Source organism: Bos indicus, chromosome 15, assembly GCF_029378745.1.
Source record: "Bos indicus isolate NIAB-ARS_2022 breed Sahiwal x Tharparkar chromosome 15, NIAB-ARS_B.indTharparkar_mat_pri_1.0, whole genome shotgun sequence".
NCBI classification, from domain to species: Eukaryota; Metazoa; Chordata; class Mammalia; order Artiodactyla; family Bovidae; genus Bos; species Bos indicus.
In genome coordinates this window covers 20,629,438-20,773,616 of record NC_091774.1, presented here as the reverse complement: position 1 = coordinate 20,773,616, position 144,179 = coordinate 20,629,438, and the positions used below count along the sequence as shown (strand labels likewise).

Below are 144,179 nucleotides of genomic sequence, written 5' to 3'. Positions count from 1 at the left end.
CAAAGCTTAGATAGCATTATATGCTTCTATTAAAAAGGAAGAAAGACCTAAAATCTATAATGTAAGTTTTTACTATAAGAAGCTAGAAAAAGTAGAGCAAATCAGATCTATAGTAAATATATAGAAGTAAATAATAAAGATCAGAGCAGAAATAAATGAAATAGAAAATAAGGATACAGTAGAAAAAACAATAAAACCAAAAGTAGACTTTTTAATGCAATCCATAAAATCTATAAGCTTTCAGCTAGACTGACAAAGAAAAAAAAAGAGAAGATGCAAATTACCTAAACCAAAAATGAGACTCAACAGCAATTAGAAGGAATAGTACAAACAACTTCATAACACTAAAACTCTCAAGAAGAAACAGAAAATATGAAGAGATCTATATCCAGTAAATAAATGAAATTTTATTAAGAACTTTCCACAAAGAAAATCCTAGACCCAGAATACTTCACTGTTGGAGTCTATCAAACATTACAATAGAAATAACATCAGTCACATAGGAATTCTTTCATAAAATAGCAGAAGAGGAACCGTTTCCCCAATCCATATTGTAAAGCCAGTGTTATCCTGATAGTAAAGCCACATCACAAGAAAACTACAAACCAATACCTCTCATAAACATAGGCATAAAAATTCTTATCAGTAAACAGAATCTAGCAATGAATAGAAAAGATTATGCACCAAACCAAATAGAGTTTATCTCTGCTGCTGCTGCTGCTAAGTCACTTCAGTCGTGTCCGACTCTGTGCGAACCCATAGATGGCAGCCCACCAGGCTCCCCCATCCCTGGGATACTCTGGGCAAGAACACTGGAGTGGGTTGCCATTTGCTTTTCCAATGCATGAAAGTGAAAAGTGAAAGTGAAGTCGCTCAGTTGTGTCCGACTCTTCACGATCCCATGGACTGTAACCCACCAGGCTCCTCTGTTCATGGGATTTTCCAGGCAAGAGCACCTGAGTGGGGTGCCATCACCTTCTCCAAGAGTTTATCTCAGGTAAGTAAAATTGCTTTAACATTAAAAAGTCAATTGATGAAATATATTATATTAATAGAATAAAGGATCAGATCAGATCAGATCAGTTGCTCAGTCGTGTGCGACTCTTTGTGACCCCATGAATCGCAGCATGCCAGGCCTCCCTGTCCATCACCAACTCTCGGAGTTCACTCAGACTCAGTCCATTGAGTCAGTGATGCCATCCAGCCATCTCATCCTCTGTCGCCCCCTTCTCCTCCTGCCCCCAATCCCTCCCAGTGTCAGAGTCTTTTCCAATGAGTCAACTCTTTGCATGCGGTGGCCAAAGTACTGGAGTTTCAGCTTTAGCATCATTCCTTCCAAAGAAATCCCAGGGCTGATCTCCTTCAGAATGGACTGGTTGGATCTCCTTGCAGTCCAAGGGACTCTCAAGAGTCTTCTCCAACACCACAGTTTAAAAGCATCAATTCTTTGGCGCTCAGCCTTCTTCACAGTCCAACTCTCACATCCATACATGACCACAAGGAAAACCATAGCCTTGACTAGACGAACCTTTGTTGGCAAAGTAATATCTCTGCTTTTGAATATGCTATCTAGGTTGGTCATAACTTTCCTTCCAAGGAGTAAGCGTCTTTTAATTTCATGGCTGCAGTCACCACCTGCAGTGATTTTGGAGCCCCCAAAAATAAAATCTGACACTTTCCACTGTTTCCCCATCTATTTCCCATGAAGTGATGGGACCAGATGCCATGATCTTTGTTTTCTGAATGTTGAGCTTTAAGCCAACTTTTTCACTCTCCACTTTCACTTTCAGCAAGAGACTTTTGAGTTCTTCACTTTCTGCCATAAGGGTGGTGTCATCTGCATATCTGAGGTTATTGATATTTCTCCCGGCAATCTTGATTCCAGCTTGTGTTTCTTCCAGTCCAGCGTTTCTCATGATGTACTCTGCATAAAAGTTAAATAAGCAGGGTGACAATATACAGCCTTGACGAACTCCTTTTCCTATTTGGAACCAGTCTGTTGTTCCATGTCCAGTTCTAACTGTTGCTTCCTGACCTGCATACAAATTTCTCAAGAGGCAGATCAGGTGTTCTGGTATTCCCATCTCTTTCAGAATTTTCCACAGTTTATTGTGATCCACACAGTCAAAGGCTTTGGCATAGAAATAAAGCAGAAACAGATGTTTTTCTGGAACTCTCACTTTTTCCATGATCCAGCGGATGTTGGCAATTTGATCTCTGGTTCCTCTGCCTTTTCTAAAACCAGCTTGAACATCAGGAAGTTCATGGTTCACATATTGCTGAATATGCTGAAGCCTGGCTTGGAGAATTTTGAGCATTACTTTACTAGCGTGTGAGGTGAGTGCAATTGTGCAGTAGTTTGAGCATTCTTTGGCATTGCCTTTCTTTGGGATTGGAATGAAAACTGACCTTTTCCAGTCCTGTGGCCACTGCTGAGTTTTCCAAATTTGCTGGCATATTGAGTGCAGCACTTTCACAGCATCATCTTTCAGGATTTGGAATAGCTCAACTGGAATGCCATCACCTCCACTAGCTTTGTTCGTAGTGATGCTTTCTAAGGCCCACTTGACTTCACATTCCAGGATGTCTGGCTCTAGGTCAGTGATCACACCTTCGTGATTATCTGGGTCATGAAGATCTTTTTTGTACAGTTCTTCTGTGTATTCTTGCCATCCCTTCTTAATATCTTCTGCTTCTGTTAGGTCCATACAATTTATGTCCTTTATCGAGCCCATCTTTGCATGAAATGTTCCTTTGGTATCTCTGATTTTCTTGAAGAGATCTCTAGTCTTTCCCCTTCTGTTGTTTTCCTCTATTTCTTTGCATTGATCGCTGAAGAAGGCTTTCTTATCTCTTCTTGCTATTCTTTGGAACTCTGCATTCAGATGTTTATATCTTTCCTTTTCTCCTTTGCTTTTCACTTCTCTTCTTTTCACAGCTATTTGTAAGGCCTCCCTAGACAGCCATTTTGCTTTTTTGCATTTCTTTTCCATGGGGATGGTCTTGATCCCTGTCTCCTATACAATGTCACGAACCTCATTCCATAGTTCATCAGGCACTCTATCTATCAGATCTAGGCCCTTAAATCTATTTCTCACCTCCACTGTATAATCATAAGGGATTTGATTTAGGTCATACCTGAATGGTCTAGTGGTTCTCCCTACTTTCTTCAATTTAAGTCTGAATTTGGCAATAAGGAGTTCATGGTCTGAGCCACAGTCAGCTCCTGGTCTTGTTTTTGCTGACTGTATAATATTCATGTAATCATTTCAGTAGATACTGAAAAAGCAATTGACAAAATCCAACACCTTTTCACCCCACTCCAGTAGTCTTGCCTGGAAAATCCCATGGACAGAGGAGCCTGGTGGGCTGCAGTCCATGGGGTTGCTAAGAGTCAGACACGACTGAGTGACTTCACTTTCACTTTCTAACACCTTTGCATGATAGAAACACCAATAAATTAGGACTAAAAGGGAATGTACTTAATTTGATGAACAATATTTATTAAATACCTATAGCTAACATGATACTTAATGGTGAAAGACTGAATGTTTTCACGGTAAAATCCATAGGTTTATAAAAAAGAAAGAAGGAAGAAAAAAATGAAAAATACGAAGAAAAAAGAAAGAAGTCCTTTGAGTCTAATCTAATGCATTGCTTAAAATAGAGATGGTTAAGGAAGTTTGGGAGGGAGAAAAACTATCATCTTTGCAACCAAAAGTTCTGTATTGATGCTCTAGGAAAGAACATGGTAGATCTGAAGGGGAAAAGTGGAAGTGATGGGTAAGTGATCCTAAGAAATTCTCATATGCATGTTTATTCTTTTCCATGTGGAGACCTGACTCCATATTTGTTTGCATATGTATGGTCGGTATTATAATGAGAAACTACACCAATTCAGTGCTGTCTTTCACATTTTGGCTGGTATATTTATACTGGAAAATGCTCAACACTGTTATTGATCCTATTGCATTAGCATCTACTCACACTAAGGAAGTAAGCCTTCTCATCTGAGTTTCAGCTTTGATGAAGGATGTATTTGAATTTGTTTTGGAAAAGGCTAGGACCACCTGATCTATCCCATAAGAAGGGTTATTGGGTCTCCTGTAACAGGTATTATTGGGATCTATCCCCTGAGAAGGGTTATTGGTGTAAGACCAACATTTTAATCAGGGTGCTGAGTGCTGAAATAGTCCAGCAGCACTCATGGCCACTGACACTGAACAAGGAATGAGGCCGGCACCATGTTAGATGGAATCTAAATTCACAGCGAGCTACTTGAACTGGAACTAGTCATAAACAGAAATAACTTAGATGGGTACTTTCCTGGACAGGTGAATACTAGCACAAATACAAAACGCAGCAGAAATGTTGGAGGGTTCCTGCACCTAAAACTTAAACATGGTTACACAGCATGTCAAGGATCCTCGCTCACATTTTTGTTCATTGGAACATTGAAGTTACCCTTAAAACTCATCTCTAAATTTTAGCTCCAGTCCTATTGCTAAAAACCACTACATCAACCATTACTTTTTAAAACTTTATCTAACTTGAGAGATCTGGGGGACTTCCCTGGTGCTCCAGTGGTTAAGAATCTGCCGTCCAATGCAGGGGACACAGATCCCATCTCTGGCTGGGGAACTAAGATCCCACATGCTGTGAAGCAACAAAGCATACCTGCCACAACCAGAGAGAAGCCTGTGCACCGCAGCAAAAGATCCTACGTGCTGCAGCTAAAACCCAGTGCAGACAAATAAATATTTAGAAAGAGAGAGAGAGACCTGTAAGGGGCAATAATGCAGGCTAACATTTACTGAGAACTTACAATGTACCAGGCCCTGTTCTATGTGCTTTACAGGTATTAATTAACTGTCACAATAGCCATAGAAGTAGTTGCTATTATTTCTCTCCATATTCCAGATTGGAAACTAAGGCACAAGGGGATTAATAATTTGCCAATAGTTGACTAGCTGCTGCTGCTGCTGCTGCTGCTAAGTCACTTCAGTCATGTCCGACTCTGTGCGACCGCATAGATGGCAGCCTACCAGGCTCCTCGTCCCTGGGATTCTCCAGGCAAGAACACTGGAGTGGGTTGCCATTTCCTTCTCCAATGCATGAAAGTGGAAAGTGAAAGTGAAGTTGCTCAGTCGTGTCCGACTCTTAGCGACCCCATGGACTGCAGCCTACCAGGCTCTTCCGCCCATGGGATTTTCCAGGCAAGAGTACTGGAGTGGGGTGCCATTGCCTTCTTTGGTTGATTAGCTAGTAAGTATCAAAGCTAGTATTCAAATCCCATGGCCTGCTTCCAGAGCCTGTGTGCTTGACCCCTATGTAATCAGTCCCTAGAAGCTCAGTTTGGTGTGAAAACTAGGGCTCCCAAACTGCTTATTCAAGGGTTTTAAATCTTTGCAGAAAAGAAGTTTAGATGTAGGAAAAACTCCTCTTTCCTTGCTGGTCAGCAGGACTCTGTGTGCATGTGTGCGTGCATGTGTGTGTGTGTGTGTGTGTGTGTGTGTGAGTCAGATCCAATATGCGTGCAGGTCTGTGAGTGATGAGTTGAGAATTTGGTAAAAATTGGTGGAAATGGTAGCTGAATTGTAGTGTTTGGGCTCAAAAATACATCATTTTCTCTGCTTGGCAGCTGAGCTGAAAACAGGAGGCCATTCTCAAATAAGAAATTGGATTGTCCAAAAGAGGGTGTGTATTTTCAAACAGAAATAGAGAAGGGGTCTGCTTCTCATCGGTTGAGGGAGACAAAGCTCTAGGGGACAGTGGCCACCTAAGCCTCATGAGAGAAGCCCAGATGCTGACTTGGTGCAAAATGAAGAAATTGTGCTGTACCACACCCAAAGGTGAACCCAGTCCTAACTACCCACTTGAGACAAACCAAGCAGAAAGGACAGGATTAGAGCCAAAGTAGGATTTCCAAGGTCAGGGCCATAAACATGACCTGGAGTGCTAGAGCTAATTCCAAATGAATATTAGGGGCAGAATCTTTGCAATTCAGAGGTGGGGGGCGGCGGGGGGTGGGGGGGATTTTTTTTTTTTTTTTTAACTTAGACAGAGAAACCAAACTGGGCCAAAAATTCTGGGATTTGTATGAAGGAAAATCAGTTGAGCCCAAGCTGGAACTGACAGTCAGAGAGCTGATCCCAGAGAACAGACAGAGAGGCAAGCCAGAGGAACCAGAAATCCTTCCCCAGATTCCACCAGAGATAGTTTGTTCCAAAGGAACATGGGGCCAGAAATCCGAGGAGCTCAGTCTAGCCTCCACCCTATCAGGCCAGATAGTGAGGAGGCCAGGAAAAAGAGCTGGAGCTGGTTAAGCTCCACAAACCATGCCAATCTAAAGAGGCTGTAGCTGAACCTTGGTGAGATTAGGACATAAAAAAAATCTGGGTTTTGTAAACCTATCTGTTTCTCTGCTCTCATACTTGCTTTCTTTTCCTTCAGTTCTTCCCCCTCAAATTCCAACAAAGTCTCAGCTGAGCCCAGAGAAAAACCAATCTCTCACACCTGAATCAGGATAAATGAAATACTGCAGAGGCAGCAGAGGCTGGGAATCAGAGGCAAAGAGAAAAGTAAGAAAGCAGGATGTGGAAGAGTTCTGAACAGCAGGTTATTACCCCCTCCTTAGGGATTTTTACCTTATCTTTATGTTTTTCCTTGAAGCTTGTGCTTGCACAATGACCTTGGGTAAGAGGTGCAAGAGGCTTTGTGACTTCCCATTGTCAGGGCCAGAGGAACAAATAAAGGATTGCCTCTGTGGACTTGTGGAATGTTTATTATCCTAAAGAAAAGCATTAATCTTCACTCACAGGGAAATCCTGTCATCTTATCTGAGAACTTCCTCTGAAATAAATAGTTTTCAGTGCCCTTATTTTATCTTTCCCAGCTTTATTGAGCTCTAACTGACAATGTTGTCAGCTTAAGGTATACAATAGGATGATTTGATATAAGTGTAAGAACTGACTCATTGGAAAAGACCCTGATGCTGGGAAAGACGGAAGGCAGGAGGAGAAGGGAACAATAGAGGATGAGATGGTTGGATGGCATCACTGACTCAATAGACATGAGTATGAGTAAGCTCTGGGAGTTGGTGATGGACAGGAAAGCCTGGCATCCTGCAGTCCATGGGGTCGCAACGAGTCGAACACAACTGAGCAACTGAACTTAACTGATGTTGTGACCACAATAAAGTTAGTACCTTAACACAGAAGAAAAGCAGGATAGGAAGGTTTGGTGACCTACCTGTGGGTACCCATCCATGGACAGTGGCTAGGATTAAAGGAAACCCCCACAGCTGCTCAGGTCAAAAATGATCATGAAACTAAACCCTCTCCCCTGATCCCAGCACGTTTCTGCCCTGTCCCTACTTCCTCCTTCCTCCCCAGAGAGCAAGATCTGGGAGGCCATGGTCTCAAGCAGAGCATCAAGGCTTAACCCTAGAGATGAGAAATGGAACTTACTGACAAATATTGCTGTGATCTCTTGGTATGTTGAAAAACTTCAAGGAAGCCAGGAAAAGGGCAGGCAACCCCAGCTTGCCTTCCAGTTCACCCTGTCTTGCTGACAGAGTGCCTACTACCCTTACAGGACACACAGCTGCTTTCATGATTCTAAAATTGCCCAGAATGTGAAAGACTTTTTAAAAAATTTATTTCTAGTTTAAAAAACAAACAAACCTTTTTCTCCTTTGTGTTATAATTCATATTTTTTTTTCTTAATCTCTTCTGTAGGATCTAAACAAATAAAATGTGACATTAACAGAAATCCATTATCATTTTCTGTAACCAATATGTAAATATTTTCCAGTCCTACTTTCTTTTTTACTTTTTTTTATCCATGCCACACAGCATGTGGGATCTTAGTTACCTAACCCAGGATTGAACTCATGCCCACTATGTGGAAGTTGAGAGTCCTAACCACTGGATTGGCAGGGAATTCCTGACTTTTTCCTTTTCACTTTTTATTTCTGATGCTCAGTTTTCAAAAATAGCTTTCCAAAGTGAATTTAGGAACTGAATGCAAGTTTTATGTCTTTGTCTTTCTATTTTCATTGTCCTTTGCAGTCTAGTCTACCACATACTCATAGGGCTTCCCAGGTGGCTCAGTGGTAAAGAATCTGCCTGCCAGTGCAGGAGACTCGAGTTTGATCCTGGGTTGAGAAGATCCCTTGGAGAAGGAAATGGCAACCCACTCCAGTATTCTTGCCTGGAAAATCCCATGGATGGAGGAGCCTAGAGAGCTGCAGTCCATGGGGTTGGAAAAGTCAGACGCAACTTAATGACTGAATAACAACAACAAAGCATGTTACATACTCATGCACCCAAACCAAAAGTAGACACATTTATAAGTTTACCTAGAATAATATCTGAGCTGATGTCATCACTGTTTTATAAATGCACAGTTAGAGATTTGTAAAAATGCAGTTTAGCAGGTTCAGAGTCTAATTTACAAAAAATACTTTGTATTTCTAAAAAGGGCAGAAATGTAGGCTTTTGTGCTTAAAATAGTAAAAAGAAATTTCAGCAAGAGAACTTTATGAAATCGGGTTCCTTTTTGCTTTAAAGTTTTGTAATTTTGTAACACTGTCACTAACTCTGTGTGCTGGGGCTTGTTATCTTACATTTTACCAAATAGACAATAGAAACAATTTAAATAGAAAAGTCTTATTTTAGTGAAATCTAAAATGATCCATTGTCAAATCAAAAAGTGGAGAAAATGTCTCTACCAAAGATAAATGTAGCTGATTTTACAATTTTTCCTAAGACAATATGGTTTTACACATTTTATCTGTTTACAGTTTACCAATCACATGTGAACCTTGCAAATATTATTAAATGTATGTTTATTAAACAAGTGAATTGTTGTTTCAGACAAGTAGAGAGACTTCTAAGGCTCAGACTTTTGATAAATGGCAGAAGCCGTCATAACTGCAGAGCACCAGTCTGACAGGAACTGGCAACGATAACACAGAGAACAATGAAGGTCGATTATCTCACCGTTCGCAGAAGAATGGCTTGGCATCTAGCCAGGTGTATAATAAGTCTATTTTAGTGTTTATCGTACAAACCGATGGATTTTTCCAAGGAATAGTAAATTTGGTGTGGCTCTTTTCTTTCTTATTTTAAAAAGAGGATTTCCTGACAATCTGTCTAGAAGTTATGATAATATCTTTGTATATTTTCATAAAATGGTACATCATGCACCTGTGATAAGGAACAATGGGACTTTGGTATCAGCTTTTTGATTCTGAGTGTTTGAGGACTTTTAATTTGAATGGTTCTCTCTAGACTCTTGTTAGAGACTCTTTTGTTAGCCTCCATCAAGGCTGACTAAATGTACCTGATCTAAATCCCTTAAAATATGTGCTTTGTGATGCCCCATTGCAATAAATAAGGGGAGTCACATTGCCTATAATGCAGCCAGGTCTGCACTCAGTCAAGAGGAGAGCAAAGCAAAAACAGCACTGCTACTCATACATTACCTGCAGTGTGTAACTCTAGGGTCACGTGTGTTTTTGAAACCAAATATCTGTATTTATTAGCACATTGCAGTAATTGCTGTGTAATTGCTACATAATTAACTTTCCTCATTGTTATAACATATGGAACTAAAATTTAAATTGTTGATTGTGAAAAGAAAACTTCAGCCTCAAATCACTTAACATTCTATTTATTATTGAAGCTGCCATAAAGAAGTCAAAATTTTGGTTTTTAATATTAATGAGGAAATTCCTCATTTTAAAAATTGGTTATACTATAAACCCATTTCACAACAAATCGTGGAAAATTCTTAAAGAGATGGGAATACCAGACCACCTTAACCTGCCTCCTGAGAAATCTGTATGCAGGTCAAGAAGCAACAGTTAGAACTGGACATGGAATGACAGACTGGTTCCAAATCGGGAAAGGAGTACATCAAGGCTGCATATTGTAACCCTGCTTATTTAACTTATATAAAGAGTACATCTTGTGAAATGCTGGACTGGATGAAACAGAAGCTGGAATCAAGATTGCTGGGAGAAATATTAATAATCTCAGATATGCAGACACCACCCTTATGGCAGAAAGTGAAGAAGAACTAAAAAGCCTCTTGATGAAAGTGAAAGAGGAGAGTGAAAAAGTTGGCTTAAAACTCAACATTCAGAAAACTAAGATCATGTCATCTGGTCCCATCACTTTATGGCAAATAGGTGGGGAAAATATGGAAACAGTGAGAGACTTATTTTGGGGGGCACCAAAATCACTGCAGATGGTAACTGCAGCCATGAAATTAAAGGAGACTTACTCCTTGGAAGAAAAGCTACGACCAACGTAGACAGCATATTAAAAAGCAGAGACATTAGTTTGCCAACAAAGGTCCATCTAGTCAAAGCTATGGTTTTTCCAGTAGTCATGTATCGGTGCGAGAGTTGGACTATAAAGAAAGCTGAGCACTGAAGAATTGATGCTTTTGAACTGTGGTGTTGGAGAAGACTCTTGAGAGTCTCTTGGGCTGCAAGGAGATCCAATCAGTCCATCCTAAAGGAGATCAGTCCTGAGTGTACATTGGAAGGACTGATGCTGAAGCTGAAACTCCAATACTCTGGCCATCTGATGCAGAGAACTGACTCATTGGAAAAGACTGTGATGCTGGAAAAGATTGAAGGCAGGAGGAGAAGGGGACGACAGAGGATGAGATGATTGGATGACATCACTGACTCGATGGACATGAGTTTGAATAAACTCCGGGAGTTGGTGAAGGACGGGTAAGCCTGGTGTGCTTCAGTCCATGGGGTCACAAAGAGTTGGACATGACCGAGTGACTGAACTGAACTGAACTGATAAAGCCATTGCAAATTTTGTAAATAATATTAAAACATTACTCACTCTTGTATTTGGTATAAAATTTAAAATTATTTTAAAATAATTGCTAACACTTCAAATAATGCTCAAAATGTTTAAAACTCCAACATCCATTAACAAAACTCTCAGCAAAACATGAATAAGAAGGAACTCCCTCAATCTTATAAAGGGCAACTATGAAAAACATAGAGTTAACATCATATTTCGTGGTAAAGGTTGGAATGACTTACCCCTAACATTGGGAGTGAGGCAAAAATTATCTATTCTTATTACTTCTGTTCAAGATTGTATTGAAGGTCTTAGACTGTGCAATAAACCGGAAACAAGAAATAAAAGGAAAAGAACAAATAAAGCTGTCTTTATTTGCAGACAACAAGATCTCCTATAGGAAATCCTACAGAATTACAAAAAGCTACTAGAACTAATTATTGAGTTTAATGTTGCAGAATACAAGACCAATATAAAAATCAATTATATTTCTACATTCTAATAAAGATCTTAACTTGAAATTCAATCTCAACTTGAAATTTATAAAAGCAATACCATTTATAATAGCATCAAAAAATATTTAGGAATAAATTTGACAAAATGTGTTAAGATCGATACATTGAAAACCATGAAACATTTTTGAGATTAAAATTAATGGAGACGTGCAGTACATTTCTAAATTGGAAGACTCAGTATTTTTAAAATATCAATTATTTCCAAATTGATCTATAGATTCAGTGAAATTCCAATCAAAATATTAGCATTATTTTTTCTATAGTAATTCAAAAACTGATTCTAAAATGTGAATGAAAATATAACATACCTGGAATAGTTAAAACAATTTTTAAAACAAAAAATAAGGTTCAGAGATATACACTACCTGGTTTCAAAATTACTATTAATCTACATTAATCAAAGTTGTGAGGAATTTTCATAAAATAGATATTTAGATTGTAATGATCCAAATGTAATGGTAGATAGGGTCTAGAAATAGATTTGACTGGTTTTCCAGAAAGGTACTAAGGCAATTTAATGAAAAAGGGAAAATCTTTTTAATAAATAGTATGAGAAAAATAACCCCCAAATGAACTTCTAAACTTTCACATCATGTGCAAAAATTAACTCTGAATGTATTATAGACCTAAATATAAAAATTAAAACTATAATAGATCTAGAAGAAAATGTAAGAGAAAAATCTTAATGATGTTTAGTTTATTAAAGAGTTCTTAAATATGACACAAAAAGCATGAACTAGAAAAGAAAAAAAATTGTAAATGTAAAAGTAAAAATTTGTAAATTTCATCAAAATAAAAAGCATTTGCTCTTTAGACACTGCTATGAAAATGAAACAGCGGGCCACAAAGTGGGAGAAAATCTTTGAGAAACTTTTATCATGCAAGAGACTTTATTTAGAATTTTAAAATATCTCTTATAAACCAATCAGAAGGCAACCTTTGTTAAAAATGGGCAAAATAGGGCTCTTCTGGTGGCCCAGTGATTAAGAATCCATTTGACAATGTAGAGGACACAGGTTCAATTCCTGCTCGGGGAAGATTTCACATGCCCCAGGGCAACTGATCTGGTGGGGCACGGCTAGAACCCAGCAGCCAAAACTACTGAGGCCACGCACCACACATACTGAAGCCCAAGTGCCTAGAGCCGATGCTCCACAAGAAGAGAAGCCACGGCAGGGAGAAGCCCACACACTGGAAGGAAGAGTAGTCCCGCTCGCCGTAACTAGAGAAAGCCTGCCTGCAGCAACAAAGACCCAGCACAGCCAAAACTAAATAAATAAATCTTAAAAAAAAAAAAAAAAAAAGAAGTTCCAGGCCTGCAGAAAGCACTGTTCAAATAAAACTACCCTGCGTATGTGTGTGCATGCTGCTGCTGCTGCTGCTGCTAAGTCACTTCAGTTGTGTCTGACTTTGCGACCCTATGGACTGTCGACTGCCAGGTTCATCTGTCCATGGGATTTCCCAGGCAAGAATACTGGAGTGAGTTGCCATACCCTTCTTCACGGGATCTTCCTGACCCAGGGATTGAACCTGCATCTCCTGTGGCTCCTGCATCGCAGGTGGATTCTTTACTGCTGAGCCACCAGGGAAGCCCTAAAACTACTTTACCTATCAAAAAAAAAAAAAGAGCAAAATAATTGAACAGACACTTTAGCAAAGTAGATATATGGGTATCAAGCACATGAAAAGCTCATCATGAGTCTTTAGCGAAATACAAATTAAAATCATAATGTAATATTACTATACAACCACTAAAATGGCTAAAATTAAAAAATTTTTTAAACTGACTATATCAAGTGTTAGTGAAAATATAAAGCAAGCATAATTTTCCCACGCGGGTGGTGGAAATATAAAGTGGTACACCACTTTGAAACAAGTTTGGCAATTTCTTAAAAAGTTACACATATAACTATAATTTGACCCAACCATTCCACTCCTGGGTATTTACTCAAGAGAAAAAACTATATTCCACATAAGCTAAGCTAAGCTAAGCTAAGCTAAGTCACTTCAGTCGTTTCGACTCTGTGCGACCCCATAGACGGCAGCCCACCAGGCTCCCCTGTCCCTGGGATTCTCCAGGCAAGAACACTGGAGTGGGTTGCCATTTCCTTCTCCAATGCATGAAAGTGAAAAGTGAAAGTGAAGTCGCTCAGTCGTGTCCGACTCTTAGGGACCCCATGGATTGCAGCCTAACAGCCTCCTCCGTCATGGGATTTTCCAGGCAAGAGTACTGGAGTGGGGTGCCATTGCCTTCTCCGATTCCACATAAGACTTATACACAAATGTTTATGGCAGGTTTAGCTGTAAGAGCTCCAAACTGAAAATAATTCAAATGTTCATCAACAATTGAAAAACAAATCACAACACATCCATACAATGAAATACTATTCAACAATGAAAAGCAACAAACCATTGATACATGCAATAGCTTAAATAAATCTCAAAATAATTATTCTAAAGTGAAAGAAACATGACCAAAAAAGAAAAAAGAAAAAAAGACACTCTGAATGATTCCATTTATATAAACTTCTAGGAAATGCAAGCTAACCTATAATAACAAAAATCAGATCCAGTGGTTGCCTGGGCCTGGGTTGGGAACAGGGAGGAATGGGAGAAAAAAGGACCCATGAAAGGTTTGCGGATGGTGTGTATTCATTACTTGAATTGTGGTGATGGGGATGGATTGTGAGAATAAAAATGTCAAAACTCATCAAATTTAAACTGTAAATGAGTGCAATTTACTGTATGGAAATATAGCTCAATAAAGCTGGGAGAGAAATGCTTTTTAAATATTGCTCTTTTTACCCCTTTGTCTGTGACTTATGTAATGTTAGTAATTCAAGTGCATGTGCTTGACACAACATTTCAAAATTTATACTTAGAGTATACTTGTTATACTTAGATAGATAAGCTAAAGTTATATCCAAGTGTCTAAATGTGGTTTAATAATATAGTATTATTAAAAGTTACTTTTAAAATATATAAAATAGAGGAAAAATATGAAATATATTTCTGACCACTCAGAAATAACAGCTGGCATTTTATTTTCAGGTTTTTTATGCATAGACAAAAATAATAGTTTTTAAATTTGGGATTATGTTATATGTAATGTTTTGTATCTTGATTTTAACTTAATATTACATTAAATTTCCCAAAATGCAATTTTTCTATTGTATAATAAATTATGTAACAATATTACATTATTCATTGTATGGATATGCCATAATTTATTTAACTTTTCTTGTATAAGGACATAAGGACATTTAGATTGTTCTCAAGTTTGCACTAACATATATAATGTTGAGTTGAATGTCTTTGAATGTGTGTATATTAAACCATATCCTTATTTTTTAATATGGATTCTTAGAAATGGATTACTAATCAAATAGTATGAATGTTTTTAGGTCTCCCAATCCATGGTGCCAAACTATTTTTCAGAAATATTGTACCAAGTTACATTCCACTGAAAGTATATAAAAGTATATGAAAGACCCAATCTTACAATATTCTCCAAAGTACTGAATATTATAGAGCTTTTAAATTTTAACACCATACTCCCCTACCCATTGTCTAAGGAAAAGGAATTTCCTTCAAGGAAATTATTATTTTGATATGACATCCTATTTAAAAGACACAAGTCAGCTTTGCAGAAAAGCAAAAACCAAAGTATTATATTTATATTTTTGACACAGTAGTGTCAAATTCATTAACATCATACTACATTGTAATATATATATATATTTATTTATAGCTTCTGATTTTGATATCAGTTCAGTTCAGTTGCTCAGTCGTGTCCAACTCTTTGCCACCCCATGGACTGTAGGATGCCAGGCTTCCTCGGCCATCATCAACTCCTGGAGCTTACTCAAACTCATGTCCATCGAGTTAGTGATGCCATCCAATCATCTCATCCTCTGTCATCCCCTTCTCCTCCTGCCTTCAATCTTTTCCAGCATCACAATCTTTTCCAATGAGTCAGTTCTCCACATCAGGTGGCAGGAGTATTAGAGTTTCAGCTTCGGAATCAGTCCTTCCAATGAATATTCAGGACTGATTTTCTTTAAGATTGACTGGTTTGATCTCCTTGCAGTCCAAGGGACTCTCAAGAGTCTTCTCCAATACCACAGCTCAAAAGCATCAATTCTTTGGCACTCAACTTTCTTTATGGTCCAATTCTCACATCCATACATGACTGCTGGAAAAACCATAGCTTGACTATACAGACCTTTGTTGGCAAAGTAATGTCTCTGCCTTTTAGTATGCTGTCTAGGTTGGTCATAACTTTTCTTACAAGGAGCAAGCGTCTTTTAATTTCATGGCTGCAGTCACCATTTGCAGTGATTTTGGAGCCCCCCAAAACTAAAGTCTCTCACTGTTTGCATTGTTTCTCCATCTATTCACCATGAAGTGATGGGACCAGATGCCATCATCTTAGTTTTCTGAATGTTGAGCTTTAAGCCAACTTTTTCACTCTCCTCTTTTACTTTCATCAAGAGGCTCTTCAGTTCTTTACTTTCTGCCATGAGGGTGTTGTCATCTGCATATCTGAGGTTATTGATATTTCCCCCTGGCAATCTTGATTCCAACTTGTGCTTCATCCAGCCCGGCACCTCATATGATGTACTCTGCATATAAATTAAATAAGCAGGGTGACAATATACAGCCTTGAAGTACTCCTGTCTTGATTTGGAAACAGTCTGTTGTTCCACGTCCAGTTCCAACTGTTGCTTCTTGACCTGCATACAGATTTCTCCGGGGGCAGGTCAGGTAGTCTGATATTCCCATCTCTTGAAGAATTTTCCACAGTTTGTTGTGACCCATATAGTCAAAGGCTTTGGCGTAGTCAATAAAGCAGAAGTAGATGTTTTTCTGGAACTCTCTTGCTTTTTCTATGATCCAACAGATGTTGGCAATTTGATCTCTGGTTCCTCTGCCTATTCTAAATCCAGCTTGAACATCTGTAAGTTCACAGTTCATGTATTGTTGAAGCCTGGCTTGGAGAATTTTGATCATTATTTTGAAAGCGTGTGAGATGAGTGTAATTGTGCGGTAGTTTGAACATTCTTTGGCTTGCCTTTCTTTGGGATTGGAATGAAAACTGACTTTATCCAGTCCTGTGGCCACTACCGAGTTTTCCAAATTTGCTGGCTTAAAGAGTGCAGCACTTTCACAGCATCATCTTTCAGGATTTGAAATAGCTCAACTGGAATTCCATCACCTCCACTAGCTTTGTAGTGATACTTCCTAAGGTCCACTTGACTTCACATTACAGGATGTCTGGCTCTAGTTGAATGATCACACCATCAGGGATATCTGGGCCTTTAAGATTTTTTTTGTACAGTTCTTCCATGTATTGTTGCCACCTCTTCTTAATATCTTCTGCTTCTGTTAGGTCCATACCATTTCTGTCCTTTATTGTGCCCATCTTTGCATGAAATGTTCCCTCGGTATCTCTAATTTTCTTGAAGAGCTCTCTAGTCTTTCCCATTCTATTGTTTTCCTCTATTTCTTTACATTGATCACTGAGGAAGTCTTTCTTATCTCTCCTTGCTACTCTTTGGAACTCTGCATTCAAATGGGTATATCTTTCCTTTTCTCCTCTGCCTTTAGCTTCTCTTCTTTTTTCAGCTCTTTGATTCTGATATACAAACAAGTAAAATTTAAGGCATAATTTGTGAAATTATAAATTTATGTTTCTTTTATGTTTTATTATTTTCCAGCAGAAAATTGTCATCTGGCAAGAAGTGACAATAACTTAGCTACAGATATCAAGTATAAATTTTATAGACTATGAATATGAATATAGACTATGAATAGTTAAAAACATGAAAAGTCATCCTAGGATCTACAATCTAGATGTGTTTCCCAGATCTAGATATATATATATACCGTAACTTCATAGTTCTTTTAACTGTTAAATCAGGAAAAAAATTAAGACACAAATCAAGTGCTAGGTCTTTTTCACTTTTGTGTATTCTATAGAATGCTGAGTCTTTTGGGTCTTTGACAAATCTGACCTCACCCCAGTGATTGTCCTTGCTTGTCCAGCACTCAAAAAATGGTATAACCTCAGTCTGTGGTGCTACTGGGCCAGGACCCCAAGAGAATCCAGTCCCGGCCAAGATCCATAGGTTCAATGTCAGTTTTCGGTGGGGTATTCAGAAAAAAAAATGTTAAAGAAGCAGACAAAAAGTTACACTATTTGAGGCCAGAATAAACATACTATGAATGAGGTCTACAGGAACCTGGTTAGAGAAATTATCTAAAATGTGATTTGAAAGTAAATAATGTGCATGTTAATTAGAAATTGCAATATGTTATAAAGTGTGCCGGAATGATGAAGGGTCATGTTGAAATGATAGGTGTAATTATCTTTCCCTGGTGCAGTTCATCGTGCTTTGCAGTGCTTTGCAAAAGTTTGTGGATGAACAAACGATTGTTATCTTGGAGTCAAGACAAAAGATAGAGAAGAAAACAACAATAAAGAAGATTGATATTATGCTCAGAACAGCCCTAGATAGTTTTCTGTGTGAAGAAAAAAAGAGATGAATGTGAAGATGAGCAGTCTGAGTTTTCTTCAAAGTTTAAATAAGTCACACTTGAGCCTTTGTCAACTTCTTCCTCTCGTCAGTATTTCTGTTTGTTTGTTTGTGGTTTTTTTCCCATACAGATTTATGGAGAGATTTGGTGGAGTGGAAAAAATGATGCTCTCCCTAGCAAAGGAAGGAGGTCTCAGAGGCTTCAGTCCTGAGAGTAGATAAGAGATCAAGGAATTGGATTGTCTCGATCCAATTTTTACCAAAATGATGGGTCAGAGAGAAGGTAGTCTTCTTATATACTCTGACCTAGTTGACATTCTAAGGAAAAATGAGTGAGTGTTATAGCTATCAAGTTTTAAGGCTTATAAGTTTGAAATTTCTCTGAGATGCTATTTTAACCACTCCCTGCACCAAATGCCTTTCTTCTTTTGAAAGCTGTAATACTCCTCAGAAACACTCTTCTGAGTCATTTTCTGGCATATGGACAAGGAAGGGAGGAAATAAACAATTACATTGTTTTCAGAGGAAGAGGGAAGAAACTCAGGCTGAGGAATGGGGCCGGGGTGGCGGGGGGCGGCGGGGGGGGGGGGGGTGGCGGGGATGTGACGCCAGAAGAAAGCTAGGGTCAGACTGGATCATCTGGGAGAAAAGGATGAACAAGGGGCCAGGCCTGGCAAGGAGACATGTCTTCAGGAGTTATCACTAGCAGGAGAACTTTGTCACCAAAGGCACTGCTCATTTCTGGGTAGGAATAGATGGGTGTACCCTACAGTGGAAAAGAAAAATCATTAGCGTTTTTTCCCATCAAATACTGACATGGTATTCAAGATTATGAGGTTTCCTTTCCTGAAAATATCTTCCTTTAATCCCACACTGATTTTGCAATTTTCTCATTATTTATGCCCTACCTCAGAGTACCGTGCAAACAAGTCTGAGTGATTTCCTGAGTATTCATCCTGGCCCCACTGATTACTAGCTATGTTAATACGTCCGTTCATTTCCTCCTATAGAAAATTAAGAGAAAAAAAAAAAAAAGAAGAAAAAGAAAAAGAAAAGGATAGTACCTACCATCTGGATCTGTTGTGAGAATTCAAAGAAATAGCACATACAAAACTCAGCAGACTATCTGGCCTAGAGCAGGTGGTTGCTCAATGCAACTGCTGCTGCTAAGTCACTTCAGTCGTATCTGACTCTGTGTGACCCCATAGACGGCAGCCCACCAGGCTCCTGTGTCCACAGGGTTCTCCAGGCAAGAATACTGGAGTGGGTTGCCATTTCCTTCTCCAACGCATGCATGCATGTTAAGTCACTTCAGTCATGTCCGACTCTGTGCAACCCTATGGACAGCAGCCCACCAGGCTCCTCTGTCCACTGGATTTTCTAGGCAAGAATACTGGAGTGGGTTGCCATTCAGCTTCCAGCTCAATGCAACTGCTGTTACCATTTCAGTTTTATAAGTATCTCAGTTTGGGGTATCTAGTACCAGCGGCTCACTGACTGGTAGACCCCAATTTAGAGTGGTGTGGCAGAGAGACCACTGGATGTTTGTTGCATCAGGTGTTCCTCGAGATTTGTCAGCCTCACCTGTCTCCAGGGTTTCGGCCTCTTGTTTGGGCCCAACTGATGCTGTAGTACCGACTCTGACTTCATACAGTTGCTGTATGATGTGATGGTGACTCCCTTCATGCCCATGCACATGCCTACTGACTCCCTTGCTGAAGCTTCTCTATGGATGCCGATGATGAGATGCCGTGGGACCCACACAGAACTCAAGGCAAACAGTTGGAATTGCAAGGAAGTTAATGCCTGATGGGATGAACCTCAGCTGACCAGAGATAGGAACCAGTGGTTGAATTTCTCCTTCTTTCTCACTGGGCAGAATGCTCTGAGATACAGTCATTTACACTCCTCTCTGAGGCCTACTCTATAAAATCAAGTGGTTACTTGTGCTTGATACCGAGTGATGCCAGTTCAGTAAAGACCTTGACATAGGCTCTCCCTCCTTCCCTGACTCACTCACCTTCTTTTCACTCCTGTTCTCCTGGTTTTGTCCTACATGGTAAATAGGAGCACATTTACTTCTGCCTCAGCTTCTGCTTTCTGGGAACCCACACTAAGACATTTATTATATCCACTGTTACTTCTTTTATATAAGATGGTATTTTTAATTTGTAGCTAAGCACATCGGAGAAGGAAATGGCACCCCACTCCAATACTCTTGCCTGGAAAATCCCATGGACAGAGGAGCCTGGTGGGCTGCAGTCCATGGGGTCACTAAGAGTTGGACACAACTGAGCAACTTTCCTTTCACTTTTCACTTTCATGCATTGGAGAAGGAAATGGCAACCCACTCCAGTGTTCTTGCCAGGAGAATCCCAGGAACGGGGGAGCCTGGTGGGCTGCCATCTATGGGGTCACACAGAGTCGGACACGACTGAAGCAACTTAGCAGCAGCAGCAGCAGCTAAGCACATGGTTACCCAGAGTAAACACTATAGTATCCAAATTTTCTTGCAGCTACATTTGGTCATTTGACTAAGTTCTGACCAATGAATACAATTATTTATATCAGTTCAGTTCAGTAGCTAAGTTGTGTCTGACTCGTACGACCCCATGGACTACAGTATGCCAGGCCTCCCTGTCCATCACCAACTCCCAGAGCTTGCTCAAACTCACGTCCACTGAGTTGCTGATGCCATCCAACCATCTCATCTTCTGTCCTCCCCTTCTCCCCCTGCCTTCAATCTTTCCCAGCATCAGGGTCTTTTCCAGTGAGTCAGTTCTTCACATCAGGTGGCCAAAGTATTGGTTTCAGCTTCAGCATCAGTCCTTCCAATGAATAGTCAGGACTGATTTCCTTTAGGATTGATATTATTTCCTTTAGGATTGACATTATTATTATACAATATTATATATTATATTACAATACAATATACAATACAATACACAATATTATATATTATTATATGTAATAATATATTACATTTTAATAATACATAATGTATATAATAAGACACACACACACTATGGGAAATGCCTTTAAAATAATGGGAGTGGTTTTTTCCTTTTCTTTACTTTTGCCTCCTGGTTTTAATATAAGTATGATGGCTGGAGCTGAGGCAGCCATATTTTACCATGAGGTGGAAGCCACGTATTGAAGATGGTGGAACATAAAGGTCACAGGGCTGGGGCTGGGGCTCCTGAAGATTGCACAGGTACCACACCAGCTCTAGAATGCCTACCTGGATATCATTTATAAGAGAGAACTTTCTACCTTTCCAAAGTCACTATTATTTTGGGCTTCTGTAACTTTCTGCTGAGCTTAATCTTAGCTCGTCAAGCAAAAAATTGACTTTCCATATAGATAAAATGAAGAAAAAGAAAGAACAAATAGCATCAAGAACAAATAGCATTTATATGCCTTATATGGCAGCATTTGATGCAAAGGCCAATGTTTTTATCCTTACATTATACTTCCTCTCACAAATTTAGATTATATAAGCTAGATGTCCAGTGACCTGAACACCTTTGAGTTACCAGAATGTTGACATTCCAGACTAACATAAAAAAAAAAAACAAAACCACTCCCCCTTCAGAAATCTGGCCTGTCAGTACTTCTCATCAGCATTAATACATGGCATTAATTACAATAGTGTTTACTATGGGTCAGGCCCTGTGCTAAGCTCTCTAGTTAGAAAACTTAAGATATAGCACTCTATATCAGACAAAATAGACCTTAAAATAAAGAATATTACAAGAGATAAGGAAGGACACCACATAATGATCAAGGGATCAATCCAAGAGGAAGACATAGCAATTGTAAATATCTATGCACCCAACATAGGTGCACCTCAGTACATAAGACAAACAGACATAAAAGGAAAAATTGACAGTAACACAATAACGGTAGGAGAATTTAACACCCCACTCACACCAATGGATAGGTCATCAAAACAGAAAATTAATAAGGAAACACAAGTCTTAAATGATACATTAGATGAGATGGATCTCATTGATACCTTAAGGACATTCCATCCAAATGCAGAAGAATACACCTTCTTTTCAAGTGCACATGGAACATTCTCCAAGATAGACCACATCTTGGGTCACAAATAAGACCTCAGTAAATTAAGAAAATTGAAATTGTATCAGGCATCTTTTCCAACCACAATGCTATGAGACTATATATCAATTATAAGGAAATAGCTGTAAAAAACACAAACACATGGAGATTAAACAATATGTTTCTAAATAACCAACGGGTTACTGAGGAAATCAAAAGAGAAATTTAAAAAATTTCTAGAAACAAAAGACATTGAAAACACAACAACTCAAAACCTATGGGATGCAGCAAAAGCAGGTCTAACAGGGAAGATTACAGCAATGCAATCCTACCTCAAGAAACAAGAAAAGCATTGAATAGACAACCTAACTGTTATGAACAACTATATGGCAATAAAATGGATAACCTGGAAGAAATGGACAGATTATTAGAAAAGTTCAATCTTCCAAGACTGAATCAGGAAGAAATAGCAATTATGAACAACCCAATACAAACACTGAAATTGAAGCTGTGATAAAAAAATCTCCCCCAGGACCAGATGGCTTCACAGGAGAATTCTATCAAACATTTAAAGAAGAGTTAATGCCTATCCTTCTAAAACTCTTCCAAAAAATTGCAGAGGAAGGAACACTTCCAAATACATTCTATGAAGCCACCATCACCCTGATACCAAAACCAGACAAAGACAAGACAAAAAAAGAAAACTACAGACTAATATCACTGATGAGCATAGATGCAAAAATCCTCAACAAAATTTTAGCAAACAGAATTCAACAATACATTAGAAAGCTCATATACCATGATCAAGTTGAGTTTATTCCAGGGAATATACGACATAGAGAATAGACTTATGGACATGGGGAGAGGGGAGGAGAGATTGAGATATATGGAAAGAGTAACATGGAAACTTACATTACCATATGTAAAATAGACAGCCAATGGGAATTTACTGTATGTCTCAGGAAACTCAAAGAGGGACCTAGAGGGGTGGGATGGGGAGGGAGATGGGAGGGAGGTTCAAAAGGGAGGGGATATATGTATACCTATGGCTGATTCATGTTGAGGTTTGACAGAAAACAACATTCTGTAAAGCAATTATCCTTCAATTTAAAAATGAATAAATTTTAAAAAAAGAATCTACCTAACCACTCAAATAATCCTATTAAAAATAACTTTTAAAAAATAGCTTCTATGAAGGATTTTTTAAGAGAGATAGAACACTATTCTGGGATTTTAGTTGGGAGATTTACCAGCATCCTAGATTAAGAAAGTGGTAGGTAGCAGAGTTAGAGAGGAAGAGTGGGCTAGAAGACTCTTTTAAGAGATGTTAGTAAGACTTGATGACTGAGAGAATGTAGGGGTTGAATGAATTCAGGATGATGGGTTCAGCTCTGGGCATGTTGAATTTGAGATATTCATGAGTACCAAGTACAGATGCTAAGTAGAAAATAAATATATCAGCCTGGAGCTCAGGGAAGACAGCTTACCTAGAGTACTTTTCAAATTATCTAGAGTACTAGATACTTTTCAAATTATCTACTTTTCAAATTATTAATTTTATAATTACCTGCTGTAACATTGCTCATTCCAGTAGACTGAGTTTCTTAGGGGAAAAGTAGTCTTATTAATCTTGGATTCCCAACACCTAGAACAGAGCTTGCAGCATAGCCAATGCTCAAGACATGTTTGTTCAGTGGCTGAGTGATAGATTAAATGAATGAAAGCATGAATTTCAATTGGTCAAAAAAGGGACATGTTTTTTCATCTCAAGTTGAATCTCCAATATACATTACAGTGGAAACATGATTACAAACCTCAGTTGGTTGCACAGTACTGTGGGTCCAGGTACATAATGTTTTAATAAACTTCTGAAGACCAGCTTCAGAATTGAAACCCCTTCCAAACCATTTCCATGGGGATGGGGAGGGGGGCGTCTTTCAAATTTCAAATTAGTTTACAGCATAACTTTGAACCAAAAGGTCCTTCACTAGGTGGGAATGTCATTCTTTCATGTGAAGAACTTACATAAGGCCCTGTACCTGCACTCTGGAAGCCATCATATTTTCTGTCCACCTGAGGCTCAGCCAGAGCATTGAGTGGTCATTAACTCAATGCTTCAGCACCACGTTGGGCACCCTCTTTTGGAATCAGGTCACTACAATGCCTATGAAGAAGTCTTGAGGGAGGGAACAGAGGCATAACCCCATGACTTGACAGAACTCCAGAGACTAATAACTGGACTAGATCAAGGACTCTAGTGGATTTGCAGGGGGCTTAGAGTTTGTCCCCTTTCTTCACACGCAGCTATCAGTAGCAGTTAGATATTTATCAGCAATACCAACTCTGATTCAGACAGTCCCTCCAATTTTTCTGTAATCATTACCTTATATTGTATATCAGCTGCTTGTGTAAAAAAGTATCCTTACATTCATTTACTAACTTAAATCTCATATTGTGTAAAGCAATTTATAGGACAAGTTGTTTTTTAGTTAAAGTAATGATTGTTGTATCACTCTGTGTTCTTAGGATACAGAACCAATAGGATATACAGAGGTATGTATGAGAGATTTTTTCAAATGGAAATTGGCTCAAATGTAATAACAATGATAAAGAAGACCCATGGTCTGCCACCTGCAAGCTGGAGAGCCAAGAAAGCTAATGTTGTAACTCAACCCGAAGGCCTGGAGACCAGGGGCCTGCTGGTGAAAGGTCCAGGGTCTAAAGGCCTGAGAACCAGGAGCTCTGATGTCCAAGGGCAGGAGAAGATGCATCTCCCGGTCAGAAAGCGAGTGAGATAGAGAGAGAGAAAATTCACCCTTCTTTCACTTTTTTGTTCTCTTTGGACCCCCAATGGATTGGATGATTCACCAACTTTGATGAGTGGATCCTTTCACTCAGTCCATTCAATCAAATGCCAACCTCTTCCAGAAACACCCTCACAGACACACTGAGAAATAATTTTTTACCAGCTACCTAGGCTTCAAGTTAACACATAAAATTAACCATCACAGTTATATTTCAGGAAACAAGTGACAAAGTCACAAAGTAAACAAGTCTACATGACAGCTTTGTCATAATACAATAACTATGCCTAGATATTGTATACCACTAGTGTTGCCAAAAACAATATTTGAGGAATGTCGATGATTTTCTTTCCACTTAATAAATGCATTGTATTGTGCTCAGAGTTGAGCGCATCAAATTGAGAGCAGCAGATGGGTGATAAATAACATTAAACTCAGAGTCAGGAAACCTAGATTTTAGACCTACAATAACTTCGTGGGTAATTTCACTCATTCTTTCAACAAATATTTCTTGGCCACCTTATGATGTGGATACTGTGCTAAGTGCTAGGGCACAAGAGTAAAAAGAAATTGGCATTGTATCTACATTTATAGACTTGTAGTCTAAAGGAGGGGCTTCCCTGGTAGCTCAGCTGGAAAGAATTTGCCTGCAATGCAGGAGACCCTGGTTTGATTCCTGGGTTGGGAAGATCCCAAGGAGAAGGGATAGGCTACCCACTCCAGTATTCTTGGGATTCCCTGGTGGCTCAGCTGGTAAAGAATCTGCCTGCAATTTGGGAGACCTGGGTTAGATCCTTGGGTTGGGAAGATTCCCTAGAGAAGGGATAGGCTACCCACTCCAGTATTCATGGCCTTCCCTGGTAGATCAGATGGTAAAGACTCTGCCTGCAATGCAGGAGACCTGGGTTCAATACCTGGGTTGGGAAGATCTCCTGGAGTAGGTCATGGCAACCCACCCCAGTATTCTTGCCTGGAGAATACCCCTAGACAGAGGAGCTTGGCGGGCTATGGTCCATGGGGTCGCAAAGAGTTAGACACGACTGAGTGACTAAGCACAGCACAGCATAGCACAGTCTAAAGAAGAGGACAGACATCAATTTTGAAAAAATCTATCTGTTAACAATGCTCCTGCTACTAAATACTACATGGAGATTTTAACAGGGTGGTAGGGTGGTCAGTACAGGTTTGATTGTGACTGAGATCTAAAGATAGGAAGGTGTCAACTAGATGAATGGGCAGAAGGAACTGCATAGGCAAATTGCCAGTACCCTGAGAGGGACATCAGGCATGCGTGCTGTGCTAAGTTGTTCAGTTGTGTCTAACTCTTTGCAACCCCATGGACTCTAGGCCACCAGACTCCTCTGTCCATAAGATTCTCCAGGCTAGAATACTGGAGTGGGTTGCCATTTCCTTCCCCAATTGATCGCTTACGAAGGCATTCTTATCTCTCTTTGCTATTCTTTGGAACTCTGCATTCAAATGGATATATCTTTCCTTTTTTCCTTTGCCTTTCACTTCTCTTCTTTTTTCAGCTTTATGTAAGGCCTCCTCAGATAAGCATTTTGCCTTTTTTGCATTTCTTTTTCTTGGGGATGGTCTTGATCACTGCCTCTTATACAATGTCACGAACCTCCATCCATAGTTCTTCAGTCACTCTATCAGATCTAATACCTTGAATCTATTTGTCACTTCCATTGTATAATCGTAAGGGATTTGATTTAGGTCATATCTGAATGGCCTAGTGGTTTTCCCTACTTTCTTCAATTTAAGTCTGAATTTTGCAATAAGGAGTTCATGATCTGAGCCACAGTCAGCTCTCAGTCTTGTTTTTGCTGACTGTATAGAGCTTCTCCATCTTTGGCTGCAAAGAATATAATCAGTCTGATTTCAGTATTGGCCATCTGTTGATGTTCCTGTGTAGAGTCATCTCTTGTGTCCTTGGAAGAGGGTGTTTGCTATGACCAGTGCGTTCTCTTGGCAAAACTCTGTTAGCCTTTGCCCTGCTTCATTTTATACTCTAAGGTCAAACTTACCTATTACGCTAGATATCTCTTGACTTCCTACTTTTCATCCCAGTCCCCTATGATGAAAAGGACATTTGCTTTTGGTGTTAGTTATAGAAGGTCTTGTAGGTCCTCATAGAACTGTTCAACATCAGCTTCTTCAGCATTGGTGGTTGGGCATAGACTTGGATTACTGTTATTTTTAATGGTTTGCCTTGGAAACAAACTGGGGTCATTCTGTCATTTGTGAGATTGAGCCCAAGTACCGCATTTTGGACTCTTTTGTTGACTATGTGGGCTACTCCATTGCTTCTAAGGGATTCTTGCCCACAGTAGTAGATATAATGATCATCTGAATTAAATTCACCCATTCCAGTCCATTTTAGTTCATTGATTCCTAAATTGTCAGTGTTCACTCTTGCCATCTCCTGTTTGACCACTTCCGTTTACCTTGATTCATGGACCTAACATTCCAGGTTCCTATGCAATATTGTTCTTTACAGCATCTGAATTCAGTTTCTCCACCAGACACATCCACAACTGAGCATTGCATCCGCTTTGGCTTAGCCTCTTCATTCCTTCTGGAGCTATTTATCTGCTCTTCTCCAGTAGCATATGGACACCTATGAACCTGTGGAGTTCATGTTTCAGTGTCATATCTTTTTGCCTTTTCATACCATGGTGGCTCAGATGTTAAAGATTCTGCCTGCAATGCAGGAGATCTGGGTTTGATCCCTGGGTTGGGATGATTCCCTGGAGGAAGGCATAGCAACCCACTCCAGTATTCTTGCCTGGAGAATCCCTATAGACAGAGGAGCCTGGTCAGCTACAGTCCACAGGTTTGCAAAGAGTCGGATATGACTGAGTGACTAAGCATGCACTGTTCATGGGGTTCTCAAGGCAAGAATGCTGAAGTACATCATGCGAAATGCCAGGCAGGATGAAGCACAAGCTGGAATTAAGATTGCCAGGAGAGATACCAACAACCTCAGATATGCAGATGATACCATTTTAATGGCATAAAGTGAAAAGGAACTAAAGAACGTCTTGCTGAAGGTGAAAGAGAAGAGTGAAAAAGCTAGCTTAAAACTGGACATTCAAAAAATGAAGATCATAAAAAAAATTTTTTTTTTAAATGAAGATCATGGCATTTGGTCCCTTCACTTCACGGCAAATAGATGTGGAAACAATGGAAGCAGTGACAGACTTTATTTTTGGGCTCCAAAATCACTGCTGATGGTGACTGCAGCCACGAAATTAAAAGAGGTTTACTCCTTGGAAGAGAAGCTATGACAAACCTAGACAGCATATTAAAAAGCAGAGACATCACTCTGCCAACAAAAGTTTATACAGTCAAAGTTGTGGTTTTTCACCCCAGTAGTCATGTATAGATGTGAGAGTTGGACAATAAAGAAGGCTGAGCTTCAAAGAATTGATGCTTTCAAACTGTGGTGCTGGAAAAGACTTTTGAAAGGCACTTTGACAGCAAGGAGATTAAACCAATCAGTCCTAAAGGATACCAACCCTGAATATTCATTGGAAGGACTGATGTTGCAGCTGAAACTCGAATACTTTGGTTACCTGATGTGAAGAACTGAGTCATTAGAAAATACCCTGATGCTGGGAAAGACTGAAGTCAGGAAGAGAAGCGGATGACAGAAGACGAGATGGTTGGATGGTATCACTGACTCAATGGACTAGAATTTGAGCAAACTCAGGGAGATAGTGAAGGACAGGGAAGCGTGTTGTTCTGTAGTTTATGGGGTCTCAGAGAGTCAGACATGACTTAGTGAAGCAAGGAAAGTCTAACCACATACGAAGTTTAATAGATCACAAACTAGTGGATATTTGAGTCAAAAATTATGAAATATCACGTTAAGTGACCCTTTAAGTAAATGCTTTATGTTGTAAAATAGTTAATTCTAGAAATTACACTTTGTTATGTATATATGCATGCATGCTCAGCTGTGTCTTCTTGCATCCCTATAGACTATAACCCATGGGAATTTTCAGGCAAGAATACTGGAGTGGTTTGTTATTTCCTTCCCCAGAGGATCTTCCCAACTCAATGATAGAACTTGAGTCTCCTGCATCTCCTGCATAGGCAGGCAGATTCTTTACCACTGTGTCACCTGGGAGTCAAATATTTTATATGTGAATCAGAGTCAAAGTTGAAGAATTTTAGAACTTGAAAACTTACAGATGGTCCGTCTAATCCACCTCCCATGTTTAGTAGATGAGAAAGCTGAGTCTATTTTAAAAAAAGAAAAAAGATGTTCTTAGAGTCTCATACAATTAGCAGCAGGAAGCCACTGTTGATAGGATGGATGGCCATCTCACCATAATACCGGGGAGGAAATTACTGCTCTTTGAGCTCCTCTTCTAGTTCTGAAAAACTACAATGTCTTAAAACAATCTCTGGGACATGCCCAAAAGGTATATGTAATGTTCTCCCTCTTTTAACATTGTTTGCAGGTAAATTACAGTCTAGTCCATTTGATCTTTCAGGGTTACCTAGCAACTTGTTGGTAAGAACTGGGAATAAAGCCAATTTATTACTTACCTCTGAAATGTTATTGTTGTTTATCATGAATTAAATTGGCTTTACTATCTAACCAGAGAGGATTAAGCAATAACTTTTACCTTGTCATTGTTGAAGACTACCTGCTCATATCACATTATGAAGTGTGTACTTATGTAATTTAATCTTAGATAGAGAGAGAATAAAGATATGAAAATACCTGCGGTTTCTTGACTCTTAGTTTAGGCACATTGGACATCAAACCTCTATTGACTGTACTGAAATTTTATAGCTTATATCAGCAGTTAAATTTGTATGGCTTACTAGACATACAAAGAGATGATAAGATAGTTTTATTTATCTTGCCTGTTTTTACTGAGGTCTATTATATTGGTGAACACATTTTGAATATGTACTTGAATGTGTAAGATAGTGTGAATAGCATGAAATATCACAGTTACAACAGAAGACTCTCATTCATTTTTTTTTTCTACGTATAGGTTTTAAAAATAGTGACTTTGCTGAAGCTTTTTAAAATTGCGAATAAAAATTTTTGATGGAAAAAATGTTTTAGTTTGTTATGTTGCTTCAGATAAACTTAATTCTAATATTGTTGTATTAAGTTCAGTTCAGTTGCTCAGTAGTGTCTGACTCTTTGAGACCCCATGGACTGCACCAATCCAGGCCTCCCTGTCCATCACCAAGTCCCAGAGCTTGCTCAAACTTATGTATATTGAGTCTGTGACGCCATCTAACCATCTCATCCTCTGTTGTCCCCTTCTCCTCCTGCCTTCAATCTTTCCCTGCATTAAGGTCTTTTTTAATGGTCAGGTCTTTGTATCAGGTGGCCAAAGTATTGGAGCTTCAGCTTCAGTATCAGTTCTTCCAATGAATATTTAGGACTGATTTCCTTTAGAATTGACTGGTTTGATCTCCTTGCTGTCCAAGGGACTCTCAAGAGTCTTCTCCAACACCTCAGTTCAAAGCATCAATTATTCAGCGCTCAGCTTTCTTTATAGTCCCACTCTCACATCCATATGTGACTACTGGAAAAACAAAAATTTTGACTATATGGACCTTTGTTGGCAAAGTAATGTCTCTGCTTTTTAACTACTGTCTACTTTTGTCATAACTGTCCTTCCAAGGAGCAAGGGTCTTTTGATTTCATGGCTGTAGTCACCATCCACAGTTATTTTGAAAAATAAAGTCTGTTATAGTTTCCATTGTTTCCTCATCTATTTGCCATGAAGTGATGGGACCAGATGCAATGATCTTAGTCTATTGAATGTTCAGTTTGAAACCAGCTGTTTCACTCTCCTCTTTCACTATCATCAAGAGGCTCCTTAGTTCCACGTCACATTGGGCCGTAAGGGTGGTGTCGTCTGGATATCTGAGGTTATTGATATTTCTCTCCAGCAACCTGGCCCAGCATTTGGCATGTTGTACTCTGCACAGAAGTTAAATAGGCATGGTGACAATAGACAGCCTTGACGTACTCCTTTCCCAATTTGGAACCGGTCTGTTGTTCCACTGTTCCATGTCTGGTTCTAACTGTTGCTTCTTGACCTGCATACAGATTTCTCAGGAGGCAGGTAAGTGGTCTGGTATTCCCAACTCTTTAAGAATTTTCCAGTTTGTTGTGATCCACAGAATCAAAGACTTTAGTGTAGTCAAGGAAGCAGAAGTAGATGATTTTCTGGAATTTTCTTGCTTTTTCTATGATCTAATAGATATTGGCACTTTGATCTCTGGTTCACTCTGTTTTCTAAATCCAACTTGAACATCTGGAAGTTCTTGGTTCACATACTGCTGAAGAAGCCTCGCTTGGAGAATTTTGAGCATTACTTTGCTAGTATGTGAGATAAATGTAATTGTGCAGTAGTTTGAACATTCCTTGGCCTTGCCTTTCTTTGGGATTGGAATGAAAACTGACCTTTTCCAATCCTGTGGCTACTCCTGAGTTTTCCAAATTTGCTGGCATACTGAGTGCAGCACTTTCACAGCATCATCTTTTAAGATTTGAAACAGCTCAGCTTCACTAGCTTTGTTCGTAGTGATGCTTCTTAAGGTCCACTTGACTTTGCACTCCAGGATGTCTGGCTCTAGGTGAGTGATCACACCATCATGGTTATCTGGGTCATGAAGATGTTTTTTTGTATAGTTCTTCTGTGTATTTTTGCCACCTCTTCTTAATAGCTTCTGCTTCTGTTAGGTCCATACCATTTCTGTCTTTTATTGTGCCCATCTTTGCATGAAATGTTCCCTTGGTATGTCTAATTTTATTGAAACGCTCTCTAGTCTTTCCCATTCTATATTTTTCCTCTATTTCTTTGCATTGATCATTTAGGAAGGCTTTCTATCTCTCCTTGCTAGTCTTTGGAAGTCTGCACTCAGATGGATATATCTTTTATTTTCTCCTTTGCCTTTTGCTTCTCTTCTTTTCTCAGCTATTTGTAAGGCCTCCTCAGACAACCACTTTGCCTTTTTGTATTTCTTTTTCTTCAGGGTGGTTTTGGAAAAGCCTCCTGAACAACATTACGAACCTCCATCCGTAGTTCTTCAGGCATTGAATCAGATCTAATCCCTTGAATCGTTTGTCACTTCCACTGTATAATCATAAGGGATTTGATTTAGGTCATATTTGAATGGCCTAGTGGTTTTCCCTACTTTCTTCCATTTAAGTCTGAATTTTGCAATAAGGACTTCATGATCTGAACCACAGTTAGCTCTTGGGCTTGTTTCTTCTGACTGTATAGAGCTTCTATATCTTCAGCTGCAAAGAATATAATCAATCTGATTTCAATATTGTCCATCTGGTGATATTCATGTGTAGAGTTGTCTTTTGTGTTGTGGAAGAGGGTGTTTGCTATGACCAGTGAGTTCTCTTGGCAAACCTCTGTTAGCATTTGCACTGCTTCATTTTGTACTCCAAGGTGAAACTTGCCTGTTACTCCAGATATCTCTTGATTTCCTACTTTTGCATTCCAGTCCCCTTTGATGAAAAGTATATCTTTTCTTGTGTTAGTTTTAGAAGGTCTTGTAGGTCTTCATAGAACAGTTCAACTTCAGCTTTTTCGACATTAGGGCTGCTGCTGCTGCTGCTAAGTCGCTTCAGTCGTGTCCGACTCTGTGTGACCCCATAGATGGCAGCCCACCAGGATCCCCTGTCCCTGGGATTCTCCAGGCAAGAACACTGGAGTGGGTTGCCATTTCCTTCTCCAACGCAGGAAAGTGAAAAGTCAAAGTGAAGTCGCTCAGTTGTGTCCAACTCTTAGTGACCCCCTGGACTGCAGCCTACCAGGCTCCTCCGCCCATGGGATTTTCCAGGCTTATTGTTATATTGCATGATTTGCCTTGGAAACGAACAGAGATTATTCTGCTGTTTTTGAGACTGAGCCCAAGTACTGCATTTTGGACTCTTGTTGACTATAAGGGCTACTCCATTAGCTTTTCCTTTCTTTTTTATATATATACTATGTGCAATACATAAAAGGTATTTTTAAAACTATTGATAATATCAGGGTTTTTTATTTTTAAAGTAGTTTTTCACAAGTGTGAGTTTTCTTTTTAACACTTAACATCTGCAATATTGGAATTAAACTGAGAAAGAAAATTTTCAATGAAGCCTTAAAATTTTTTTTTTTTTTTTTTACTGCAAAAGTAGTACAGAATATAATGAAGACTAGAATAAGGGGCAGGGGGAACAGATGCCCGTGGAAACACTATCCTGAGACAACTCTGTGTTTCAATTTTTCTTTTTGTCTAACACCTCATAGGTGTCTTTTTTTTTTTTAAAGCAAAACATAGATGTGATCATACTGCATGATTAGTTTCACAACTTGTAGCGTTTTTTTTTTACCACTTAATGCTATATATTTTAAGCTGTTACCTAAAATGCTACTAAGTATTTATAGCTATCTTTAAGACATTTAATTTCCACAATCGTTATTTTTGCATCTTATAAATTGTGACATACAGTTTATGAATAAAACTTTTGCTCTATTACAGATTATTTCATTCAGCAAGAATCCCAGTTATGAGATTATGGGTTACAAGGGTATGAACATTTTTATAGGTTGAATCACAGTGCCAAATTTTTCTAAACAGGTTGTTTCTGTTTACACTCCACTCACAATGTCTCTCAGCACCTTTTTAATCTCACCAGCATTGAATATTATCCTTCATTTAAACAGTTACTAATATGATAGCTGACTGAAGTGTTACAATTTCTCCTCTGTTTGCTGTTGAAGAGTATAGGATAAAATCAAGGCTTTAGAATCAAATGATACTGCGTTTGGTCAGATTCCACAACTTCCTGTGTTACAGTAAGCAAATTACTTAACTCCTTTGAGGCTCTATTTATGGGTTTTTTAAAAACGTCAATAATATTTACCTCAAACTCAGGGTTGTTATAATTATTTTAAAAAGACAGTCTTATAAAGCATTTCATACCAGTGCCCGTCATGTGACAAATGATAATGAATGCTTCATTTTCTGTTGCAAAAGTATGTTTGATTGGTGTACTATCTAGGACTTTACACAATAGTTTGACTATCTTTATGCATGCAGCTTGTAGAAGTCTGAAAAATCACTCGGATAATTGTTCCACCCCAGGGAGGTCAGGGAGTAATCCTATAGTTAAAGAAAAGCACACACCTGGTTCCCATCTTCGAGGACTCTGCACTCTAAAGGCCTTAGAATTAACTCTTGGGACTTTTAATTGTTCCAAGTGGTCTCAAAGGACAATGGTGGAAACACGCTGAAGAGTGTTTAATTTAATAAAAGTGATCAGAGGAGAGTTTCAGGAAAAAGCTATAGTCTCAGGGAAGACAAACAGTAAAGCAAGAAGGATACAGATTATTTGTTCTAGAAAAGTTGAGTACACTGGTGAGGTTGTATTTGAATGGGCTTCAGTGGTGGCTCAGACCCTTAAGAATCTGCCTGCAATGCAGGAGACCTTGGTTCCATCCTGGGATCAGGAATATCCCCTGGAGAAGGGAATTGTTACCCTCCAGTATTCTTGTCTGGAGAATTCCATGGACAGAGGAGACCGGCGGGCTACAGTCCATAGGGTCACAAAGAGTTGGACATGACTGAGCAACTTTTTCATTTTCAAACTTTGTTAATAAAAAGTAAACTATATAAAGCAGGGCAGACTAGGCTAATCTGATTTTGTGCACTTGCTATTTCCATACGCAGAGCAAGTTTTGCTCTTTGAATCCCAGAAAATACAAGAGGAATGGGAGTAGATGACAGAACATCGACCATAAGTCTGTCTAGTCTCGACCACTACCAAAACGAGTGGGCTAGTCAGACCATGATCAAATGCCTAACTTTCACAAAGTCAAAGATAATTAGGTTTGGCTGCTCTTTGCGGTCCCACTTGCATCATTTTTCTTTTACTGACTTCTTCCTTGCCTGGATAAAAATTTGCACTCTCGATTGGGGTTTTGGTGGGGCCTAAAAATTGCCCCTGAAAAAGCCAGTTTTCTGGTTGGGTAAACACTGCCAAAATAAAGTTCTTCATTGTATATATAAATCCCTCTAAGGCAGGCCTTTTTCTCTCTCCCGGTCCAGGATTTTCAAGCTTTCAACAGCCAAGTAACGCACTCCACTCGGTCCTTGATTCCCTGGGAAAGAATGCCTCCTTGGGGGCGATGGAAACGCCCTCTGAATTTTCTGGCACCAGCGGGAGTTTCAAGTTTCCACCGGTCGCGGGGAAGCGGCAGGCCCACTCCCAGCTCTGGGTTTGGGCGGTTCCGCTTCCCTGGGCATCGGGCTTCACTCTAGCCCAATCCCCCTCACGGAAGGAGTCGCCCACCCCCGCGCTCGGCCCCGTTCCCTAGGGACTCCCGAGCCGCGGCCGGATCCTTGCGCGTACCCGCCCCGGACGGAGACCCTCCCTTCCTCCGGGCGATGCCCCGGCCGGCGAGTGGCGGCGAGCCCGAGGGGCTGGGCGGGGCTGGGCCGGGGCGGGGCGCGGGCGGCCGGGTGGCGGCCGCCGCAGCGGCGTTGGCGCCCGGGCCGCGGCGCGAGGCCGGCCGGCCGGCAGGGGGAGGCGGGGGGCGCGGGGCAGCCCCGCCTCTCCCCCGAGGAGCCGCCGGGCAGCCATATTGCGGAGCTGTCTGCGGTGGTGGCGGTACCTCTGCTCTTCGGAGTCCCGGCGCTCGCTCCACCGCCGCTTCTCTCTCTCTTTCTCTCTCCCCCTGCCGCAGCCGCTCGCCCGCCACCGCCGCGCAGCGCCCCGGCCACTCTCGCGGCGGGAAGGAGCCGCCCGCTCCTGAGGTAAGCCGCCGGCGCGCTCCCTTCCCCCACTGCCGCTCCCGGGCTCCGCCGGAGCCGCTGAGGTGGCGGCGAGAAGTCGCGGCGCCCGGTGCTGCCCGGTGGCCTCGCCGCCAGGGCCGCGGCGCCGCCTGTCCTAACGGTCCGGCAGGCCAGGCCGCTCCCGGGGTCGCGGACGCCGCGAGGCTTGGCCGGCGTCTCTACCGCGGCCTGAACACGCCGCAGCGAGCTGCTCCCCGCCGGGCGCGGGTCCGCCCTCAGCGTCGGCCCCGGGCTCGGTCGGGCTCCCGCCGCTCGGGCGTCGCCCCGGGCTCGGCCTGGCTCGTCCCTTCTAGGTAGTCTTGAGAATTCAGATTTAAGCGTAGGAAAAATGACTTTTTTTTTTTTTTGCTGTGGTAGGAAAGGAATTTATTACTACTTCTCCCCGGTCTCCGATTTGAAAGTAAAGGTGTTCAATTACTAGAGAGCGTGAGTTCCGCCGTGGCGGCAAAGGGAGGTTGCGTGACGGGGCTCGGGGCGCTAGCGGCCCCCCGCACCCGCGCGGCGGCCCTGGCGGCTCCGGCCCTGGTCCTACCTGCTGCTGCTGCTGCTGAAGTTGCGGGCGCCCCCCGAGCCCCGTAACTTTCTCCGATTTTGGATCTTAGACCCCAGTAGACAAGTTGAGTACATTACAGTCCCCTCTTCCTTTAAAGGGTTGTAAACGTAATTCTCAGGCTAACTTTGAAAGGGGCGGGGGGTGGGGGGAAAGCACTATATTATTTTAAATAGAGTGCATCACATCCTATACAGATGTAGCATGGTTCTTTATTCACACCATGTATTGAGCGGTTTTTTCTTTTTTTAAAATACCATTAAGGAGTGGTTATTAACGAGGCTGGAAATGTGTTGAAAGTCAGCTACATCAACGATATATTTTAAAATCTATCTACTTGAGATTTTTGTCGAAATGTTAATGAGTTCTGTGGCAATAGGCAAGCATGATGTAAATACCTAAGATAGTAAGCATTTGTTTGATCAACGAGCGCTCGAAAATAGGCATTGCAATCTATTGTTTACTGAGCATACATTTTTTTTAGAGCACTAAATACTCTTTTATATTTCGGATGGAGCTCTGAATGAACAATTGCCCTGTTCATTTGCTGGATAAATAATGGCTTAATCCGTTTGCCATAACAGCATTATTAGAGTTAAGAAGAGAGACTGATATTCAGGGTTGCATTAAAATTTTTTTTCAGTATTACATTATTTTCACGTGTACTTTATCTGCCAAAGGCTAATAATTACCTCAAATGTGGTAAAAACGTAAAACATTTCTTTTGAAGTTAGTGGATTATAATTCATCTGTAAAATGAATTGCACTTTGTTTCTTTTGCTTAATTACTTTTGTAAAATGCATAATGGTATTTAATAAACAATGCTTTTTTAGTGAGGGATGAATAGATACGCATTGAAATTCTTTACAGTATATTTAAATGAAACAAAATTTGTGGCATTTAGGAATGTTGAATTCTTGCCCTTGTGGATTATACATCGTTTTGTTCACTCCTGTGTTCCCAAGCATGGCAGAGCGTAGGAGAGGCTCAGAACTGAAATTAATTTCAGCATGGGGAAAATATGTTTAGTCTGTCCTTTGTTTTGGACATTTGCATTAACTGGAAATTAAATTGATACCTTTTTTCTGTGGTGGTGAGAAATGACAGACTGCTGTTCTTTCTCTCTTTTGCTAACACTCAGTAGTCTCAGAGAACAAGGGGTATTTCTTGATTTTTTGCTTCTCTATTCCCAGGAGCAGAATTGGATTTTATTATTCATTTTTATCTTTGGCAGGCGGTTGAAATGAAAGTCTGTATGCATTTTATCTTAATTTCAGATCTGAATCTTCTAATATAATCTATCTAATGTAATTTTCTAGTACAATGGAGTCTGAAATCTTCAGTTAGGATGGGAGTCAAGTTTTTTCATTTATTTTTAACTTAATTCAACTTAACATACATCATTTCAAAATGACAAATTTTAATCAATATTTCCCAAAGACCAAAGCCTAAAACAATGTGTCCTATTAAGACTGTGAGGATAGTCATGTTGGGGAACATACTTGATAGGGAGTAGTTAATACAATACTATAGTATTGGTGTCAGTCTGGGAAGTCAAGAAAGTCACCCTTTCTTGGATGGCTTGTACATCCTGCGGACCAGTCGCTCTTCTCAGGACCCTGCTAACTACCCTTGGCTTACTGGAGTCAGTGGAACCGGATTGGACTGCTGTAGATTCCACTCTTACAAGGTGATTTTAAACCTCGTGGTGTCAGGAGCCCTTCAGGGAACTTCCCTAACTTCTGCAGCAACTATATGCTCTGTTGAGTGGTTGGTGGCTCATCTGACCCCAGAGATTTCCTCAATTTCTAGCCTCTTTCAGAGGAATCCTGCTTTACTGTTTATATTAGTTCTTGGTATATTTTTCAATATTCATTTACATTGCACATATTTTAAACCACTTTAAATGACTATAAAATTAATAAATTTTATGACAAAGTTAAAAAAACCCAGAAAGATGTTAAGAGAAAAGTAAAAGTTCTCCCCAACTTCCCAGAACACCCCCCGGTCTTGTTTTTCATAGGTAATTGCTATTAGCCATTCCTCGTATGTAGAAAATGCCAATATTTATGGAAAGGTAAATATATACCATATATATATATATATATATCCCTTATTTGCAATTTTAAAGTCTTTAAAAGTAAGGTTATTTTGTAACAAACAGTGAAAGGATGTTTATTACTGTGTTTAGTATTCAGTACTTAAAATTGCTTGGATTTTTCATCATTTAAAGTCGAAATGGAATTTCCTATAAGAAGTGTTTACATACCTGTGTAAATTTTTTTCATGATTGAAGGTGAATTCACTTTTTGTTTTCTTCCTAGGGTATAGTATATAACTGACACTGGAAAATATCCTTTAAAAAAGGGTTTATGATTTTGGATAGTGAAATGTCCCTATGATAGATGGAGATTTTTGCCTGGAAACTCTTTGGAAAGAAAGTATGGTTCATATGATTCATTTCTTTATTTTTTCGTTCTTTTTAATAGTGAATCCAGTCTTGCACTTCTTAGAGGGTTTTTTTCAGGTTAGCATTTGTATAGGTTTTTTTTTTTTTTTTTTTTTAACATTACTCACTTTTGATGCATTGGGCCTTAGTTGCAGCACATGGTGTCTTTGTGCCGCATTAGGGATTGCTCCTTGCTGAGCACGGGTTTCTTTCTAGTTGAAGTGCATGGGCTCCAGAGCCAGTGGGCTCTGTAGCTGTGACCTGCGGGCCTAGTTGCCCTGTGGCATGTGGGATACTAGTTCCTTCTCCTTCTTTGGAAGGTGGACTCTTAACTGCTGGACTACCAGGAAGTTCCTGTATAGGTGCGTTTTTTTGAATAACCAATATGTATAGAAGTTCTTGCAAATTCATAGAATTTTAATTTTTTTTCAGCAGAATTCTAAAATACATTTTATAGAGGCTAGTTATATATGTCAATAAGGTCATTGGACTTTACTTTTACATCAGATGCTCTAATATGAATAGGAAGCTCTAGAAACATTGGTTGCTTCTTTGCATAATTTACATACATTTGAAATAAGAAACTTTTAGTTCTAGTAAAGTTGATTGATTGGAACATGACGTTCTCTTTACAGTTAACTGGAGAAGAGATCAGCAAGCTAGTTTGTAGACCAAATTCAGCCTGCTACCTGTTTTTGTAAATAAAGTTTTATTTCAACACATGATAGCTCATTGATTTGCCTTGTTGTCTATGGTTGCTATTGTGCTACAACAGAGAGTAGTTGCAACAGGTTTTGTGGGCCATAAAACCTAAAAGGTTTACTTAGTCTGGCCCTTGGCAGAGAAGTTTGCTGACTCTTGCTTTAAGGTATCATTCATACATTTGGACATTTATAATCATATGCCAGATATTGTTTGCATTTGTTAAGTAAGATAATGAGACCATCACACTTTAATGGGAATATGCTTGTGCCATTTTATATACCATGACATGTATTTAAATGCTGTTTGTGTATATAAACTGTAATTCATATTCAGTGTAACAGCATTGTAAGCATAGTTTTTTGTGATTTGAATTTTTTGTTTTTTGTTAAGAAAAAACTTCTTGTGTTTCATAACCAGAGTAATTTTTTGTAATCAGAAATCCTGGTAGATTTCAGAATGATGTGGGCACAAGTGTAATAGAGGGAGCATTAAAAGGGAGAATGGGGACATAGGAGGTCTCAGCCCTGGTTAATTGAATCCAGTCATGTCTTGGCTTTTATCGTGAGTGTGGGATGGGCTAAACTTTCATTAGCCATCCTTAACAGTCTTGATATTTAAGCTGTTTCTAGATTCTAGACTGAAGGAAACTATAAAATTCTAGTTTGGTTATTAAGCAAAGTTGGTGCTCCAAATCTGTGCATTCTCCCAACCAACCTTGATTGAAAATATTCCGTGGGGGTAGGGGAGAGTTTCTGAAAGTTCCAAAAAGTAAAACTTGAAAGCCACATGCTGGCAAGTATTTACATTGTATTTACAATTATTTACATAGCATTTAACATTGTATTTACACTTACTTACATAGTATTTACATTGTATTAAGTATTATAAGTAATGTAGAGATAATTTAAAGTATATGGAAGGATGTGTATAGGTTATATGCAGATATATTTTATATGTATATGTGTGCATGCTAAGTCTCTTCAGTTCAGTTCATTTGCTCAATTGTGTCCGGCTCTTTGAGACCCCATGGACTGCAGCAAGCCAGGCCTCCCTGTCTATCACCAACTCCCAGAGTTTACTCAAACTCATGTCCATTGAGTTGGTGATGCCATCCAACCATCTCATCCTCTGTTGTCCCCTTCTCCTGCCTTCAATCTTTTCCAGCATCAGGGTCTTTTCCAGTGAGTCAATTTTTCGCATCAGGTGGCCAAAGTATTGGAGTTTCAGCTTCAGCATCAGTCCTTCCAGTGAACACCCAGAACTGATTTCCTTTAGGATGGACTGGTTGGATCTCCTTGCAGTCCAAGGGACTCTCAAGAGTCATCTGCAACACCACAGTTCAAAAGCATCAATTCTTCAGTGCGCAGCTTTCTTTATAGTCCAGCCTCACATCCATACATGACTACTGGAAAAACCATAGCTTTGACTAGATGGACCTTTGTTGGTTAAGTAATGTCTCTGCTCTTCAATATGCTATCTACATTGGTCATAACTTTTCTTCCAAGGAGCAAGCGTCTTTTAATTTCATTTTTATTTATTTTTTTAATTTAAATTTTAATTTAAAGTCTCGTCAGTTGTGTCCAACTCTGTGTGACCCTATGGATTGTAGCCTGCCAGGCTCCTCTGTCCATAGAATTCTCCAGGCAAGAATACTGGAATGGGTTGCCCTTGCCCTCCTCCGGGGGATCTTCCCAACCCAGGGATTGAATCCTAGTCTGTTATATCTCCTACATTGGAAGGTGGGTTCTTCACCACTAGTGCCACCTGGGAAGCCCATGTATGTATAAAGATGCACATGTATTTTGTATAAGGGGCTTGAACATTTCTAGATTTTGGTGTCTACAGGAGGGTCCTGGAACCAATCCCCTGTGAGTACCAAGAGATGACTATACCTGAAGTGCTTACCATTTATATCTAACTACTAATGACAGCATGACAATGATAGATATTATTAAATGTGTTGAATTAACTGGCCTTTAAATTTGATTGTCAAATTAAATGAGATTATTGAAAGAGTCTTAAGTGTGATGATAAAGGCCTGAATTTGGAAGACCTCGTTAGGGGTTTTTATTTTTTTCCCCAACATTCATGGTTGCTGTTTCTTGTAGCCTGTTGCTTACCAGTTCACTCATCTGAGAGGAAAATAATTGACCTTGATAATGATCAACAGAAAAGTTCCAGTGAATATTATGTACTTAATTTACTAACAAACATCTGAGGCCCTACTGTGAGCCAGACACCATTCCAGTTTCTCAGAAAGGAGATCAAATATCTCAGAAGTTAGAAACTTAGTGATAGGACTGCCATGAAACCTTACTGACTGCATCACAGAGTACTGTCTAATTTTAAAGATATTTCAGAAACATTCTGACTTTAGTCTGCTTTGAAAATTAAGTTACTGTAATAGCTGGTGTTTCAAAACATGTGGAGAGAATTCCTCAGGTCAGTTAGAGATGTTTCTTTTTTCCTGTACCTAGGGAACTTACTTGAACCTATCTTTGTTTTCCCATTTTTAAACATTTATTATATGAATTTTTGGTGTTTCCTTAAATGTAAAGTGAAGAAATTGGACTGGATTTAGCTTTCTTACCTTTCAACATTTGCAGTTAATTTTTGCAAATGATACTGTGTTGTTTTTCTGCTCTCCTAGGAAACAGTACAGATATAGTGTTTTCTCTTTTTTAAGTTTAAAAAATTCATTTAGAAAAGAATTTAGATTCAGTGTAAAACTTAGCTTTTTGCTTTATGTTTGTTTTAGGTTCTAGAAATTTGCTTTGCATTTCCAGTAATGTGTATATTGCTCAAAAATGTTGAATATTTTATTTCCTTGAACAGAAATCAGTTCCTACATAAGCAAGTACTTAATACCTTATTTAGAACTGCATGCCTCCCTTACAGGAAATTAGTTTACAAAGGTAATTACATCAATATTAATGTGCACTTACAGCATGTTTAGAAGTAGTCTTTTTGACCTGAAAACTGTAGAAGAAAGAGCTTTAACTTCTTGAAATGCTCTGGTAATTGGGGTGAGCTTCTCTAGAATGATGTCAGACGAACGCAGAATAGGATAGCCAAAAGAGCTCAGGACTTGGACGAAGAGGACTTCTGGCTTTGTTGACTAGCTTTATTACCTTGGGCAAGTGACTTATTTGAATCTTCATTTGCTTAGTTAGAAGAAAAAGGGATTGTGATTCTTAACTTGGTCAGAAGGAGGAAGGGCAGTTATTAGGAAGATTAGATGGAGGTAAAGTGGCTGAAGAGGGAGCTTTCTGCAAATAATTCCATTTACTACCCTTGTCCTTGCTTTTGGCCTTGTTTCTTTTTTGGAGCTAAACTTCTTGTCCTCTGCTTCTCTTGGAAAGTCTACATGGCATTATGTAGGTAAAGTACATTATTACTTCTATTAGATTCAGTACTTTACAGAGCTAAAAAATTTAATAAATAGTTCTTCGTATATTTGAGGTTTTAAAGCTGTAGGTCTGTAAACTTGAATAGAGAGAACAGTTACATCTTTACATGTTTTCTTCCATTATGAATGTGGGCAGCAGTAGCAGAGACTGTTTCTAATAGAAATTGTAGATATTTTAATGATGCATTATTGTTGCGTATCTCAGAATGGTGTTTAATACCCATCATTACTTAAAGTTTAATTATTAGATACACTGGTAGATATTTATTTAAAGATTAATAAAGCACATGTTACTGTATATATTTTATACGTTTTATATTTTTGATAGTTATAGTTCAGTATAATTGGTTTTTTATGTGATACTGTGTTATTTTATGTATTTGAAAGATAGTTTTCTAGGAAGGAGTTCATAGACTTAACAGAGGTCCCGTGTTGGGGGAGAAAAGTGATTAAGAACTTTTTTGCTAGATGCCATTATTGCATTAATTTGACTGCCAGAATTACCTTATTAATTCAGTTTGTACTTTGTTATCCTGCTTCTTAATCCCCAGTAAGGTGGCAGAGGAATCCTTTTGTAATTTTATGGTCTTAGGAGAGACCACATTTATATTCAGAGATGAGGTCTCAAAAGACAGAAAGAAAAAGTACAGTTATGCTTGCGGAAAAGAATATCTTAAGAATAAAATGAGGCATCCTCGTATAAATTATTGAAGCATCATTGTAGGCCCAGTATGGGCAGACTTAACACCTGTTTTACCCCTGACAGGTGGGGAGAGTCTGCTGTTGTGGAGGTGTTAAGTGTGAGGCTGTTTTTTCCATTGTACGGAAGAAAAGAGGCTGTTTTTGGGTCATCCTCAGAGTTAAAGGACGAAGAAGAGAAAGTTTTATATGAGTGTTTTGTCTCTGAAATATGGCGCTGTGTTTGAGTACATGTTCATGCATTTTCTGGAAATGAGAGATGTGTATGTTGGCGGTGTCTCTTAATACTGTTTGCCATGACTGCTTCATTGCTTCTGTGGGAGCCAGTGTAGAAAAGAGGTTGGGTGAGACCCCTAAGAAATTTAGAAAGAGCGGGGAGGAAAGAGTAGATTTTTTGTCAATAATTATTTGTTATGAGGGTAAGGGGAGAAGAGTTTGTTTTTATTATATATCTTTGATATACAGTGGTTAAGTGATTATATGCTATCATTTTTCTAGAGAAGAAAGAAAGGAAGGCAGTGAAATCCAATTTTCAAGATGAACCAGTTAGAGGTATAAACCAAGGACATGTATGTAGGTACCTTGGCTTTTCATGTGACATTTTATTAAATTGTTCATTCTGCTACTAACAGGTGCCATTTTGAAGGAGAAAAAAAAATGTGCTAATATAATCATAGAAGGACTAGAAATGTACTATTGAGGTTGAATAATATTATGATAAATATTTTTTAATGATCCCTAAATTGGCTGAAATCTTAGGATTTAACTACATTTATACACAGCCTGGTGCGCTGCCATCTATGGGGTCGCACAGAGTCGGACACGACTGAAGCAACTTAGCAGCAGCAGCAGCATACACAGCTTCACACTAAAAAATATAAGGTAGAATTCTTATGTATACCATGATAGGAATAAATTGGTATGTAGTGAAATATATTTTTAAAATTCTTATTTGATTTTTAAAATTAGTAGCTTAATGAAAAATAGGATATAGTTAGTATTAAATGCTCAGTTCCGTATATCCAAAATCCTTTGTAAGGATACCTGCTTTTTTACTTAATTATAATAAGTGGCTATGTATTCCACATTTTTACTTATCCTTATGTAAATGTTGACACAGTTTGTCCATCTTATCATGTAATTTCCACATTACTTTAATTGTGATTTTGATTTTAATCATTGGCTGTTATAATATTGTTTTACTGCTGAGAATATCTTTGTACACTTTGCTTTGTTTTGTTTATTTATTTATTTGGAATATACTCCAAAGTAGATTTCCTGTTCAAAGAAGCTTTGTTGCTTTTGTTATATATTGACAACTTATTTTCCAGAAATATGGAGTCAGTTTATGATGCTACTTGATTTTGAAGAGAGAACGCTGGTCTGAAAATACGTATTTTAGAAACTTCTTTTAGAAGTCAACTATATCCTTATTTGCAGAGACTTTTTGTTAGGCCATTCACTTTGCACAGTTCATATAGATCAGTTAGGCTTGTTGGAGATTTTAAAAGCTTAGTGTGTGTGTAAACCTGGTTTTGTATATGTTGGCCTGTGATATATTTGTTTTATGTCACCAGAGTGTTCATACTAAACCTAAAACTTCAATAGAGTTATTTTGCTTAAAAAGTCCTTTTCTAAAGAGTGTATCTTGCAGTAACTCTAATATGACAAACTTGGATAAATTATTTCTTTAGGGAAAAGGAAATTTAATTATTTACCTTTACCTTTTTTATTTACCTTTATTTAATTCCAGTAATTGATTAATACTTAACTTTAAGAAGTTTTGCAAAATCTTATGTATGTGATGTTTATTTACCTGCCTAGCTGATCCTATGTTTGATGAATACTCTTACTGTAATTTGAATGCTTTAACTTAGTTTATATTCTGGCATGCAAGTAATGCTCACTTTTTCCCTTTGTTCTTGTTTACCAGTGAAACCTGGCACAGGAAGGGCTCCGCAGCCATATGGTTTAGCAAATAACAATGATCAGGACGTGAGCAAGCTCTCTTGAGTATCTGCTAACTTCTCTAGGGTGTGGCCATGGGGTCTGATATGGTATTAAAGTGCTAAATCAAGAGGGTAAAAATTGATCGGTTGTTGTTCAGTTTCTAAGTACTGTCTGGCTCTTTGCGACCCCATGAATTGTACTATCTCCCAGAGTTTGTGCAGACTCACATGCATTGAGTTGGTGATGCCATCTGACCATCTCATCCTCTGTCATCACCTTGTCCTCCTGCCCTCAAATCTTTCCTAGCATCAGGGTCTTTTCCAGTGAGTGGGCTCTTTGCATCATTTGGCCAGAGTTTAGGAGTGCTTCAGCATCTGTCCCTTCCAATGTATATTCAGGACTGATTTCCTTTAGAATTGACTGGTTTGATCTCCTTGCAGTCCAAGAGATTCTCAGGAGTCTGTTCTAGCACTATAATGAAAGCATTAATTCTTTGGCACTCAGCCTTTTTTATGGTCCAGCTCTCACATCTGTACATGACTACTGGAAAAAACCATAGCTTTGACTATATGGATTTTTGTCAGCAAAGTGATGTCTCTGCTTTTTAGTATGCTGTCTAGGTTTTTCATGAAGCTTCCCTTGTGGCTCAGCTGATAAAGAATCTGCCTGCACTGTAGGAGATCTGGGTTCGATCCCTGGGTTGGGAAGATCCCCTGGAGAAGGGAATGGCTACCCACTCCAGTATTCTGGCCTGGAGGATTCCATGGACTGTATAGTCCATGGGGTTGCAAAGAGTCAGACACGACTGACTTTCACTAGGTTTGTCACAGCTTTTCTCCCAGGGAGCAAACGTCTTTTAATTTCATGGCTGCAGTCACCATCCACAATGATTTTGGAGCCCAGGAAAATAAAACCTGTCACTATTTCCATGTTTTCCTATCCTATATGCCATGAAGTGATGGGACCAGATGCCCGTGTTTTTTGAATGTTGAATTTTAAGCCGGCTTTTTCACTCTGCTCTTTTACCCTCTTCACTTACTGCCATTAGAGTGGTATCTGCATATCTGAAGTTGTTGATACATTTTCCAGCAGTCTTGATTCCAGCTTATGAGTCATCCAGCCCAGTACGTTGCATGATGTACTCTGCATAGAAGTTAAATAAATAGGGTGACAGTATACAGCCTTGACTTACTCCTTTCCCAATTTTGAACCAGCCCATTGTTCCATTTCTGGTTCTAACTGTTGCTACATGTCCTGAATACAAGTTTCTCAGGAGGCAGGGAAGGTGGTCTGGTATTCCCATCTCTTTAAGAATTTTCCACAGTGTGATCACACAGTGTGACTGTGTGATCCACACAGTCAGAGGCTTTAGTGTAGTTAATGAAGCAGAAGTAGATGTTTTTCTGGAATTCCCTTACTTTTTCTATGATTCAACAGATATCAGCAATTTGATCTCTGGTTTCTCTGCCTTTTCTCTGGTTCCTCTGCCTTTTCTAAATCCAGCTTATACATCTGAAAGTTCTTGGTTCGTGGACTGTTGAAGCATATCTTAATGGATTTTAAGCATTACCTTGCTAGCATGTGAAATGAGCGCAGTTTTATGGGAGTTTGAAATTCTTTGGGATTGTAATGAAAACTGACCTTTTCCAGTCCTGTGGTCATTGCTGAGTTTTCCAAATTGGCTGGCATGTTGAGTGCAGCACTTTAACAGCATCATCTTTTAGGATTTGAAATAGCTCACCTGGAATTGCATTACCTCCACTAGCTTTGTTATTCATGATGCTTCCTAAGGCCCACTTCACGCTCCAAGATATCTGGCTCTAGGTAAGTGACCACGCCATTGTGTTATCTGGGTCATTAAGATCTTTTTTTGTATAGTTCTTCTTCTGCCACCTCTTCTTAATCTCTTCTGCTTCTGTTAGGTCCTTGCCGTTTCTGTCCTTTATTTTCTTGAGAAGATTGATTTAGGGCAATTAAAACTTCTGGTACTGTATTCTGGTAGGAGCAAACCTGAAATACCTCTGTAAGGTTACATAGACAACTCAGGGCTTACAGAAATCCCACACTGGGGAGTGGTTAGGGACATGAGCTTTCTGACTAAAATTATAAACCCCATAAAGAAACAAATCATAATGAATTGGAAACAAAGTTTTATAGGGATATAAAATAAACATTGTAGGGATAAAAGGATTCAATGCAAATTATAAAATAGTATAGCATTAAAATTTTTTTAAGAGACTAAAAGTGAATTTTTAGAAGTTGATATAATCACTTAAAATTTAATGTAGTGGACAGGTAAAACATTAAGAACACCTGCAGAGAATTAGTGACTGGAGGAGTGTTACACAGACAGGTAAAGAAATGAAAAATAAGAATTTGTAGCCATGGATTAGAAAACAAGACAGTCAGTATGTATCTAAGTAAAGAATTGCTGACTGGGAGAGACAGTGGCTAATAATTTTCCAGAATTTGAGAAAAGCACAAGTCTTCAGAAAAAGAAAGCTTACCAAATCCTCAGCAAGAGAAATAGAAGCAAATCTAAAGAATGTGCTCACACACACAAACTTAAAGGAAAGCAGAGAGAAAAAGCATACCTGGAATAGATTAAATTGACAGCAGACTTTTCATCAGTAACAGATGCCACGAGAAAACTAGTATTTTCCAAATACTGAGAGAATAATAGTTGATTTAGAATTTTCTATGCTATTGAATTATTACTGAATGAAAAAAGTTACAAAGATAGAATAATTCTAAACCTTTACTCACCTAATAACAGCGTTGATTGCTTGCTAGGTTGCACAGTCGTGTTTGACTCTTTGCAACCCCATGGATTGTAGCCCGCCAGTCTCTCTGTCCATGGGATTCTCCAGGCAAGAATACTGGAGTGGGTTGCCATGCCCTTCTCCAGGGGATCTTCACAACCCAGGGATCAAACCCAGGTCTCCTGCATTGCAGACAGTTTCATTATGTTCTGAGCCACCAGGGCTGCTGCTGCTAAGTCGCTTCAGTCGTGTCCGACTCTGTGCGACCCCATAGACAGCAGCCCACCAGGCTCCCCCGTCCCTGGGATTCTCCAGGCAAGAACACTGGAGTGGGTTGCCATTTCCTTCTCCAATGCATGAGAGTGAAAAGTGAAAATGAAGTCGCCTAAAACCATATAAAAAATGAAATTAAAAAACTGGCAATTCATAAGAAGAAATTAACATCCACAGTCAGTTGAAAAAAGGTAATACATTTTTTTCTCATTTTAATCAGCTAAACTGAAGGGACTTCCTAAGTGGTGCTAGTGGTAAAGAACCCGCCTGCCAATGCAGGAGACTTAAGAGACACAGGTTTGATTTCTGAGTCGGGAAGATCCCCTGCAGAAGGAAATAGCAACCCACTCCAGTATTCTTGCCTGGAGAATCCTATGGACAGTTGGCGGGCTACAGTCCATAGGGTCGCAAACAGTCGGACACGACTAGAGTGACTTAGCATACAAACTAAACTGAAAGTAGAGAGACTGGAAACACAACATTAAATACTTGATCCGGCTGGATCTAACTTATCAAATGCAAACATACTTTATTTTCATTTATATCTGGAACAGTCAAAAAAGAAACGAAACTGACCAAGCACTAGATATAATGGAAATGAATTCTTTGACTGTAGTATATAATAAATGTAGAAATAAATGTAGACTCTGCCGCCAGGTCTCTAACCATTTTGTTTGAAAATTTAAAACTTAGTAGTGAGTAGAAATTATAATTGGACACTGAAGCACCTAGAGTTAAACAGTAATGACAGTGGTACAGAAAAATAGAAGAGTTTTAAATATAAGATATTTTTCCCCCTAGTTATCCCCCCCCGAAAGGAGATTTAGATTTGTTTTCGTAGGAACTCATTGCAAGATGTTTTGTCTTAAGCATGGATGTACTGTTTAAGAAACTGACCTGAAATGCCTTTAGTACATATCAGTTTGGAAGGCTCATGGAGCTCATCTGATAAGTGATTTAAGTGTAAAAACTAGGCTGAGAAGTTTAGAGGAGAACTGGTTTTTAAAAAGTCATTTAAAAATAACACACCTAGAATATAAAGTCCTACTAAGGTTTTATATAAGTGAGTAGTTGTGGCTTAAGATAAAAATTTTAGTGATAGAATCAAAAAGTACTTTATGTAATCTGGAAAACACTGTAACTTCAAAAATTTGATAAAGATGCTCATGTTTTATGTTTGAGGAATTTAGATTATTTTACATAATCAGATAATTATTTTAAAATAGTCTCAGTGGCAAAACAGGGAGATCACTTTAAATTTGGAATATCCTTATAGTGGGATGTATTTAGTTTGTGACCTTAATGCAGAAAGAAATTTCTGCATTTCTCTTATATTAGAAAAAAGATTGGAAATTACTTAGGTAGACTTTCAGTTTCAGGGATTAGAAAATTAGCCACAGAGTCAAAGCCAACTACTGAGAAGAAAAGTGATGAGAAGTAGGACAGAAATTTAAATAAAGCAGAGAAATAAGCAGATTGATAAAACTGAAAGCTTGTTTTTAGACCAATAAATGAAGCAAACTCCTGGCAAGGTTAACTGATCAAAAAGGAAGACAAAATGGACAGTATTAGGAATGGAAAGGGGATCATCACTGTAGATGTAGTAGAGATATTAAAAAAACACAGGAAAGATATTATGAATATAGAAATATGTCACTAAGACTTGCAGAAAAAACAGATTTGACTATAGGGTGTAGAGGTTTAAGCTGTTTTATAGACATGCTGAATTTGAGGTGTCATTTAGATGCTGAGTAAGCCAAGTTAGCTAAACAAGACTAGAGATACAAATTTGGGAGTTACTAACTTATAAATGGGTGTCCCTGGTGGCTCAGATGGTAAAGAATCTGCCTGCATTGCAGGAGATGGTGTAAAAGATTGGTTGAGCGGCTGTTTCAAGACCTGAGATGATCTGATAGTAGGGATTAAAAGGAGGATTTAGAAGTGGAAGCTAGGACTGAAGTACAGTAAAGTTCATGAAAGTAGGTGATCCTACGATCACCTACTTTCATGAACTTTACTGTACTTCAGTGTAGAGATGGAGTATCTGTCATTTTCTAGTTAAGAGTTAAGCAACAAGAGAGAGATGAGATAGTTCATGCTTCTCACTGAATTTCATACCCAATTGTATTAGGTGAGAAATTTCTCATGATGAAGTTCCCTCTGTAGGGAGGTTTATTAGCATGTGATCAGCTAAAATTTAGAGAAATGACCTCATTTTGATCCTTTGTTTTTATTTTAATTTGAAGAATTTTCGTTTTTATTAAAGTAGTATCTTAAAAGGGAGTTGATGCTTCTGACGTAGACTTCAGATGGGGGTGGGGAGGGCAAATATATTTTTTAAATTCAAAATTAATTGTACGTTTATCAGTAGTTCATAGTATGATGAATAAAAGTTCTTTACAGATATTACTTGTATATTGTGATTTTCAGGTAATTATATATTACTTAAAATAGGTTTTCAAATTGGAATGATAATCAGTTTTTTTCTGGACAGTTAAATGGTTAAGAATGTTAGATCTTTTGGTAGTTTTATAGGAGGAAAACCCAATTTTGTTAGATGTTTGTAAAAAAATTTACCCTAAAATAGCATGTTTTCCCTGGATTAAGATTTAGATCTGTTGCCTTAGTGGGTGAAGGTATAATTTAACGTTGGTCTTAAGGACAGTTCTGTATTTTAGTGAGGGCCATTCGCTTGCTGGTGAGTAGCATGCCGGTTGCTAGTGTGGAGACTAAGGCTGTTTATATCCACCTTAGGTGAAAAAGTTACTCTTAACATATTTGTCTCTACTTGGACTTGTAAACTTTCAAGGAGGAAAAATAATTTTCTTTAAAAATTTATCTTTGTGTAGTTTACATTAATCAGTATTTCCCTTTTTTGTCTTCGACAGCGTAGAAGAAAGGTTGAAAAGTGTTCTGGAGTTGATTTCTTTAGACTCTGAATCAGTTCTCTGCTGTCCCTCTCTACCAGTCTGGGCACAGGGGAGAACTTGACTTGGAAAGAGAGAATTTGGGCTCTTAGTAATCTTTCCTTTTACTATGTGTTATCTGTAATTAAAAAAACTTTTCGTTGATAATCAAGATGCTTTTATATTTTTATATAGTATGTTATTTGAGATGTGTGATATTTTAAATCACCAATTAAGTATTTTTAAAGCATGAGAAATAATAGAAGACATTGAAAATCAGAATAAAATGAGAACTTAACATTTTAAAATGTGAGTTTAAAATTGTATTTAATCTGTACATTATTATATAAAAAATTGATCGATTATGCTTTCTTTTCTTTAACAGACGTACAAGAAAATTCATAAAAGTGAAGAATTTTCGAAGAGGGCGACAAAAAGAGAAGAAAAATGCCGAAACCAGTAGGTGTATTTTATTACTTTGACACTGCTTACTTAATGGCGTTAAGTTTCTTTTGGAACAAGGCAAAGTATTATGGTAGAGTTTTGGTGGGGGAAAAGGCACTGACATTACTGTTGTTTGTTTTAAATTTATGTGGCTGAAGTAATGTGTTATATGGGCCAGTGATAGAGGTTTAAGTATCATGGATGTATTAAGATTACCATAGGTTGTGGGGTCAGACTTAGTTCTTATCCTCACCCTGCCACTTAATCTGACTGACCTTTGTTAGATTCAGTCCTTCCTGGTCTTAATTTCTTCACATGTAAAATGGAGATGTAATTAGTTACATGAGAGTCCGGTGAGGATTAGAAGATCCTGGTACATACACATTCAGTGCTCAGTAAAAAGTTACTTATTGTTAAAACAGGAGAACATGATGAGAGGTCAGAAGGATTCGTGCAGAATTATTTTTCTTGTAATTCTAGCTTTGATACTAGTGATAACAGTGCTGATGTTATATACAGTTGTGAAAATGAAAAGTGTTAGTCACTCAGTTGTGTCTGACTCTTTACAACTCCAAGGACTGTAATCTGCCAAACTCTTCTGTCCATGGGATTCTCCAGGCAAGAATACTAGAGTGGGTAGTTATTTCCTTCTCCAAAGGATCTTCTAGACCCAGGGGTTAAACCCAGGTCTCTTGGATCGCAGGCAGATTCTTCACTGCCTGAGTCAGGGAAGCCCAAAGTCTTAGGTTTTTGATTTAAAGGCGTACATACAATAATTTTATTGTTTTATTATTATATAATTTGTGACTGAGGTTTATTTTTTTATCCTAGGATCAGTGTTCCTTTTTTCATCTAACAAAATGTTTTTTTTCTTTTTTTTAATGAACTTTTTGGCCAGTTATTTTTTGAAGAAAATCATTGTTTTTTGGTTTTTTGAATTTTCTGGCATGAATGTCACTTTTGAATTACTTTTCAAGATTGAGCAGGTAAAAAGTGCATTGTTGGAAGGAGAGAAGAATAAAAAGATAAAAGGCATAATCAATAGAAAGCAAGGATTATGTTTTTCTCTATTTGCAGATGACATGATTATGTAAATAACCTGGAATTTACAAAACAGCTATTAGAACTAATAACAGAATTTAGCAAGATTGTTGGACATAAGGTTTTATTTTTTTAAAAATCAGTTTTATATACAAGCAGCAAAATTCAAAAAATGAAGTAAAAATTCCATTTGTAACAGCATCAAAAACATAAAATATTTAGGAATAAGTTTTTAGAAAGTGTTTAAAATCTCTACACTGAAAACCTTTAAGAAATTAAAAAGACCAAAGGATATAGAAAAATATACATTGGTCATAGATATGTCTAGAGAATACTATTAAAACAGTTCTCTCCAAATGTATTGGTAGGTTGAATGTAATTCCAATCAGTTGAATCCCAGCAGTTGCATCCCTTTGGATAAAATTGGCTAGCTGATAATGTTTATGGAACTACCAAAACTTATGTGGAATATTTAAAGCAATTTAGAAGAAAAACAAGGGTAGAACAGTTAACACTCCTGGATTTCAACATTTATTTTCAAGAGACAAAAGTAAGACAGTGTGGTATTGAAAAATTAGATAATAGGATCAGTGGAACAAAAGTATACCTACACATACATTCTTACTAAATATTTTTAGCAAGATGTCACACGATTCACTGGGGAAATTAAATTCTTTTCAAGAAATGATGTTGTAGCAAAGAGTTATCCATACAGAAGATTGTGAATGTTAACCCTTACATCACAATTTACAGACATCTAACTCTAAATGGATCATAAGCATAAATTAAAAGCCCCAAACTATAAAAGAAAATAGAACATTTCTACAGTTGTGAGGTAAGCAAAGATTCTTTGATAATACACAAGAAGTTCATAGCATTTAAAAAAAAATTCATCAAAATTAAAAACTTCTGCTATTTGAAAAACACAGTAAGAAAATGAAAAGGCAAGGCAGAATGGGACAAAATAATTGTAGTATATTCTTTTAGAACTCTAATAAAGACAACCCAGTTTTTAAAAAGTGGGCCAAAACTTTGAGTAGATACTACACAAAAGAAACTTCACAAAAGAAGGTATATTAATAGCCAATAAACACTTGGAAAGATCCTCAGGGAAAAATAAAGCTAGTGAGATACCACTTTATACTTACTAGAGGGGCTAAAATTAGACTGAAAAGACCATGTCTGTAAGGATGTGCATCAACTGGAACTCTGTTTCTGGTAGGAATGTGAAATTTACAGCTACTTTGGAAAACTGTTTGAATAAGTACAGGAGGCAGGGATCAAGACCATCCACAAGGAAAAGAAATGCAAAAAGGCAAAATGGTTGTCTGAGGAGGCCTTAACAAATAGCTCTGGATAGAAGAGAAGTGAAAGGCAAAGGGGAAATAGAAAGATATACCCATTTGAATGCACAGTTCCAAAGAATAGCAAGAAGAGATAAGAAAGCCTTCCTCAGTGACCAATGCAAAGAAATAGAGGAAAACAATAGAATGGGAAAGACTAGAGAGCTCTTCAAGAAAATTAGAGATACCAAGGGAACATTTCATGCAAAAATGGACTCAATAAAGGACAGAAATGGTATGGACCTAACAGAAGCAGAAGATATTAAGAAGAGGTGGCAAGAATATAGAGAAGAACTATACAAAAAAGATCTTCATGACCTAGCTAATCACAATGGTGTGATAACTCACCTAGAGCCAGACATCCTGGAATGTGAAGTCAAGTGGGCCTTAGGAAGCATCACTATAAATAAAGCTAGTGGAGGTGATGGAATTCCAGTTGAGCTATTTCAAATCCTAAAGATGATGCTGTTAAAGTGCTGCACTCAATATGCCAGCAAATTTGGAAAACTCAGCAGTGGCTACAGGACTAGAAGAGGTTAGTTTTCATTCCAACCCCACAGAAAGGCAATGCCAAAGAATGCTCAAACTACTGCACAATTGTACTCATCTCTCACGCTAACAAAGTAATGCTCAAAATTCTCCAAGCCAGGCTTCAACAGTACGTGAACTGTGAACTTCCAGATGTTCAAGCTGGATTTAGAAAAGGCAGAGGAACCAAAGATCAAATTGCCAACACTGGATCATAGAAAAAGCAAGAGAGTTCCAGAAAAATATCTACTTCTGCTTTATTGTGGAGAAGGCAATGGCACCCCACTCTGGTACTCTTGCCTGGGAAATCCCATGGACGGAGAAGCCTGGTAGGCTGTAGTCCATGGGGTCACGAAGAGTTGGACACAACTGAGCAACTTCACTTTCACTTTTCACTTTCATGTACTGGAGAAGGAAATGGCAAACCACTCCAGTATTCTTGCCTGGAGAATCCCAGGTACAGAGGAGCCTGGTGGGCTGCCATCTTTGGGGTCGCACAGAGTCGAACATGACTGATGTGACTTAGCAGCAGCAGCTGCTTTATTGACTATGCTAAAGCCTTTGACTGGGTGGACCACAACAAACTGGAAAATTCTGAAAGAAATGGGAATACCAGACCACCTGATCTGCTTGTTGAGAAATCTGTATGCAGGTCAGGAAGCAACAGTTAGAACTGGACATGGAACAACAGACTGGTTCCAAATAGGGAAAGGAGTATGTCAAGTCTGTATATTGTCACCCTGCTTATTTAACTTATATGCAGAGTACATCATGAGAAACACTGGGCTGGATGACACCACCTTTATGGTAGAAAGTGAAGAAGAACTAATGAGCCTCTTGATGAAAGTGAAAGGAGAGTGAAAAAGTTGGCTTAAAACTCAACATTCAAAAAACTAAGATAATGGCATCTGGTCCCATCTCTTCATCCCAAATAGATAGGGGAAAATTGGAAATATTGACAGATATTATTTTCTTAGGCTCCAAAATCACTGCAAATGGTGACTGCAGCCATGAAATTAAAAGATGCTTGCTCCTTGGAAGGAGTGAAAGTGAAAGTCGCTCAGTCATGTCCGACTCTTTTCGACCCCATGGACTTAGGCCATGGAATTCTCCAGGCCAGAATACTGGAATGGGCAGCTATGACAAATCTAGATAGTATGTTAAAAATCAAGGATATCACGTTGCTGACAAGGGTCTGTCTAGTCAAAAGCTGTGCTTTTTCCAGTAGTTATGTACAGATGAGAGAGTGGCACCATAAAGATGGCCGAGTACTGAAGAATTGATGCTTTTGAATTGTGGTGTTGGAGAAGACTCTCTTGAGAGTCCCTTTGACAGCAAGGAGGTCAAACCAGTCAATCCTAAAGGAAATCAACCCTGAGTATTCACTGGAAGACCTGACGCTAAAGCTCCAGTACTTCAGCCACCTGATGCAAGGAGCTGACTTCGTTGGAAAAGACCCTGATGCTGGGAGAGATTCAGGGCAGGAGAAGGGGACGACAAAGGGATGAGATGGATGGATGGCATTACCAGCTTAATTGTGGTGAGCAAACTCCAGGAGATAGTGAAGGACAGGGAATCCTGGCGTGCTGCAATCCATGGTGTTTCACAACTTAGCGACTGAACAACAACGGAATTACTCTTAGAATCAAATGAAACAGCTCTGACGTTAGCCTTCTGGGCCTTTTTTAAACAAACATGTAAGTAGACTTTTCTGAAAAGCCTACTTGATGTTTTTTATGTTAACATCTGATAGGTTTTTTCTTGTTATATTTAAGTTAATATCTTAACATTTTCTCAGTTTTTCTAATGTGAATATGGGTAGAGAACTCACATATAAAAGCTTTTTGGGAAGAGCATAAGGAGATCCTGAGACTTTGAAATTGGAGAAATTCTAACCTAGGGCATTATTATTGTCTTTTTAGTTAAAGGTAATTTACTGTTCAGAGAAGCTTGGTGGGCTTGCATGGGGTTGCAGAGTTGGTGAGATTAATTCAGATCCACCCACAATAATTTTACTATCTTAAGATCAACTGATTAGTAACCTTAAGTACATCTTCAAGATCTCTTTTATCATGTAATATTAATGTAATCATGGGAGTAAGTTGTAGGGGTTGGGGGAAGTCATGAGGGCCATCTTACAATTCTGCATATACACATAAGAAAATGTTCCAACTTCATTAGGAATCAAGAATCTGTGTATTAATAACATACTGAGATATCAGTTTATACCTACTAGATTGTTAAACATTAGCAAATCTGATGTCTACTAGTGAACATACAAAGCAGCAGCAATTCTTATTCACTGTTGGTGGGAGTGTAAATTGATGCTGTCATGTTAGAAGAAAATTCAGCATTACATTGTGAAGTTGAAGGTGTGTACTTGGTCACCCAGGGATTCTCCTGAGTTATACTTCTAGAGGAACTCAGACACTTGTAGTAGGAGACATGTACAAGAATGCTCACAGCAGTTTTGTTCTTAAAAACCAAAAAATTGGAAACAATTTAATGTCAATTGATAGGAAAATGATAAATGAATTACTGTCTAGTCACATAAAGATGAGTGAATTGCAACTACTAACAAAAACACCAATGAATCTTAGAAATATAACTGAAAAGGAAAATTATAGTTTAGCAAAATTTTTGTTTAAACCTTTTATTGAATTAGAATATACAAAAAAATAGAATATGCATATGCAAAAGAATATATATGCTGGATGCATTTTCATAAAGTAAATACATATTGTAATCGTTGTCCACATCAAGGAAGACTTTATTAGCAAGTACTATACAATTTTAGAAAGATCCCCTGGAGAAGGAACAGACAACCTGCTCAAGTATTCTTACCTGGAAAATTCCATGGACAGAGGAGGCAGGCAGACCACATACAGTCCATGGGGTCACAAGAGTCAGACATGACTTAGCAACTGAACAACAACAAAACAGCTAAAAATCAAAAACTAAATAATATTTTACCATAGATACCTACATTTGTGATAGAACTATTGTTTTTTTAAAAAAACTAAGAGGATCACAAACAGAAAATTTAGGTTAGTGCTTACTTCTGGGGATTGGAACCCACTCCAGTGTTCTTGCCTGGAGAATCCCATGGACAGAGAAGCCTGGTAGGCTGCAGTCCATGGGGTCGCACAGAGTCGGACATGATTGAAGCAACTTGGCAGCAGCAGCAGTGGGGATTGGGGTTCCAGAAATTCACAAAGAAGAAATATACTGGTGACACTGCTTTGTCATTTCTAGTTTTAAAGTTGAATGGTAGATTTATGGGTAAAGGAAAACACTTTGGTAATTCAAAATGTTCTGATACCCAATGGGTGGGTTTTCCATACCAGTCAGTTCCCGAGTTCTGTGTGGATACCAGGTGTGTGTCCTGCAGTTTAATTTATTCTGACACAGCTATCCAGAGTTAACGCAAACCCCAGAGATTAAGGGCCCAGACCACTAGACTGCTGAAGCTAATCACAGGTAATGCGTGTGACTGTCTCTCCTGACTAACTTGCCTAGGGTTTGGAGATACCCACAATCCCTTCTTCAGGTTCTGTAATATGCTATAACAGCTCACAGAACTCAGGGAAGCACTTCACTGCTGTTAATGACTGGTTAATGTAAAGGGAACTATAAAGAACATGGATGTAGAGGATGAGGTCCAGAAGGGTCCTGAGTGAAGTAGCTTCTTTCTGTCTTTGTGGAGTTTGCGATGCACCACCCTGTCAGCAAGTGGGTGCATTCTGAACCCCTTTGTTTAGGGTTTTATGGAGTTCCATTTCAGAGGCATGATTGATTAAATCATTGGACCTTGGAGATCAGCTCTCTTTCCTTCTCGTTCACTCTCCTGGGTAGTTGGGATGGGTGGCTCAAAGGTTTACTCCTCTAATGGCATGATTGGTTTCTCTGGGTACTGGCCCCCATTCTGAAGCTATTAGGGTCCATCTAGAGTTACCCATTAGCATAAACTCTGGTATGATCAAAAGGAGCTTGTTGTGAATAACAGAAAATCTTCTCACATCTATCACTCAGCGAATTTAAAGGATTTTAGGAGCTCTGCTGGGAACCAGGATAAAGACCAAATATCATTGTCTATATATGTTACATACATTTTATGTGTATTAATATTTCCAAAAAGATTATTATAAAGAAGGAGCTCTAAAAGGTATTTTTGATTGGAGAAAGTATTTCAGATAAAAGTACATGTGCAGAGGTACATGTGGTTTTTAGAATGAGTTAAAGATAAGGGGAAATAAGTCTGATGTAGAGTTCTAATAGTGTGAGTTAAAAGATAGGTTTTTACTATGTCATGGTGGATTCTAGGTGAAGATGCTATTCTGGAATAAAAATTACTTTGGTTAAGGCATGTTACATTTTTGGTGAGATACCTACCTAGGAAGTTATTTACACATAAAAATCAGAATTTGAAAAAGTCTAGCAAGTAAAAGGCAATAGATGAATGCTTTTTGTAAAGTAAAGAATACATTTACAGTATAAATAAAACAATATTTGATTTTTGTGTCAAAAGAAATAAGGAATAGTGAATGACATTCAAAGAATTTGGAGTTGTACCTCAGTTAAATACCTGCCCTGCTTTTTAATATCTGTGTGTTCTTGGGCAAGTGACAGAGAGTTTTCTATATAAATGAATACTTCTGTGGAAATGCATATATCTCCTGGTATTGTTGCAGAGGCTAAATAAAAATGTGAAAAGCACCAGACCTGGCACCTAATGTATGTTAAGTATTCAATAAATCAAAAATATAAATAAATCAAACTATCACTTTAATAAAGAAAATATTAGGTACATTGAGTTGTTTTTTAATTGCTTAAATATTTTCTCATGCCTGACATTATACTTAAGTATTTTCTTTTTTCTGCTGATTATACCTTTTGTTTTCATTGCAGATCAATGTAAGAGTAACAACGATGGATGCCGAGCTGGAATTTGCCATTCAGCCCAATACAACTGGCAAACAGCTTTTTGACCAGGTATCATTCACTACATGAAGTATGCAATTTTGACACCATAGTGTGCATGCTATTGCATACTTTTTCTGTTTTTCTATACCTTTACTTAAAATGCTACAATGTAGCATTTGAAATTTTTCACAGTACTTGTTCAGATATTTTGAACAACTGTAGGGATAGTCTTTCTCATTCCTAGATTTGAGAGATGGGACTTTTAAAAAATAATTATTAGCAGGTGTTTATTAAACATCTGATATGAAAATCATTGTAATGAGGACTAAAAGGAATTCAGTGATATTCTCCATAGTCCATGAGTGGAATAGGTGTTGATCCTAGACAGAGGACATAAACGAGCAATGGGCTTGTGTAGCCAATGCACAGAAAGTCAGACTCTTAACACCAAGAGTTTACAGTGGAATAAGGGTTTATTGTAAGGCACCAAGCAAGGGAGTGGGAGACAAGTCTCAGATCCAGTTCAACTTGGTCTTTGAGTTAGAGGTTTTTTACAGAAGGGAAAGAACAGAGAAGCTGGGGTTAATCATCATGTGATATTTCTGTGACATTTCTTAATTGTAGTTTTGGTTTGGTTAGTCAGGATATCTCTGGTTTTGTTACCTGAGGGTCTCTTAGCTTATCTCGCCCTGGAGAAGTAACCTGTGTGTTAATGATGATATATGATGATACAAGGGCAGTTTTACTACATTATTGATATTATCAACAATGGCAGCAGTTCTGGCCATCTGACTCTGGTTGATTAGTGTTCAGTTAGCACAGGATTAAGGTCAGAGGGGACAAGAATGGGAGTAAAATTGGATAGAGAGATTAATCATAAACTCGGCAGGGGAACTTGGGTTTCAAGGAGATGGCAGGAGCAAAGGCATAAGCTATAAATAGGGCCGTGATAGCAGGTTGATGTCGTAGGCTCATAATATACTAGCCTGGAGTTAGAACATGGATGTCATGTTAAAGAACTTGAACTATTGATTTTATCTTTTTTATCACTCTTGAGTGCACACTTGAGCCACCCTGGGGAGCTTTAAAGAGAAAAATAAAGCAGTGCCTGGAAACCACCTCTAGAGATTCTGTTTGATTGTCTGGGACCTACTCTAAACTATTAGTACTTTTATTGAGGCTCCCCAGGTAATGCTGTATATAATGATTTAAGTAGTCAAGTTTTATTGAGAAAAGGAGGAAAGAGATTGGTGACTAGGGGTCAAGTGTTTAAGAAGTGAATTGATTGCAGAAAGGAGGAGGTAGCTTTTACATGAACTTTTACAAGAACTTTTACATGAACTTAGGATCAGGAGAGCAGTAGTCTGTGGTCATGCTAACTATTGACCTTAGAAAATGGGAGAGTTCCTGGTATTACAGCAGTGAATAACATACTAATTACCTACTGATCCCGAATAATGATGACATAAAAATTCAAAACTCCTGGGAAGTTGTTTCTTCCCTTGACTAGGTAATAAACTTAATCTACTAATTAGATAATTAATGAACTTGAACGGCCAGATAAAATCTTTTTGGAGATGAAAGGATTTTTTTTGTTGTGAGTGAGCAATTTTTTAAGGCAACATTGTAAGCAATTGCATGCAATTTACGTTATAGATATTTTACTTTTGTGAACTAATACTTCTGTTGATTCTTCTAGGTCTCATGTTTGTAAGTACATAAGCTGTCTTGAATAAAAATGTGGATGGAGTTAGCATTTACTGTACTCATAGCAAATTGAAATGTTATTTATAGTGAGCAAAATGTTTTGTGTTAGTCAAAAACAAATTAGCACATGGGCCTTTTTGGTATTGGATAGTGAGAAATAAAATATTTGTTTTTTTTCTTAAGCAGAATTGCTTTAGTTTAGATACCAGGGAAAAGGAAACTACATGTTTTATGATGCAGTAATGTGTAGTAGTTGAAAAACGTGGGCTCTGGAACCACACTGCTAGAGGTAGAGTACCAGATGTTGCTGTTTGACTTCATACGTATTACTTTCTTTGTCTCATTTTTCTCATTTACACAAATGAGGATGGTGGTAACATTATTCCTTCAGAAGGTTTTTGTCAGAATTAATTGAGACTTCATGTAAACTGTGTATAACAGTGTTTGATACACAAACACACACACATACACACATTTCATATTGTAAATGAAAAGATCTAAGTTAAAGAGCATTGCTATCTGTTACGGCCTTTCTCAGCAGTTACTTCTTGTAGTCCCTGTTCTGTATCTTGGCAACTTGAGCCCAAATTCCAGATCCAAATCTGTGTTACCTTGGGTGAAGTTGAATATATGGGTGAGCTGGCTGTCACGTCAAGGTCAGTAGGTTCAGGGTCAGACCAGCAGGCCTAGGGGCAGGAGTTCTATCAGATGAATCCACCTGTAGCAAACCCTCACTTCTGATTAGGATGTCAGCTTGAAGCCATCTGCCATGTGGAGAGGCTCTGGTTGAGTTTGTGAGGTCCTTGGGTTTGCTACCTGCTGACTTTCTTCACTGGCCTCCTCTTCTAGCTTCTGCATGTGGGACTATAATAGTACTACCCCCAGGAATACTCAGCATCATCTGTTATAGTGCAAGAAAAAAATACTAAAATGTTTGTTTGTATTTTTATCTTGCTTTTAATTTTTTAGGATGGGCTTTCTGATATATTAATGTGATAGCGTATGTATAACTTATAAATAAATATACATATATTATAGTTATGTGCTAAATATACATATATTATAGTTATGTGCCCAAGTATGTTTTTACTTGTAGATGCATGATTTAAAGTTTCCTACAAGACTTTCAGAAATAGGGAAAGATGGAGCTTGTTAAAGGAATTTCCCAGCTGTGGTCTCTTACTTTTCTGGTGTGTGTTGTGACAGTCTGAATTTAAGAGGCTGTCCCTTGTGCTCCTCTGGCAGATCCCTTTGTACTTAGCAGTGTTGTGACTCACAGAAAGCCTGGAGACAAAACTGAGGCTTGCTGCTTTGGTGCTGCCCTTGACATTTCTTGTTCCTGCCACTCTGAGCTGAAATGTTTTCTGTGGCTGTGTTGGGACAACCTATCTTTTGCCAAAGTTAAGTTATCTGGGATCTCCTTTGTCCACGTTCAAGTTTTAGTTGTTTGGCATTGATCAGCTTTTGCTGTCACTGTGGATATTTATATACCATATCATTCAGACAGTTCTCTCTCTTTTTTTTTAAAGTGGTAACCTTTCCTTGCACAGCTAAATTTTTTTTTTTCCACAGCTAAAATTTTTTTCTTATTTTTAATTTTCGTGTCATTTCAGTGAAATTTTTTCAAGAGGGAAAGTAAACTGAAGGGTTCCATTTACATCTTGAAACCAAAAGCCTGGCATGTTTTTAGATTTTTATTTTAAAAGAAATATTTGTTTTAAACCAAGAATGTTTACTAAAGAACTAATGTTGAATCTTTTTGTAAAGCTTTTAAAGTCCTAATAAACTCTCACCTCCCTCATTTTAAATTCAGATTTAAAAATATGCTTTTGTTGGCATAATCCTGAGTGTGAGTTAATAATCCTAGCTTACCACTTTCAGTTCAGTTCAGTTCAGTCCAGTCGCTCAGTCATGTCCAACTCTTTGCGACCCCATGAATCGCAGCACGCCAGGCCTCCCTGTCCATCACCAACTCCTGGAGTTCACTCAGACTCACGTATTCTTGAGTACCTACCACAAGCTAGTCATTCTTGGAAATGACATGAATATTAAGATGAATAAGGCAGTAATCTTTGTCCTTAGTTTTAAACAGCCAAGGAAGGTAAATAGATACTGTACTAATAATAATTAATTATGATAAAATAAATGTTTAAGCAGCAGTATAAATAAAGTACTGTGGAGTTACTAAGGACCAAGTGATTAATTTTGTCTAGATGATAGGAAAGCTTCATTCACAGAAGCGTGTTAGTTGAGCTGGGCCTTGAGAAATGCATTATTTAACAGGTGGTAAAAGTACAGGAGAAAAGCAAAGAAAAATAAAAGTACAGAAGAAACATTCTAGGGAGGGGAAGAAGCATGAGCAAAGGTATAGAAGGGTAAAATTTATGGCATGTTCCAAGAATGGTTTCTTGCTCAGTGAGAGTAGAACATAGAATATATGATGCTGAGTGAAGGTAGGTAGGAATGGAGGTGAAAGCAGCAGCTGGATAGCCTGAGGCATGGCAGTTACATGTCCTCAGAGAGTCTTATTACCAAATGATACTATTTGTTTGGGCTACTTGATAGTATAGTTTGGGTTGGGGGTAGTGATAAATTGAAATAGAAAAGTGGGATTAGGATTGCTCTGTATCTTTTCCTCAGATTCTTCTATCTGTTAGGGTCATGTTGGCAGATGAGAAGGAAAAGGGCATACAGAAGAGTGGATCAGATAAGATTGAAATGACATGAAATTTAATAAAACCTGAACTTAAATTTTTAGGAATATTCCTTTAATTAGTATGTTAAATTTAGGAAAGATCTTTACTATAGCAAAGGAATAAACCTATAATTTCCATGTGGTTTTGTTCTTCCTTTGAAATATAGTGCCTTCTGATTACAATGTGAGTGCTGAACTGAAATAAACTTTTTTTTTAAGGTGGTGAAAACAGTTGGTTTGCGCGAGGTTTGGTTTTTTGGGCTGCAGTACGTGGACAGCAAGGGCTATTCTACATGGCTTAAACTAAATAAGAAGGTAAAGTGTGTATGATAACATGTCTAGCTAATAATTAAGTTGCTTTGAAGTTAATTTTGATCATGTTAAATCAGTCAGACTGAGCCAGAAAAACTCAGAGTCTAACTGATTTTAAACCTCTTTTTATAGTTATCTCTGTGAATCATTAAAGGTGTCATGTCTTTTAATTTACTAAGGTACCATCTTAGTATCATCTTCAAAAAAAGAAATGTTCATTTTTTTCCTATTTGAAAACTCAGCAGTAAGAAATACTATAAGGTATTGCTAAGTATTTTGATCTTAATTTAAACATCTTCAGGATAAGTTGCTCTGGAGAAATTTCAATTAGGTTATTAATTAGGATCTGTGAGTTATCAGTCACATTCATAAGCATGGAATCTTTTTCTCACATTTATTATAGGTTTAAAATCTTAATAGATTTAGAATCTTATGTTTTATATCCTATTTTGTACCAAAAGAGGATATTATGTGACTATGGTCAGTTACTATGAACCTAAGATTTTTATTGACTATACTTGAAATTACTATTACAGGTGACACAGCAAGATGTTAAAAAAGAGAATCCTTTGCAATTCAAATTTAGAGCTAAATTCTTTCCTGAAGATGTTTCTGAGGAGTTAATTCAAGAAATAACCCAGAGACTTTTTTTCTTGCAAGTTAAAGAAGCTATATTAAATGATGAGATATATTGTCCACCAGAAACTGCAGTTCTTTTGGCTTCCTATGCTGTCCAAGCCAAGTATGGAGATTATAATAAAGAGATTCATAAACCAGGCTACCTGGCTAATGATAGGCTTCTCCCCCAGCGGTAAGTGAAGCATGCTTTTACGCTATAGTCTCTGAAAAATCATGTTTTAGAAGTTTGTAAATGGTTGTGTTTTTTATTTTTTTAGATTTTTAAGTTGCCAGTTGGGTTAGAGTATACTTTTTAAAAGTTATGACCCAGAAGCTACATAGATTTATGTACTCTGTAATTACTTAAACATTTTGTCTCTTCTCATTCTCACAGATAAGCAGTAAGTGGAGGCAGTGATAATTTGGGCTTGAGGAGGCATGACTGTTGCTGCTTATTAGTAAAAATTCTCATGCAGGTAGACCATTGCTTAATAAGTGTTTTTGAAAATAATAAGTTCCAGGCTACATTTCCTCCATAGAATTAAAATTAAATTTCTGACATTCCAAAAGACTTTTTAAACCTGGTTATTGGACTCTTGGTCTAGTGCTCTGTTCTCATCTGCAGCATACTACTGCCTGTTCTGAACTTGGGTCTGTTCCCCAGATGCAGGAAAGCCAATCTACTGACACCTGTTTGTGGTAAAGGAAAGTACACCATTTATTGCAGGGTACCAAACAAGGGAGTGAGAGGCAAGTCTCAGATCCACTCCCACCTGATCTTTGAGTTCGGTGCTTATTAAAGGGAAAGAACAAAGAGGCTAGAATTAATCATTGTTTTGTGACAGCTTGGGAGTCAGAAGTCTGTGGTTTAAGATTCTCTGGCTAGGTGGCCCATGACTTGGGGGTCTGCCAAGTAACCTGAGTTTGTACATTAATGCTGATATCTATAATAGCAGTTTTAGTATGGTAACGTTAATAGTGATATTGACAACAGCAGCTTTAGTCATCTGGCTGTTGGTTGATTAGTGTTCAGTTAGCACAGGATTGAAGTCAGAGGGGACAAGGAAAGGCAAAAAAGCTTTGCATATAGAGATTAATAAAATCTCAGTAAGAGAATTGGGTTTAGGCAGACTTGGTTTCAGTATAACAGTTATTTTAAAGTAGCATGCTGCAGGAAAGCATCATTAGCAGGCCTTGATTTTAAATGCTGATTCTACCCTTTGCTAATTATGTGGCCTCAGGTATATAACCTACACTCTCTGAGCCTTAATGTCTCACTCTGCACAATGAGGGTAGCAGTTTTGCTCTGTCAGCCTTATGTTTATAATTACAGTTCATGAACTGTGTGCTTTACAGTTTTAATTGTAAAGTGTGATACAACTGTTAGTTGGTAGTATTATTTATAAAATTTAGAAATTACATCAAATATTACTTTTAAACATTTCAGTTCTTAATGGTAGTAGTATATATGACTCTGATATTAGAATGTAGATAGGGATTTTTCTTTAGAATCCAGAGAAATTATTACTGTTTGCACAGATTCCTGAATTTTAAAATTTCTATTTAAAGGCAAAACTGCATATTATTAACCTAAAATTTAAGTTCTCTATTACTTCCTCATAATATTTAAGCTCTTAAGTGTAATTTCTTTTTTGTAGGTACTAAATGTGAAGAAATCAAAACTACTTTATGTCTACTTTTATTATTAAATTCCTTTGGTTGTAGCATTAACAATTTTGGTTAGTAAATTATATTCTGTTGCTGTATGCTTTATAGGTACCATTAAGTACAGTAGGTTTAGTAATTGATCATTAAATGTTATGTACTGTTCTGCTCTTTAATATTATAACAGTAATAGTTATAATAGTATATAGTATTCACTGAAAGAATCAGGAGTATGAGATACTTGTTAGTCTGTTTATAATTATTGGTCCAACCCAAAATTCAGTGTCTCGGATTTTTTAAGCATTGAATTGAGTAATTGATTACTAGTGTAGTAGAATGGTGATGGCACACCACTCCAGTACTCTTGCCTGGAAAATCCCATGGATGGAGGAACCTGGTAGGCTGCAGTCCATGGGGTCGCTGCGGGTTGGACACGACTGAGCGACTTCACTTTCACTTTTCACTTTCATGAAGGAAATGGCAACCCACTCCAGTGTTCTTGCCTGGAGAATCCCAGGGACGGGGGAGCCTGGTGGGCTGCTGTCTATGGGGTCGCACAGAGTCGGACACGACTGAAGTGACTTAGCAGCAGCAGCAGAATTGCATTTCAGATGTGGTTTTTTTTTTTTTGTTTTTAAATTTAAAAAATTATTTATTTTTTTTAAACTTTCTGTTTTGTATCAGAGTATAGCAGGTTAACAATATAGTGATAGTTTCAAGTGAACAAAGAAGGGACTCAGCCATACATATACATGTATCCATTCTCCCCAAACTCCCCTCCCATCCAGGCTGCCATGCTACATTGAGCAGAGAATCCCTGTACTATACAGGAGGTTCTTGTTGGTTATCCATTTAAATATAGCAGTGTATACATGTCCATGCCAAACTCCCTAACTGTCCCTTCCTCCCAGCAACCATAAGTTTGTTCTCTAGGTCTGTGAGACCTAGAGAAATCCAGTCTATTTAGGAAGAAGAAAGATAGCACGTGCTGCTCAAGATTTGGTTTTTAACTTTGAAGGTCCAGTCAGGTGTCCTTCAAGTTGTTAGTCTCAGGAGGATTCATTCAGGTTATCTAAGTTTAAAAGAAATCCATAATGTCAGAATATTAAGCTTTTAGTTTAGAATGGAGGATATACTTTTTAGTCATTGATTTTATTCCATGTATGAAAGTGAAAGTTGCTCAGTCATGTCTGACTCTTTGCGACCCCATGGACTCTCCATGTAATTCTCCAGGCCAGAATACTGGAGTGGGTATCCTATCCCTTCTCCAGCAGATCTTCCCGACCTAGGGATCAAACCGGGGTCTCCTGCATTTTAGGTGGATTTTTACCAACTGAGCTGTGAGGGAAGCCAGATTCCATGTATAGTATATAACACACTTTTATCACTTAAGTGCCTGGGGGAAAGTTAGTAATCAGGTTATTTGGTGAACCTAAATCAAATACCTTAATTTAATGATTTTGATGGATATTTATAATCCTTGTATTGAAAAACCCAGATAAACAATCTGGTTTCCCACAGTAGAGTTTAGCAGTCTGCTGATAGGAATAGTCAGTCCCACCAGATACTATCCCTCTCTTTTGAAAAGAGCTAGATATGCATGTTTTTCTGTACCAGGTTTCTGACTTGGGTATCTGGGTGGTTTGCAATAGCTTTTCAAGGTGAGAAGGAACCCATTTCAGAGAAGGAAAATGTCAGTTTTGAACCTATTGACATCTCCAGTGTAAGAGCAGTTTTAGTAGAGTGTTGGGGGTTGAAGCCAGATTGTGGTAGAGTGGGGGCAGTGATGTGAGGTGCAGCAATAAAGGACAGTAAATACAAACAGTTCCCGAAAGAAATTTGGCTGTGATAAAAAAACTAAGAGGAGGGAAGCATGGATTTAAAGTGTTCTTTAAAAGATGGAAAATAATTGATTCCTTTATTCACTCTACAAATTTTTGCCTCTTCTGTTTTGGCACTGGGCATAATTGGTGAGGAACATGGATGTGATTGTTGCGTGCTTCACGCAAATAAGTATACTGCCGTGCCTCTCTTTTTTGTGCTTTGTTTTATTGTGTACTGTAGGTACTGTGTTTTTAACAAATTGAAGGTTTGTGGCAGCTAGCATCAAGCAAGTCTGTTAGCACTATTTTTTTTCAACAGCTTTAGCTCACTTCATGTATCTCTGTCAGGTTGAGGCTTCTTGCAATATTTCAAACCCTCCAGTAGCAAAATGATTATGACATTCTGAAGGCTCAGATGGTGGTTACCTTTTTTTTTTTTTAAACAATAAAGTATTTTTAAGTTTTAGTATATACATTGTTTCTATGGAGAGAATGCTGTTGCACACTTCATACAGTATAGTACAACCATAACCTCTGTATGCACTAGAAAACTGAAAATTTTGTGTAACTTGCTTTGTTGAGGTGGTCTGAAAATGAACCGAAAATGTCTCTGAGATGTGCGTGTATCTGGTAATATAGATAGGCAGGGATGATAAATGATGAAGTGAGAAAATATTTCCTGAGAAAATAGACAAATAAGTCATGTAAAGGGATTTCCAGGTGGCACAATGGTAAAGAATATCCACCTGCTAATGCAGAAGACACAAGAGACATAGGTTCCACCCCTGGGTCAGGAAGATCCCCTGGAGAAGGAAATGGCAACCCACTCCTGTTTTCTTGCCTGGGAAATCCCATGGACAGAGGAGCCTGGGGGGCTACAGTCATGGGATCGCAGACTGGGATATGTCTTAGCATGTGTGCATGCACATACATGCACAAGTCGTTTAAATCAAATAGATTTAAAGCCAAGGTGAAACATTAGCCTTATCATGAAGAAAAGACTCCTTTTTTTCTGGACAGAAGATTTAGCTTCCCCACCCACCCCTCAGTAATTGTTTTTTTTTTTTTTTTCTTTAAAGTTTTTTTTCAAGTTTTTTATTTTAATTTTTGGCTGTACTGAGTCTTCCTTACTGTGCACAGGCTTTCTCTAGTTGTGGCACGTGGGGGCTACTCTCCAGGTGTGGTGCCTGGGTTTCTTATCGAGGTGGCTTCTCTTGTTGCAGAGGATGGGCTCCAGGGCATGTGGACTCAGTAGTTGCAGGCTCTAGAGTCATTTAGAGTCAGTTTTTTGGCAGGGGTGAGATTTAATAACCACTTTATTCCATGCACTAGGGACTCTGGAAGGGACTGGGGCTGGGCTGAGATCAGAGAAGGTACACTCCTAGAGGAAGGAGGGCAAAGAGAAGGACAGAAACCAGGGAAATATGTATTATATAGATGCTCTAATTTTATAGACCACATCTCACCCGCATGTGACCACTGCCCTTCCCAGCACCTCTTCACCCAGATGCTGGGTCACCCTCAGGCTAGAGTCTCTTCCCCAGCCCCCACCCACCCCCCAAAGCTCAGGGCCAAGGTCTCCAGAAAGCTCATGGCGGGGCCCTGGGGCCCTGTCTTGTCTTTGAGGCCTGAGACGCCAGCGGCAGCAGTCTGGTGAGGGGACCTGGCTCTCCAGAATGCCCGGCTCTGGGGGCAGGGTCCAGCCCACACACAATATGGCCGGGTTGAGGAGGCCTTAGTGCACCGGGTGCGGTGGTGAGTGCTGGACCAGGCGCTGGGGGTGCCGAGTCCAGCAGGAGGCACGGTGCTTGGGGCCTTGACCAACGAGTTTCGGCCAGGGCAGCCTGGGGCGCAGAGAACTCTGCAGCGCAGGGGAGAGCTGGGTGCTGGTGGCCGGCGGCCAGGATGGCGGTGTGCGCAAAGGCCCCTAGGCAAAGCAGGCACTTGGCGGAATCCGGACAAGTGGCCCCTGACTAGCGCCTCAGCTTCCTGGACTGGGGACAGGGAACCCTGGGGGCTCTACCCGGCTTCCACTGCCTCAGATAGCCCACAGCGAGCTCCACTAGGGCTCAGTAGTTGTGGCCCACCGGCTTAGTTGGCCTCACAGCATGTAGGATCTTCTCCGCCCAAGAATCAAACCTGTGTCCCCTGCTTTGACAAGGGGATTCTTAACCACTGGACAGTGAGGGAAGTTCTCTTTTTTTAATTTAATTTTTATTTTATATTGGGATATTTGATTTACAGTGTGTTACTTTCAGTGTACAGCAGAGTGGTTCAGTTATACATAAAATATGTCTATTCTTTTCCATATTCTTTTCCAAAGTGGGAATTTTTAGATACCTGCAAACCAGTTATGCAGATTAATAATACATTATATAAAATGGAAATGAAGGAGATTTGAGATGCTTAATATAAAAAACCAGAACATAAATCTTCAGATCAGTTCAGTTGCTCAGTCGTGTCCGACTTTTTGTGACCCCATGAATCACATCATGCCAGGCCTCCCTGTCCATCACCAACTCTCAGAGTTCACTCAGACTCATGTCCATCAAGTCGGTGGTGCCATCCAGCCATCTCTTCCTCTGTCGTCCCCTTCTCCTCCTGCCCCCAATCCCTCCCAGCATCAGAGTCTTTTCCAGTGAGTCAACTCTTCGCATGAGGTGGCCAAAGTATTGGGAGTTTCAGCTTCAGTATCAGTCCTGCCAGGACTGATCTCCTTTAGGATGGACTGGTTGGATGTCCTTGCAGTCCAAGGGACTCTCAAGAGTCTTCTCCAACACCACAGTTCAAAAGCATCAATTCTTCGGCGCTCAGCTTTCTTCACAGTCCAAAAACAATACCCAGTTGTGGATGTGACTGGTGATAGAAGCAAGGTCCGATACTGTAAAGAGCAATATTGCATAGAAACTGGAATGTCAGGTCCATGAATCAAGGCAAATTGGAAGTGGTCAAACAGGAAACGGCAAGAGTAAATGTCGACATTCTAGAAATCAGCAAACTAAAATGGACTGGAATGGGTGAACTTAACTCAGCTGACCATTATATCTACCACTGTGGGCAGAAATCCCTCAGAAGAAATGGAGTAGCCATCATGGTCAACAAAAGAGTCCGAAATGCAGTACTTGGATGCAGTCTTAAAAACGACAGAATGATCTCTGTTTGTTTCCAAGGCAAACCATTCAATATCATAGTGATCCAAGCCTATGCCCCAACCAGTAAAGCTGAAGAAGCTGAAGTTGAATGGTTCTATGAAGACCTACAAGACCTTTTAGAACTAATACCCAAAAAAGATGTCCTTTTCATTATAGGGGACTGGAATGCAAAAGTACGAAGTCAAGAAACACCTGGAGTAACAGGCAAATTTGGCCTTGGAGTACGGAATGAAGCAGAGCAAAAAGGCTAATAGAGTTTTGCCAAGAGAACGCACTGGTCATAGCAAACACCCTGTTCCAACAACACAAGAGAAGACTCTACACATGGACATCACCAGATGGTCAACACCAAAATCAGATTGATTATATTCTTTATAGCCAAAGATGGAGAAGCTCTATACAGTCGACAAAAACAAGACTGGGAGCTGACTGTGGCTCAGATCACGGACTCCTTATTGCCAAATTCAGACTTAAATTGAAGAAAGTGGGGAAAACCACTAGACCATTCAGGTATGACCTAAATCAAATCCCTTATGATTATACAGTGGAAGTGAGAAATAGATTTAAGGGGCTAGATCTGATAGAGTGCCGGATGAACTATGGACAGAGGTTCATGACATTGTACAGGAGACAAGGATTAAGACCATCCCCATGGAAAAGAAATGCAAAAAAGTAAAATGGCTGTCTGAGGAGGACTTACAAATAGCTGTGAAAAGAAGAGAAGTGAAAAGCAAAGGAGAAAAGGAATGACATAAGCATCTGAATGCAGAGTTCCAAAGAATAGCAAGGAGAAATGAGAAAGCCTTTGTTAGCGATCAATGCAAAGAAATAGAAGAAAACAACAGAATGGGAAAGACTAGAGATCTCTTCAAGAAAATTAGAGATACCAAGGGAACATAAATCTTAGTGGCATTCAGTTTAATTAACTTGTGCATTCAGATTTCGTTAACATTGTCATTTCTGCAGTTGGCTGCATTGCATTGCATTACATTGCCCTGGCTTGCCTCTTGATGAGCACAGAGGGCAGATGGCAAGAGAGTATTAAGAAAAATGAGAAAATTTAAGTGCTGTGAAGAAGTGTTCAATTTAAGTGTTGAAGATAAAAACGTTTGTTTATGTTTGCTTACATTTGTAGAAGAAACACTGAAATGATACAAAAGAAACTAATAAGTTACTTGAAGCTTGGGGGTGTGGTGGAAAAAATGCCTTTTCACTTCTAAACTTACTTAAAAGTATACCTGTAGAAAATATAAAAATTAAATTTAGCAGCAAAGAAAGTAAATACATAGACGCAAAGAAGAATTCTGATTTTTGATCTATTCCTCTCCGATCTTTCTTATTATTCATGAGAAAGTTACTTTCCCTGTTTTTGATGCAGTATTTTATTCATTGCAAACATTTGAATTCCCATAAACTATCCATGTAACTATTTCTAAATGTAAAAGAATTTTAGGGTCATAAAGTCTTTTTATTTTGAGTTAATTGTAGGTTCACACACAGTTGTAATAAAAAATGGTAATGAGGTCTGAGTCCTGTGTATCCTCCGAGCCTTCCCTGATGGTAACATCTTGCATGACTTCAGTACAGTATCACAGCTAGGGTGTTGGCGTTGATGCCATCCACTGACCCCATTCAGGTTTCCTCAGTGTTCATGCAGTCATTTGTGTATATGTGTGTATGTATTTGTGCAGTTTTACATGTGTCTAGCTTTGTATGACTACCACAGTTAAGGGACTTGAATAATTCTAGACTTTTTAAAAGCATATTGATTTTGAATCTAAGGGACATTTTTATAGATTTTTTTCTTTCCTTACAGTGTTTTGGAGCAACACAAGCTGACAAAAGAACAGTGGGAAGAAAGAATACAGAACTGGCATGAAGAACACAGAGGAATGCTAAGGTATTGAGTGGTTATTTTCTTAGTGTTTTTCCTCAAATTAAGGTTTTTTTTAATAACACTCTTTATTATATCAGATTATCCCTCAAAGGTTATTAGACTTATATGAATACATGTAAAGCACTAAACTTTAATCCAAAATGTTTTGTAATTTTTTTGATCTTATTTTTATATATGTTAAAATCAGCTTTATTTCAACAGGGAAGATTCTATGATGGAGTACTTGAAGATTGCACAGGATCTAGAAATGTATGGAGTCAACTATTTTGAAATAAAAAATAAGAAAGGAACTGAATTGTGGCTAGGTGTTGATGCTTTGGGTCTGAATATTTATGAACATGATGACAAGTAAGTAAATTAGTTGAATAGTGAATTAGTCTTTATTCAGCAGTCTGTATGGCTTTAATCTTATGTGTAAAGTTCTCTTGGGGCCTGATTACTCTTAACTGCTGCTCTCTTGCCCCCAAATTAAAAGATTAGTTAATGTCAGATAGGTTCTCACATAACATACCTGTTTTCTCAACATCTTGTAGTTTCAGAGTTCTACTTCTCAAGAAGTATGGTTATCAAATAGAGTGATTTCACTTCTATTTGAAGTATGCTTCCTGATGTCTTGTGAGTTATATCTGGTAACTTAAAATTTATTCTCTCATAGATGAAAAGTGATTACTTAAATGTTTTGCCTGGCCTGTAGGTTGAAATTGAAATTAACATGCATAATCAGCAGCAGTGAGACAATGAATTATAGGTGTATAATTTACTGTATCTTAAAGCACTTTTTGTTTGAACATTTATAAGAATTATTTTGAATATTTTTAGACATCAGTAAAGTAGAATGTTGCTGTATCATGCATAGTGAACAGTGGCATTTTATTTTGAAATCGACCCGGAATGTATAACATGTCAGGCTCTTAGAGCACTTTTAAGTAATGATAGCTACAGTTATTTTACACCTTTTTATTTACCATGTCACATGAGCCTCTTAACTCTATGCCAGTAATGCTTTTTTCTAAGATGTTTCTTTTTATTTTGGCTTCAGAACTTTATTTTCATTATTTGCAAGTATCTAATAAAGTACACATTCCTAAGCAAATACAAATTCCAAAAGAGAGTGTTTTACTGATTTTACTCTCCTATTTTTCCGTATATTACAAAGCAAATTAAAATGCTATGTTATTCAGAAGAGAAAATTTTGAAAGTTTTGAATGAAAAACAGAAATGACCTGAAGAGTAAATTTTGTGGATGAAATCTTTTTTTTTCTTCCTTTAAAAATTTTGAAAGAGTTTCCGTTAGAGTACCTGTTGGAAGTGTGACTACAGATAAAGATAGGGAATGTGAAAGAGGGGTGAGCTCAAGATGGGAGGGAATGGGATTAGGGATTCTGGACAGTGGGGACTTTGAACTTAACTGGAACAGGTCAGTTTCTTTTTATAATGAGAATATATTCATCTTAAAGGGTGCTTTTATTTTTTTGAGGTTAACACCTAAAATTGGTTTTCCTTGGAGTGAAATCAGAAATATTTCATTTAATGACAAAAAATTTGTTATAAAGCCGATTGACAAAAAGGCACCTGTAAGTAAAATTTTTTTATTTTTATGTATTAACTCTTTAAATTTCTGCCACTTTGCTATGCTAGCACTTGAAGAATGACAATAATAATAATAGATATTATTGTGTATTCATTGAATTGGTTCTGAGAAGTAGCCCTTTTCAAAGTTTTATTTTAACTGAGATTTAACTATAAAATAGGCAATATTTATTAGGAGATGGTTGGAAACAATCACCATTCCTATTTAAAAAAAGCATGTTTGTGGCTAGAATTAGTGGAGGTAACCTCCTCTACATTAACTTGCTTAGAGAGTATTGCATAATGAACTTTGGATTTTTGTAACTCAAAGCCTTGAACGTAAGAAATCTTTATATTTAAATAGTTTTTTTAATAGCTCTAGTGTCAGGTATACTCTAGTATTTTAGCTCAGTTATTGAAAACACAAAGATATGGAGAAAATTTCTGGGTTAAAAAGATTAACAGACTTGAAAAAAGGTCCAATTTTGAGATTAATGGCAAAGGCAAAACAAACAAAAAATCTTCCTCTGAGGTGAAGAAATTGATGTTCATAGTTTCTTTGGAGAAGAAAAAAGAATAAATGTCATTTAATACATTGAGAAGATAAGAATGTTAGCTTCTCCACAAAACCAGTAGGGAACAAAAGGGTGAGGAACCAGTTTTGTGAAAGTATGGCATAAGGAGTAAAGAAATTCCATGATTTCTAAACTATATGGAATATGACATTAGAATTCATAGGAAAGGTTGAAATTTTGTAGAGATTATTGTGGGAAGAACTATCCTTCATGAAAATTTTAAATTCAGGCTCCTTTATGTTTAGGATTTTGTTTTTTATGCACCTCGTTTGAGAATCAATAAGCGGATTTTGGCCTTATGCATGGGAAACCATGAACTGTACATGCGAAGAAGGAAGCCTGACACTATTGAAGTACAACAGATGAAGGCCCAGGCTAGAGAGGAGAAACATCAGAAGCAGTTGGAAAGGTATGGAGTTTATGGCCTTTCTTTTTCTTAATTTTTGACTGCTGGGTCTTGCAGCACATGGGCACTTCTCTTCTTTTGTTGTGGGACATGGGCTCTAGAGCACCCAGGCTCAGTAGTTGGGGTGCATGGGCTTCTCTAGTTGCAGCACGTGGGCCTGGCTGTCCCAAGGTACGTAGAACCCCAGTTCCCCAGCCAAGTGTCAAACCTGCATCCTGTGCTTTGGAAAGTGGATTCTTTACCACTGGGCCACCAGGCAAGTCCCTGGCCTTTCATTTTTAGTTGATACCAGTAGGTTATCTAAAATTTAAGAATCCTCATCAGTTTCTATAGTATACTCTAAATTTACATTTTTACATTATATTCATTTAATACCATGATATATGGTTGACCAAAAAATTTGTCCAGGTTTTTCCAGAAGGTGTTACGTATTAAAATTGAATGACAGCATGTGTTATCACTGTCCTCTTTTAAAGTGACTGTGTATAATTTTCAAGTTAGAAATCTTTGATAGATATTTCTGAGAAAATAGCTTTTTGAGACTTCACAGATATGCTTTTCCTGTATTGTGCTTGCTTTTTACTGACAGACTTTGGTGTGGACATAGTATGAAATTTCAAGTTTGTTTTGCTTGTGACTTCTGTGTCTTCATTTTTCAGGGTAGGAATATGCTGAATATTTTCTTTGAAACGGTGTCAGTGACGTGACGTGAGTAGTCACTATTCAGAGTTTAGTAACTCTGGCACTCCCTGCCAGTGACACTGATCTTTTAAACCAGGGTTCACTTAGACTTTCGAAAAAGATGTTAAATATATTAAATTAAGACTTCTGAAACATAAAAGTATTGAATAAGTTCCTCGTTTACCTTGGAACCACATTATTGGCTCCAGCACTCATAATTCCCAAATCTGATTCTATACTAATTTAGACTTTATGCTTTATTTGAAAAAATTTAGAGACCAAATTCGGAGAAGGCAATGGCACCCCACTCCAGTACTCTTGCCTGGAAAATCCATGGACAGAGGAGCCTGGTGGGCTGTAGTCCATGGGGTCGCTAAGAGTCGGGAACGACTGAACGACTTCACTTTCACTTTTCACTTTCATGCATTGGAGAAGGAAATGGCAACCCATTCCAGTGTTCTTGCCTGGAGAATCCCAGGGACGGGGAAGCCTGGTGGCCTGCTGTCTCTGGGGTCCCACAGAGTCAGACACGACTGAAGCAACTTAGCAGCAGCAGCAGCAGCAGAGACCAAATTAAAGTTAACATCTATTGAGGAAATCATTGTAGAATAACACAATAATCTTAAGAGTAGAGTAGGTCCTAAAGAAAACAAAATTGAGGACCCCTAACCATATACATAAAAACATTGTGTTGGAAATAACATGATTTGAATCCAGTAATTAAATCAGCCCTCTGCCAGAAATAGTTTTGCCACCTATATTTTTAGTCATTGTATTAGATACATTTTTTTTTCTTAAATGTTCTGTGTAATTCAGATATTTTATTAATTCACATTGTTTCACTCAAGTTGTCTGCCTTAGAGAAGTTCAGTTCAATTGCTCCGTCATGTTGGACTCTTTGCAACCCCTTGGACTGCAGCACGCCAGGCCTCCCTGTCCATCACCAACTCCCAGAGTTTACTCAAACTCATGTCCATTGAGTCGGTGATGCCATCCAATCATCTCATCCTCTGTCGTCCCCTTCTGCTCCTGCCTTCAGTCTTTACCAGCATCCAGGTCTTTTCAGATGAGTCAGTTCTTCGCATCAGGTGGCCAAAGTATTGGAGTTTCAGCATCAGCCCTTCCAATGAATATTCAGGACTGATTTCCTTTGGGATGGACTGGTTGGATCACCTAGCAGTCCAAAGGACTCTGAAGAGTCTTTTCCAATACCACAGTTCAAAAACATCAATTCTTTACTGCTCAGCTTTCTTTACTGTCCAACTGACACATCCATATGTGACTACTGGAAAAACCATAGCCTTCACTAGACAGACCTTTGTTGGCAAAGTAATGTCTCTGCTTTTTAATATGCTGTCTAGGTTGGTCATAACTTTTCTTCCAAAGAGCAAGTATCTTTTAATTTCATGGCTGCAGTCACCATCTGCAGTGATTTTGGAGCCCCCCAAAATAAAGTCTGTCACTGTTTCCCAGTCTATTTGCCAAGAAGTGATGGGACCAGATGCCATGATCTTAGTTTTCTGAATGTTGAGTTTTAAGCCAACTTTTTCACTCTCCTCTTTCACTTTCATCAAGACTCTTTTTAGTTCCTCTTCACTGTCTGCCATAAGGGTGGTGTCATCTGCATATCTGAGGTTATTGATATTTCTCCCGGCAATCTTGATTCCAGCTTGTGCTTCCTCCAGCCCAGCGTTTCTCATGATGTACTCTGCATATAAGTTAAATAAGCAGGGTGACAATATACAGCCTTGACGTACTCCTTTTCCTGTTTGGAATCAGTCTGTTGTTCATGTCCATTTCTAACCGTTGATTCCTGACCTGAGTACAGATTTTTCAAGAAAAGTCAACTGCTTCATAAAACATGTTTTAAACAGGCATGAAACTGTCCTGTAATTCCTGACCCCACCATTAAAGATGCTAAGTTGGAATGTTACTTTGATCTCTGTCATTTTTTACTGGTCTCTTGTGGCTTAGGATTACATTGTAGTTCTTGATTTACTTTTCATTGAAGGATAATTACAATATTGTGTTGGTTTCTGCCATACATCAGCATGGATCAGCCATAGGTATACATACGTCTCCTCCCTCTTGAACCTGCTTCCCAACTCCCACTCCATCCTACCCCTCTAGCTTGCAACTAGCCCCAGTTTTAGTTCCCTGAGTTATATAACAAATTCCCCGACTGGCTGGCTGTTTTGCGTATGTTAATGTGTGTTTCTGTTCTGTGCTTCTCTCCATTCATCCCACCCTCTCCTCCTTATATTCATCTTACCCTCTTATATTCATCTCCTCCTCTCCTTCCACCCACTGTGTCCATAAGTCTATGTTTACATATCCATTGCTACTGGGCAAATAGGTTCATTAGAACCATCTTGCTAGGTTCAATATATGCCTTAACATAGGATATTTGTTCTTCTCTTCTGACTTACTTCACATTGAATCTGTAGATTGCATTTGGTAGTTTAGTCATTTTCACAATATTGATTCTTCTAGTGCAGGAAAGTAGAATATCTCTCCATCTGTTTATGTTGACTTTGTTTTCTTTCATCAGTGTCTTATAGTTTTCTATGTATAGCTCTGTTTCCTTAGGTTGATTTATTCCTATGTATTGTGTTCTTTTTGTTGCAGTGATAAATGGGATTGATTCTTTAATTTCTCTTTCTGACTTTTTGTTGTTAGTGCATAGAAATGCAAGTAGTTTTTGTGTATTGATTTGGTATCCTGTGATTAGCTCTAGTAATTTTCTGATGGTATTTTTAGGGTTTTCTATGTATAGTAGTATCATGTCATCTGCAAACAGTGAGAGTTTTACTGTTTATTTCCAGTCTGGATTCTTTTTGTTTTCTTTAACTCTCTGATTGTCATAGCTAGGACTTCGAAATTATGTTGAATAATAGTGGCGAGAATGGGCACCCTTGTCTTGTTTCTGATATTAGAGGGGATGCTTTCAGGTTTTCACCATTGAGAATAATGTTTGCTGTGGGTTTATCATTTATGGCCTTTATTATGTTGAGGTAGATTCCTTCCATGCCCATTTTTTAAAGAGTTTTATCATAAATGGGTTCTGAATTTTTTTCAAAAGCTTCTTCTGCATCTATTGAGAAGATCTTATGATTTTTATCTCTCAGTTTGTTAATATGGTGTATCACATTGATTGATTTGCTTATACTGAAGAATCCTTGCATCCCTGGGATCATGGTGTGTGATCTTTTTTTCTTTTTCCCCAAATAAGTTTCACATATTTTTTACTGAGCCTCATAGCCAGCTAGCAAGGAAACAAGAAACATTAGGAGCCATGCATTCCATCTCTCCCATAAGTTTAGACAGTTGTGATGTTCCAACTGTGATTTGGCTGGTTTATCTGCAGATGGTCTTAACACACAGCATGTGTTCCACTTTATATGTGACACTTCTTATAGACCCAGCTTGGTTTTTCTCCAGTGTCTTCTCTTGGAATTGTCCCTGATCTTACTAGTCTTTGTTTGAATCCATTGAGGAATGGGACAATTCTGCTTTTGTTTCTTGGCTAGGAATTGCTTGACCCTGAGAGTCTTGTGAGACGACATCATGGGAAGCAAACTCAACCACACATAGGATGGTGGAGAAAAGAAAAGTGCATGTGTATTCTTTATAATGTGTTGTTGAATTCTGTTTGCTAGAAGTTTCTTGAGGATTTCTGCATCTTGTTCATCAGTGATATTGGCCTGTAATTTTCTTTTTTTGTGATGTCTTTTTCTGATTTTGATATCAGGGTGATGGTGGTCTCATAAAATGAATTTGGAGGTATTCCTTCCTCTGCAATTTTTTTGAAAAAGTTTCAGATGGATAGGCACTAGCTCTTCTCTAAATGTTTAATAGATTTCACCTGTGAAGCCATCTGAACTTTTGTTTGTAGGGAGATTTTTGATCAGTTTTCAGTTTAGTGCTTATAATGGCCTTGTTCATAGTTTCTATTTTTTCCTGGTTCAGTCTTGGAAGGTTGAACTTTTCTAAAAATCTGTCCGTTTCTTCCAGGTTGTTCATTTTATTGGCATATAGTTTCTTGTAATAGTCTCTTCTGATTCTTTGTATTTCTGCATTGTCTGTTGTAACCTGTCCTTTTTCATTTCTAATTTTGTTGATTTGATTTTTCTCCCTTTTTTCTTGAGTCTGGCTAATGGTTTGTCCGTTTTATCTCCTTAAAGAATCAGCTTTTAGTTTTATTACTTGTTACTATTGTTTCCTTCATTTCTTTTTCATTTATTTCTGCTCTGATCTTGTTGATTTCTTTCCTTCTACCAATTTTGGGGTTTTATTGTTCTCCTTTTTCAGTTGTTTTAGGTGTAAAGTTAGTTGTCTATTCGATGTTTTTGTTTCCTGAGATAGGATTGTATTGCTATAAACTTCCCTCTTAGAACTGTTTTTGCTGCAGCCCATAGGTTTTTGGTTGTCGTGTTTTTGTTGTCATTTGTTTCCAGGAATGGTTGATTTCTCATTTTACTTCGTCAGCAACCTGTTCATTTTTAAGAAATGTGTTTAATTTCCATGTATGTGTGTTTTACAGTTGTTTTTTGTTTCCTTGTAATTGGTATCTAGTCTCATATTCTTATGGTGAGAAAAGATGCTTGATATGATTTCCATTTTTTAAAATTTATTGAGAATTAATTTGTGACCTGAGATGTGGACTATCCTGGAAAATGTTCTATCTGCATTTGAGAGGAGGGTGTATTCCTTTGCATTTGGATGGTATGTCCTAAAGGTATCAACTAGGTCCATATGACCTAATGTGGCATTTAAGGCTTGTGTTTCCTTAATTTTCTGTTTTGATGAACTGTTCATTGGTGTAAGTGGGGTATTAAAATCCAAACTGTTGTGTTACTGTCAATTTCTCCTTTTGTGTCTGTTTGCCTTATGTATTGAGGGGGTCCTCTGTTGGGTGCATAAATATTTGCATTGTTATGTCTTCTTGGATTGATCACTATGTAGTGTGCTTCCTTATCTCTTATAATATTGTTTTATTTTAAGGTCTGTTTTGTCTGATAGGATTGCTACTCTGACTTTGTTTTGATTTCCATTTTGCATGGAGTGTCTTTTTCCATCTTTTCACTTTCAGTCTATGTGTGTCTCTAGGTCTGAAGTGGGTCTCTTGTAGATAGCGTTGTATGGGTCATGTTTTTTTATCCATTCAGTCTGTGTCTTTTGGTTGGAGCATTTAATCCATTTACATTTAAAGTAATTATTGATATATATGTTCCTTTTGGAATTTTCTTAATTGTTTTGGGCTTATTTTTGTAGGTCTTTTTCTTCTCTTGTGTTTCCTTCCTGTGGAAGTCCTTTTAACTTTGTCTGTAAAGCTGGTTTTGTGGTGCTAAATTCTCTTAACTTTCACTTGTCTGAAAGGTTTCAATTTTTCTGTCAAATACGAACGAGATTCTTGCCAGGTCGGGTAATCTTGCTTGTAGATTTTTCCCTTTCAGTACTTTAAATATATCCTGCCATTCTCTTCTGGCCTATAAGGTTCCTGCTGAAAGATATCTGTTAATCGAATGGGGTTTCCCTTGTATGCTGCTTGTTGGTTTTCCCTTGCTGCTTTTAATAGTCTTTCTTTGTGTTTAATCTTTATTAGTTTGACTAGTATGTGTCTCAGTGTGTATCTCCTTGGGTATATACTGTAGGGGACTCTGCGCTTCTTGGACTTGATTGTTTCCTTTCGCATGTTGGGGAAATTTTCACATATAGTATCTTCAAATATTTTCTCAGACCCTTTCTTTTTCTTTTCTAGTACTGGGACACCTGTAATCCGAATGTTGGTGTGTTTAATATTGTCTGAGAGGTCTCTGAGACTATCCTCAATTCTTTTCTTTCTTTTTCCTTTAGTCTGCTCTTCAGAAGTTATTTCCACCATTCTATTCTTCTGCCTCAGTTATTCTGGTATTGATTGCTTCTAGAGTATTTTTGCTTCCCTGGTGGCTCAGGTGGTAAAGAGCTTGCCTGCAATGTGGGAGAGATCTGGGTTCAATCCCTGGGTTGGGGAGATCCCCTGGAGAAGGGAATAATAACCCACTCCAGTATTCTTGCCTACAGTATTCCATGGACAGAAGAGTCTGGTGGGCTACAGTCCATGGGGTTGCAAAGAGTCAGACACAACTGAGCTACTAACACACAGAGTATTTTAAATTTCATTATGTATTGTATGTCTCTGTTTCTTCTTTATTTCTTCTAGGTCCATATTAAATGTGTTAATTGATCCTTGCATTTTGTCCATTCTGTTTTTGAGGTTTTGGATCATCTTTATTATCATTACTCTGAATTCTCTTTCAGATGGTTTGCCTATTTCCTCTTCATTTATTTGGTCTTGTGAGTTTCTGTCTTGTTCATTCATTTGTGCAATATTTCTCTGCCTTTTCATTTTTATTCTAACGTACTGCGTTTGAGGCTTCCTTTCCCCAGGCTTTCAAGTTGTATTCCTACTTCCCTTTGGTTTCTGCCCTCAATGGGTAAGGTTTGTCCAGTGGTTTGGTTAGGCTTTGTGTTGGGAGTGACTTTTGCTTGTGTTCTGGTGAAAGGAGGTGAGGTGGTTTTTTTTTTCTCCCCTTCTGATGGGCTTGGCTGTGTGAGGTGGTATATTTTGGGATGTCTGGTAATCCTGTCTGCTGATTAATGGTTGGGTTTATGATTTTGTCTTGTTCATTGTTTGGGTGAGGTGTCCTGCACTAGAGTGCTGCCAGCAGTTGGGTGATGCTGGATCTTTTTAACACAGTTAACAACCCCATGGTTCCTTTCTTGGATTCCATGAAAGGTTCCAACCTATCATTAGTGAATATTTATTGCCTGCTTTGTATACAGTAGGAATTCATTAACTCTTTATTTCATTTGAACACCTGAAGGTTGTTTTATGTTAGTCCAGCCACATGGGAATTGATGGTCTTTCAGAAGTGGCATGCCAAGTCTTTGTTCATTCCCTGCTTTATAGGTCAGAGAGAGAGAAGTGACAACTGTGTATGTGGAAACAATTTCCATCAGGCCCAATGACAAAGGAGCCAGCAGACATACTTGGGGGAATGCCCAGAGGTGTGCTGCTGGAGTTTCTTGGGCAAGAACAGTAGTTGGGAAGAGGCAGCAGGAGGCCTCTTTCCCTATAATACATTGGCGTATGTAGCTATGTCCTCCTGCATAACTCTCATCACTTCTTTTTAATAGTGAAAATCACGTTCTTTTCCATGGATTATTGGTCCTTGTAGTCTGCGTTCTTAAGTTACTTGTGTCCAAATCAAATTGAGTTTACAGTTTAGAGTGAGATAGCTACATACCAGTTGTAGGTTAGCTATGGGATAGTCTGTGTCACAGCTGACTGCCTGTACGCCTGGGACTCAGCTGATGTCATACCAAAGAACACAGGCTTTGGATTAGATAAATCTGGGTTTGAATTCTAATACTTGTTGAACAAGTAACTTCTTATTCTCTTATCCTTACTGTGAAAATAATAGTCCTTTCAAGAGTTTTTGTGAGAAATAATAGGGTCAGTACAGAAACACTTAGCAGAGTACCTAATCCCTAATTAAGTAGTAGCAGTAAAGAATTTTTAATATTACTAGTACATAGTTTGATTAGAAGTTGAATATATGTTGCTTTTTAGTTTTCATTTTAAGAAAAATGTAATTGGTGCTATTAAAAAAGTAATGTATTCTAATATGGGGCTTCTCAGGTGGCTCAGTGGTAAGGAATCTTGACCTGCATACAGGTTTCTCAGGAGGCAGGTGAGGTGGTTTGGTATTCCTATCTCTTTAAGAATTTTCCACAGTTTGTTGTGATCCACACAATCAAAGGCTTTAGTGTAGTTGATGAAGCAGAAGTACATGTTTTTCTGGAATTCTCTTGCTTTTTCTATGATCCAGCTAATCTTGGCAATTTGATCTCTGGTTCCTCTGCCTTTTCTAAATCCAGCTTCAACATCTGGAAGTTTTCAGTTCTTGTACTGTTGAAGCCTAGCTTGAAGAATTTTGAGCACTACTTTGCTAGTGTGTGAAATGAGTGTGATTGTGTGGTAGTGTGAACATTCTTTGGCACTGCCTTTCTTTGGGATTGGAATGAAAACTGACCTTTTTCAGTCCTGTGACTGCTGAGTTTTCCAAATTTGCTGGCATACTTAGTGCAGCACTTTAACAGCATTATCTTTTAGGATATGAAAAGGCTCAACTGGAATTCTATCACCTCCACTAGCTTTGTTCATAGTGATGCTTCTTAAGGCCCACTTGACTTCACGCTCCAGGGGAATTTTGGCTCTAGGTGAATGATAACACCATCATAGTTATCAGGGTTGTAAAGATCTTTTTTGTACAGTTCTTCTGTGTATTCTTGCCACCTCTTCTTAATATCTTCTGCTTCTGTTAGGTTCACACTGTTTCTGTCCTTTATTGTGCCCATCTTTGCCTGAAATGTTCCCTTGATATATCTAATTTTCTTGAAGAGATCTCTCTAGTCTCATTCTATTGTTTTCTTCTATTTCTTTTCATTGCTTGCTTGGCAAGCCTCTCTTATCTCTCCTTGCTATTTTTTGGAACTCTACATTCAGATGGGTATCTCTTTCCTTTTCTCATTTGCCTTTCGCTTCTCTTCTTTTCTCAGGTACTTGTAAGGCCTCCTCAGACAACCATTTTGTCTTTTGTATTTCTTTTTCTTGGGGATGGTTTTGATGACCACCTCCTATACAATGTTATGAACCTCCATCTGTAGTTCTTCCGGCACTCTGTCTCTGTCTCTCAGATATAATCCCATGAATCTGTTTGTCACTTGCACTGTGTAATCAATCATAAGGGATTTGTTTAGGTCATACCTGAATGGCCTAGTGATTTTCCCTACAAAAAGAAACTAGGTATCACTAAGAAACATGGAGAGCCAAAGTCATTTGTGTTAATTGAATGGGGTGTTCATTGGTGATGGCTGTCAGCAGGTGAGAATTCTTGTGAGATGAGAAGTACAAGCTTTGTAAGAGTGCAGTGTAATGAACTTTACAAAACACTTTAAATATCATAATCAAGTTAAATACTGGCTATACATTTATTTCATTTTTCAGTATAAACACTAAAATTCCTCCTCCCAACTTGGTTGTTGTTATCTTCAGTCTTTTTTTCTTGCTTCCGTGTCTCCTTTACCTCCATCCTTGAGGAAGAACAAATGAAACGTCAATAGGGAAAAGGTAAACAGCACCAGTGCCCACCTCCAGAAGGGGCCATCTGTGTGCCAGAGCAGGACTTGAAAAGTTCTGAGTTTGTGGAATATTATTGCAGCCTTTGGTCTTCAGGTCTGGTGAGATGTAAGTATTCATGAAGTGTCTCGGGGCCTCAGTGTCTCAGGGCGGAAGCTAACTGTCTTGGAGACTGTGGCAGCGCTGGATTTGACTAAGCAGGGACTAAGGAGTGATGTGGGCAGGCTATTCAGCATCTTCGAGTAGCAGGCAGCCTGGCATGAAAAAAGTAGCTCTTGACCATACTAGCAATTACTTGAGAAATACTGTGCTCTTGATGTCACAGACAAGCCTACTTTTTCAGCTTTCTAAAGAATACAGGAAGGGCACCAGTATCTGTGGGGCCTGCAGGGCCTTGTTTTTTCTCAAGGAAATTGGGATGTTCAAACTTTCTTAAACCTGTGTAACCCCTGACTCCTAGAGTGGTGGGGGCTGTTTACCTGTGTATACTCTGTTGATTGAGATAGGATGAAAGAGGTGAATGTGCTAAAAGTGAGTCCAAGTCTTGGGGGCAGGGGGGCGCTTAGTTATTCAATCTTCCTTCTGGCTGTTGAGAAAGTACCTTGTAGGGAAGTCTAAAACAGAGATGGAGCTCCTCTCTCATGAATGAACTCCAGGCCTTAGATTATTAAATGCTGTGAGGATTCATTAAAACCAGTTGGAAAGATATGGTCACCCTTAAGCTTAATGCAGGGCCTACTTTTCTTGCTGACTTGTTACAACTCTATCTGTTTGCCCCAAAACTGGAGTCTCTTTTCATTTTGAAAGCAGATAGGTACTAGTTGCTGCAGGAAGAAATAGGTAATAAAACTTTGCTGATAAGCTTATCAGAGATTGCAAGTTGAGAAATTATGTGATTTGGGCTTGAAATTCAGAATTGACATCAAATGGCAGCTATGTCTTTTGTAAATATTTAGGTATATTTAGATAAGTTTTAGAGGAAAGCATAATTATTATTATTTTTTTAACTAAAAAGGGTATTATTCCCATTGAAGTTGATAATATTATCAGATAATTAAATCTTATTCATCATTATATTTCTGGCCCTCAACATAGAGTCTGATCCACAGTAAGCCTTTGGTAGATGTTTGATAAATGAATTTGGCTATATTTAGGCCCATGGTAGATGCATCTAAATGACAAATGCACTCGTTCCCACCAAACTCTCAGGAAGATCTTTTCAGATAGCATTCAGTTCAGTTCAGTCACTCAGTCATGTCCGACTCTTTGCGACCCCATGAATTGCAGCACGCCACGCCTCCCTGTCACATCACCAACTCCCGGAGTTCACTGAGACTCATGTGCATCGAGTCAGTAATGCCATCCAGCCATCTCATCCTCTGTCGTCCCCTTCTCCTCCTGCCCCCAATCCCTCCCTGCATCAGAGTCTTTTCCAGTGAGTCAACCCTTCGCGTGAGGTGGCCAAAGTATTGGAGTTTCAGCTTTAGCATCATTCCCTCCAAAAAAATCCCAGGGCTGATTGATCTCCTTCAGAATGGACTGGTTGGATCTCCTTGCAGTCCAAGGGACTCTCAAGAGTCTTCTCCAACACCACAGTTCAAAAGCATCAATTCTTTGGCACTCAGCCTTCTTCACAGTCCAACTCTCACATCCATACATGACCACAGGAAAAACCATAGCCTTGACTAGACGGACCTTTGTTGGCAAAGTAATGTCTCTGCTTTTCAATATGCTGTCTAGGTTGGTCATAACTTTCCTTCCAAGGAGTAAGCGTCTTTTAATTTCATGGCTGCAATCACCATCTGCAGTGATTTTGGAGCCCAAAAAGATAAAGTCTAACACTGTTTCCACTGTTTCCCCATCTATTTCCCATGAAGTGATGGGACCAGATGCCATGATCTTCGTTTTCTGAATATTGAGCTTTAAGCCAACTTTTTCACTCTCCACTTTCACTTTCAGCACGAGGCTTTTTAGTTCCTCTTCACTTTCTGCCGTAAGGGTGGTGTCATCTGCATATCTGAGGTTATTGATATTTCTCCCGGCAATCTTGATTCCAGCTTGTGCTTCCTCCAGTCCAGCGTTTCTCGTGATGTACTCTGCATAGAAGTTAAATAAGCAGGGTGACAGTATACAGCCTCGACGTGCTCCTTTTCCTATTTGGAACCAGTCTGTTGTTCCATGTCCAGTTCTAACTGTTGCTTCCTGACCTGCATACAGATTTCTCAAGAGGCAGGTCAGGTTGTCTGGTATTCCCATCTCTTTCAGAATTTTCCACAGTTTATTGTGATCCACACAGTCAAAGGCTTTGGCATAGTCACTAAAGCAGAAATAGATGTTTTTCTGGAACGCTTTTCCTTTTTCCATGATCCAGCGGATGTTGGCAATGTGATCTCTGGTTCCTCTGCCTTTTCTAAAACCAGCTTGAACATCAGGAAGTTCACGGTTCACGTATTGCTGAAGCCTGGCTTGGAGAATTTTGAGCATTACTTTACTAGCATGTGAGATTAGTGCAATTGTGTAGTAGTTTGAGCATTCTTTGGCATTGCCTTTCTTTGGGATTGGACTGAAAACTGACCTTTTCCAGTCCTGTGGCCATTGCTGAGTTTTCCAAATTTGCTGGCCTATTGAGTGCAGCACTTTCACAGCATCATCTTTCAGGATTTGAAATAGCTCAACTGGAATGCCATCACCTCCACTAGCTTTGTTCGTAGTGATGCTTTCTAAGGCCCACTTGACTTCACATTCCAGGATATCTGGCTCTAGATGAGTGATCACACCATCGTGATTATCTGGGTCCTGAAGATGTTTATTGTACAGTTCTTCTGTGTATTCTTGCCACCTCTTCTTAATATTTTCTGTTTCTGTTAGATCCATACCATTTCTGTCCTTTATTGAGCCCATCTTTGCATGAAATGTCCCCTTGGAATCTCTAATTTTCTTGAAGAGTTCTCTAGTCTTTCCCATTCTGTTGTTTTCCTCTATTTCTTTGCGTTGATCGCTGAGGAAGGCTTTCTTATCTCTTCTTGCTATTCTTTGGAACTCTGCATTCAGATGTTTATATCTTTTCTTTTCTCCTTTGCTTTTTGCTTCTCTTCTTTTCACAGCTATTTGTAAGGCCTCCCCAGACAGCCATTTTGCTGTTTTGCATTTCTTTTCTATGGGAATGGTCTTGATCCCTGTCTCCTGTACAGTGTCACGAACTCATTCCATTAGATGCATACTATTATTCTAAGGAATTTGTCAAAGGAGATAAAACTGATTTGTCATCATGTATCCAAGTTTAAGTTGATACTATGTTAGGAATTAAACTTGTGTTAATTGATAATGATTGAAATATTTTGCCCCTCCATGTTAATTTGCTTTTTAAAATGAAACGGCCTGTGCATTCCCTTCAAACCTTTGCTGGTTCTGCCAGTGGGTGGTTCCTGCTAATCTAAAGAAGGCATGTTCTTGGGTATGGCAACTGTGCAGTTAACTTGTTTTGTGCTCACATATAATTAATTGTCAGGAGTTCTTTTTATTTATTTATTTCTGACATTTCATTTATTTATTTTTTTGGATTGAAATCAAAGCAAAATGTTCATATTTTAATGTTTATGTTTCCATAGAGAATACTCATTTTTCCAGACCTAACTTTATGGTCTCAGAGTGGGAGCAGAGGCCATCCATATGGTCTTGAGTCTCTTTATCTCTTTGTAATGTATCCTCAGAGACAACAAAACTTTAAGTTCTTTTCAGTTCAAGAAGCATGTCTGGGTTCTTTCAGCGTCAAGATTCCAGCTAGTCACTTAATTCAGTGACTATAGTTTTTGTGACCCTACAATAAAAGATATATTTTAATCCAATGTATGTATATGTAACAGTGTTGTAGTCCTATATTCTTAACCATATGACTTTTGAATGCATCTAAATATAATGAATACTTAAAATATTGATACGCTGTCATTTCTTCTTAGTTGATTTACAGTTAGTACTTAGGTTTCATGTATATATTTTCATATAGTAATTTCTAACAACAGTGTAATTCCTTTTAAGGGCTCAATTAGAGAATGAAAAGAAGAAAAGAGAAATAGCGGAAAAGGAAAAGGAAAGAATAGAACGTGAAAAGGAAGAGCTTATGGAACGTCTGAGGCAAATTGAAGAACAGACAATGAAGGCCCAGAAAGGTAAAAGTTTCTTTTTGATACTGGATTCAAAATTGTTGCTCTGTCATCAGATAATATAGTATTTCTTAATACTATTAAATCTTATTTGTCTTTTTTAAAATATATTTTTTAATTGTAGGTAAATTGCTCTACAATGCCATACAGCTACACGAATCAGCCATAACTGTACATACGTTCCCTCTGTCTTTAGCCTCCCTCCCCTCCCACCACCGCACCCCTCTAGGTCATCACAGAGCACCAGGTTGAGCTCCCTGTCTTCTCTAGCGGCTTCCCACAAGCTGCTTATTTGACACATGATGGTGTATGTATCAATGCTGCTTTCTCTATCCGTCCCACCCTCTCTTTCCCCCACTGTGTCCACAAGTCCATTCTCTACATCCGTGTCTCCATTCCTTCCCTGCAAATAGGTTCATCTGTACCATTCTTCTAGATTCTACATATAATGCAAATTATTATGCCATGTTTGGTTTCCTCTTTCTGACTCAATTCATTCTGTATAACAGGCTTTAGGCTCATCCACATCACTACAACTGACTCAAATTTGTTCCTTTTTACGGATGACTGATACTCTTTTGTTTTTATGTACCACAGCTTGTTTATCCATTTATCTGCTCATGAACATCTCGGTTACTTCCATTTCTTATATAGACCTCAGTTCGGTTCAGTTCAGTTGCTCACTCATGTCTGACTCTTTGTGACTCCATGAACCGCAGCATGCCAGGCCTGCCTGTCCATCACCGAACTCCCAGAGTCCACCCAAAACCATGTCCATTGAGTCAGTGATGCCATCCAACCATCTCATCCTCTGTCGTCCCTTTCTCCTCCTGCCCTCAATCTTTCCCAGCATCAGGGTCTTTTCACATGAGTCAGCTCTTCGCATCATGTGGCCAAAGTATTGGAGTTTCAGCTTCAACATCAGTCCTTCCAGTGAACACTCAGGACTGATCTCCTTTAGGATGGACTGATTGGATCTCCTTGCAGTCCAAGGGACTCTCAAGAGCCTTTTCCAACACCACAGTTCAAAGAAAAGCATCAATTCTTTGGCGCTCAGCTTTCTTTATAGTCCAACTCTCACATCTAGACAGACCTTTGTTGACAGAGTAATGTCTCTGCTTTTTAATATGCTGTCTAGGTTTGTCATAACTTTCCTTCCAAGGAGCAAGCGTCTTTTAATTTCATGGCTGCAATCACCATCTGCAGTGATTTTGGAGCCCAGAAAAATAAAGTCAGCCACTGTTTCTACTGTTTCCCCATGTATTTGCCATGAAATGATGGGACCAGATGCCATGATTTTAGTTTCTGAATGTTGAGCTTTAAGCCAACTTTTTCACTCTCCTCTTTCACTTTCATCAATAGGCTCTTTAGTTCCTCTTCATTTTCTGCCATAAGGGTGGTGTGGTCTGCATATCTGAGGTTATTGATATTTCTCCTGGCAATCTTGGTGCCAGCTTGTGCTTCCTCCAGTCCAGCGTTTCTCATGATGTACTCTGCATATAAATTAAACAAGCAGGGTGACAATATACAGCCTTGACATACTCCTTTTCCTATTTGGAACCAGTCTGTTGTTCCATGTCCAGTTCTAACTGTTGCTTCCTGACCTGCATACAGGTTTCTCAATAGGCAGGTCAGGTGGTCTGATATTCTCATTTCTTGAAGAATTTTCCATGGTTTATTGTGATCCACACAGTCAAAGGCTTTGGCATAGTCACTAAAGCAGAAATAGATGTTTTTCTGGAACTCTCTTGTTTTTTCGAGGATCTAGCAGATGAGCACTTTGATCTCTGGTTCCTCTGCCTTTTCTAAAACCAGCTTGAACATCAGGAAGTTCACGGTTCATGTATTGCTGAAGCCTGGCTTGGAGAATTTTGAGCATTACTTTACTAGTGTGTGAGATGAGTGCAATTGTGTGGTAGTTTGAGCATTCTTTAGCATTGCCTTTCTTTGGGATTGGACTGAAGACTGACATTTCCCAGTCCTGTGGCCACTGCTAAGTTTTCCAAATTTTCTGGCCTATTGAGTGCAGCACTTTCACAGCATCATCTTTCAGGATTTGAATATATATAGACCTAATTCTATTTAATTGCCAATTTAATACTTAGTGGAATTAAATCATAAACATTTTAAAGGCACATTCATGTATCCAGTGCTCATATATTTGTTTTTCATTTACTTAAGTACTCAAATATTTTTATATGTACTTTTATTATTGTAAATTACAAATGACTATATGTGTTAATTTTTTCCTTTGGACTCTCCAGGGTTCCCTACACAGAAATATATTTTCAATGCTTTCTGGCATTTAAACAAAATCTTTTTATGGATATTTAAGTACTTTAAGGCATCTAGGTAATTTAAGGTGTTTTAAGCTATTGTGACTTTTTTAACTCTTCTAGAACTCAATCTCTAGTTTCATTATATTAAAAAATACACAACACGTAGCCATGTTTTGTTAGTTTTTGATAACATGTTTGGAAGAACCTACTTCCTAGACAGTGGGTAACCAAAATGTTAGATTATATTAATGTTTTATTATTTTAATATTGTTTTATTTGGCTATGTCAGGTCTTAGCTGTGACAATGCAGGATCTTCACTTTGTCATGTGGAATCTTTTTTTGTCGTACATAGACTCTGTAGTTGTGTTACATGGCATGTGGGATCTTAGTTCCCCAACCAGGGATTGAACTAGAATTCCTTGAGTTGCAATTCAGATTCTTAACCACTGGACCACCAGGGAAGTCCCAACTACAATGTATATTTAGAAGGGCTACATTTATATTTAGCAAATGTGGTTTATATAAAGTAACTTTAGACAAAAAAGATAATGAGCAAAATAAAATGCTGTGTTCCTTCTTAAGAATTAGTACTTGCTTTCCTGATGACTAGTAGAATCAGACATTCAGTTCTGTTGAAATAGCTGTTACTTTTATTTAAGGTTTATTTTTGCTCCTTGTATCAGCTGATGGTGGGATGATGCTCTTGAGCAGTGGGTAGAATAATTTGCCCAGATGGATAACTAGAGGAGGAAGTCACAAAGATTGTTATAAATGCACAAATTGATCATCCCAATTGTAAGATGATTGGAAATAATATTTCTAAGAGAAGAAATAGATTTTACAAAGCCCTGGGTTTTACTCTTTACTCATGAGGAACCTTCTCAGAGCTGTAAGAGACCTAGAAACTGTTCAGTTTGAAACCCTGAGATAGTAAAGAGACTTGTTTGCAGGCTGTAGCACAAGGGTAAAACTAGTTTCCTGAATTCCGGCTTGATGCTGTTTATACCACTCTTGGGCTTCCCTGGTGGCTCAGCTGGTAAAGAATCCTCCTGCAATGTGGGAGACCTGGGTTCGCTCTCTGGGTTGGGAAGATCCCCTGGAGAAGATAATGGCTACCCACTCCAGTATTCTGGCCTGAAGAAGTCCATGGGGTCACAAAGAGTTGGACATGACTGTGCGAGTTTCACACACACTGCCACTCTAGGTGGTTTTTCATCAATTAAAGCAAGATATTCACGATGTGCCAACTTTGTGCTGAATTTTAGACAGACAGATACATAGCATTCATGGGAGTGAATCCTGTGTGCTTGACAGAAATGAGATGGATACATAAAAATTTTAATAAAGTTAGATAACATGTGCTAAGTGCTATGTGAAGAGTGTAAACAATATTTATATTAGAGGAAAAATCTTGGGAAAAAAAGCTAGAATGTTCTAAAGTGTTTTTTATAAAAGGAAAGTTTAAAGAAATTTATAATACTGCTTTGATTTTAAAGAGAAGATTGAAGGATAGCAGCTTTTCATTTATATAATAACTTTTCTGAGAGAATAGCTATTAAATCTTTCAGTCATTTATTTAGATGTTTGATAAAAATATTACTGATTTACATACAGACAAGTACTTAAGTAAGTGAACACTAAAGAATATAAGGAAGATAGAACACAAGAAAAAATATAGAGCATCCTTGTCAAGACAGTTTCAAATCAGTCATCTTAAGGCGAAGGACATCCAGTTTTGCTTGTTTCCTCTTCTTTTTTCTAATAATAAAGCTTTTCCAGGCTGTCCTAAACTCTGCATCAGTTGTCTTGTAATTTATGCTAAATTCTCATTCAAATGATAAGTAGCTCCAACCATTTCTAAATCGTGATATTCAGTAGATAAACCAGTAATTTTTTGTTTGAAAAGAAACATATTTCATTATTGTTATTTTCTTAAAAATTTGATATTGATGGTATTATTTGAAATTTGAAATGTCACAAATAATTAAACAGAATCATGCTAACAGTTTGCATTGCCATATTCATTATTGTTAAGTTATTTAGCTTCCTTTGTCATTCTTTTAACTATTTTTAAGATAACATTGGTGACTGTATTTGAGATATGACAGCCAAACTTGAATTTAGTTTCTATTCTAAAAAAATACATTTCAAAATGAATTTCCACCTTCACAAAAACCATAGGAAAGAGTTTGGGGTATCGTGATTTCATTCTGGATACTTGTTATCATAATGACCCATATGACCATGATAGTGTCATCAGTTACCTGGAGCCAAAGTGTGAAGTCCAGTCATCCTTGAGTGTGAAGTCATGTGAGCCTTAGGAAGCATCACTACGAACAAAGCTAGTGGAGGTGATGAAATTCCAGCTGAGCTATTTCAGATCCTAAAAAATGATGCTGTTAAAGTGCTGTACTCAATAGGCCAGCAAATTTGGAAAACTCAGCAGTGGCCACAAGGACTGGAAAAGGTCAGTTTTCATTCCAATCCAAAAGAAAGGCAGTGCCAAAGAATGTTCATACTACCACACAATTGCACCACTCATTTCACCGGCTAGCAAAGTAATGCTCAAAATTCTCCAAGCTAGGCTTCAACAGTATGTGAACTGAGAAATTCCAGATGTTCAAGCTAGATTTAGAAAAGGCAGAGGAACTAGAGATCAAATTGCCAACATCCATTGGATCATTGAAAAAGCAAGAGAATTCCAGAAAAACATCTACTTCATTGACTATGCTAAAGCCTTTGACTGTGTGGATCACAACAAACTGTGGAAAATACTTCAAGAGATGGGAATACCAGACCACCTTACCTGCCTCCTGAGAAACCTGTATGCAGGTCAAGAAGCAACAGTTAGAACCAGACTTGGAACCACGGACTAGTTCCAAATTGGGAAAGGAGTACATCAAGGCTGTATGTTGTCACCCTGCTTACTTAACTTACACGCAGAGTATATCATGCGAAATGCTGGGCTGGATGAAGCACAAGCTGGAATCAAGATTGCCTGGAGAAATAGCAATAACCTCAGATACGCAGATGACACCACCCTTATGGGAGAAAGTGAAGTGGAGCTAAAGAGTCTCTTGATGAAGTTGAAAGAGGAGGGTGAAAAAGCTGACTGAAGACTCAACATTCAGAAAACGAAGATCATGGCATCTTGGTCCCATCACTTCATGTTAAATAGATGGGTAAACAATGGAAACAGTGACAAACTATTTTCTTGGGCTTCAAAATCACTGCAGGTGGTGACTGCGGCCATGAAATTAAAAGATGCTTGCTCCTTGGAAGAAAAGCTCTGACAAATCTAGACAGCATATTAAAAAACAGATTACTTTGCAGACAAAGGTCGGTCTAGTCAAAGCTGTGGTTTTTCCAGTAGTCATGTGTGCATGTGAGAGTTGGACAGTAAAGAAGGCTGAGTGCCAAATAATTGATGCTTTTAAACTTTGGTGTTGAAGAAGACTCTTGACAGTCCGTTGGACTGCAAGGATAGCCAACCAGTCCATCCTAAAGGAAATCAGTCCTCAATATTCATTGGAAGGACTGATGCCGAAGCTGACATTCCAATACTTGGCCAACTGATGCAAAGAGCCGACTCATCAGAGAAGAGCCTGATGCTGGGAAAGATTGAGGGCAGGAGGAGAAGGGGACGACAGAGATGGTTGGATGGCATCATTGACTCAATGAACATGAGTTTGAACAAGGTCTAGGAGTTGGTGATGGACAGAGAAGCCTGCAGGGCTACAGTTCATGGGGTTGCAAAGAGTTGGACACGATTGAGCTATTGAGTAGCAACTCAATAGCTTGTTAAGCACCCAGTACTGTTCTAGGCCGTTTTCTGGCTGTTGGGGATATAGTATTGAACATGTAAGATCCCTACACTTGTGTAGCTTACAGTTTATTGAGGAAAGACAGAGTAATAAATGTAACAGATAATAAAAATCATTTTATGCAGTTGTAAGTGCTGTGAAGAAGATAAACAGGGTAATGTGATAAAAGTAATAATTGTGAGCAGGAGGGGGTTTATGTATACATTGTTTACAAATAGAAGTCAAGCTTTAATTCAGATATTAATTTACAATATGACCATAAGCGAGTCACTTTTAGCCTCTAGATCTCCTTAGGTTCCTAACTTCTAAAATGGAAGTAAATAATCTAGTTTACTGACGTTTTTATATAGTTACGGTAAAGATTTTTTGTTGAAATTTTTTCGTAGGTATAATAATGTGCATACCTCTTAGATGTAAGGCTCAGTGAATTTTTATAAAATGAATTTATTTTTGTAACTGCCCAAAACAAGATAGAGAACATTACCTGCCCTCAGGGAACCCCCTTGTGTGTCTCTTCCCAGTTTTTCATTCCAAATGTGAGATATCTTTCTGATTTGTATCATCATAAAGTTTAGTCTTTTTTTTTCTAGTAGCTTTGTTGAGATACAATTTACATACCACACAGCCATTTGAAGTGTACGATGTGATAGCTTTTAGTAATATTCACAGGAGTTACGCAGCTGTCACCAAGGTTTTAGAACAATTTCATCACCCCTAAAAGAAGTCCTATAACTGTTAGCATTCACTCCCATTTATTCCCACTTCTCCCTGCTTCCCCACCCCCCATACCTGGGCAGTTACTAATTTAATTTTTTTATCGCTATAGACTTTGCTGTCCTGGACATTTCACATAAATGCAGTCATGCAAATCATGGTCTGTTGTGACTTGTGCTAAGCATAATGTTTGCAAGTTTCATCCTGTTTTCGCATCTTTGAAGGACTTTATTGCTGAATAATATCTTATGCATATGATGCTACATTTTACTTTTTCATCAGTTTTTGAACTTGTGGGTTGTTTCTACCCTTTGACTGTTGTGTTTGCTGTAAACATTTGCGTACAAGTTACTGTGTATCCATACGTGTTCACTTCTTTTTGCTGTAAGCCTGAGAGTGGAATTGCTGGGCCGTGTGTTTAACTTTTTGAGGACTTCCCCATCTGATTTCTAAGACAACTGTTTGCCATTAACATTCCTACCAGCAAGACATGTGTTCCCCACATCCTCACCAGCACTTGACGGTGTTTGTCTTTTGGATTATAGTCATTATAAATGGCAACCACGTGCTGTCTCATTGCGGTTTTGATTTGCGTTTTCCTAATGGCTAATGATGTTGAGCATGTTTCCATATCCTTATTGGCCCTTTGTATCTCTTTGGAAAAAATGTATTTTCAAATTTTCTCTGCAGTTTTCAATCAAGTCTTTCTGTTGTTGAGGTATAAGACTTTTTAAAAATTTGTTTGTAAATCTCATATATCACATATATAATATGCAAGTATTTTCTCCTGTGGGTAATCTTTTCACTTTGTTGATGGTATTCCTTGGTTTTAAATTTGGATAAAGTCCAATTTATTATTTATTTTGGGCTTTTATTACTTGAGTTTTTGGCACAATGTCTTAGAATCATCTTGCCTGTGTTTGAACTACATAGAAATTCACGTGTACTTATTTTTGGCTTCTTTTTGCTCAGACTTATGCAGATAGCTGTAGTTTTTTTTTTACATTATTGTATAATATTCGACTGCACATATTTACCTGTTTATCCATTCTACTGGTGCTAGACATTGGGGATATTTCCTGTTTGAAGCTATTATAAAATCAGGCTGCTATGACCATTCTTGAAAATAGTAGTTGGTATACTTGTCCACTAATTTGTTGAATGTACACAACTGGAATTGTGAGTGGAATTGCAGGATCACAGCTGTACAGAGCTATTGTAGATACTGCCATCAGTTTCCCAAAGTGGTTGTATCAATTTTCATTCCTCCCAGTGCTCTACATCTTCATCATTACATCCACCACTCATTATTGTCATGATTTCTTTTTTGTTTAGCCGTTCTAGTGAATACAGTTAGTACAATGCATTCCTTGATGACTGATGACTTTGAGCACCTTAACAAATCATAGCTCTCTCTGAAGTGCCTTTTCACTTGTTTTGCCCATTCAAGAAAAACATTGGATTTTCTTCTTTTTCCTATTGATCTATTGATCCTATTGATCATGTAAAGGAAATCTTTACATGTATTATTAAAAAAAAAAAATCTCTCCATGGTATACCTTTTTACTCTCTTAATGGTTGGTGTCTTTTAATGAAAAGACAGTCAACTTTAAGCTCTGTTTATCACTCTTTTTTCTTATGATTATGAATGTGTTATTCTTTACTACCTTCTAGAAACTTTGTTTTACCTTTCACATTTCGGTCCATAGTCCATATATGTGATTTTTGTAAGGGTCAAGGTTTATTTTTTACCCATATGTATTTCTAACTGACCCAGATCCATTTATTGCTAAGACTTTGTACCGAACATAGCATCACCTTTGTCACAAATCCAGAAGTCTCTGTGTGTGAATCTATTGCTAGACGTTGTTCCACCTACTGCTGCCTGCCTGCCAAGTCGCTTCAGTTGTGTCCGACTCTGTGCGACCCCATGGACTGCAGCCTACCAGGTTTCTCCATCCCGGGATTCTCCAGGCAAGAACACTGGAGTGGGTTGCCATTTCCTTCTCCAATGCATTAAAGTGGAAAGTGAAAGTGAAGTCACTCAGTCGTGTCTAACTCTTAGCGACCCTGTGGACTGCAGCCTACCAGGCTCCTCCGTCGATGGGATTTTCCCGGCAACAGTACTGGAGTGGGGTGCCAGTGCCTTCTCCCTTGTTCCACCTACTAGTTTGCCTATTGAATTGCCAGTGCCACAGAGTTCATTTACTAGTTGTATCTAAAAAGATTTTTAACTGATGTGTCTCATAAATAAGTCATAGGTATACAATAAAATGGTAGGAAGCATGTTTCAAGGACAAGGTGACTCTTGGGCTGCCATGTTACTTTATCTTTTATCTTTAATCTTTTATGGTATTAGTTGTTAATGGTTATATGTTATATACTTTTATAATCCTGAAGTTGAGAAATGGAAAATATTAATTACTTGAAAAACTTATTAGAGAGCCATTTAATTTATAAGAAGACATCTAATGTCTACAGAAGAGTTCAATATCTGCCAAGACTAGGCTCTTCCATTTAAGTCAACAATCTGAATATACTGCTATTTCACAGAATAGACCCTCTCCTCTCATAGTATTGTGAGGTGATGCACTTCCTGGTTCATTCCTAGGTTGGTAGTTTTCTCTTTGCTATATTAACTATTCCTTTCCTCCAATCTTCTGTGACTTTCTATTCTAGTTATTCACAATACTTTTTTGAAGAGAGAGCTCCTGGAGGAGATATTCTGGAAATGGAAACTCCAGGAGAAGAAGATCAGCTGTTGAAATGTTTTTGCTGCAAACTTCTGTGGGTTGCATGAATGTGATGAAAGCTCCATAACTCTGATTTATCTTCTAAGTTGGCACTTATAATCATGCTTTTCTGTTAAGTTCTCCACCACTGCCCGTGTGTGTGTGTATGTATGTACATTTTTTTTTTTTCTTTCAGATTTTTTTCCTTTAATGTTTCATTTTCAGCCACAGGAGGAGCTTAACACACTCTTCACATTTACAGTTCTGCTATTTGTTTGGTGGTTATAAATGTTTTATCTTTTTTGAGATGGGGCTTCTTTTTTCTCCTTTAATGCATGATTCTAGTGTGTGGCTCACTGTTTTGCTAAAATAAAATTAGCAGTGTGTTTGGTCTCTGTCAAAGAGCTGAGCGTTTAGCTGGTTGTCTTTATGAAGCGATTGTAAATGGTGAGCCTAAAGGTAAAGGTGGTACGGAGTTTCTAGAAGGTAGTAAAGGAAAGACTGTGTTCATAGTCATAAGAAAAAGAGTGGTAAATTGAACTTTTATAGTTACAATTGGGACTCTGGCCCTTGGCATGTTTGCAGAGGGTTTTTTTGACTTCTGAAAATCCATTTCTGCATTATTGCCAGTGTTTGTCTGGCTTTTGATTTTTTTCCTCATGCTTTGCTTTTTTCCCAGGTTCTCCTAGATGAACAGTATCAGTCATAGTTCTTTTAATGACCTTGCTTGTTAACTCCAATGTCTGGCTAATTTATGGGTCTATTCTGTAGTCTGTTTTCCCTTTTCGGTGTGGAGGAGGGGATTTTAAAGGACCTCATTTGGTCCTGTCTGGTACGCCTGGTAGTTTTGATTAGATGCACGACACTGTATGTGAAAAAGTTATAGAGACTTTAGACGGTGTTATTTTCCTTCAGGGATGGTGGGGGTGGGGGCGGGTGGTGTCACTCAGTTATGTCTGACACTTTGCAACCCCATGGACCATAGCCCATCAGGCTCCTCCATGGGATTCTCCAGGCAAGAATACTGAAGTGGGTTGCCATTCCCTTTTCCAGGGGATCTTCTCAACCCAGGGATTGAACCCAGGTCTCCTGCACTGCTGGCATATTCTTTACCATCTGAGCCACCAAGAAAGGCCTACATTTTCTTTTAGGGAGGATTTAATTTTCTTTTGACAGAAAGAATATGTGCAGATCACCTTGATGGAGTTGTCTGGGTTTCAGGCTTTGTTAAGGTCGGTCTCTTTCTAGTTTTCCTTTTCTGCTAGTCTGTAGCCATTTGGGGGTGTCATCTGAAAGACTTGAGTATTTACCAGGACAGTTATCTTATCTTAAAGGGCCTTGAATCCAGCCTTTGATTCCCAAACTGCAAGAGGGTGTTAATCTCTTAGATCAGCTCTTTGCACTCTTAGAGCTACTTTTTACTTGTTTCTGTAGTATTTGAGCCCATATGTGTACATTTTAGGAGTTGGCAAATATCTTGAGGGGAAATAACACACAGATTTTGAGACTTTTCTATTTATTTCTTTTCAGGATCTTGTCCTTTCAAGTCTTGGATGCTTTTGCAGCTCCAGAGTCTAGATCTCTGTTTTCTCAGCTTGATAGAATATTGCAGGCTCTGCCTTTATTCCACTCTGCTAGAACTATTATATACCATTTTTTGTATATAAAATAAGCAAGTATACATGATATACACACAAAGATACGCTTTCTCTCCACTTGTTTCTTAAACAAATTGCACCTTGCTGTTTTCAATTAATGTAATCTTGAAAGTCCATATGTATTCAAAGATATCTTCCTTCCTTTTTTACAATAACACAATACTTCATTGCTTAGATGTAGTACAGATACTTTAAAATTGCTTTTTTAGTAAGTAATTTATGATCATATTCTTTTTCTGTGATTTCTAAGAATTTTAATAATAGGACTTTTATTTGCTTTTGTTTTAGAATATCAATAGTATTAGTTCTTTCTCCAGTGTAAAAATGAACTGTTGCCCTAGACTGGAAAGAGGAGGAAAAAAAAAAAACCTATACTCCTTCTGAGATTTTTTTTTATTAGTATATTTTTTACTTATAACTGTTGCAATTTTATAGTTTCCAATCTTTGCCCTTGGGGTAACATTAGAGATCATTTGGCTTGTAAAGTCTTAGACTTGTCAAAATCAAATGGTACTTGTATTCAAACCTGATTAAGAAGGAGAAACTTTCACAAATTTTATTAGCTTGAACTTAGAATAACTTTCCTGATCTACTCCTAATTTAACTTCCATAACCATCTGCATCAGTATGCTGTGTACTATTAGTGAGAGAAACAATTTATTCTGGAAACTTTCCCCCTTCATCCTGAAAGAGCTGAGATTCTAAAAGAAGCCAGATTCCTTGGCTCGCCACTTGACAGATCCTCAAAAATTGTAGGTTCTAGATTTTTATGACCCAGATGGGTAAAAACATTGATGTTATTCACTTTTCTTATCTAATCCTTCTCCTCAAGCGCCTCTAACTTGATCCAAGGTCTGGAGGGATGTTTGTTTCATAGAAATACTCTCTTCTTTTTTTTTTGGCTGTGCCACGTGGCCAGCGGGATCCTAGTTCCCTCCACCAGGGCTTGAACCTGGGGCCACGGCAGTGAAAGCACTGAGGCCTAGCCATTGGACTGCCAGGGAACTCCTAAAATACTCTGTTCATGGGTTCACAAACTCCTTCTGTAAAGGGTTGGGTAGTAAATATTTCAGGGTTTGCAGGCCACGTGATCTGTTACAGCTTTCAGTTCTACCACTGCAGCACGAAAGCAGTCATATACAATACTTAAATGAGAGAGGGTGTGAGTTCTAGTAAAACTTTATTTACAAAAATAAGATACTGGGTTGGGTTTAATCAGTGAATCATAGTTTACAAATTATAGTTCACTGGAGGGAAAAGCAGGAGGATCTTTGTTGGCATTTCAAAATCTTACTTTCTAGAAGAGGCTAGAGTAGATTTGAAGTTTTCAGTTAATTTCTCAATGTTTAAAAAATTAGACTTCTGTGTAATTCTTAATATACAACAAAGCAATCACTGCTTTATTTTCTGTTCCTCAAATTAATACTTACTACAAAAAAAAAACTGATAGAAAACAAAGAATATCGGGAAATATTTATTTTGAAAGTTAACTTTGTAACCCAGACTTATTTTTCTTTATTGTATCATAGTGTAGAAAGAATTTCTATTACGAGAGAAAGCTTTGTTTTCATTTGTAAACTTTTCTAATTATTTGTTTGCTTTTTTAGAAGAAGGATAAAGTCATGAACTTTGTGAGGTTTATTTTATATGTCAATCAACCAGATAGAATATTATAATAAGAGTTAGAGGGGTTAGCTAGCTCTGATGTCTAAGTTTTAGAAGACAAATACTAAAATGAATTAATTCTAGAATTTAGCTTCAGTAACGTCCTTCGTTACATACATTTCATCTTTATAGCCAAATAGCCACATAGAATTTTTCACTTTATCTAGAGTTTAAAGTCATTTTTCTTCCCAATCTTCTCAAATCCTCCCAAGTCTTAACTGTAGTTACTTAAATTAGTTCTGACCAAAAACAGCAAAGTTAAGAACAGTAAGGTGATTTGTACGTGACAGTTAGATTTCAAACCTTTTGACATATAGATTTTTAGGTTTTCCTCTTTTCTGAAGTATACAGAATGGGAGAGTCATCCTTCGTAGGACATTGCACCCATCTTCATAGACGACATCCTCTTGTCTTCTGTCACAGATGTCCTTGCTACTTACCGCAGATTGTCAGAATAATAGTAGTTCTTAAAATTAGTACTTTCAAATTGATTTAAACTCATTTGGCTTTATGCTAGTAATATTTTCCTTTCTCAGCTCATTAGAATAAGAGAATTAACTTTATGATCTGTATACTTAAGGATTAAAATTCATCTCATTCATCACCAAATAACTAGTTTTCTTATCATCCTGCTTGAGGAATGGATGTGTACTGATAATTCAAAATTTTCAGTAATTCATACAATCCACGTCAGAATTTCTATTTGAGTCAGTAAGTATTGTTTTCAGTCTTAATGTCTTGGGTTTACTTATCTAATACTTAGTTTAGATAAGTAAAAGTTTCCACAAGTTTTAAAGTGTGCTACTTTATAGATTTTTTAAATAGATAGCAGTTTGTTTGGTCAAAACTTTGGAGAGGGAACTTCCTTGTTGGTCCAGTGGTAAAGAATCTGCCTTCCAATGCAGGGGACAGGGGTTCGATTCCTGGTCAGGGAACTAAGATCCCACATGCCCCGAGGCAGCTAAACCTGGGCGCCACAGCTAGAGAGCCTGAGCACCGCAACTCCTGAGCCCAAGTCCTGTAGAGCTCCTGTGCTGCAACTCGAGTAAGCCCACACGCCACGAGAACCCAGCATAAATGAAATAAAAACTTTAAAACGAGCGATATATATTTTCTCAAAAAAGTTTGGCGAGGGTATTTGTTTTTTGAATTTTCATTGAATTGTAATTGATTTACAATGTTGTGTTAGTTTTAAGTGTACTGCAAAGTGAATCAGTTACACATATATCCCCTCTTTTTTTTAAAGATTCTTTTAACATATAGTCCATTACACAGTATTGAATTGAGTACCCTGTGCTATACAGCAAGTTCTTATTTATGTTTTACATATAATAGTGTGTATATGTCAGTCCCAATACCTCCCCCCACCCCCATCCCCTGCTAACCATAAGTTTGTTTTCTGTATCTGTGACTTGACTTCTGTTTTGTAAATATGTTCATTTGTACCCTTTTGTTTAGATTCCACATATAAGCAATATCGTATGATATTTGTTTTTCTCTGACTCACTTCACTCAGTCTGACAATCTCTGGTCCATCCATATTGCTGCAAGTGGTATTCTTTTGTTCTTTTTATGGCTGAGTAATATTTCATTGTATATATATACCACATCTTCTCTATCCATTCCTTTGTCTGTGGACATTTAGCTTGCTTCCATGTCTTGGCTGTTGTAAATAGTGCTGCAGCAAACATTGGGGTGCATATATATTTTTAAATTATGGTTTTCTCTTGGTATATGCCCAGGAGTGGGATTTTGGGGTCATATGATAGTTCTATTTTTAGTTTTTTGAGGAACTTCCATACTGTTCTCCATAGTAGCTGTACCAGTTTTTACATTCCCACTAACAGTGTAGGAGGGTTCTCTTTTGGAGAGAATATTTTTAAAAAATAAAGGATATGTTTCTAGAGTTAGGATAGAAACCTGAGTTATAAAGAATTTTCATTTCTTTGCATTTTTGGAGTGTAAATAGAGTTTTAAAATGTATTAGGCCTTTTTCAAGTTAAAAACAAGGTGTATGTTCATTTAAAGATGTGCTAATTTTTAAAAACTTTACAGCTTATATTCCTTGCTACTGTTTCAGCTTCTTTTCGTAATGAGAAAATTAGAATTAATCATTGTTTTGGGGGATACATATATTTGACAGAACTGGAAGAACAGACTCGAAAAGCTCTAGAATTGGACCAGGAACGAAAACGAGCAAAAGAAGAGGCAGAAAGGCTTGAAAAGGAGCGTCAAGCTGCTGAAGAGGCCAAGTCTGCTCTAGCGAAACAGGCTGCCGACCAGATGAAGAATCAGGAGCAGCTGGTAAGGGAACCTGGGTTCTATTAGGGAAAAAGAAAAATTTAGGCAAAAGTATGGATAGAATCAGTCCCACAATTTGAGACTATATATTCTCTGAACACAAATGCATCGTTCCACGCTCAGTAGCTCAGTCATGTCCAGCTCTTTGCAACCCTTTGGACTATAACCTGCCAGGCTCCTCTGTCCATGGGATTCTCCAGGCAAGAATACTGGAATGGGTTGCCATCTCCTCCTCCAAGGGATCTTCCCGACTCAGGGATCGAACTGGCACATCTCCCGTGTCTCCTGCATGGCAGGTGGACTCCTTCACCACTGAGCCACCTGGGAAGCCCTCTGAACACAAAGGTGTTGGTTAAACGTGTTTTCAGCTCTCCTCACTATGGTATGTGTGCACTCACTGCAAAGACATAGCTTTGTGAAAGTGAAAGTCATTCAGTTGTGTCTGACTCTTTGTCTCATGGACTATCCAGTCCATGGGATTCTCCAGGCCAGAATACTGGAGTGGGAAGCTGTTCCTTTTTCCAGGGAATCTTCCCAGCCCCGGGATTGAACCCAGATCTCCTTCATTGCAGGTAGATTCTTCACCAGCTGAGCCACCAGGGAGGCTGAAACATGAACTCCTAAAATACATTCACATACCTTTTTTTTTTATATATATAATTTAAATTTATTTATTTTAATTGGAGGCTAATTACTCTACAATATTATATTGGTTTTGCCATACATCAAAATGAATCCGCCACAGGTGTACACGTGTTCCCCATCCTGAACCCCCCTCCCACCTCCCTCCCTGTACTATTATTTGAATGTATTTTAAAGCAGTAAGTAGAATAACAAAGAAACATGAAACCCATGAAATAAATGAACCATTTTCTGTATTCAGACAGAGGAATGAATACCTGTCATCATAAAGGTAGTACCAGTGTAAAAATAGACAGTTTGGAGGTTGCAGTATTTATTTACTGTATTAAATAAATGATCAATATTGGGCAGCCACTGCTAGAAGTGTCTTGTACCCAAAATCAACAGTAAAAATTTTGTTTGCCAATGAGGACTAATAAGAAAACAAGTTCAGATAATGGAAACTGAAAAAAAAAAAAAGAGAGAAAACTTCTGTAAAATTAGGTATATTATACTTTCTTTAAAGCAAACCTAAGATCCAAGTAACTTAATGACAGAGTTTGGAAATGAGTCTAAACTGTTTATTTCTTCTTTTAAAAAGAAACCTAGAAATAAAACCATAAAAGATACATAGAGCTTGTAGCTAACAAAGGATTCTGATCCACTTTGATTTTATATAAGCTACTGGCATGTTTTGCTTTAGATAAACTGCCATTATGTATATTCTAAATTTTATAAGATAATCATAAGTTAATTATAAGATGGGTCATGACTGGATTTTTTTGTGTGTATTTACTGGACCTGCAAATGATGAGTATGCATGAAAGCCAGAAGAATTGGGATTTAAGTATTGGTTTAGGCGTTTCCTTGCTCTGTGTCTTTGGGTCTTTCTGAGCCTCAGATCCCTCCCTTTGAAAAATGGAGTAAAACCACCTAATAGGGTGTCACGTGAGATTATTTGACAAAGTGCCATAAAAAGCATTATGTAAACAGTTTTTTCTTTTTTTTTCCTTCTGTAAGCATTAGCAAATACTTTATTGACGAAAGTTAAAAAGTAGCTCCTAGGTTCTTGCTATGAAAACAGGAGTAACTTTGTGTATATAGAATAATAAAAAAAAGTCTCACTTTGTCTCCTTATGAGCTTATAATACAAATAAGATTTTTATGATCTTAAAGAAATAGTTCCTTTTTTTTTAAACAGAAGGCTCTATGAGAAACACATAAAAAGAGTCCGTGTTGGAATTCCCTGGCAATCCAGTGGTTAGGACTTTGCACTTTCACTGCAGGGGGCATGGGTTCTGTCCTTGGTGGGGAAACTAAAATCTTAAAAGCCACACGACGTGGCCCAAAAAGAAAAAACAGTTCATGTATATTAAAGCGTTTTTGACTTAAATTATTGAAACCCTATTATATTTTTTAGTATTGGCAATTGTTTCATTTATTTTAGGCAGCAGAACTTGCCGAATTCACTGCCAAGATTGCACTTCTAGAGGAAGCCAAGAAGAAAAAGGAAGAGGAGGCTACTGAGTGGCAACACAAAGTAATCATTTGTTCATCACTATCATTTACCAAACACCTATTTTGTACCCAGCATATGCTGAATTTATAGAGATTAAGATACAGTCATGATTTAGATGGGAAGAGATACCACTGTATGAATGTGTACATATTGTAGTTCAATATTAATCTAGTGATAAGAGCTAATCAGTACTTTGGGAACACAGAAGTGTTAGTTTCTTTAGGAATGAGGCAGGTGTTGGGGACACCCACCCTTAAAAATTTAAGCTAGCTGTTGAATGACATTCAGTTTGGGAGTAGAAAAGATGGGGACTGAAGAGATAGTCATTCCAGATTGTAGGAATTGAATGAGCATAGGAAGAATCTTATTTCAGGAACTTTGAGAGTTGAGGCTAGAAAGTTAGAGAAGTCATTAAGCTGTGAAAGGCTTTAAGTAAACACCCTGCTCAAAAGAAAGATGTTGGGAAGTATCTGTAGACTTTGGGCTTTGAAGATTTCAAAACACGTTTGTAACATGATGAAGCATGGTTTTATAAAAACAGCTTAGCAATCAGAATGATGGATGGATTAGGATAGTGGGCAGGATTACTTATGAGCTAATGACTCACTAAGGATGTGGCATTGAGAAAAGAGAGGGACAGGAATTGTTGAAGGACATTTTTTCATAGACTCAAAGGGGCATGGCAACCAAATGATTGGCTCTAAAGTTGAATTAGAAGAATGTAATCAAAACGATACTAAGATTCCAGAGTTCCTAAGTACGTGAAACTACTGTTGTCTGAAATGGCAAAAAAGTGAAAAATTAGGCTTTACTTGGAAGGGTGGGGAATATAAGAGGAGAATTTAATTCAGACTTTAAACTTTTAAATGAAACTATAATAATAATTTTTTACACTCAAAGGTATATAGTTCTGTGACTTTGCTACAACAACATGTACTTGTTAGCTAAAATGGTTTTCTTTCACTTTAAATTTTCTTTGTAGCACTTTGGATTTCATAGGGGAGTTTTTTATATTAGAGTTATGTATATATGTACATGTTGTTTAGTTGCTAAGTCGTGTCTGACTCTTCTGTGACCCCATGGACGGTAGCCCTCGAGGCTTCTCTGTCCATGGGATTTCCCAGGCAAGAATACTGGAGTGGGTTGCTGTTTCCTTCTTTAGGGGATTTTCCAGACACAGGGATTGAACTCGCATCTCCTGCATTGGCAGGCAATGTGGGAAGCCCATATATGTACATAGAGCTCCACAGAAGTGAAAGCACTGTTAACTTATATGTTAACACTTCTCTTATTAGAATTGTATCCCTCTTAGGAATGATTTATGAACTTCAGGGACACACAAACTTATAAAAATAATGTATCACAGAAACACATCCTGTGAATTATAGAAATCAGAAAATGCACGTAAAAGAAAAATCACATTCCCACAAACTAGGATCAGTATTTTAACATCACGGTGCCTATCCTTCCAGGATCTTTTCCTATGTGCATATGTGTGCTATTGTTGTTATTCAGTCATTGAGTTGTGCCCCGATGCTTTGCAACCCCATGGACTGCAGCATGCTGGGCTCCTGTCCCCTCCCCTATCTCCAGGAATTTGTTTCAGTTCATGTCCATTGAGTTGGTGATGCTATCTAACTGTCTCATCCTGCGCTGCCCCCTTCTCCTCCTGCCCTCGGTCTTTCCCAGCATCATGGCCTTTCCAATGAGTTGGCTATTCCCATCAGGTGCCCAGAGTATTGGAAATTCAGCATCAGTCCTTGCAATGAATATTCAGGTTTGATCTCCTTGCTGGACTTGCAAGAGTCTTCTCCTGCACTACAATTTGAAAGCATCAGTTCTAAAGTTCTCAACCTTTTTTATGGTTCAACTCTCACATCCGTACATGACTACTGGAAAAATCAGAACTGACTACACAGACCTTTGTTGACAAAGTGATATCTCTGTTTTTTAATACGCTGTCTAGGTTTCTCATAGCTGTCCTTCCAGAAAGCTAAATGTCTTAATTTCATGGCTGCAGTCACCATCCCCAGAGATTTTGGAGCCCAAGAAAATAAAATCTGTCTCTGCTTACACTTTTTCACCTTCTGTTTGCCATGAAGTGATGGAACTGGATGCCATGATCTTAGTTTCTTGAATGTTGAGTTTTAAACCAGCTTTTTCACTCTCCTCTCTCACCCTCATTATGAGGCTCTTTAGTTCCTCTTCACTTTCTGCCATTATAGTGGTGTCATCTGCATATCTGCGGTTGTTGATATTTCTCTGGCAGTTTTGATTCCAGCTTGTGATTCATCCAGCCTGGCATTTCACATGATATGTGCTACATACAAGATAAAATAAGCAGGGTGACAGTATACGGCCTTGTTGTACTCCTTTCCCAATTTTGAACCAGTCCGTTTTTCTACATCTGGTTCTAACTGTTGCTGCTTGTCCTGTGTACAGGTTTCTCAGGAAACAAGTAAGGTGGTCTGGTATTCCCATCTCTAAGGATTTTTCAGTTATGATCCACAATCAAAGGCTTTAGCATAGTCAATGAAACAGAAGTTGATATTTTTCTGGAATTCTCTTGCTTTCTCCATGATCCAATTAACGTTGGCAATTTGATCTCTAGTTCCTCTGCCTTTTTGAAAGCCAGCTTATACATCGGGAAGTTCTTGGTTCATGTACTGCTGAAGCTAGCTTGAGGGATTTTGAGCGTTACTTTGCTAGCATGTGTAATGAGTGCAGTTGTGTGGTAGTTTATACATTCTTTGGCATTGCCCTTCTTTGGGATTGTAGTGAAAACTGACTTTTTCCAGTCCTGTGGCCACTGCTGAGTTTTCCAAATTTGCTGACATATTGAGTGCATGTATGTGTATACATATACATTGGTATCGCTGAAGAATTGATGCTTTTGAACTCTGATGCTTTTGCACTGTCATGCTGAAGAAGACTCTTGAGAATCCCTTAGACTGCAAGGAGATCAAGCCAGTCAATCTTAAGGAAATCAACCCTGAATATTCATTGGAAGGACTGATGCTGAAGCTGAAGCTCCAGTATTTTGGCTACCTGATGAGAAGAGCCAACTCATTGGAAAAGACCCAGAATGCATGGAAAGATTGGAGGCAGGAGAAAAGGGTGACAGAGGATGAGATGGTTGGATGGTATCACCGATGCAATGGACATGAACTTGGGCAAACTCTGGGAGATAGTGAGGGACAGGGAAACCTGGTATGCTGCAGCCCATGGAGTCACGAAGAGTTGTACACAACTTGGTGACTGAACAACAACAATCATTTGTATGTCCAGAGTGAGCTCATGCTGTACATACTGTTCCATTTTAGTCAGTTTTCATCTCATCTCAGACTATATTCAAAAGTTTTTCATTTAGATATAATTGACATATAATGTATTTTCAGGTGTATAATATGGTTCGGTATTTGTATCTGTTGTGAAATGATCATCATGGTAAGTCTTGTTAACATCCATCATCATATAGCTACATAAATTTTCATCTTGTAATGTAAACTTTTAAGATTTGCTTTCTTAGCAACTTTGAAATACAGAATATATTATTAACTATAGTCCATGTTAGTCCATATAATGCTCTCTCTATATATATCCCCATGACTCATTTATTTTATACATGGGAGTTTGTACTTTTTAATTCCCTTCTCCCATTCCTCTTCAACTTTTGTTTCTGGTAACCATTGATCTGTTCTCTGTATCCATAAGCTCAGTTTTTTTGTTTGTTTGTTTTTTGATTTTTTAGATTCCACATATAAGTGAGATCATGTGGTAATTTGCTTTTCTCTGTCTGACTTATATTACTTGGCATAATACCCTCAAGGTCCATCTGTGTTGTTGCAAATGGCAATATTTTCCTTTTTTATAACTGAATAATATTCCACTGTATATGTGTACTGGATGGAAATCCAGTATCTTAAGATTTTAGAAATCCAAAATCTTAATATTTGAATATATTATATTTATATTTGCATTGTATGGGGACTTCTCTGGTGGCTCAGCAATAAAGAATCCGCCCTCAATGCAGGAGACTCTGGTTCAATCCCTGGGTCAGGAAGATCCCCTGGAGAAGGAAATGGCAACCCACTCCAGTAATTCTTGCGTGGACACTCCTACAGACAGAGGAGTCTTGTAAGCTACAGTCCATGGGGTTGCAAAGAGCCAGACATGACTTAGTGATAAAAGAACAACAATACAATATACGTATACTGCCTTTTCATTATCTCTTTACCTACTGATGGACACTTAGGTTTTTTCCGTATCTTGGCTGTTGTGTAAATAATGCTGCAGTGAACATATTGGGGGGATGTATATATCTTTTCAAGTTAGCGTTTTCTTCCTCTGGATAAATACTCAGAAGTAGAATAGCTGGATTATATATAGTAGTTCTGTTTTTAAAATTTTTAAGAGATCTTCATACTCTTTTCCACAGTGGCTACACCAGTTCACATTCCCAGTGAAGGTGAACAAGTGTTCCCTTTTTTCCACATCCTTACCAACACTTGTTATTTCTTGTCTTTTTGATAGTAGCCATTCTTACAGGTATGATGTGTTATCTCATTGTGGTTTTGATTTGCATTTCCCTGATGATTAATGATGTTGAATATCTTTCCGTGTGCCTGTTGGCCATCTCTGTCTTCTTTAGAAAAAATGTCTATTCGTATCATTTGCTCATTAAAAAAAAATACTATTAGGGTTGTTGTTTTTGTTGAGCTGTATGAATTCTTCACATATTTTGGGTATTAACACCTTATCAGAACTATAATTCACATGTATTTTCTCCTGTTTTGTATCTTGCCTTTTCATATTCTTGATATATATGTATGTGTATATATATATATTGGTTTGCAAAGCCTTTTGGTTTAAAGTTGTCCCACATGTTTGTTTTTGTTTGTATTGCTTTTGCTTTTGGTGTCAAATCCAAAAATTTATCACCAAGACCTATATCAAGGCACTTACTGTCTATATTTTTTTGAAAAGTTTTATGATTTCAGGTCCTATGTTCAAGTCTTTCGATCCATGTTGGGTTGATTTTTCTCTGTGGTGTGTACAGTAGGCGTCCAGTTTCATCCTTTTGCACGTGGCTGTCTAGTTTCCCTTCCCCAATCTATATTCTTGGCTGCTTTGTTGTAAGTTAACCATATATGCGTGAGTATATTTCTGGGCACACAGTATTCAGAATTGACCCAAAAAGTCTATTATAGCTAATTTGCCAAGCCAGTGTCCAGAGTAGGATTTTGCATTGCTTCTGTTTGATCAGTCTCTTTTAGTAGGACAGTTCTTTTTGTGATACTGATTTATTAAAAGGATCCGCATTATCCCTACTTCTGTATTTTTCTAGTTTCCTTATGATGTCATTCAGCTTGTCTTTTTTCCTTCGGTATTCTTGTAAGCTGAAAGATAAATCTAAAAGCTTAAAGGATTCAAATTAAAAGTTTCTGGCTGTGATGCCTCATAAGAGAAATTTTCATACAATTTATTATCCAAACTGGAACACTTTTTGAGAATGTAAGGGAGTGTTGTTAATTATTACACCAGGACTTTTCCAGGTAACCCAGCACGATATAATTACTCAGACAATTGGTGATGTTCGATATTTCCTGTTGTATTATATCAGAAGACACTTAATATCTGATTGGCCCAGTTATTTTAATTGATCATGGGATTAGAGTAATAACAGTCTTATTCTTCCCATGTCTGATTATATTTTATCATTGCTAAAATGTAATCTATCACGTGTGAATTTCTTTGTCATTATACCTATATCCATTTTCTCATCAACCATTTGTACAACACTTTTAGCAGCAATTGATAATCCTTGCTAGAATTAACAGTTTTATTAGGATTTACACAGTGGTGTCTTTAATTCTGAAAATAAGCTTCTATCACTGGGGCTTGTTTTTATTATCCTGACATATAGAAAGGATGACTTGAATCTTTTAATCACTGGTTCTCAAAGTAAGTTGCTTATAAGCTTATTTTTTTATGTTTAGGCTTTTGCAGCCCAGGAAGACTTGGAAAAGACCAAAGAAGAGTTAAAGACTGTGATGTCTGCCCCACCTCCGCCTCCACCACCACCAGTCATTCCTCCGACAGAAAATGAACACGATGAGCATGATGAGAATAATGCTGAGGCTAGCGCTGAATTATCAAATGATGGGGTAATGAACCATAGAAGTGAGGAGGAACGTGTGACAGAAACACAGAAAAATGAACGTGTTAAGAAGCAACTTCAGGTATTTAAATTTGCAGTTTGTATGCACATTTAAATATAGTTTGCATTTCCCCCTTTTGTTAAGACAAACTTAACTAAAAAGGAATACTTGATTTTTGGACGCGTTTAGCTCTAGCTGGCCTTGTGGTTGGTTTGTAAGTGCTTGGCCTACAGGCACATTATTTTTTCCATTGTATGTTCTTGTTACCAGATGTTTGTTAGCTTTGTGTAGAGACCTTAATTCGGTTCAGTTCAGTTGCTCAGTCGTGTCCGACTCTTTGCGATCCCATGAACTGCAGCATGCTAGGCTTCCCTGTCCATCACCAACTCCCGGAGTTCACGTCCATCGAGTCAGTGATGCCATCCAGCCATCTCACCCTCTGTCGTCCCCTTCTCCTCCTGCCCCCAATCCCTCCCAGCATCAGGGTCTTTTCCAATGAGTCAACTCTTCGCATGAGGTGGCCAAAGTACTGCAGTTTCAGCTTTAGCATCGTTCCCTCCAAAGAAATCCCAGGGCTGATCTCCTTCAGAATGGACTGGTTGGGTCTCCTTGCAGTCCAAGGGACTCTCAAGAGTCTTCTCCAACACCGCAGTTCAAAAGCATCAATTCTTCGGTGCTCAGTTTTCTTCACAGTCCAACTCTCACATCCATACATGACCACTGGAAAAACCATAGTCTACTGAAAAGCAGAGACATTACTTTGCCAACAAAGGTCTGTCTAATCAAGGCTGTGGTTTTTCCAATGGTCATTTATGGATGTGAGAGACCTTAATTAGTAAGTTATTATTTAATTATAGCTTTTAACTGTAGTTAATTATAGTTAAAAAGTAGAACCTAATGTTAATACTGTGTTTAAGAAACAAATTTTGTTTTTAAACAGTATACATATAAAGCGATGATAATTTAATAGACTACCTGTAAGACATTACAGAATCTAAATTTTTTGTTCAGATTTTGTATTGGCAAAAGATCAGCTTATTAAATGTACATAATTAGGTCAAAATAGTAAATTTTAGTAGTATTATACCCATTGGAGAACTTACTAAAATAAGTTCTGTAATTTTTAAATTGTGAAATCTTTAAGTATTAATAAGGAAAATGAGGTGATAGTGGTAATATTATCCTTTTGGAGAAAGTTTCTCTCATGGTATAGATTTTAGATCTTATGGTAACACAAACCATAATGGCTACATTGAACCTTTTTAAGTCATTTCAAGTATTAGATGAGAAGGTTAAGGAAATTTAGAATAACACACAAATCATCATAGTTGCAGAGTACAGAAATGAAGGGCCATGGGTATTCCTTTCTAACCACTATCCCCCACCATTACTAAAAGTAAAACAACTTAAACAATTTAAAGAAAAAGATTTCACTGTGGAAATTTTAATATAGTACAAAGTCAAAGATGTGTTATATATGTATTTTTGTCTTTAAACCTTTTCCATAGATTTTTTTTTTAAATCTAAGAAAATAATAATAGTCATACTCTTTATTTTTTAAACAGGCATTAAGTTCAGAATTAGCCCAAGCCAGAGATGAAACCAAGAAAACACAAAATGATGTTCTTCATGCTGAGAATGTTAAAGCAGGCCGTGATAAGTACAAGACTCTGCGACAGATTCGGCAAGGCAATACAAAGCAACGTATTGATGAGTTTGAAGCAATGTGAGAGCTGTTATTTTGCATACATGTTCTTCATAAGCTGAACCACCAACAGAGAAAAGCAGGCCTTTGCGGATGTGATGGAACGCATCCCACCTTGCCAAAGCAGTTACACCAGTTTGACTGTGGTGGCTAAAAGACATTTAAGGGGAGCTTTTCAACATTAAGGCAGTGTGATACCATGCTTGATTTTCTTTTTCTTTTGGGCCAGGGAATGAAGAACAGTGCTCCATCACCTCCTTTTTCATACTTTTCATTTTCCGTTTTTTTTTTTCTGTTGAAGATTAACACTAATTATCATGTCTGACAAATGTGTGTGTATGATTTAAGCACTTTGTACATTTTACAGGATGATGGTGACTTAATGAGTGTTTAGGTAGAGCACTCTTTCCTTCTCTTTCCACATTTTAGCTCCATGTATTTCCACATTCTCTCTCATTCTCGTTTTCTCAGTGTGTACTTTCCATACCTTAATATGCCCTCTAACCATAGCACTACATGTTTTAATCATTGGCAGTGATTAAAATAAGCATAGGTGAAAAGTCTTTGATTATTGTGTAGAAGATGGCTATGAATCATGAAAAGGATTAGAAAGTTTAATAGTATAGTGTACAGCTTGTAGTTAATTTTTTAAAACTCAATTTAAAACATTATTGGATTTTTTAAAATTACAGTCCTCTGACAGCTGGATTGATTGGTGTTTCATCTCCTGTCATCCTTTGGTTTTCTTTGCCCACTGATTTCATAAAGGTATAGACAGCAGGTAGTAAGTCCCTAGGAAAGTTTATTGATGAAACACTACTGCAAATAACAGTTGTCTCTGACATATTTCATAGATTGATTAGAAAAACAGATATTTAATAAAAGATTATACATTTGTTGGTAATTGATTGTCATTAAAAAAAACCCTGGACCTTTCTGGAAGGGCAGCGTATGAAAACATCAGTCCCAAGAAGGAGACAGTTATACTACCTCACTACTATACCTGCAGTGACTGGTCGTTCAAACACAGTGAAATGTGTAAGCTATGTTTTATAATACGTAGAGATACTTCCCATCATAAAGGGGTATTTTTGAGATTTCTTTTTCCTTCAGAATATCTTAAGAGTGCTAAATTTTAACTGCCTTTTTGTTGAACTGAACTGTGGGACTCTGATTTGTATTAAAATTGTAAGCTCTCACTGGTATACTATCTTCTGGAAGGGTGTTGTACATCTGAGGAAGTGTGTATGTGTGTGTGAATGTGTGAGAGAGAGGTTGCCCTTGTAGCGTATGACGAATGTCTGTACCTTCATTCTTGATGTAATTATTACATAATCATTTTAGCATATTTGGTTTCTAAATCATTGTGCTTATTTTTTCAATCTCTAAAGATACTTAAATTTGGTTAGTTAATTGTATTTTAGAAATTATAATTTTAGGTGATATTAATTTCATTAATGTTTTACAAAGAAATCTTTCCAGTTTAAAAGATGTTGAATATTCACATGTTCTAACATTTTCTTTACTGTAAAACATCTAGATTTGGAGATACGGAAAGCCTTGTTTTCTCTGTGTGGTTCAGCTACTTTCCATCTGGTATTATGCGTTCAAATTTACAATTATCCGTTAAAATTGCCATTTTGTTAGACATTTTTCACGCACAATAGATTTAAGTTGTGTCTGAAAGTATCTCTTGTGCTTTTTTGATTTTGCTGACTTTAAAAGGATTAATCTGGGCAGACATTATGAAAAGGAAAGGTTGCATTTAATATATTTTTTGGATTTAGTAGGACAAAAGGTAACTGGTTAACCTTGAAGTGACTGTTGTACAGTGGTTGTGCACATCCTTCAAAACACGGTGGAAGAGGATGTTTCTCCTTGTAGCACATGAGAGCAATAGATGGTGAGCCCTGCTATTCATGGTTAAAGCATGTGTTCACTTCAAAGCATTAAACAATTGCCATAATAGGTGATAATTTGGATTTCTATTGGATTTTTATTAATTTGCTTCATTTTGAATTGTGTGCACTACCATTCCTACTTCAGTTTGATTACAGTGTTGAAAAACTACCAGTTATATTTGCTGTTTATAATCTATTTGTAGATTAGGATTAAAATGGATTTAATCCATTTTTAAAGCTGTGTGAATTTTTCTAAACAGGAACAGCTATTTGCAATATGGGTTTTCATTAAACCAATTATAACTTTTATTATTAGCAGTTGAGAAGCACATGTTCATATAGCAATGTAAAAATATATTAATGAGTATTTGGTAAATTCCAACAGGCTTTTCCCATTAGCATAATTTTGTGTTGTACAATTAAGTTACATCTATAATTTTGGATAACATTCATTGATTAACAATAAAGTGACAAAAGCTCATGCCTTCACGGGTCACTGTTGTTATTTAACATGGATTCCTTATATATATTTCCTGAAAATTATAATCTCTAATAGATCTGTAAATTATTATATTTTTAAAATGAGAAGTGATTAGGAAAAAGTGTAAAATCCTCATACATTTACTCTTTCCCCAAAATTATATATCATTTTTGGTATGGAAGTAATAGTGATTATTAATTTTCTGGAGAAATTAAATTATTAAAGATCAGCCCTCTTCCTAATAGAATATCATATAAGATTTCTAGTCATTGCTCTTATTGTATAGTGAATATTTAATTTTCCGTAGGAAGAAAGAGTTTCATTGTCATTGATTACTCTCACTGTTAAAATGTTAATTTTCTCTAAAGAGCTATATACTAAGTGCTTCTTATTATCATGAAGATTATTCCTAAAGAAACAAGTGATAAATCTATTCTAAGAAAAATAAAAGCCAGGTGTCTTCTCAGTTGATAATAATATTTGTCACTTTATTATTTCTACTCTCAAAAACAGGTAGTGATCTCTTTATTCTGATCCTGTTAGAAAAGAAAAGAGGCCCGTAGGCTCTTGTAACGTTCCCGGCGCCGCGTTTGAATTCGAGGAGAGGCAGAGCCGTGCCAAACCTCTGCCTATAAAAAAAAAAAAGAAAAGAAGCGGGAATTTTATTACAATATTTTGCTTTTTATCTGAGTAGAGTTTTTCTCTTAGAACTAGAATTAACACTTACAAAGTTACCTTAGACTGATTAGAACTCACTCCTGGTTATCATCAGAAAAGAGTTCCAATGTTATGATTAAAAATACCATTACTTTCTGTCTCAGCTCTTAACTACCTGTTGGTTGGTGATATTTTTAGAATTGAAGATAAAAAGATTTTTTAGGTCCCAAAGCATCCCATTTTATGTATGCATGCATAATGAAAGTAATTAGTCTTTTTGAAATCTAAAACTTTAAAGTATAGGGATTATTGCCTTTAGCATTAATTTACTGGACTGATTAGTAAACCAGAGCTTAGATATCTGTCTATAATAAGGGGAAACATTAAATATGGAACTACCCTGGTAGTTCTCTCTTGTTTGTTTGTTCTAAATAAACAGAACTTTAGCTTTTCTTATTCTGTATTTCATTCTTTTTTTTTTTTTTAACTAGAAGATAGTCTATTAAATAGTCCTGTGTGGTTTATCATGTAGAATGACAAATATTCTACTACATTTTAAAAGCACTGTGGATTCAGCAGATAGCATAACTTCATAAACCGTCAAGGCAATATGACTCCTCACGTAGTACACTGTTCGCAAGGAAAAATTGGCCTACCATATATTAAAGCCTGTCACCTTCTCATCCCTGGCTTTCCCAGTTAATTTTAACTCCCCTTTTTTCCCAGTGGACCTATTTCTTAATGTCTCCATCTTAGTGATTTTAAGAGCTACCATTTTCCCTCTGGAAAGATGATGACTTCTTGCTTTGCTGCCTCAATATTTCAACCTCCCTTAAACTGTGATAACAAAAGTTTTCTGATTTGAGGTTACATATGCTGCTTTAGAGGATTCCCTGATAGCTCAGTTGGTAAAGAATCCGCCTGCAATTCAGGAGACCCCAGTTCGATCCCTGGGTTGGGAAGATTTGCTGGAGAAGGGATAGGCTACCCACTCCAGTATTCTTGGGCTTGCCTTGTGGCTCAGCTGATAAAGAATCCACTGGCAATGTGGGAGACCTGGGTTCGATACCTGGATCGGGAAGATACCCTGGAGAAGGGAATAGCTGACCACTCCAGTACTCTGATCTGGAGAATTCCATGGACTGTATAGTGCATGGGGTTGCCAAGAGTCAGACACGACTGAGTGCTGCCTTAGGAGTTGAAATATTCTTTATCATTTCTTACAGAATTTTAGGGTTAAAAATTATGACTGAGATAATTACCCCATGGCATGTCTTTAAATTCAAGCTTATGTTCGGCTATGGAGTTCCCTAGCTACTAAACAGTTCCAGGTTCTTAACTGCCCTTCGTCTAGCCATGAACTGAGGCAACTTAGCACACATACACATTTAGCCAATACACTTTTATTCAGTGTGTTGTATATTCTAGGATATAGAAGTATGATTAGAATGACTGTGACCCATTGTTTTGGACTATCTTAAAGTGTGAAACCTCAAATATTTATCTTAGCTCTTGGATCATTTGCAATAATCTGTTACAGTACTAAATTTAAGATGGCAACACCATTTTATTGATTCATGGTATTTGTATGCCCAGATTCCTCCGTGCTTGTAATCTAGTCAGTTGCTTCCATCCTTGTAATTTATTACTGGTTTAATTGTTCAGTTTTATTTGATGAACATTTTTAAAATTTAGGTTTACTTTGATTATTATGCATGTCATTGAGTTTGCTTCTAAAAGTAGTTGACTGGTGGTGTTTAACTAAGTCTATATAGCCATATGTCCATTTTCTTAGTGGTAACATGGGATCAGAATTTCTGAGATTTGTGTTATAAGCCTTGGGGAAATTCCTTTTGATAAAATATGGATTTATTATATCAAAGCCTTCTAGCACTGTATTGTAATGTATGCCATTATATCTTGTTTGCGACTTAAAACGATGTTTTATCTTATAGGCCTAGATATGCAGGAATGTCTTAGACTCATAGGGCAACACTACCTCCTTCCTCTCTTTCCTTTTGTTTATACTCTAAAATCTATGTAATTCAGATGTAGCATTTTAGTTTTATATGCCATCATTCCATTTATGTAATTATTTTGCTTTTAAATTTTAGCTAATTTGGATAAAAAGATACACTGTGTGATGAAGGAGACTACCACAACATAAAGAAGAGCAATAGAGGAAAATAAGCAACCGGTAGAGAATAAGAATATACAGTACAGTTTCTTAAGTATGGTTGTTATCTGATAAATGACTTAATTTTCATTTTATAGGTCAAATTTTAAACACTGATCAATATTTAAAGATACTCTTTAAAAAGTTTTTCTAACTTTATAAAAAGACTCATTTTATACCCAATTGACAACCAGTCAGTATAGTAATCTGTGTTCAATACTGAGAAGGTTAGTAGAGTTAGATTTCAGCTGAATCTTCATTACTTTATTGTATTAAAATACAAGATTTACCATTTTAACCATTTTCAACTCTTTGGTGACGTTAAGGGTATTCACATTGTTTTGTAACCACACATCACCACTGTTCCATCTCCAGAGCTTTTCATCAGCCCTAACAGACTCTCTCTACCCATTAAATACTAACTTCCCATTCCTCCCTTTCCCCAGTGTCTGGTGATCATTATCCTGATTTCTGTGTATTTGAATTTGACAATACTAGGTACCTCATATAAGTGGACTGACTCCTATATTTATCCTTTTGTATCTAAATTATTTCACTTAGCATATTTTTAAGGTTCATCGGTATTGTAGGACATATCAAAGTTTTATTCTTTTTCAAGGCTAAGTAATATTCATTGTACACATATACCAGATTTCCCTTATCCATTCATTAGTTAATGGACATTTGGATTATTTCTGCATTTTGACTGTTGTGAACAATGCTGCTATGTACATTAGTGTACAAATCTCTGTTTGAGTTCCTGCTTTCAGTTCTTGAGTATATACCCAGGAATGTAATTGCTGAATCATGTGGTAATTCTGTGTTTAATATTTTAAGAAACTTGCCAATACTGTCTTTCTCAGCAACTACACTATTTTATATTCCCACTGGCAATGCATAAGAGTTCCAGTTTCTCCACATCCTCAACCAACAATTGTTATTTTGTTTTATTTTATTTGGCCACTCTGCTTTGGGAATCTTAGTCTCCCAACCAGGAATTGAACCCACGCCACAGCAGTGAAAGTGCTGAGTTCTAACCACTAGACAGCCAGGGAAATCCCTTTCATGTTGCTTTTGCTAATAGCAATCCAAGTGGATGGAGTGGTATCTCGTCTTGATTTTGACTTTAATTTCCTTATGATGCGGTATCTTGTTTGCTGAAATGTATATTCATATTTTTACCACTTTAAACTTGTTGAAGTAGAAGTTCTTTATACGTTGTGGATGTTAGCCTATATACGAGTGCAAATATTTTCCCATTCTGTGAGTTGCCTTTTTATTCTATCAATAGTGTTCTTTGATGCACAAGCATTTTTAATTTTGATGTAATGTAATTTGTTTTTCTTTTGTCGCCTGTGTTTTAGTCTTTGTTTTTTTTTTTTAAGAGGAAAAAAATGCCTTTTAATGAAGGAACTATTAATGAGACAAAAGAGAGATTATGTAGAGTGGTCAAAGTCTAGAGAGATGAAAAATAGACTGTTTTAACTGGAATAGAAAATGTAATTTCCTGTGTTCTGACTGCAGGATGGTAAAGATATGGAAGGTTGAGTCAGGAATTAAAGGGGGCTTTAATCCTTCGCTGAGGTGGTTTAGTTTGATTTGAAGACATCTGGTCCCTTTGGGAATGCACTTACAGAAGGGAATAATAACTGAACTTTGCTCCCAAGGAAAATTCATGCTGCTTTGTACAGTGGACTAGAAAGAGCTATAGTGTAATTAGCCTGCAGAAAGGCTGTGGTCATGGAAATGGTATTACTGCCTTCTGAGTGTTTAAAGCAAACATTTAGATGTAATTTGCTCTCATGTTTGCTATATGTGGTAATGTTTTTCCTTCCGCTTGTTTTCCAAATAACATCTTTTGAAGACAGTTAAGACATCCATTTTATCTGTGAGCTTTTAAGAGTGGGTTCTTTAGTGGGACAAAAAAAGAGCTGGAAACTAAGAACATCCAAGAACAAATACACTAGATTCTGAGTTCTCATTACAGGCAGGTCGTCGTACTCTGTTACGCTCTAGTTTTATAAGCGATTTCATAGTTCTGAATCAGAATGTCTCTTTTGGAGCATTTCACTGGGATCAGATACAGACGTTTAGATTCCAGACTTACTGTTTCATTGGCATGTGTTGACCAAATGTTAACATCCATGTAGTTTTGAATTATTAAGAATTGTTTATAGTTGAAAAACTAAGTTTTAAGGGGTCCAGGAAAAAGTTCTTTCAGATAATTACGAAGGGAGTATATATATCGAAACACAACTCAATGAAGATTATCTCAATGCTATGCTATGCTATGCTATGCTAAGTCACTTCAGTCGTGTCCGACTCTGTGTGACCCCATAGACGGCAGCCCACCAGGCTCCCCCGTCCCTGGGATTCTCCAGGCAAGAACACTGGAGTGGGTTGCCATTTCCTTCTCCAATGCATGAAAGTGAAAAGTGAAAGTGAAGTTGCTCAGTCGTGTCCGACTCACAGTGACCCCATGGACTGCAGCCAACCAGGCTCCTCCGTCCATGGGATTTTCCAGGCAAGAGTACTGGATTGGGGTGCCATTGCCTTCTCCAGATTATCTCAATATACATACCTAATTCTTCACTGGCTGTGACAACTTTGAACAAATTAATTTGGAAATTTCTGAAGGTTTTTTAAAGTTGAGAATCTGATTATGCTCATCAACTTAGCTTTCTTTTTTTTTTTTTTTGATTCATGTGCTTATGCCCAAATGATATGTTTGTTTTCTTCCCCTTATTTTTGCGTATTTCCCCCAGACAATTTTAATATACTTCTCAATTTTTCGGCCGTAGAATTCTGAATATAAGTGTATGCTCTTTTGGTAATCTGAGTTACAGATGGATGGTTTTCCCCCCCACTAACTTTAAAATATGTTGATTTATCATTGGTATATAGATTAAATGTAGATGTTTGAAGCTTTTTAATTTGTGTTTTAAGAGTACTTCTTATCAAGACAAAATATATGTAAAACGAAATCATAATCTGATGAATATGTTTGCTTTCTTTTAAATTATTTCATTAGTAATTTGCAAATGTACTACATGATCACACATTTTAGTTTCTTAGGACTTTCACTTTAATTTTCTAAAAAATTTAAAAACTAAAAATGTTGAAAAATATTTCTGTTGATTGGGGGCAAAATCAAATCGCTTTTATTTAGCACTTTATTTGTATTCTTAAAATACATTGTGAATACCTTCATTCTGTAAAAACTAGAGTACCAAACAGTAGAAAACCTGAATTAGAACCCAGAACCTAACCGTGTATATCATTTACAGTTTAATGTGCTGGGCCACATTACATTTCAGTATACTTGATGTTTTAAGAATATAATGAATTGAGGTGGGGGGGCATAGGCTGTATCCAAAGGCTTTTTATCAAAATGTATAGAAGATACATCCATTGGAAAAGCAAGTTCATTTTTAGAGCAGATTGTTGGCCTTAACATTTTGGGAATATTCTCAAGCATTAGGAAGACTGGAAGCCAGTATGTCTTCTCTAAATTACTGATGTGATGATGTACAGAAGTAGGAAAATGTTCCCCACTACCTATTTTTGAGCTATTATGTGTTCTTAGGCATTTGAAATTTTAAGAGGTTTTCAGTTTAATGGTATTATGAAAGGAAAGATGAATGGGAAACCAGGAGGCATGGATTTTCTTCCATTAAGTAATAAGATTAATACATACATGCATATGCATTCATAGAGGCAGTCATTCTTCCAGTGATTTGCAGAGCAGTTGCTATTTATGCAAAGCCCCGGTAGAGTTATGAGACAGATTTGACCCTGTGAATATGTCAAGGAAACTAGTTAGGCACTTGAGACATGAACTCAAATTAACGTATTGAAAGTAAAGTAGTAAAAAAATCAGAAGGAAAGTTGAGATAAAATGTTCAGGAGTTAAAATGAGAGGTTATTATGATCAGTATACAAAGAAACATGATATTGACTTGATTAATGAGACTGGAAAAATTTTCTTTAATTTGTAAAATTCAAGCTCCTGGGGAGCATCAGAGTTATAAATTAATCACTGAGTAGGCATCCTAATATTGATTCTCTGCCACTAAATAATTGCATTTTCTTTAATATCAGTGTATCTGGTTTTCTTATAATAGAGTTTACTGAATAATAATGGTTTATGTTAGAATAGCCAGTATTGAAATATAATTTAATATTCAGCTTTCTTATAGCGCTTTTGCTAATTAATTATTTAACCTTCCACTAAGTTTACCATTTTTTTTTTTTACTATAAATTACTTTTTTACTTTAAGTAAATATCAGGATATCCATTACCCCAAACAGTACAGGTAGAATTTCCTTCTCAAACACTGGTTAATTGTTTGTGTTGATTTTTGTAAATATCTATATATAGCAACAGTTTGTATCACAGCTAAGCTTCAGAAAACTGGAGTATTGAAGGATTTTTTCTCTTTTGGTTACTTTTTTTGGAGATTATTTTAATCATTAAAATAATTATTATTGCCAGATTCCCTCTTTTTTATTAAAAGAATTTTGAGCTATGCGTAAAGAAAATTTTAAAAACTAGGAAAGTAGCTATTTAGTTATAGCTATTAAAGACATACATTTTTCTTTTTTTAAGACATACATTTTTCATTGTCTTTATTATCACGTGTTGAAGTTGCCTTTGTAAAAGTACTTTAGGCCATACTTAACTACTTTATGACTAAGTGTCATTTTTTAAAGAACTTGGTTAAATCATTAAAATTAAAAAAGTTTAATTTTCATATGTAACCATGAAACTGAAGTCAGTAGGTAGAAATAAGGTAATACAGAAAAGTTAAGCTTACTTCCCTCTGTCCTCTAGTCTTGCAGCTCTCCCCAAAGTTAACTATTGGGTTGGCCAGAAAGTTCAGATTTTTCCATGAGATGTTATGGAAAAACCCGAATGAACTTTTGGCCAACCCAGTATTTTTTTCCAACTTATGCCTCCTGGAAATTACCTATCCATACAGAAGCGTGGGTATGTTATATACTACTTCTTGTTTACATGAGGTGTAGCATTCTGTATACATAGTTTGCACTTCTTTCACTGAATGGTGTAATTTGGAAATTATTACATAGAAGTACAAAACTACCACAGTATTTAATTATGTAGATGCCCCTTAACTTATGAACATTTATAGTTTTACTAATACTTTGCTTTATAAACAGTACTGCCATGTATTCTTGTACAAACACTGCTTGCATTTTATCCTGTTTAAGATACTGTGTCATAGTGTGGATGAGGTAAGTTTATAAAAGATTTAGATATTCTTAAAATAAAGGAGGTTTTTGGTTTACTCAAATGATGTAGGTGCACTTTTTACTTTTTAAAAATGTAAATAGTAATATGTGCTTATAGAAGCATCTTTATAAGAAAAGTAGACACTTTTCCTTTTCATAAATTGGATTTCTGTATTTCAGTTTAAAAGAGATGGCTGTAATGGTCTTTTCACTTTTGAGGGCTAAAGGGTAAAAGATCTGTCAGTATATAAAACTCCTTTGACTTCTTCAAATTTTATAATCAGAAAATGTTATTTAAAGAAAAAAGAAGCAAATCAGTAGGGTAGGATTTTCTAAAGGTACTTTGGTAGCTTTTTGGTTTTTAATTTCCTTTGAGTGCCACCATTTCCTCAGTGTAGAGTTTTCATTTGCTTACTTTGATTAAAAATGAAAAATGGCAAGGTCAGATAATTGCAAACGAAGCACTTGACCATGACACCAAGCAGAGGCAAAAGTACTTCATAGAATATCAAAGTTTTCTTTGTTTTTTAAGGAGGTAGATCAACTTAATTCATCCTACTATTTATGTGATCTTCTTTTCTGACCTTAGGAAAATGTCCTTTGATTTCAGACTTTACTTTTCAGGTTAAATATTGCTCTTATACCTAGAGACTTTTGGTTAAGTGATTTTCTTGGACCCCAAATATTTTGGGGGGATACAACCTAGATTAGTTTCGAAGTGCTAATGATATTTCATGTTAATCAGAAGAAACAGTGATGTTAGTGGTTTGCAGTCTGCCTCTCTTCCTGTTCCCTTAGAGTCACAGTAAATTCTAAGCTAATGTACCAGAGAGGTTCATGAAGTCTAGGTCCTCAATCTGTAGTAGTTGCCATCTTTCTATTGCTCTTGCAGCTGCTGAGTTCTGTTTTTGCATAGGTTTTAGGCATGCTCAGAAATGTTTAGTCAAGTCAACATACGGACTTCCTAGCCCATGGTTATCCCCTTTCTAGGGGTGCCGGATCCTTTCCCAGATTCTCTTACTTTTTCAACAGCAGTTTTGTTTTTTACAATAGATACATAGATCCAGATGTTATCAGTCCAGATCAGGTTAGATAAACAGGCAGTCTGCTTGGCACTTAAAGAGTGTCTGAAATAGATGTGAAGCAGCACAATGTAATGAATTTCATCAGGGTTTGTATTATGATCTGGCCACTTTCTAGATATGTGACATTCAGAAGCCACTCAGCCATTTTGAGCCTCAGTTTCTCCATCTGTTAAATGAGAGTACCACTGACTGAGCATTGACTGTAATAATATACATGGAATGTTTTGTTTACAGCCTGGTGTTTTAAAGGCATTTATTATGTCATTTTTGTTTTTCATAATATTTTTTGTTCATCTCTCAGTGTTGTATTAGTATTTGTACCTCCCTCAGTCCTGTGGGTTCTATTTTTTCTGTCTTCTGTTTGCCTTTTAAGGACTTTGTGATTCTCTTTAGAAGGTTCAGTTCAGTTCAGTCGCTCAGTTTTGTTCAACCCAGCATATTCATTCATGTTGCTCAGCATATGTTTATTGAGTGTGTGCCAGGTCCTGTACTATGTCTGTAGAGGTAAAATAGACAGTTTGTCCTGAGCATGAAGAGTTTGTGGTCTACTGCTAGAAAATAATGTGTGTGTTTGAACAAGTGAGGTTCAGGGAACCTCAGCCTCTGAATGTTGGAGTGTAGCAGGGCCCAGGCCTGCCCCGTCTACAGTACTTGGCTGTCTTAGTGACCTCATGCAGTGTTGTTGCTTGAGATACCATCTGTATGCTAAAAACAAATTTCGAGCCAAAACCCTCTCCCTTGTACTCCAGATGTGTGTGTCTATTTACCTGATGTTTCCACTTTGATATCTAATAGGCATCTCAAACTTGTTACATCAAACCAAATTTGAGGTCTTCCTCCTCCCCCCCCCCACCCACTCATTACTGCGTCAGCCTTCCACTTCCCCGACGCTTCTTTCCGTGGGTCTGGCCCAAACCTTGACTGTAATGTGATTCTTCTTTTCCTCTCTTAATCCACACCCAATCTAATCACGAACCTGTTGGCCCAACATTCAATAATACATTTAAAAAATAACCATTCATACACCCTCCACAGCTGTCAGCGCATCCCACAGACCAGGATTGCTTGTAGTGCTGTTGGCGCCTTCTGATGGGCGTTCTGGAGTCCTCTCTTGCTCTTCTACAGTCTATGAGGACAGTAGCCTTGGAAAGGTAAGTCAGATCCTGTCACTTATGCCTGAAGAACCCCCAGACCTTTTCCATCTCAGTGAAAGCTATATCCCTCTCGGTGGCCATTCAGAGCCCAAGATCTGATCGCTTGTCACTCTGACCTTGTCTGCTGATTTCCCCTGTTCTCACTGAGTTGAGGTCAACTGGCTTCAGTGTTATCTTCTAAACTAGCCAGTGCTCCTGTTTACCTTTTTACGATGCACTTCCTTATCACGTCCAGGATTTTGCTTCAGTGTCACCTCAGTGTGGCCTTCCCTTAACCACCCTATTTAAAATTGCACTTTGCCCCAGTATTCCCTACCTATGTCTTTTAACTACTTCTCTATGTAGCACTTACTATCCAATGTACTATGCATATATTTTTATATTTCAATATATATGTGTATTTTTATTAAATGAATGGGGTGGATGAATTCTGGGAGCTTAGAAGGAAGGCATCTAATCTTGGTGGAAGGCTCCCTGGAGGAGATGATTCCTAAGCCAAGTCTTTCAGGATGAGTTAGTCAGTGGTTGGGGGTGAGAGGCAAAGCTAGGAGGGCCATCCAGATAGCAGGAGTTATGTGTGCAAAAACCAGACAAGGGCTATGCTGGAACTACCTATATGTTCAGTCGCTGATTTCTGTCCGACCATTTGTGACCCCATGGAATGTGGATGTCCAGTGGTATTCTCAAGGCTGGTTTACACATGGGTTAAGGAAAAAATTGTACCTTAAGAGTAATTTCCAATACTAAAATCAGGGGTGTCAGCTATGTAAGCAGAGGCTGATAAAGTCTGGGACTAAAGCCAGCTGTAGAGTTGAGGGGCTAGACAGTAGAACTGCCTTGGGCTGTGGGTTAGGAAAGTTCACTTGGGTTACTTCTAGGGACCTGAGGACAGGTTAAGATGGCTTTTATGTTTGTTCTGGAGCTACTAAGGAACTTCTGTGGAGGAGCCCTTGGCATTTAGTCACCCGAATATTTTAGTGCCTGGTACCTTCCAGGTACTATGTACATACTAGTCACCAAGAATATAATAGTGAAAAAGACTAGATCCTTATCAATGGGCTTACTTTGTATGGTAAAACATGAAACACAGAGTAATTTAAAAGTTGTAAATTGTATTAGATTGGATCATGAAAAATTGATGTTCAGCCATCTTTGACCTATGAAAGCAACAGATCTATATTAATATTTTGAAAGGAACAAGGGAGTGAGTTGGGGAAAATATGATAATTAGGGTAGGAAGGTCGGAAGAAGTCTCTGAGAGGAAGTTGCATATAAAAAAAAAGATTTTAAAGTAAATCAAGACAGCAAATGTAAATGCCCGGAAGGATCAAAGGAGCACGGTGGGCCTGGCGGGGAATCCACGCCTGTTCAGAGAGGGCTCAGCTCCTCAAAGCAGCACCCTCAGTGCTGCTGCGCCTTCTGATTCTCCAGGATAAGCCAGCAGACACCTTTTTTAAAAAGTGTCCAAAGAATAATGCTTTAAACATTCAAGTAGAAATGTAATTTTATGTAAAATCTCCTAAAGTTTGCATGTCATTTATTTCAAAACATTTAGAAAACATTTTGCAAGCCAAACAATGTGTCTGTTCTCCAAAAGTGGCCCACTGGACACTGCTTTATAAGCTTTGCTTTAAAGCATTCCAAGGGGAGAGAAAAGCATGTGCAAAGAACTTGAGGCAAGAAAGGGCTTCAACTGGTTCAAGGAACAGGAAAGAGGGCAGTATGTCCAGAGCTAAGTGAGCCTGAGGGAGAGTTATCTGTGAGATGAAGTTGGAAAGGAGCCCACAGAAGCACAGGTCAGAAGTGGAGGGACAGACGTGCAAATTTAGTGTGTGCCAGACAAGCATGCACCTTGGGACCATATGCCTGGAGGGACAGACACCCTTTCCTAATCTGTACAAGGATACCATAAATGCTGCAGGCGTCCTTGAAGGTAGGTGCACTATCCCATTTCAGACTTCAGTAACCTGCTTCCCTGGTGGTTCAGACAGTAAAGAACCCACGGGAGACCCAGGTTCGATCCCTGGGTTGGGAAGGTCCCCTGGAGAAGGGAATGGCAACCCACTCCAGTATTCTTGCCTGGAGAATTCCATGGACAGGGGAGCCTGGTGAGCTACAGTCCATAGGGTCCCAAAGAGTCAGACAAGACTGAGTGACTAACACACACAAAACTTGCCCAAAGGCCACTATAATGGTAGAGTGTGCCTTGGGTATGCGTTTCTTTGAATTGAAAGTCACCCTCCCCCTGCTTTTTAAAAATATAAAAGGTTAAGTTTCCAATCGAGACATTTTCACATGACTGCCCTTTGGAGGATTTTCCTGTCTGCGTAACTTAAAGTGAGTGAATTCATTAGAGGGCAAAGAAGAATGCTCTAAATATTGTACTGAATATAGAGTAACACTGACCTGGAGACCAAACTCCATCAAATTGGAGATCAGACTTATTCCACTTCTTGTATGGGCTAGTAATGCCAACCTGTGAAGAGTTTAGTGCTCTCATTTTCAAGAGAAGGTGAGTATAGCTTTAAGATTTTAAGTTGAAATATGTGATTTATTCTTGTGAGGGTAAGAAAACATCCTTTTATTTTTATTGAGTGTTAAAGCTCTCAAAATCAAATGGGTCTGTGCTCAAGGGATCTTAGAAATCTAGTGGAAAATAAAGTTTGAGATGAAGATGGTTATGGCTAGAAACAGGCCATTTCAGCTAGTTAATAGATGTTAAATAAAATATATTTCTTGAATTTGGTGAGCAGGACCTCAGTAATAAGAAGTGAACTTGGTCTAGAAGAAAATTCAAGAGACTGAGGATCAGATTGCCTAGAGAGTTTCAGCCAAAGAGGAGCCACGGAGGAAGGCGGCTGCAGAGTGAGGCCTGAGAAACAAGACTCTGCAGCCTTGAGACAAGTTCACACTTTAAGTGAGCCACCTGAGGAAATGCCTATGGAGATTTCTAAGCTAATTTCCAGAGCTAAATGTGATGAAATATTTCATGAAAATTCACCAGCTGTTTGTTTGTTTGTTTGTTTTTTTGGTCACTTACTAGATATTTGAAGACAGAGAAAGTAGCATAATTAAAAACATTCTTCAGATGCTCTGTGTGGGTTATTTGCTTTACCTTGTCGATAAAAAATGGATCTGATTTAACTTTCCTAAGAATTCTTTTAAACTACTAGATTTTTGCCTGTGGAATTAAAAGGAAAATTGTACTTTTCGGAGAAAAATCGCTAGGATTATATTTCGCTTTGAGGTTAGTAGACTGTAATTACTGAAAAAAGTAGGAGTCATCAAAATTTTTCTGTAAAGATATTAAATATTTTCAGGTCCAGATATTAAATATTTTCAACTTCGCGTGCCAGACAGTTTCTGTCGCATCTCACGAGAGCAGCCATAGGTGATGTGAGTGAAGGAGCCTGGCTACCTTCCAATAAAACTTCATTCACAGACACTGAAATCCGACTTTCTTATAATTTTATGTGTCATGATATCATATTCTTTTGACTTTTAAATCATGGTCTCAACAAAAAAAAAAAAAATAGATGAGCTGAATGGTCCTTGAACCATAGTTTGCTGACCTCTGAATTAAAGGATTTTAAAAACCGTTAGATTCTTCCAAGGGCCAGTAATGCGGCTTCCTCAGCTGTCTAGATTGTTTATTTCATGGTAGAGGGGTTTTATTTTGTAATAATGAAGAGATTTCCTTATAAATTTTAAAATTTTCCAGCAGGGATTCTCAAACTGGGTACATCAGAATCATCTGAAGACTTTGTTAAAATGCCAATTTGCAGGGCTCCTCCCTCCCAAAGTTTCTGATCCAGCAAGTCTGTGTGGGGCCCAAGAACTTGGATCTTTAACCAGGAGGCTGATGCTGCTGTTCTGGGACCATACTTTGAGAATCACTTATTTAGAATGAGGATGTGCGCCCCTGTGAGACTAACACAGTTGCTTCTTTTACTCAGTGTTCTCAGAGTAGCTATTGACTAATCTACCTAGAGGGCTTGAAACCTTCAAATTCTAATGATTAAAAGATCAAAGATAATTGGAACCAAATTTATAACTCTATTATAGTATTTTTCCTCCATTGGTTTCTGAAAGTTTTAAACACATACAAATGAGAGAGTGCTTTCAACAGGGTTAGGGAAAGGAATGTGCCTAGGAGAAATATGAACAAAAGTTATTATATACAGTACATTTTCTTAGTAAATATATATATAATAGATATTCAGGCATCAGGTTTTAAAATAGTACATTCCCAGTCGCTTTGGCATTTGGTATTCCTCCCCTATCACATCACCCTTTTTTTTTTTAATTTTAACTGTTTGTATCTACAGTATGTCTTCTTTTGCATGCATAGGGACTTGACCTAATTTTGATTACACACACACACACACACACACACACACACCTGTTTTGATGAACATAGCTGTGGTTCATTCATTTTCACTGCCCTGAAAGTGTCTGTCTCATGAATGCACTATAATTTTTCTACTTTCTTAATGATGCCCACTTGGATTGTTCCTAGTATTTTTTATTTTACAAACAATATAGCCTGAAATCTTGAACATGTTTCCTAGTAACGTAAGCAACAGGATCTGCACCTATGGAGGGGAATTGACCAGTTCAGCTTTTCTGTGTCAGCATCAACTTGTGTTTCAAAGGAAGAATATGTCCGCACTGACTCGAGCACACTTGCTATCACTAGATTTTTAACTTTTTGCCAGTTTGAAAGGTTTAAAATGTGCTTTTAGTTTGCATTTTCTTGATTACTAATATAGTTCAGAATTTTTCTTAAATTTATGGACCTTTCATGTCTCCTTTGAAATAGCCTTTTTTGCCTGTTTTCTTTAAAAGTTTTTCCACCTTGTTTTGGTAGTTCTGACTAGTTTTGACCCTTTCTTATTGTTCTACATAAATTTTATAATTAAATACCATAGGGAAAAAACCTTTTTGTTGGAAATACATTAATAGATTAATTTGGAAAAAATTACATCTGTACAATACTTAAGTATTCCTAGTCATGAATATGTAATGTCTCTGGATTTATTTATGTCTTCCTTAATACTTTTCAGTAAAGTTTAAATTTTCCATTAAGATCACCTATTTCTTTTTTTAGACTTATTATTAAGCATCTTATTTTTACCATCTTTTTAGTAGTTATATTTTAAAACTATTTGTGGCTGGTATATAAAAATGAAGTTGATTTTTGTTTGCTGATCTTATATTTAAGAATCTTGTTCAATTCTTACTATTTCTCATAATTTCTGAAGCCTTTTGGGCTTTCTGCATAAATAGGCCTCTTCTGCAGTTAATACCGTTCTCAGTCTGTCTTCTCAATCCATATAACTTCTTTTCCTTATCTACCAACTTGATTTGACTAAAGCTTTAGGTACAATGTAGAACCTCATTGCTAATTTAAAAAGATCCTTCTAACATTTGCCATGACATATATTTGCTGTTTTGGTAGATGACCTTTATCAGGTTAATGAAACTTCTTTATATGTATATGCCTATTTTGCCAAGAGTTTTTCTTAAATAAAAAGGATACTTAAAATTTGTCAAATGCAATTTCTTTGTATTTTGAGATAATATGTGTGTGTGCTTGTTTGTTAGCATATTGAATTAGTAGATTTTTCTAGTATTAAACCAAATTTCATTCTCAGGATAACTTAGTATGATTTACATCCTACCCTATGGCTTGGCACTCCATGAACAGAGTCACCTGTATTGTGAATATATGCCTCGCTGATGTGTATGTATCTCTCACTCACAGCCTCCATCCCCATCACGAGTTGCTGTTTTTCTTAGAGGGCTTTTAATTTTATGGTGCCACCTGCTGGCGAGCTTTCAACATTTCTGATACTCTTTTTCACCTCTTAGGCCAACTGCATGCATGGTTTTCTCTGTTATAACTGTAACCCCTCATTTATTTTTATTTTCTTTCTTATACCATAATATTTATTCACTTGACTCTCTAATCCTCCTTTCTCTTGCTCGTACGAAAATTTTTTTCAGTATACTCATGACAATCATTCTCTTTTCCTTCCTTTTCCTTCTCTCCTGTTTTGTTCCTTTATGGGTACTATAAATCTACCTCATTGTTAAGAATGATGAGAACAGTGCTGGTTACTAGGGGGAAATATACATTGTAGACTGACATTTGGTACAATAAAGTGCCAGCTCTGCTAACCTTCAAAGTCTTTGAAAATACTTAAAATTTTCTGTAAAGTGTTCTTAAATTTCAAATACTAATCACCCTCTAATTAATTCTGCCCATTTAACATCAAAGTTCACTATAAAGAATAAATTGTAAAACTCCTTTGTTTCATTGTTTCTGTGTTCCTTTATCCAAGTTTTGAGAGTTCTACTGTATTTTACTACAAAGACTGATGCATTAAACTGCTTGGAAACCAAACTAGTCATCCATAACATGGTTTCCATGGGAAACAGCCCACCATAGCTGCCCTTTTGATAAATAACCCACCTATAAGATAGAGATTATCAGTAACTGCGTTTCCAATTGCTTAACCCTCAAGCATAGAAAATACGGTTAACAATATTTTCCATTCTCCCTGGTCATAAGACTAAGACTAGTTTGTGCGGAAAGGCTGCAACCATGAGAATCCTAGCATCTCTTTAAAAAGGAGATTTAACATTATTCTTATTTTCACATTGTAATAATTGTGGAGATTCAAAAGTGATTGAAAAAGAAAAGGTAGAGGTTAAAGATTAGGAAAGAGATTGCTTTGGCAATTTGGTTACCTAGAGGGCCCTACAGAATGCAGGGGACAAAGGTGCTTCTGGCTTCTGTACTACAGCGCTGGCTTCCTTCTGTGTTCTTTTGCTGAAATGCTTTCTAACCTTTCTATGTCTCTTTTAAAAGGTGGGGACCCAAACTGTATGCATTGTTCCAGATGCGTTCTTGCCAAAGCAGTATAAAGCAAATGTAACAGTTAGGAAGAAGGCTCTTTCCCTCACTGGGTAAGTACAACTGGTAACAGATTCCCAGTAGACCTGCCACACCCTCGCCACCTCAGAAATGCTGGCAGGACCCCATAAAACCTGAATCTGTGCATCCACAGCCCCGAGCTTTTAGTCTAGTGAAATGCCAGTCAAAAGAGTTGACCCAGAGCCAGCCCTCCCTGTGCAGCACCTAATCTCACCCACTCTAGATTCTTTCTCAGCTGTTTGCCTCTCTCAGCTCTTTGCCAGTCAAGAACATTGAGGTCAGACAGAGTTTACTACAGTGAGATTTTAGCTGTAATCTTCATGAGGTGATTAGACATGCTACTTTAGACTATTTTCTTACTTTGTGAAAGAACCTTCTTGATGTAGAGTAACGCTGTGCCAGCTCACACATATGGTACTTGTGTGCTGCTAGAAGGATTTTTTTTTCTTATTTGAAAAAATGTTCAGATATACTTAAAAATGAAGTGTCATACCTATGTATTAAGTAAAAGAATTCCAGAATTGGTTCGTAAACCAGATTAGTATTGTGCGTTGATCACAATTTGGAAATATTTAAAAATCATTGCTCAATGTGATTACCACAAGAAATTGTTTCAAAGTTATGTTAAGACTCATCCCATTTCTAAATAAAACTACGGCAGTACAGTTTATCTTATAGATCTTGAATGGCACATTTGAGTCTCCCAACTTGCTGTTTAAACCTCCCCAAATTCTACACACAAAACTCAGAATATATTTGAGACAATACTTTAAGACGTGGAATTACTGTTACTTTTTAGATTCTTTTCATGTGACATTAAACAAATGGTGATATATTTTCACTTAGCCTGGATAATTTTTAGAAATGATTTGCTTGTTTGGCCTTGATATTTATTAATTTTCTAATCCCAAACTCCCAATACTTCCCTTCCCAATTCTTACTCCCCTTTGGCAATTGCAAGTGTGTTCTCTATGTCTGTGAGTCTGTTTCTGTTTCATAGATCTGTGTCAGATTTGGATTTCAAATGTAAGGGACATCATATGGTATTTGTCTTTCTAACCTATTTTGCTTGGTACGATATCTCTAGTTCCATCCATGTTGCTGCAAATGGCATTATTTCACTCTTTTTAATTACCTTGACTTCTGGATTGCTATGAATTGAGTTTAAGGTCATTCACTGAATCTCTGACATTCCATGACATTCCCAAAATATTTTCATTGTTTTGAAATCCACTTGAAGGGCTTGATTTGAAAGGCGTGTAGCTGTTTGTGACTCCATAGAATCTAGTTAATCTTATTCTTGATATTTGAGCTAAAATCCTTGGTTAAAACATGTTCTGAACAATCCAGATGGCCACAAATAATACTGTTCTTAGCTATTCATCTTTAAACCATTAATTCCAATGCAGGCATTTATGTAAGTAACTTCCATTTTGGAAAGTAGGAAGTCAAGAGATACCTAGAATAACAGGCAAGTTTGGCCTTGGAGTACAAAATGAAGCAAGGAAAAAGCTAACAGAGTTTTGCCAAGAGAACACACTGGTCATAGCAAACACCCTCTTCCAACAACACAAGAGATGACTCCATACATGGATATCACCAGATGTTCAATACTGAAATCAGATTGATTATATTCTTTGCAGTGAAAGATGGAGAAGCTCTATACAGTAAGCAAAAACAAGACTGGGAGCTGACTGTGGCTCAGATCATGAACTCCTTATTGCAAAATCTAGGCTTAAATTGAAGAAAGTAGGGAAAACCACTAGGCCATTCAGGTATGATCTAAATCAAATCCATTACAGTTATACAGTGGAAATGAGAAATAGATTCAAGGGATTAGATCTGATAGAGCACCTGAAGAACTATGGGCAGAGGTTCGTAACACTGTACAAGAAGCAGTGATCAAAACCATCACCAAGAAAAAGAAATGCAAAAAGGTAAAATGGTTGTCTTGAGAAGCACACATAGCTGAAAAATAAGAGACGTGCAAGGCAAGGGAGAAAAGGAAAGATATACCCACCTGAATGCAGAGTTCCAAAGAACAGCAAGGAGAGAGAAGAAAGCCTTCCTCAGTGAACAATGCAAAGAAATAGAGGAAAACAATAGAATGGGAAAGACTAGAGATCTCTTCAAGAAAATTAGAGATACCAAGGGAACATTTCATGCAAAGATGGACACAATAAAGGACAGACGCTATGTGGACCTAACAGAAGCAGAAGATATTAAGAAGAGGTGGCAAGAATACAAGACGAACTATACCAAAAAAGATATTAATGACCCAGATAACCATGATGATGTGATCACTCACCTAGAGCCAAAAATCCTGGAGTGCAAACTCAGGTGGGCTTTAGGAGGCATTACTACAAACAAAGCTAGCAAAGGTGATGGAAATCCAGTTGAGCTATTTCAAATCCTAAAAGATGATGCTGTGAAAGTGCTGCATTCATTATGCTAGCGAATTTGGAAAACTCAGCAGTGGCCACAGAACTGGAAAAGGTCAGTTTTCAGTCCAATCCCAAAGAAGGCCAATGCCAAAAAATATGCAAACTGCCACACAATTGTAGTCATATCACATGCTAGCAAAGTAATGCTCAAATTCTCCAAGCCAGGCTTCAACAGTATGTGAACTGAGAACTTCCAGATGTTCAAGCTGGATTTAGAAATGGCAGAGGAACCAGAGATCAAATTAACAACATTTGTTGGATCATAGAAAAAGCAAACGAATTCCAGAAAAACATGTACTTCTGCTTCATTGACTAAGCTAAAGCCTTTGACTGTGGATCACAACAAACTGGAAAATTCTTAAAGAGATGGGAATACCAGACCACCTTACTTGCCTCCTGCAAAACCTGAATGCAGGTCAAGAAGCAACAGTTAGAACCAGCCATGGAACAATGGACTGGTTCAAAATTGGGAAAGGAGTATGTCAAGGCTGTCTATTGTCACCCTGCTTATTTAACTTCTATGCAGAGTACATCATATGAAATGCTGGGCCTGAAGCACAGCTGGAATCAAGATTGCAGGGAGAAATGCCAACCTCAGATAAGCGGGTGACACGACCCTTACAGTAGAAAGTGAAGAGGAACTGAAGAGCTTCTAAATGAAGGTGAAAGAGGAGAGTGAAAAAGCTGGCTTAAAACTCAACATAAAAAAACTAAGATCATGGCATCTGGTCCCATCATTTCATGGCAAATAGATGGGGAAACAATGGAAACAGTGAAAGACTTTATTTTCTTGGGTTCCAAAATCACTGGGGTTGGTGATTGCAGCCATGAAATTAAAAGACGCTTGCCCTTTGGAAAAAAAGCTATGACAGACCTAGACAGCATATTAAAAAGCAGAGACATTACTTTGCTGACAAAGGTCTGTCTAGTCAAAACTATGGTTTTTCCAGTAGTCATATGTGGATATTGAGAGTTGGACCATAAGGAAGGCTGAGTGCCAAAGAATTGATGCTTTTTAACTGTGGTGTTGGAGAAGACTCTTGAGAGTCCCTTGGACTGTAAGGAGATCAAACTAGTCAATCCTAACGGAAATCAACTCTGAATATTCATTGGAAGGACTGATGCTAAAGCTGAAGCTTCAATACTTTGGCCACCTGATGCGAAAAGCTGACTCATTAGAAAAGACCGTGATGCTGGAAAAGATTGAAGGCAGGAAAAGGGGACGACAGAGGATGAGATGGTTAGAGAGCATCACCAACTCAATGGACATGAGTTCAAACAAGCTCCAGGAGATGGTGAAGGACAAGGAAGTCTGCCATGCTGCAGTCCATGGGGTCGCAAAGAGTCGGACACAACTAAGCAACTAAACACCACCACCAACAAAATCCTTCCAATTGAAATTTGCACATCCTTCAGCTTGAAAAGTCACACAGTTGTCCACCTCAGAAGAACAGCTGGGCCCCTCCTTAGCTGATTATAGTGTTATTGACCCAAGGAAAAAGACAGGGACTTCTGACAGGTTTCTGGTCCTGCGGATTTCTCTATCAGAATCCTTACCCTCTTCCTTGTGATTGAGTGGTCCTGAGGGATTATGATGGCGAGAAATTAGACGTGACATGGATAGCCATGGACCAACGAACTATAGCTGGCAGGTGTCTTCAGGGATAGAACACCTACAGCCTCGGGTGCCAGGCCGTATCTGAGTCATGAAGTGGCCCAAGAGGCCTCTGGTTGTCTGGTGCGTTCAGACCAACAGGCTTCTTGTTCTCAACCTTTGCTGCTAAGTCAGTTCAGTTGTGTCCGACTCTGTGCAACCCCATAGACGGCAGCCCACCAGGCTCCCCTGTCCCTGGGATTCTCCAGGCAAGAACACGTGTGTGTTGCCATTTCCTTCTCCATTTCTCAACTTTTAGGCCTTGTCATTTCTCTGAGGTGCTAGGCTGATTTTGGTTCAGGAGGCTGGGTTAGACCTGGTCTGATGACCTTTCCTGGGCCCCTGGTCATGGGGGAGGGGGAGTGGCCTGAGGTGGGTAAGACAGAACTGGTGAAAATAAAGTCACTGATTCTTTGGGCACACCTGTCTCACGGCTCAGTTGCTTCTCTTGTGATTCACATACAAAGGCTTATCAGACTGTGACGTTAAGGGGAGTTTGTTTATACCATGATCTCATATCTGCATCAAGATTCTGGAACACTGCAAGATCTATCATGTTAGATTCCTTCTGAGAACCAAGAGTGATTTTAGCAAGGCTGAGGTCACAGTGTAGAGTCTGTGGAACCACCTTTGTTTTGTTGCAATGTGTACATTATTGTGTTTCCTTTGTGGCATTCCATCCCCCTTTATAATTCAATAGTAAACTCAGTCTTGGCTAGGTGTCACCGGAAAAGTGTTCAGGGTGGTGCCCTTTTCAACCGTATTATGATGATATATAAAAGTTGTGTTTTCTTCTCTCTTGCCTAATTTTCCTGTTCACTTTCTGTGTCTTCATGCAGGTCCCTGGCATCTGACACATGGCGAGTTTTAAGATAAGGTCATACCAAGACATGCCTGATGATTTGAACGTCTCTCCCCCCCAAAGTCCAGAATCTCAGCCTGAGCCCAATGGACAAATGTTCCCTCAGTCAGGGCTCTTGTTGGTGGTTCTTTCCACACCTGTCGACTGTTGGCTTCCCTTTTCTTGCTATTCTGTCTCTCTCCTCACCCTTCTCGATTGTCTTTCCTAAGGACAGAGCTTAGAGAGCTGGGCCAGGGCAGGCGAGCTCTGCACTGCGCCCGAAAGTCCTAAGCCAGCATCCTGTCTTCAAGGCTCCATCCTCACAACAGATGCCTGAAGGCGTAGGCTTCTGAGAACCCACTTTTTTCTGCATGACTAGCTTGTAAGGAGGGATAAGCTGAGAGGATTTCCAAGAACTTTCCATTAAAAAAATGTGACATTTTTGGCTTTGAACCGAGAGCAGACTCAGTGGTATATAGCTCTGTTTCCTGGCACACATCTGTGGAATCTGGAAAAATTGTTGCAGCACTCTCTTTCATTCCTGGCTGTTTGTATAACTGTACATAAATGTAGCAATAAATATATTCTAACATCAGCCTGGGGCACTAGTTTCTGCTTGATTCTGCACACTGATGGTGGGCAGTGACTACCACATTCTCGAGGAACTGCCCTACCGGCCAGCGGGCTTGCCTGCCGTGTCTCAGCTTCTTGTCTTCTCCGATTTTACAGAGTGTTAGCTTGGAGTCGGCCAGTGTTTGAGAAAGAAGGCTGAGGGGTATGGTGGCAGAGCTGGGACGTGAAGCCACATTATTAATTTACTAGGTGGCACTATTCCTGACACTGCAAAGTGGCTTGAATGTCTGAGGACTGAAGCGTAGAGGATTGGGTGACAGGTTGCAACAGGAGTCGGCTTTTTCAATAGCCACTCTTACATCCTTGAAGAATGTATTGTGCTTCAATTATATGACAGGTGCTCACTGGTCAGGCACAGAATTACCTCTTAAAGACTTTCAGAAAAACCACACAAAATATGCCAGCATGATATTGAATCTGTCCCTGAGGTTTTCCAAGGGCACTAAGTCAGTCTGGTTGTTTCAGAAACTGTGCCTTTCCAAAGGGAGCACATAGGAAACAACTTTTTTGTTATGCCGTTTGTCAACTTCAAGAAATATTTGTTCCCAGGCTGGTCTCATAGTTTATTTGAAGTCTTTGCTTTATCAGGCATTTTTTATAACTTGAAAGATATCCCATACTTTGTGTGGTTTCTTATCACACTGCGGTTTTCCAGGCCGCTCCTTGATGACAAGCGGCAGGTGGTATAGAAGCATTCGGCCTTAAGGCCTGGGGGTGCAGTGCAGCCCAGAGCTGGGATCCTGTGGCCGGGGTTCTCAGGCAGCACCTGAGAGACTGCTGTTCTGTGTTAAAACAATGCAGACTGAAACACTTGAGGAAATCACCTGGTTGGGGCCTTTGAACCACTGATCAGGTAACAATCCAAACAGCCAGGTATGTGCTTACTTTCACCTTTTAATAGATCCATCGGAGACCCCGAGGCTTGAGGTCAACAGGGAAAGGCGCAGCGTGGGCTGCTGCTACTGCAGCAAATTCCCATGTGCTACCATCAGACGGATCTTTCCACACACAGATCGGTCTGGCTATGACTGCTGATACAGGGAGAATTACCAGAAAAGAGACAGGATGAATGATCAGTTGCCTCTGTTACAGTGTGATGAGAGAGAAACACAACTATAGATAATGCCACATAACCAGCTGCTCACAGGCTTGTTCGTGGAGGTGGGGAAGGTTGCAGATTTTTAGCCTATGGGTGTCAAACCTAGGCATGGGTCATGGTGAAGACCCTGGACGGCTCCCTACAGTGCCCTGAGCCTCCTATGCGTCTGCCAGAAAATGAGACATTTGGACTAAATGTCTAAAACCCTTTCTGATCTTTGGGTTAGGAAGGGAGTTAGCTTCCTTTGGTCATGGGGGAGGCACAGGTGGGCAGCTGGGAGTTGAGAGTCTGAAGCTCACTCATTTTCAGGTTATAAGAAATGCATGAAGATAACAAGCTAAAGCACCACCTTTGTCAAGCTCCTTCTGAGGAAACAACATACGCAGCTCCTACTTCCTGTGGGAGAGGAAACTGGCTGGACTCCTCGTGAGCTCTCTTCTGCAGGGGCAGAGAGGCTGTGGTCTACACTGGGCCCTGGGACTGATGGGTGGGGAGTTGAAGCCTCAGCACAAGAAGCCCCTTTTCTTCAGGAACTGCTCACACCAACAGAGGCGGCAATGCCGTGAAGAGCGCCAAGGCCCTTGTGAACTGCTAGACTTCAGTCCTGCTCAAGCCAAGCTGTCAGGGGCATGGCCACCCAAAGGGAGAAATGCCGATCACTCCCAGTCACTTAGGAATGCATCGGGCAGCGTGACCTTCGCCCAGCACAGACACAACTGCTCTTGCACAGCGCCTCTGCCCCCTTGGCCTCCGCTGGCCCCCTCCTTCCTTTCCAGGCAAGTGGGACAGGTCGTTTGAGTGGTGAGTTTGCAGAGGAGTCGTGTTCCCACTCCTGTTCTCTGTCCCCAGGAAACACACACCATCTTGGCTCCTCCATGCCGTACTTCCAATGAGGCAGGCTTGGACTCCTGCACAAGATGGGTGTCTGTAAAATTTGGGATTCAGTATTAGAATCTGCCTGCAATGCAGGAGACCTGGATTCAATCCCTGGGTGGAGAAGATCCCCTGGGAAAGGAAATGACAGCCCAGTCCAGTATTCTTGCTTGGAGAATTCCATAGAGGAGCCTGGCAGGCTACAGTCCACAGGGTCGCAAAGAGTCGGACAGGACTGAGCAACTGACATACACATTAGGGAGCCCAGTTTCGCACAAGCCCAGCTGAAGGTGATCATGTGAGTTTCACCTGCTTACTATTTTGCTTTAATTCTCAGTTTCACTCAGTGGTTTTACTTTCAACTTTATGAGCATCAGTATCATCTCGAGGGTTTGTGAAACCACAGATGTCCCCTACCCTACCCCGCCCCCCAGAGTGTCTGATTCTTGGGTCAGGGGTGGGGTCCAGGACAGAGGACCACACTTACAGGCCCGGGGGCACTGAACAGAGAGGAGTTCTGTTTACTGGTTTTGTCAGACTCCAGAACCAAATGTTCTCGAGGCTGTCTGAGTCAGCTGGGTGCCCTTCACTCAGCTGGGGCCAGAAAACATTCTTGGTCTGTATGAGTAATTCTCGCAGATCAATGTCCTCTTCTAGCCCACAGCCTTGGGCAGGAACAAATGGTTGTGGATTATGCTCATTTGTGTTCTGAGTAAAACATGAGAGCAATCAATTTTAGCCATACAGCAGCCTGAAGTACTGATTTAAAAACAGAATCCAAGACATGAACGGTTCTCCTTTGATAAAAGGAGAAGAAAAAGTTGCCGCTGTGCCGACCACCCCAGCACCACAGTCTCCCACAGGACTGAGCGGCAGTCTGTTCCCCTAGCCAGAGTCTGGACCCCACTCCGCACCCCGCCCACTCCCTTAGCCACTGGTTCCCTCCACCCAGCTCTCCTTGCTGTTAGGTCTCTGCTTTGCTCCAGGCCCTTGGCAGAGTATTACTGCGAATGACAAGGTTTTGCTTTACAACCTGAAAGAGCCGATGCCTCTCAAAACCATTTCTTTTTCCCTGGGATGATACAGTTAGCCCCACCAAATGTTGGATCGATCAGAGGGGAGGGCTGTGTGGGCAGAGCTTGCCCGTGGTTGCAGGGGGAGGTGGTGCACTTTGACCCCACGGAGAGATGGGAAATTGTGCTTGTGCATCCCATTCAGCAAAGAAGGCTCAGGAAGGCAGTCTGGTGACACTGCTACCTGTTTCAAAGGACACAGAGACCTGCAAGATGGGCTGCAAGTCAGGAACCACGCCCCTGGTGGGGCTCCCCACCCCCGCCCCTCAGCCCCCCAGGCACTGAGGCCACTAGAGCTGGTCGATCCTGGAATGACTGTGTATCTTAACCACAGAACAAGAGTCTGTGGCTGGATTCAAAGGTTCCCTGAACCTCCGCTTTAACCACTTGGCATTTCCCACTCCCAATCTGGGATGCGGATTCAAAAGGCTGTAAATTGTTAGAAAGATGGGGATCTCTGGAAGCCTGTCGCTGTCTTCTTCCCCACAGACACCTGATGGTCTCAGCCGTGGGCGGACTCTGGCTGGGGCGGGTGAAGGGGCAGAACTGAGAAAGCTCCCCCGCAGGGAGACTCAGAAGCAGAAAGAAAGGCTGGGGGGTGTGAAGCTCTGCGCCCTGACGGGGAGGAACCTGAGCCCGGCGGCCTGGTCCCCGAGCTGCCCCTGGGCCAGCGGCCTCCTCGGGGCCCCCTCGGGCCCC

At 38.3% G+C, this 144,179-nt stretch overlaps 2 protein-coding genes across 3 annotated transcripts; one reads left to right on the top strand and one right to left on the bottom strand.

The window, feature by feature from the left end:
• Positions 1-35,422: 35,422 nt before the first annotated feature.
• RDX (radixin) lies at positions 35,423-134,891 on the top strand. Of its 2 annotated transcripts, XM_070803382.1 has the most exons (15): positions 35,423-35,567; positions 51,696-51,769; positions 59,575-59,658; positions 64,211-64,306; positions 64,840-65,114; positions 73,378-73,461; positions 73,660-73,806; positions 74,936-75,032; positions 75,848-76,011; positions 89,909-90,039; positions 105,050-105,210; positions 107,276-107,368; positions 113,347-113,589; positions 115,074-115,234; positions 134,798-134,891. In XM_070803382.1, the coding sequence occupies exons 2-15, from the start codon at positions 51,758-51,760 to the stop codon at positions 134,862-134,864; spliced, it is 1,815 nt and encodes a 604-aa protein (XP_070659483.1). In that variant the 5' UTR covers positions 35,423-35,567; positions 51,696-51,757; the 3' UTR covers positions 134,865-134,891. The 2 variants fall into 2 exon arrangements, with proteins under 2 accessions (XP_070659483.1, XP_070659482.1); XM_070803381.1 differs by lacking the exon at positions 134,798-134,891 and having other exon boundaries at positions 115,074-117,595.
• On the bottom strand, positions 80,103-80,255 carry LOC109569567 (large ribosomal subunit protein eL39-like). Its single transcript, XM_070803383.1, has one exon. The coding sequence runs from the start codon at positions 80,253-80,255 to the stop codon at positions 80,103-80,105; it is 153 nt and encodes a 50-aa protein (XP_070659484.1).
• Positions 134,892-144,179: the final 9,288 nt, after the last annotated feature.

Bases quoted from the DNA above. Each gene is read 5' to 3' on its own strand.
- RDX (XM_070803382.1), top strand. The intron at 107,369-113,346 runs GTAATCATTTGT...TTTTATGTTTAG, and splicing joins CTACTGAGTGGCAACACAAA to GCTTTTGCAGCCCAGGAAGA. The intron at 115,235-134,797 runs GTGAGAGCTGTT...CTCTTTTAAAAG, and splicing joins ATTGATGAGTTTGAAGCAAT to GTGGGGACCCAAACTGTATG.
- LOC109569567 (XM_070803383.1), bottom strand. From the start codon at position 80,255: ATGTCGTCTCACAAGACTCTCAGGGTCAAGCAATTCCTAGCCAAGAAA.